Source organism: Plectrocnemia conspersa, unplaced genomic scaffold (assembly GCF_051122295.1).
Source record: "Plectrocnemia conspersa isolate PC_06_02 unplaced genomic scaffold, ASM5112229v1 ptg000003l, whole genome shotgun sequence".
NCBI classification, from domain to species: domain Eukaryota; kingdom Metazoa; phylum Arthropoda; class Insecta; order Trichoptera; family Polycentropodidae; genus Plectrocnemia; species Plectrocnemia conspersa.
In genome coordinates, this window is record NW_028277167.1 from 26,731,488 (window position 1) to 26,875,666 (window position 144,179).

A 144,179-nucleotide genomic window follows, 5' to 3' on the forward strand; every position below is an offset into this window, starting at 1 on the left:
GCCGAAAAATTTGGTGAGTGCAAATTATATTATATTATACACGGATATTTTCTATAAATCGTTTAAACATAAAAAAATATAGAAGCATTTAAATATACACATTATTAAATAATAAATTACTGGTTTGTAACCATTTTCAATTTACATTAAAAATTAGGAAAAATACATATTTATTCGTTCATGATTTTATTTCTCAGAGATTCTTTTAAGTGCAATAATATTATTTTTTTCAATTATTTTACGATAAATTAATACGGCGATAATTTTTCCGAATTGTAGCTTTTTCCCCCTGGTTTCTTAATTTGTGAATCATTGCGGTTTTCTAAATGGTGAGAAAATTTCAAAACAACAAACACCCGGTAAAAATGTTCCTAAGTTAATAGATGATATTTTTTGGAAGTTCTTTGATTATCTACATATTCTGTAACGAATTTACTTTTTAATTTTGCAATAACATACAGAATTTTAGATTGAAAAACTTTGTTAGTTTATGTAATATCAACCAGGATGTTTAAATTTCTTTTGATTGGATTGCTTTTATGTTTACCTAGCTGGACAGTTTGCCCCTGAAATTTATTTCGGTTCAAGAAGTGTAACACAATATACTATTTTTTTTATATAAAATAAATAATTATGGTTCCTACATTTAAAAAAAATTCACGTGCCCCAAAAAGGCGACGTCTCGTTGCATTTTTGGTGCACAAATATAATTTATTTTTCATTTCATAGTACGTAGAAAAAGTACACTACCATCTTTGATTATCATATAGAGGCAAACTTGACGTTATCCCAGTATTTTTTTAATAAAAGAAAACGCATAACGCAGGACTCACTTCTGAGTTCACGGCCATTAAAAAATGTACTTTCAAGACTCGTATACGAGTCCTCGGGCGTTAAGCTGTTAAGTAATTGGATTATATTTTTCTGTTTAAAAAAAAATAATAGAAATTGTGTTTTAGGACCCCAATTTCAGAAAAATTGAAGGAGATCAATAGTTGTCAGGGACATAATTTCAGATTTTTTTAAGGGAGGAGGGGGGGGGGGCACAAGTTGCCTAATTAGTGATAATTTTTTTTAATATTTTGATTTCATTAAGATTTATGGTATGCATTTTTCTGGTCAAATTTAATTGACGGCTCTGTTTAGAATTCACGTCAAAAGCAATAAAATCGTGCCATCACAATGGAAACGCTCCGTTTTATAGCGTTCATATTAAGACTTTTTAAAACAATATTACGACTAACAAAAAGTGAGAATTATATTAAGCATATCTAAACCGAACTTTGATCAATAGGAGAGCGCAAAAAACAATTATCACTTCTCAGAAGGCAAAAATTCACGACAAAAGCAATAAAATCGTGTCGGTGCTGTTGCAGTGGGAACGCTCGGTAACGAGCGTTCCCACTGCAACAGCACCGACACGATTTTATTGCTTTTGACGTGAATTTTTGCCTTCTGAGAAGTGATAATTGTTTTTGCGCCCTCCTATTGACCAAAATTCGGTTTGGTTAACTGGTACGATGGCACGATTTTATTGCTTTTGACTTCTGAGAAGTGATAATTGTTTTTTGCACTCTCCTATTTACGGAAATTCGGTTTGAATATGGTTTTAATAATACTCTCATATCAGAAATCCGTATTAATATCGGTAAGAATATCTACCATATTTTTATAACGATGCGATATATTTTTAACTTGTCCTAATGAAGGTCCTAAAACTATAATTACTTGTAGAACTTTAGTTTGGCTTGGGTTTAAACAGAAAATGCACGTTTCGCAACTGTCAAATTGAGTTTCATAGACATTTTAGAGTAGCATATAATTTCACTAGCACTTATCAGTTGAATTATATTTTTGCTATCTGAAAGCAAAAAATATCTACTAGTGAAAATGCATTTGCACTTTACTAGTGAAATATATCATTACTGAATAATAAAATAAACCTGCCAGATAAATTATATGTTCACTGTTAAAAATATGTATCTACCGGTGAAAATGTACTCTGATATGATTTCACTGAAATTACATGTTTTAAAAAATATTTTCAAGATAGTTTCGCGACTGTTTTTATTAGATATTTTTGAGTGATAACCCATGAATTTTTGATTTAGAACCATGGACGTCATATCAGCTTTTTGCAGCAAAGGGGGAGGGGGGGAGGGGCAAGATTTGATCTGTCAGTGGTTGTTTTTTATAAATATTTCGATTACATTAAAATTCATAGTATTTCATTAAATGAAATATAACACTATTGCAAAACGTTCTGCTGTATTATCTGCATATATTTTAAAGGGCTAAATGTGTTATAAGTAATAGTTGCAAGAATTTGTAAAACTTGGAAAAACAGGTAACATTATTATCGGTTGGTGAAATTTATTTGCAAAATCATTCTAGAGCTAAGACTGTTTTATTTATATTTTCTTTGAGGGATAACCTGAGAGTTTGTAGTTCAGAATCAGGTTATTTTAGCAGGGAGGGGGGGGGCAAAAGTTGACAGTGGTCGTTTTTACTGTTCTTTTTTTATATTGTGTCCAAATACGAGTATTTGCATTTAGTGTTCTCGCTACACTTCTTGGGTAACTGCTTTTAATGGCTTATTGTCTGTTTCTGCGAAACGGTTATATTTTATTGTTATTGGAACTGTACTAGGCCACATTATAGTACATTACAAATGCATGAATTGCGCCCGAAAGGAATTTTTGGCGTCATACTGCTACACTCAAATTCCGTTGCTTTTATGCATATACGTAGAAAAAAATTAGGGTTTATTAGTATACAAGATGCTTCAAGGTGGTTGCCACAAAATATTAATAACCACAATGCTTGCCGATTTTTGATATATTATAAATAAAACCTTCATGTTGTCATGCGGCGCTCCCAGACGGCGAAAAAAGATAACACAATAATAATATTTTGGTATACATTCTAAATCTTAATAATTAAATATAATATAATCATAAATGATATTTATACAATATAAAATATTACAAAGCAGCGAATGTGTATCCAGTTGTCGTATCGGAGAATGCAAATCGAATTATGCGATTAGCCAAATTTGCGATGAGGGCAGGGCCTCAGCAGTCAGGGGCTTGGCCACCGTCTGTCGCGGACGCGTCTTCGCCTATCTCCTACGACCTAAAAAGCATTCTCAAATGGCCATTCCGCTAATAAAACAGTTTCCTCCCAGGAGATACTCGGTGTCCCCTTTCAGCGAGACGACCGTAGTCAAGGCAAGCAAAATCGCATAATAACTAAGCCAAACACGTGTGACTTGTGACCTTTCACTTAGTGGCATACATATTATTCACTATCTCTATACCTCTAATATTTCTATACAAAGAACGCGTGTTTAGTGTTCCAGACATTTTTTTACCATTGTGAATGATATATCATTAATATTTCATGTATTTTAACGAGACAGGCAAACCAGTGCGAACCACCAAAGTTGGAGTGCAACCAAAAAAGTTACCTCAGAAGATTGCTTCGATGTTGCTATTTTGTAAGCATTTTTAATTATTTATTTTTAGCGATAAGAAGTTCAGTATTTTGATTCGCGATGCTCTTATCAATATTTGCGATTGTAAATATGTGTTTCACTATAAATCGATATCATGTGATTTAGACATGTATATGGAAATTATTTTTTTAATATCTGAACTAACTTATCAGGAGCATATAAAAGATACTAAGGGTCACTTTTTTGTTTCGAAACACGCTCGTGCGTTGTGATCTTTTATTTATTTTGCACTCAAAACAAACACACCTATAAATCCATCTTTAGTGCGAGTAATCAGAATATGTACTATTAGAATTACAAGTTTGAAATGATCTTTCTACACCAGCTTGAAATTATATCAGATTTTTTGTTTTATTCTTCAGAAATGAGGATATAAAATTCAGGGTGAAGTGATCCGTTCCATTCTCAACGTTCGTATTGATTATTATACGTTTAGAAATGTGTTATTATACCAATGCTATTTTTATGTGTATGGTTTCTTCTTATATCAATTCGTTAGATGTGAGTTTTGTGAACTTAAAAATTAAAAAAGTGTGTAAATTTTTTTTATATTTAAGAGTTTTTTAATTTTAAGGTCAATTAATAAACATTATTGACCATTTTACTTTTTTTGTCATTTAAGAATAACGTTTATTTTATTTTATTTCTCATTTTTAAAAGTTGCTCGTTTTTATATTTTTATTTTTTGAGAGTTTTTGCTATTTCTGAGACAAAAATACGATTTTTAATTTTTTTTAATAACTGATATTTTTTAACAAGATGCGTAACAGTCTTAGTAACGAATTTAGCCTAAATATTTTGAGAACAAGCTTCATGTCGATGTTACAGTAAATGTGTAGTATCAGTGAAATTATATTTTCACTAGTTTCAGTGAAATCATTCCGGAACTTTAACTTCAACAATCCTGTACGTCATCGGCGAATTTCGTTCATCAACTGTTAAGGGCACAATGTTTAGAAAGTTATATTTATACTAGTGAAAATATAACCTCACTGAAAAATACGCATTAACTGTTATTCAGATAAAGTGGTTTTATTGAGAATGTCATAAATAAATGATGTTTGTTTATTTTTTTAAATAGAAAAAGGGCAATGATTCTTTTTTCTGAAAAATGTTTTTCTTAATAACTGAAAAATGTTATATAAATATAGTGAGAAATCCCCACTTTTTTGTTTATATTCATTATTAAAATTATATAAATAATTGTATTTTTTACATTACACGATTTTTCAGTGAAAATATCTTAAAAAGTGTGAAAGTCCATTTAGTTCTCTATTTAAATAAAATAAATTCTTTGAGATTTTCAACAGGTAATCAGACAGATAGTAGCTCTGTTTTTGATTAATGGAAAAAACATTAATATTTACTGCGAATAAAAACTCTATTTTTGGTAAAAATATATTTTGAAAAAGTTTTTTTTTTGAGATTATAATTATTTAAAACATAATATTTAGCAAAGAACTAAAACTTAAATTTATATTTAAAATTCATAAAGATTTTTTTTTCTGTTTATTTATTTGAAGAAAATGTAGTACACTTACTTCCAGCAGTTGTAACTAATTTTTTTTATTAGATCTTTCGTTGTAACCTGACAGACGTAATGCGCGCCCAATGCGTTACAACGGGGTAAATATGTAGTAACTGAGTAAGTCAATCAGATATAATAAATACTTATTACAAAGTATTAACCACTAGCCTGAAAGTCTGGGAATCAGTATATTAATAATTAAAAATTATTTAGTGTAATTTAATTTATAATCTATAGACGTCACTGCAGCTGGGGCCGGTTTTGCATTTATGCCGACAATGCATTTATTTTTAAATAAAAATTTGATAGTCACTGCCGGGGCTCGAACCCGCAACCTTAGAGCTACGGACTACGCTATTCCGTCCTTTTTTATACAATGTGGCTAGGTTTTTAAGGGCAACTTCTAAAAAACATTTAAAAACATATTTTTTATAATGAATTCAGTTACATGTAATTAAATAATGATTGTTACATTTATATTTGACTGTTCAATTAAAGCATTGATATTTATTTTTCAATGTTTTGAAAAGATAAAAAAACTGTTTATTGAAAAGTTTTATAGAAAACACATATAAAATGCTAGTTTATTTAAGAGTGTCAAGGTTTTTTAGTTAATAAATTCTTAAAATCTCTAATTAAATTGCTATTTAGAAATAATCTACGATTTTAACGGAGTCACAAACCTGATTTTGGTATAATTTTGCTGTTCAATATAACATTATTATTAGATACGTCATACGAGCATCTATTTTCCAATTTTCGTATACATTCCAAAATTATCGCATCTATTCCAAATTTTAGCATTTTGAATAAAACATATTTTTGTATACTTTTTGCATCCAAATTCAATGAAGCTTAAAAAACGGCGTTTCTTCTATATTATAGAGAGAAAATGGATAGAAAAGAAAAAAGTATTTGAAAATTTTACTGACTATCTATTTGAATCTTAATATTATGAATTTTAACAACTATCAAAAAATTCTGTCGGTAATGATTGTTCTATTGAAGTTCTGATATCGACTCTTCAACACAAATAAAAAAAGTTTTTCTAATAACTGTTAATTGAGTAAATACTGATCATTAGACTGCAGTGAAAATTCTCTCCTTTGGTAAAAAATATTTATAAAGAAGATATCAATGTATTTTAAAGAAAGGGAAAAAATCCCCAAAAGTATGAAATTAAAATAAACGTTATATTGAAGTTCTGATTTTGAAATAAATAAATTGTTTCTTACTTAATAATGTTCCGTAAAAATAAAAACCCTCACATCTAAAAAAAAGAACTACAACCATATTAATTTGGTTAAAGAAAATCATTCTATAAAAAATGCTATTTTTTTAAAGAAAATACAAAAAAAATCAATCAAATTATTATTTATATTTGAATGATTTTCTTCAAAATTATCCCATATATAACTTTGAACTTTCTGTTTTCGATCCAGAAATAAATTCTGTTTATATTTTGCAGCGATAATTGGAGCAAACAGTAAAAAAGTATGACGTGTGAGCACGGTGCCTTGACCCTTTGTGGTGCAGTTCAATTTTTGCATTTGAAAAGAAACCGTTTGACATTTGACAAGATCTGGTTTCCCCGATATTTGTCCCTCGGTTATTGGCTGGCACTCAATTACGGCCTATTGTCTGGATGACACGATAACAATCGGCGAGACTGCCAGAGACTGCCACGTGCTGAACGCGTGTGAAAGTTATAAATATTTATATTCAATTGGATTGCTTGAACATCTAACAAGTAAAACACATTAAAGGCCTACTAACTATCTAAATAGTGATAATTAACGATTAGGTTTCTGTCTATTTTTCTTGATAGCTAGTGAATACTATTTTGTGACGTTCTTGAGTACAGTTCTTCGGTACGTTATATACGCGCTTATATACGCTGATCGAGATGGAGGAGGTTTGTTTGCATTGCATACCTTTGCGGCGTAAACTTTTTGCGAGGATTTGGCTATGATGAAATTATATTTTTTTTTTATAAAAACACATTTTGTGTTAAATTTTCAACTTACTGATGATATTTCTATATAGGTTTTCTAACCATAAGAGGTGTGATTTCGTAGCCAAAAAGATTCCGTTGGAAACTAGTAATCATTTATTAGTTTATATTACATATATTGCGACAAACTATGGGCAGCGAGTATCGTTTTTCTACAAGCGGTGGTGGAGAAGCTGGCGGAGGGATGATGTCCAATGGATGGACTTCAGAAGTCTTGTAGTTGTGGCAGTGATATAGTGGAGGTTGGTTTCTCACTGCTGCGGTGAGAGTCTGGTAGAGTCTCTCTCTAGCCTCAGGCCGTATTTGACCTCTCGTTTCTTTAAAATAATACATTTGAATAAAGTTTTTATGAATAGTAACAAATTCTCACAATTTCTTTAAAAATGTAATCAGTTAAATTGTAAATAAGATATGAAATATTAGCATTCTAATTATAAGTAGTTCTAGTTACTCAAACAAATTGGAATAACGTTATAATTAAAATCAATACTTGTTTTAATAAATTATTTTTGCACTATGCTGCAACATTGTTAGCAAATGTTTTACTGTAACTTGGTATGAAAAAAATGTTATTGCGTGTGTGCGGTTTACGATAAAATAAACAATGTGGTTTATCAATTATTTTCATTTTTATTATAAACAATTTTGCTGTATGTATAATATTTTTTAAATTAAAAAAATACTATAATTGAGCAGTAGCATATTTATTATGCTTACTTTTTTTAATGTTTATATTAAACCATAAGCTGCAGCCAACCTGCAGTTTATTTCACAGTTTGATTTCTGACAAAATATAAAAACTATAGCTAAATATCTCGTTTTGTGTCATGTTTTAATGAGGTCGAGTAACCAAGTCGGTGGATTTTTCTTGTTTTTTGTGCGAATTAAAACGCTCCTGATGGTTTTAATTGTTTTATTTTACCTCTACGTAATAATATACGTAGGCTTACGACCGCGTCCGGGTAGTACGTAAGCCAGTAGTATAAGGAATGCCGGATGGGAGTTTCCCGCTTGGTTATGATCATAACGACATTTGTAAAGGGCACGACCCAAATAAGTCAGAACATTAATATTGAGAAAATCTTCATAGAAGTATAGTCATTTATCTCAAAATTAAAAAGCAAATGTGACAATCTCTTTTGTAGCTTATATACAGTAATACAATTTTTTTGTTTCAGTTTATTATTATTGAAAATATAATTAAAAATAATTCGCGACCCATACGTCATAATGTAACATTTTATACTTTAAGACCTTTCTCAATAATTGCTCTTAGCACAAAAAATCATGTACAAACAAATATGTTTATGTGATCTATGAGACTTATTTATACTATTGACAAAAAAGTGAAAAATCCATATAAAGTCCATGCTATGACAACCAATGTCAATATTTTGTTATTTTCTCAGAAACATTTGAAGTAAACATGTGTAAGAATAAGCAAAAGTTAAGTGAAGTAAATTTTTGCTCTAATTCATTTTGTTAATTGTTTTCCTATAAATTCTCATATTAAAATGAAACGTTTCAAGTATTAGATAGAATTTAAAATGTGTAATTAACAATAATAATCCTATTTTAAGATAAAAACGTATCAAAATTTTGCCACTTATTTTAAAAATGTTTTTGTATCTTATATCAATAGATTTATATCAATAAAAGTTATATAGCTATTTTAGATTAAACAATTCTAGTCTATTGATCGAATAACACATAAATTTTAAATTGTATTGATTTTTTTTCGCTTGCCACTTAAATCGGCGTATTTCTGTCAAACAATGAGAGTAGTTTAATATAAAAATAGATTTACTAGTTGTAGAAGTATGATTGATAATGTTCAAGAAATATTGAAGATGAATGTTTTAGTATTTATATATATAAATAGTTAGAAAATAATATGTTATTAGAGTATTTGATAAGAAATAAAGATGAACGTATATGTAATACTAGAAATAGAGACAATTTAAGGATAGTTAGATATAAAAAATGAGTATGGCTAGGGGTATGAATTTGTATAATTATATTCCTAGGACAATCTGCAAATTAGAAATGTAAAAGTATTTTTTATATTCTGTTTATAATATGTTTTGATTGAATTTGTATAGTGTATAAGCAATTAGCTATATTAATTAAATTTATTAATAAAATAAAATAATAATAATAAGTAGCAAATGCAACACCCTGGATTCTTATTCCATAAAATGCCGACGTTGTCAAATTTTATTGATTTTTTATATCACCATTACGCAGTGATATAAGAAATGTATTAAATAATAGCAATGTATCTGGTGCCACTCTGGGAAGGACAAGTCAGAATACGGCCGTATTGACTCACATCTTTTAGTAAATTACTTAAGACACTAAGCTATCATTTCTCTTCGGATTTTTGTGCGCATAGCTTACCACTTCTTGCAAATCAAATACTTCTTGCACGGACCCACCCTTTTCTATGCAGCAGTATAAAAATATGCAGCCGTTGTAAAACATTTAAAAATATTCCTACAAATTTATTTTCAACAGAAATGCTCATGATAATTGTATCAAAAAATATATTGATTTTTATAATAAGAATTTACAAAATACAAATTTCTGAGTTAGCTCGGGCATGGCTGGGAAGGAGTTAATAGTGCCGAAACAATTTGATTGTACCTTAACAAAAATAGATCGTTTCGAATATTTCACACCTAAATTGCACATTTCAAATGATTGCTAAGTGCTTACAATTTCTTACTCACTGTTATGCCGTTTTATTTTAGACTAAAACAAAGAGTCTCGTCCCGCTCCGAATCATCGGCAATGGTTAAAGATTCGATTAACCCCTTAATTCTCAATTGTATTATTAAAAATCGGTGATTTTAACAAATATATATTATTACTTCGAGTCTCTTTGATTAATGCTGTGGTTGTGAAAGCTTAGTGGAGGATCTGAAGTACACTTCCAGGTTCAAAGTTTTGAGGGGGGTTTGAGGTATTCTAATAAACTCTCTGCAGCTTCAAATTTGATTGACGAACTTTTAGACACGCTATAAAATAATTTGTGATATGAGACTAAATAAAGTAAATATTATCAGATTAATCGAAATCGAGAAGTCGTCATTTTATTTTTTTAGACCCATGTTTAAAACAGTATTTAAACTAGAAACCTACCGTACTTAGTCAGTGTTGTTAGCACTTGCATCATTACTACTGTCAAAACTTTCCATTCGGAACTTAAATACAGAACTATCACTTCGCTTTTGACTTGGAATAATCGAGAGTTCAGCCGCTAAGCGGAGCTAGGCCAAATCGTTTGGAAGCATTAATCACTAAAACGCCAGCGGTGAATCACTTTTTAAAATCAAATTAGTTTTTTAAAACAAATATTTTTTCATAACAAATTTATTTTTTAAATAATTAAATAAATTTTTAAAACAAATTAATTAATTATTTACATATTTTTAAATCGTAAAGTACTATTATCATTTATCAGTAAACTATATATTTTATACTTATTTTTAGTGATATTGATGTGTGAAGAAAAATATCATACGACTCACTAATGAGTTGCTGGCGTTTAAAGAGTTAAAAACATCTGCTAATACTCCGATTACTAAAGAGAAGCACATTGATCTTGTATTCACAATAAATAGATTTGCAAATAAAAACCAGTGTTGCCATCATTTTAGGTTTAAAACAAAATGTTTTCCTATAATTAGTATTTTATTGAATCTTTAGATTATTATTGGAACAGATTTTTAAATATTTTTTGCGACTAAAATGATTTGAGATGGATTAATATCAATAAAATTCACTTTCATAAACATAAAGTAATAAACATCGGATCGTTGTCCATTAACTCAATTATGGTCGTTTATTGCGTCAATCTAAAAGAGTCCAAGTTCTTAGTCATTTGCGTCACATTTCGATTAAGAACACATGGGATTCGAACGAGACAGTGTTGCGGATCAAAGTGCGTGGGTATTGTCCGTTTGACCACAATTACAATTTAACACTTACGATAAGTATTTATCTTGTAGACAAACATAAAAAAAACCGAGAGTAAATGATGCAAGATTTGCGAGCATGCATACAGTGCTGCCAACTCAACGGTAGAAAACGTTACCCCTTTTGCATGATATGAATGATAAAATTCCTTTTATCGTTTAAATTGTTTAGATAAATTTGTATTGTCCGTTTGACCACAATTACAATTTAACACTTACAATAAGTATTTATCTTGTAGACAAATATAAACATTCCAATGTATATGGTGCGAGATTTGCGAGCATGCATGGACAGTGCTGCCAACTCATCGGTGGAAAACGCCTCCCCTTTTGCGTGATATGAATGATAAAATGCCCTTTATCATTCAAATTACGCCCAGATTAATTTGTTATGTTCAGAGATGACACACTGAACAATTTACCGGCGTGATCTGACACGTGCGACGTCATGTCACACACAACTCGTTTTAATTTATGCTGCGTGACAATTGAATTGCAAATCGTGCCGCTGTAAAATTTGTTGTGTTGTTACGTCAATTGCAATAATTACAATTTATGGTTGCTCGCCATTGTAAATGACTGACATTTCGTTCAGGAAGGATGCGCCAATCCTAGAGTATCCTGTCGTTTAAATTAATTAGATTTCTAAGAAAGATAATAATAAACAATACAAGATAATCATAAACCGTTAGCAAAAAATGGATACGCAGCAGTATTTCCTAGAAGATTTTTAATCTTCGTAATATCTTATAGCTACTACGTCAATACCATTTCTGAGAATCAGGTCGTTCTGCATTAATTATTTCGTGTTTCCTCGAGGAATTTGTATATTTTTGTTAAACGGTTCAATAACACCAGACAGAATGATGTTAAAGTTTTAGATGAAAGTGGTGTACGTGCGATGCATCACGCCGTCAAATGCATCCCTCGAGGCCAGGGGTTGTCAAGCGCGACCATTGATTTCAAAATAATTTCTATATTATGAAAAATAATGAACTGGTTATGCTCAATTAATTGTGTTTGGTATGATTCTATCTACACGATTAAATGCTGCAAGCTATAATTTATTGCCATTGTAAATATCAAATCAAAGCGTATCCAAAAATAGTTATTTATTCTATTTCAATATTGAATTTATCCTCATGTGGCTATGGCCATTCAAGTCCTTAATATACTGACATTGTATATTGACCTGTTTAATGTCAGCTACGAGGAGCTGGTCCAGTTCGTATAATTTAATTTTGATATTTTATGATTGTTTTTCCTTCTTTATATGTATTATTTTAATTATATATTTTTTCTGTATTAAAATAATACAATTATTGTTTCCTGTTGGGTAACGATAGTATTTTTTTATTTAAATAAATAAAATAAATTATATTTTTCGAGTCAAATTCAAGGGGAGGAAATTTCCTCACCTGAAAAATGGAAGGAGATCAATAGCTCTCAGGGACGTAAATTTAGCTTTTTTCAAGGGACGGGGAGGGGGCATAAGTTGGCCTGTTAGTTGTATTTTTTTTTAATATTTTGACTTCATTTAGATTCGTCTCTTAGATCTTATTAAATAATATGCTTTTTTCGGGTTAAATTCAATTTATATCTCTGCTTAGAATTCACGTCAAAAGCATTAAATCGTGCCGTCGCAGTGGAAACGCTCAGTTTTCTAGTGTTCATATCAAGATTTTTTTATAACGTTTTGATTTTAAACCATTATCTTTTCTTAAAAAATACGTGCGTATAGAATTGTCTGGCATTGTCAGCAATAATTACTAAAATTTTACTCGATTAATTTAAAGTAATTTACTAAACTGTTTCATTGCTTGGGTTTGTGTTGTTCAATTTAGTGAATATATATGTGTTTAGTTCAGAGCTTGATGTTTCGCTTTAGATGTTAAAGATGCTTCACATAAAATTGAGCTCGTGCAGAATAACACGTAACCAACACATAACTGTGAAGAAGGTATATCCGGGTTAAATAACTCGAAGGACTGGTTCCATTGTAGTACAAGATTGTTATTTACTAAGAGATTCTGCTTTTAAAACATACACAAATGATATTCTTCAATGTATAATTATAGCATTGTACAATCTTAAAAGATCAGTTTGATTTATAAATATGTAATTATAATCTTTAGTTCTCACAAATATTTTTGCAGAACTTACGACATTGGTTTGCAAATATAAACTGCCTTTCTATTTAGCTTAGTATTACATAATAAAAATGTAGCCCGAATGACTACCAAAGCATTAGAATTAGAGATGAGTGAGTTATGGTATTTTTAAAGCTCTGCCCGATTAGTGGACCGTATCTAATTGGAGCATAATTTTGCTACAAATCTTTCAGCGAGTCCTTTGTGAATATTTGCAAGATACCTAGCAGTTTATTATGCTTCATATTATCGATCTTGATAACTTTTGCAAATATAAAATGAGGTTTTTCAATATAGCATCTTTGTCGAGAAAACACGTTAAACCTAATTTAAAGCAATCCTTGCCTCACTTAATTACTATGTCACTCAAAATTATTTTAGTAATCTGATCTATAGTTACGCAGCCTCTAAAGCTGAATTTAATGTTTTTATAAATTGCTTAAATGGCAGTGAGAGTATAAAATGGCCGAATCACGTGCCTCCATCTATTAACACATTGTTATTTTTTATGATTTATTATCTCACGATCGTTAGATTAATGCATATTTATATTTATTCATGACTCTAATTATTACTTTGGCTTATAATATATGATTTACAATATTTGCTTAGTAGTATTAAATCGCTGTGCATTAAGTTCAGGCGTATGTTATTAAAACATTTCCGGACTTTTAACCGACATTGGGCAAATTAATGTCGGACGAATAATTTTCATAGTTATCAGAATGAACAAAATTACTATTATACTTATATATGGATTATTTATATACCAACTAAACACTGTAATCAATATAAATGAGCTATAATTGAAACGTTTCCTCAGTGATTTGGAATATTATATTATACAACGAAAAGCTACTAATTAAACTCGGTAACCCCTTTTATTGATAAACTTTATAGACACGACAATAAAATAGTTGATTATCTCTATGATTTAGATGCGACTCTAGTGAAGATTGATATTATCAACATTCTGACTGACCGTTTGGTACGAAATGTTGTAATATATTAATAATAGTAATTTAGTAAACATGTAATTGCAAATAAAAAAAAAAAATTTTCGGGCGCTAATTTATGTTACTGCCCAAGAATAAGTTAGATATTTTAGCTTTTTATCTTATAAAGTGAAAAGCACTACAATAAGTGGGAATTAAATGAAGCAAATCTAAATCGAATTTCGTCCATGTGATTGTGAAGATTTTGAGGAAGGTCTGAAACCTTTAGAAAAACTCGTCTATGTTTATTGCGAAAGGTTTTAGGTATTCTAATTAAACTCTCGGTAACATCATATCAAAAACGTCTATTCAGAATTATCCAGGGGATTCAAAAGTTGGACATAAAAAAATCGTGCCATCTCACTGGAAAGCACATCTAAGCCGAATTTTGCCCAATAGAAGAACGCAAAAAACAATTATCACTCCTCAGAAGGCAAAAATTCACGTCAAAAGCAATAAAATCGTGCTCGGTAACGAGCGTTCCCACTGCGACGGCGCCGACACGATTTTATTGCTTTTGACGTGAATTTTTGCCTTCTGAGAAGTGATAATTGTTTTTGCGACCTCCTATTGACCTAAATTCGGTTTGACTATACTTTAACCAATATTCTCATAGCATAAGTCTGTAGTAGGTAATATCGGTAAGCAAAGCTCTAATTTTTTTAAAACAGTGTAATATCCTAGTGCAGACTAACTATGGTGCAATATGCGAGATGCGACATATGTCTGAACTTCTTTTTCCGATTATTTTTCCTTGAGAGATGAGTTCGCTTAGCTTGTATTTTGGACTTGTGCTAAAGTTCTAAAACTATAGTGAGTTTTAGAACTTTCATTAGATTAGGTTTGGGTTTGAAAATGGACGTTTCGCAAGTGTCAAATTGAGCTTCATAGACATTTTAAAGAAGCATATTAGTTTAATAATATTTTCGCTAGTTAAAATATATATCTACTGGTGAAAATATATTTGGACTTCTTTAGTTAAAATATAACTTTACTGAAAAATACACATTCACTGTAACATGTATACATTGTATGTAAATGTATACATTACTACATATGGAAAAGTTGAAATCATATAATTTTACTAGCACCTGCCAGATAAATAATATTTTTACTAGTAAAAATATATATCTATCGCTGAAAATGTATTTCGATAAGACTTCATCAATTATATATTTTAAAAAATATTTTCAGGGTAAATTTAAGACTGTTTTTTTGAGATTTGAGAATGCCTGTTTTTGAATCAGGGATATCATTACACTTTTTTATATGGGGGGGAGGGGGGCAAAAGTTGCCCAGTCAGTGGTAATTTTAATGACATGCATTAATAGAATTTTAATAAATTACAAGCATTTTTTGGGCGAAATTCAAGGGGTGGGGGGGGGAAATTTTCCACCTGCCCCCCTGATTTTCATTAAACTTCTGAAGAGCTTTTGGGGATTATTCAACCATCATCAAGGGCGACTGATTGCTTGTTATGACTTTGGACATTCAGATGACATTGGAATTATCATTTATAAGTCATCTCCTTCCTCGCCGGTTCGCTTCACCCGTTATTATCCGTCCCTGTGACATATCCAGTTATTTTCCGTCCTTGTGACACATTTGTCATATTAAATAGCGTTATTAAAATCATGAAAAGCTTAGCATTTAGCGATTGATGTATTACTAGTGAGGTGAGACTCAAAATGGGCAAATAATATAAGGACAAATTACTTTTTAAATAAATATCTATATAATTTAATTACACCTAGCATAAGTCAAAAACAATATAAGTAGCAATTATAGTGATATTAAAAAAATGCTTTTAAAGAACAACTCTAATAGCAGAAAAATTTAAATATGAAAATTTACAAATTTATGTAATTATAACTAGCAATATTTATTGAAGTTGGATTTTATAAAATCTACTTTTAATATAAAAAATATGTTTTTAATTAAAACATGTAAGGAAACGAATAATTATATTTATTAAGTAATAATTTCAGCTATATAATAATTAATTTATGAACAAACAAGTATGAAAAGTATTACTTAAAATAAATTATTCATCTTAATTCTTCTGAATATCAAGTATGTAAGGCAATATACTTATTAATTATGATTATTACAAATGCACTTATTCCACTTTCAACAAAAACATTCCTATGATAACATTTTACAATCGACCTATTTTTATTCATTTATGCGGATGTTGTGCAACATTGACTTTGCGATAATAAATATAAAAACAGGATATTATTATCGAACTAAAACTACCATTAGCTCATTTTATTTTCTAAAAAATAACTTATACCACTTTCAATAAAAAAAAGACGCATAAATAATATCTAATATGCATAACAACAATTAGTTTTTGATAAAAGTATGCTTAAATTCATACAGACGGACACGTCATTTATGATAGTTTTACATAAACACAAGGTTTTACTGTAGACTCTAGTAATTATTTAACTTATATCTTAATAATAAGATGTGTTTATTGTAAATCTTCCGTTGAAATATAATAGGCGTTAAATTGCAAGTTAAACACAATCAACAACTACTAAATAAATAGTGAGATATTAGGCTGTAATTAAAGTATATTTTATTAGGTATAAACTAGTATTCCAGCTTACAATAAATACATGACTTTATGATATTAGAACATCTAAAAAAAATTAATCTGTGATGATCGATCGGAATTATAAATATAAAATAATCACTAAATCCAATCTTTGAAGTACGATAAAATTGAGCACTTGTATTCATATGGGATTTGAGCCTATTGTGCTAGTTATATTTAATTTTTTTTTAATCTATTTATTTTGTATTGTGTGTTGCTTTTTCCAAACCCGCGATATGCAAAACGACCTTCTGCAATCATATTCAATCGAACAATGAGGAAACAGGATCCACTCTCAGTTTTTCCTGTAGCATTTTCCTTGTGAATCAATTGTGCCGCGATTTGCCGACATTTGCCCTTTCAATTGCATAATTATGTCAAATACCCCGACAATTATCCCAACTAACGATTGTAAAAATCACTTAGAGACAAATTGGATAAGAGTTAAATTACAAAGCCACAATTGTAAAAAATTAACATTTATTTGAAATATGTGTGAAATAAAACCTTGAATTATATGCTAAAATAACTGGTTTTCAAATACTAACATCGTACTAAACATTAAACAAATATTTTTTATGTTTTTTACCTCTCTGTAAATTGTATATATTTTGAGGATAAGTTGTAGTTGTATAAATTTATAATATACGACTGAATATTTCTAGTAATTATATGGTTTTTAGGGCTGATTTTGGAATATATCATAGTCTAAAAGTTATATTATGTTTTTACGGTCAGCCACATTCGTTTATGTTTGGTTCATTTCCCTGTTCGTAGATCTTATCATTATAATGTTCTTTTGCCCACGCAAAACCATTCAACGTCCTTATCTGTCAAAACCAGTTGAAAAATGGCACCTAAATCGCAATCTAGTCCTAGGTCACTCTCTTATGCACCGCTCGTTGGCCATTTTTGGTTCATCTCGGACCAGAACAAGGTTGGCCAATCCTTGCCATGTCATCGACCCTCCGAATTTAGCTCCATACATTTTTGTTCCAATAACTTGACAATTTCCAATTGACGAGGTTGTATGCAGTTCATGGTTGACGAACATGAGAAGAACAGGGAGGTCGCGAGGATACAAAAACCTATGCTTGCGGTTATTGATTTAAAAAGTTTTAACTCAAGGATCAGTCATATGGTTAGTCACATCACATATAATAAAGAGGTGTTTTTTCTGTATTTTATATAAAACAAACAAATCATATTAATGAATGTGAATATAAATTACCAGTGAAGTTATATTTTCAATGAAATCATATCTGAATACATTTTCACTAGTAGATATATATTTATACTAGTGAAAATTGATAGGCGCTATATATGCCGCTCTAAACTTTCATTGATACTCGATTTGACAGATGCGAATCTTCCATTTGCTGTTCAAATCGGGGCTGTGAAGTGACTTACAATTTTACTAAATCCGATTCAATCTGACAATTTTAATAAGATTATTTCTTGCCAGCATAAAAAATAAAAGTATAAAAACAATTTTAAGCAAAAAAAGGTCACATCTACCCAATTCACATTTATTGACTTAAAAAATAAATTTAATAAAATATATAAAAAATATAATTTGGGGGTTCTTCTTTAACTCACGCAGTATCGAATAATAATTCTCGACAATTGTGTAATATAAACAAAGGGTACGACGGTCCCCGGGTGCTCCTCACCCGCATCGTGTGTTAGCCGAGTTCTGCTCATCAGCGACCCTAGTGCTAAATACTAAATATCTAAAAAATACAGATTCACTGTAACATCAGTGATTTAGTGGTGTGACTAATACATGAAAGACTTCAATTTCTATCGTGTCTAAGAGATCAGTATTATAATTAGAATTCCGTTCGATCATCATAGAATAGGTTTTCTTAACCTCACGATTGAATATCGCGATGAACAATTAAAATAATCCGAGTGCATAGTGACATATGGTTAAAGAAGCTGCATCGTGTTTAAAATGTTACTAAACTCATTTAATTTATTTTAGACTGTTACTATCATTATTACTCTACCTATAATTTCACTTTCTTTGATGATTATTTCATTATACTTTCTTTTAAGATATCTTCATGATACATATCTGACTTTTAACCGGATGTTTCGATTGTGAATCATCACGGGTCATTTAATATATATTTTTGGTACTCACTGTATAGTCTCTTATTTAATGATGATATTAAAAAATATAGTACTTTATCCTAAGGATTTTAACAATGGGAATTCCGAAGCACGTAGACGGATAAAAACCTTCAAGGATTTGAAACTTGAGCTGCATTCAACACTGCAGCACAACTGCTATGACGCAAACACTACGTGTTTGGAAACCAAAACGGAAGCGCAGAAAAAAGGAAGTAAAAAAGAAGGATGTTTTAATTATACTAAGAGAGGTGTATAAATGTATTAAATGATGATACTTAATAAAATTTATCAATGAATACTTTTTGTAGAGTTGTGTCCGAAAGAGAAAACCGGTTCGATAGAGACGGCACAAAAACTGTCGGCATCTTATCAAAGAAATATACTCGTATCTCACCATATTCTGTATATGGTTAATATAAATATTATTATTGAATGTATGCGGAATCACTTTTTCCTTTGATTCAATACATTATTCATGAATTCAAGCGGAAAGGTTGATGAATTATTAATTATGCTATTAAGTGTATAAAAAGAGTTTTAGGTTTTTTTTTCCATTATCAAAGCTTCAGGATTTTCCCGATCTTAAGAAAATTATGTACTTATTTGATGAAAATTGTGTTTTTCTATGAATCTTGTTCTGCAAATTTACCATGCGTATTAATTATTTCTTGGGATTTTTTGCTACTAACATTTATCACTATGGTACAATATTTATATTGAACATTCTTCCAGTATCTCATATAAAATCCCACAAACAGATTTATAATGAGATGTATAAGCAACTTTTATGTCACTTTATATTTAATAATTATATGGTATACAAATTATTTTTCGGCTGCTTTTATCTAACCTGTTGAAAAGTAAAATTTTGTTATTTTTATATGCAATTTCGTCCTTGCTGATGATGTATTTATGATGAACCATTTTTTATTTACATTAAAGCATTGTTTAAAACGATAAACTGTAATATTATATTGTCCGTATCATATAGGCATATATAGTAAAATATAAAGAGATATGTGTTTTGTATATACATACATATATTCATATCATTATATGGAAAAATATTTCTTAAGCATTAATATTTATCTTTTTTGTTTTTGCATCATGAAATTGACAATTTTTTAATTAACAAAAACAAATTTGTGTGTCAGGATCATCTATTATTGCTGCTACGAAAGACTCGCTATAAGTATTTTCTTATAAACTACAATATTTTCTCGTTGTAAATAAGCGAGTTCTAACTTTTTTTACCACAATATATTTTTATTTTTACGCAACCCACAGTTTGAAGTTTACTGATTTTACCACTTCGAATACAAAACACAACCATTAAAATATTGCATTTCAAATTTGACTTAAGCTTTTTGAAGATAATAAAAAAGAGTTGTTGTTTAAAGTATCGCTAATAAGTCACGGTATTCAATGAGTTAAAAATACTCAGAGAAAAAGTAAAAGGTCAAAAATGTTTTATTAAAATTAAATATTTTTATATATATAAATGTATCTAATACTTGCGGCCTTTTTGGCAGAATTCTTATTATTTGTAACAATAATACAAAGTATTAAGGTGGATTGAATTGTTAATAACATACAAATGAATGTGTATTTTCATATTTATTCTACATTTGTTTTTATTTTCAAAGAAATTTGAAATATTGTCAGGACCATCCTTTTAACGATAAATATTTTAGCGCACTTTTTACATTCAGTGGTTACGAATAAGTGAAAATGTTTATATGTATGTTTACAATAAATAATAAAGGAACGATCTTCATTTTATATTTTATTATTATTACATAAATTCAAATACCAAGTAAAATTTCAAGGATTTTTCATTTCAAATTTTTACCACCAGTGGCGCTGGCGTCGATGCATCTGATACGATTTTTGACAGCTCATTTTCTTTTTTTTCCGTCTTGATTTTCTTCGCGAAAGTTTATCGGCCGCCTGGCAGCTCAGGTTTCGAAATGGTTCGATTCTCGCTCGACGCCCCCGCCATTTCGGTCGTCGGAGGTCACCATTGACGTCAATGGGCTCCTGCGGGCCACGTGACCGACTCACATTCTGATCGCTCAGCCCGAGCCGGCGCGCTCCGGGGGTGCGATCAGATTGTGACAGATCGTTCCTAGGCTTCGCGCGACCCCCACACTTTCGATACTCGGTTAAGAAATAACAAAAAAAACTATCTTGCTCGTGCCGGGGTTCACCGCCTGGCGAGACTCTTTTACACTATATGGTAAACGATCCAAGATTTGGTATTGTAATTATATTAATAGAAATGAAAACCTCCATCGGAATTACAAAAAGTCGCAGTGGAAAACTTGAGAAAATCCACCGATAACGTAAACAAGAGTTGTTATGTGTTTGCACTGAAAAAATCATTGTTTTCGTTGAATCTCAAATAAGATGTTTCTCACGCATGTAAAGGGGTAACCATTTAAGAAATATAACTTACCTGATGTATACAAATTTTAACATACTTTCTTATATTTTTGGAAAATCCAGAGTATTCTGAAAGTGTCGCGAGCATACCATGTTTGCTTTTATGTATTGTGAATAGGGAAGGTGCTTGTCTCTTTCTTACTCTCAAGTCTCGGGTCAATGCGACGAATTGAGGGTGAAAACAGACTATGTTGTTTGTTACTTTTCTTAAGGATGCTTAAGCAAAACATTTTTTCAAACAACTGTAGATCTGGCAGCATGGCCGTTTTAATTTGGATATCCGCTGTGACTTTTTTTGGTATTTGTATTGGTATTAATATCGATTTTTCTTAAAAACAGATACAAATTTCAGGGTTTTAGGTCAAAAGTTATAACAAAATTTGTAGACTTGTGATTTTTTTATTTCTATAAAACAGGCCCTAAATTTAAGATTTTGAGCGCAAAATTTTTTTTAAAGTAGTTGAAAGTTTGCGAAATTCTTAAATTTTTTTTATTCTTCTTCAAAACATTCAGGGGTTTAAACACAAAAATCCATTAAAAAGCCTAAAAATTTGTGGTCTCAAATTTTATTTTTATTTTTATGTTAAACAAATTTTAAATTCTGGATTTGAGTTCAAAAAACATTTAAAAAAAATTTTTTTTTACGATTTTTTTTAAAGTAGGCCCAAAATTCCGGGTTAAAGTTGAAATTTGCGAAATTGTTATTTTTTTTTATTTTTCTTCTAAATAAGACATATATTCAGGGGTTTGAACATAAAACCACAAAAAAGTTTGTGGACTTGTAATTTTTTATTTTCTTATAAAATAGGCCTAAAAAATTGTGAAATTAAAATATTTTTTTTTTTTTATTTTTTTCATACATTCTCAAAAATCTTTAAAAATGTATTAAAAATTTTAGATTTTTGTCAAAACACGCCACGAAACAAAAAGGGTTTCAAGAAAGAAACTTAAAAAAAAGCTAAGAATTTGTAGACCTTTTTTAGATTTTTCTTTAATTCAGGATTTTGAGCGCAAAAATTTATAAATTTGTAGACTTTTTGTATATTTTTTTGTATAATTTTTTGTTCTTACAACTTATCTTCTAAAATTCGCTAAAAAATCCAAAAAAATATTTTTTGTTTTTTTTAGATTGTTCGTCAAAATAGGTCCTAAATTTAGGTTTGAGAACAAAAGTCCATCAAAAAGGCTAAAGATTTACGGACTTAAATATATATTTTTATTTTACTATAAAACAGTAAATTTTTCCTTTTTTTCCAACCCGGCCTAAAATTCAGGTTTAGAATAAAAAATCCCTTAAAAAAGGCTGAATTTATTTTTTATTTTTCTGTAAAACAGGTTCTAAATTTGTAATAAATCTAAAAAAATTCAAATTTGCACTCTTTTTTTAGGGGTTTGAGATCAAAAATCTATCAAAACGACTGAATTTGTAAAAAAAAACATATTGTAGATGTCTCTTTTATAACTTTGATTTTAGAATCAATGAATTTTTACTTTACCTCCGAGAGGCACAATATGTTATTGACCATATAAAGACGTGGACAAAACCGTGTTGGTGACCGATCTAAAGTATTTTAAAGTTATATATTAATTATAAAGCTTTAACTGGAAAATTAATAATATACACCATATATGTCGACTTCGTAGCTAAAAACCATTCGTCATTGATGAAGTTAAATAATACTCAAAGAACGTTTCTTAATCTAATGCAGATTTTGCGCACGAATCTCTTAAACTTTCCGTAACATTGATTTCACATTCTATGAAGTAATTTTGGTGGCATTAGATCATCATTATCTTGTTTTGTGTGTATGAGGAACAGTGAAAAAGGAAGCGAGACATTTGAGTATACCCTACCACACGTGTGGTTTCGTTTTCTATGGAAACATAGGTCAAGCACACTGCAAATTTCGCCATAGAGAACGATAAGAGTTCTACGTGTTTACCTTGATAATTCATATCACATCATATACACATAATCACTTTATTTTATATTTTGAGTATGTCAGACAAGTTCAGGTTTTTATTCATACTGCCTTACTAAATCAATATCGAAATATTGTAGCAAATTTGTAATTTTTATTCCTATTATTGTAATAAATATAAATATTAGATTAAAGCTTAAAATTTAATTAATCTTGTACAAATGCAACCAATACACTTTACGACTGAACGTTTTTAGCGTAGAAAATTGTCGTTTTGCATATATTACACAATATTACTATTAAATTAAACGCTGACTGATTAAATTACGTTTAGTACTTATGCATACTTTGAATAACAATTGTGTGACGCACAAAGACAATGGCTCCATTCTCTGAAATCCAGTTGCTGGTAGCTCTTTCAGAAGGTTTTTAAAACTGAATACTATTCTAAGCACAATTGTACGATACGCTCGATAAAAAAAATAACGTAATTACTTGTAACGTGTTCCCTTATCGTGTTAATATGGGTTTTGTGACGCAAATAGTGGTCATGTCACAGTTACCACATTATGATGTTCATATTTTATAATTTTGCATTAGATGTGCATTGAAATTATATACGTATTGCGCATTTTGGCATAGTAATTAAATTAAATTATGAATTTTATTAATATAAATATTTAATATTATTTGATATAAAAATATAAATATCGAATGTATGTATTATTCTTTATGCAAAATAGTTTTAATTAATAATTTTGACAGTTGCGTGAAGTTTTATTTTATTTGAAGTTTTATAACATATAATAATTTATAAATATTAATCATTGTTTTGTCTATTTTTTAGTTATAATTTATAGAAATTGTTTGACTAATGTTTTTACTACAATTTATGACTCATTTCCTATACCAAAATAAGCACCAATTTAATAATTAATAATCATACATAGGCTTATAGTTAAACGTATGTAAACATTATACTTGTGGTTAAAATAATAAGATAAAAATAATTGATCAAAATAGGTACTGATTAAAATCCTACGATTACCACATCATTTTTATATACGAACTTTCTGCATATAACGAAAACTTTAATACGTCAGTACTTGCGGTTTTTCTTTTTATTAAGGCATTGTTCAAATTACGTTATGTAGTTAATCATAACAAATACTACTAGCATACAAATATAAATAGTATTTTTCAGTAAAATCGACGTATGAATAGGAAGTAGTACATTTTTGGAAATCCACTGACGCACTAAGTTATCAATTTAAGATGTTTACGTGTTATCGCCAAACATAATATACAAGTCTAAATTGTATCACGTAAATATTAAAAATAACGTAACGACGTATATTTTTAAAATTCGATTGAACATGTGTTTACGATTTTATCACAATCGCGATTAAAGACGTCAATGACTTAACCCTTTGATGTGTTATTGCATATACCAATGACTTGTCAATTGATCGGATGTTAAATCTTATTTATCAATTTTAAAATATTCATAATTTTATTTCCATAATTGCAAGTAAAATAATATTCACTATGTCATATTAGATTTTAGAATGATCTCAAATTGCTTATTAGTTTTTTTTATTAAACAATAATAATATTTATTTTTTACTATATTTTTTGCTGTTGAATTTTATTATCGGTTTTGCGTCATAATAAACCGTGAATTTATTATCACAATAAAGTAATAACATCATAAAATGCTATTTATATGCCTTTGTGCTATTTTTAGTAATCGATAATTGAGTTATCTCTCATTGCTATCTGAAAGATTTAAAGCTTTACATTATTTTATCGTAGTTGAATATTTTGTATATTTTTAATTAAATATATGTGAAGTAGTTTATATTGTATGCATTTTTATTCTGCCACAACGACGTAAAACACGTGCATTTCTGAAAACAATGTGAGTAACTATCGAGTTAAAAAAGTTAATAAATAATTCATGTTTGTGATTTTTCTTTGTGTGTATTTTCAGAAGTTCTTTTCATATATTTCCATATTTAGTATTTTTTAATAGTCTTTTAGCGGAAAATAAAACGCTTTATCAACAAAAAATATTCTAATCTGACGATAAAATCAATTTTATTTTATTTATTTATTTTTTTATAAATATAGATAACACATAAACTCGTGAGTAAAAATTAGAATTGCAATGTATATGTATTTATTATTTTTTTATACTATAATATTACAGTATTGTATTTATAAATATTTCTAAACTTTGCCTTGATAATTTTTATTTACAATATTTTCAATTCGTTGCTTCAAACTTCATCGTTTCCTAATTTTTGGAGATGTACGAAACTCACCCTGATCGACAAAAAGAGCGATAAATCTGATTGGCGTTGCTTCTACTCAATGAAACACTGTTTAAAGATACTGAGGGGCGGTGTCGACAACCCTTTTTCTTGCCAGTTGCGGCCAGAACGTCAGCATAAGCCATATATCAACACCAACACAAGGATGTTTTTTGCAATAGGTTTGAGGAGCTTAAAAAATTACATGCGATAGTGCTTATCTATTTTAGATATGCATTATAGTAGCTACTGAATTCTTTCATATAATTCTTCGCATATATATATACAATCATTATCGACAGGCCTTTTTAAGAAGAAGGATTTAAAACACGGTTTACAGCGCTTTGTTTTACGTGCACTAATCCTTCTATATTTTAATTATAAAATACAGAAAAAACATAGTATATCTAAAAGCTAAAAAGTAGTAGACAAAGTTTTTTAACTTATTTTTTTTTTAAATTCATTAACTCCAGTTTTAAGAGCAGTTTCATTAGTTGTTTTTTAAGTTACTGTATATAAGCTATATTAATAGTTGCTCCGTGAAGTATTTCGCTCGTTTTTGAGTGTGGGGGCTTATTTATTTGGCCACAAACTGGGCGGCACGCAATACTGACGTGGTACCGGCTAGAGCAAAACTTTTCTCTGGCAACCATGACGGAAACACGACGACCGGCAGCGCCTCGTCCGCCGATTGCATTACTCCGATCACTCTGCCAAAAGAGTATTACAGGAATACAATATAAATTATTTTTTTTCATTATGCAAAAATTGAGAACACTAAATATATTACTATATTTTTTATATTTCTTGTCCGACAGAATTATCTTAATAGTTTGAATACCATAAGGACACCGATGTCTGAGATGAACGACATGAATGCCGCTAGGACTCGGGTGTCCGCTTTTATTTTTTTTTATAAAATTATGAAATATTTTTTTTTCTATACTTTTTGTGTATTATATTTACTTGTATAAACTGGATTTAATTTTGTTTCAATAATAAGTATTGGTATAAAAATGAAAATTTTTTGACATATTTTTTCAAAATATATTTATAAAATCATTCTTAGCATACACCGTCTAATTTTGCTTGGCGCTAAAAGAATTAAAGTTTAAGAAATAGGAATCAGAAATATTTGGAATTGACATTCGAGCAGAGATGGAGATTTAAAATGCAGTATTAGGGCTTTAAAACCGGTTTTATAGTCATTTAAAAAAAAGAATACTGCTTTTTTTTAAATAAACTGAGAATATTATTTTTTCTCAAAATTTATGAATAACGTACAAAATTGCTTAATAAATTTCTAAGAAAAGCGATAAAAATAAGACTATTATGACTGTTTCAGAAGTGAAAAAATTAAAAAATAATCATATCCGAGTACATTGAAATGTTTTCTCACGGTGGTGTTCATTTTAATAAAAAAATCCCTTTTAAGTCATAAACGCTTAAGCCCACCTTGTCACCAGAGCTTACGATTTAATAGCATAATATTTCGATTTTCTTCTACTAGGTAGTCTAATTGTTAAGCGAAAGGGTGGTTCATGGTGTACTGTAAAATTAAAATATTTTGCTTTATAAAACTAATATATATATAAAATTATTTTATTAACACAAACAAATATTCACCTCATAAGCTTCGAGTCACGTCTAAAAAAATACTAATGGCTTCGCATCATATAAGCATTGATCTTTACTTATCGTGTGGGTCAGCTTGTGAATTTAAACTTTAACTAAAGTGATGGATAAAAATTGGAGCTAAACAATAGCACGATTGTTTTTTAATTTGCCTTCTCCCCTATTCCTCCAAATTTCTTTTAAAGCAAAGTATCATATAAAGGATGTGACTTTTAATAATTTACGTTTATATTTAACTACTATAATTAAGAGTATTTGATACGTCGATGTCTCGATTGAAATAAATAAATTAATAAATTGAAAAACAATTTGTTTATGACACATAGCTAATACAGGTAACTGATATAAACTAATATGTAAGATTATAGTCATTACTTAGTCATGATATATCGTTGCTTTAAAATACACGACACTCAGATAAACATAAAACGTGTCGACAAGAGTTCGCCAAGCTTATAGATAAGGCACGGAAACATGATCTACGTCCAAATATTTCCATTCGCAATAGATGCGAATTTAACTTGATCAGATGCGAATTCGACTAGTTGTCGATGACATGTCGTCCGTGGGTCATTTGCTGACTTTTGCGTCAGAGCTTTGGGGTCATCACTCTTGAATCGAAGAATTAGTTCATTATTCTTCTCTTGCCGATTTGACGGGATAAAAGAGCAATGGAAAAACTTAGTGTTTGAGTGCCATAAAAGTTTCTACAAACTATGACGAGCTTTAAAATTGTATTTGTGGTGTATTATACTAATATTTGCTAGCTCTTCAAATATCTTATGCTACTCTTAACTGGCAAAATTATTATATATTTATTTATAAAAAAAAATATATAAATATTTTCACGTTAAGAAAAATATTAAAATATCATTATTCATAGTAGTCAATAGTCTCAAATATTAATAGCTATCTTGTTATTCCAGATAAGTGATATTGCCCTCAATATCATTCGTTTCTGACTTCTAATTAATATCAGGTTGTTCCATAAGTCTTTGCGTTTATTAGGATGTGGGTTAAATGAGCCAAAAAATAGAACGAGTAATACTTTTATTAAATTTTATGTTTCTTCGAAAATAATGTATTCTTAAAAGCAATTAATTCTTTAATGCCGTTTTTTATTACCATATTTTTCCACCTATAAACTGTTGCAGGAATCTAAATCAAAATCCTCACTAACAACCCCTAACGACTACCCTCTTTTACGTAGGTATTTAATGTCAAAATTCCCGAAACGAAATTTTTAGAACCACATTTGACTCTTGTGGCGAGTTACGATCGAGTTTATTTAGTTTAATTATTTATTTAATTTTATTATTTAGTTAGTTCTGATAATTATTAAAAATATTATTTATTTCATTTTTAATTATTTATTTAATTTTATTATTTAGTTTAATAAATAATAAAATTAAATAAATAATTAAAAATTATATAAATAATATTTTATTTATTTTGTTCCATATTGCTTATTTAATTTTTAATTATTTATTAAATTTCAATATTTAGTTTAATCTGATACATTAATAACAATATTAATATTGTAATATATATTAAATAAAGATACTTTTGCAGTTGATGAGTCCATTTCAATATGAGTCTTCATGCTGTGAGAGTTTTAGCAATGATTTTATTAAATTTTATAACAACCATAAATTGCCTCAAAAAAACTTTTTAAAGCCACGTATTAAATGACCGTTGCTTAAACTATCTTTTATTATTTTCTAATGGTCACCGAACGTGGACCAAGTTGATAATTTGTGCTTTCACAAAAGGGATGGAAAAGAAGTAGAACTAAACAATAACGCGATTTGCTCTTAATCTGCCTTATCCCCCATTCGTGCAATTTAAGGCCCAGTATGTGACATTAAAAGCATCACAAAAGTCAGTGCAAAGATAATGAAGGTTTTCTTCAATTCAAATTTAATCATTGATATATTTTATGACCCCTTAAAATTTGCGCAGCAAAAAAAATAATATTTTAATATGTCCGCCGGAGTATGGGAATGCCTTCTCTTCATCGAAGTCCAGGCTTAAGTAACCAGTGCTGCAAAGCGTGCTAGAACGGTGAAATAGGTATATGCATTTAGAAAGCGACATTCGCTTGATGGGCATTTTCCACGGTCGTATTGTATTGCAACGGGAATCTTGTAGATCCGGTGATTTATTATTGACTGTTTCGCACCAAAGAAATATTCTCTCAATGACGGAAAATATTTACTGTAAGAAAAAAATCGTGTTATTTATGCGATTTTTCTGGTCGTAACGAGGGCTGTGTGTTTCCAAACTTTTACGCTATTGTCTTGTTTCCTTGTTGATGGATAATCATTTTGGTCACAGTAAATTAACACAAGTTTTGAGAATAAGACCCGGAGTCATCTGTGTGTGGTCGAGTTTTTTTATGTTCTGTTTCTGTGTATATATTTTATATGCATATTTTGCTTTTATTTGTTTAGTGTATAAACAATTGATAAAATACAATAAAATAACACGTAACGACAAAAATATATTTAATTATATTTTACTTCTATATATTATCTAATGTAAAATCCAAATAAAACTATTCTAACAACAAGGAGTAATTCGCTTTGCTGGGATTTCAGACTTCAGATATATATTCAAGGTCTCTACGAATTAACGTATCGTACACAATTCAAAACACCAGTAAATTTTTAAGTAATACGCGCTCCGCATAACGAAACAGAGCATATTTGTGGCAAAAATCTCCTACTTTAACGTGTTTTAAGTCCTTCAAAATGAAATTTCTGATTTAAACTTTTCTTTTTTAAAAAGACAGCGACTTCAGAACTTCTTGTAAAAACAGTGAATCCGCATTTGTTCAAATACTTAAAACACTTCTTGTTCAATAGTTCATATTTATTTATGAAGAGAACGAAAAGCAGATGACTCAATTTTGATTCTTGCGGTACTTCAAAACCGTACGAAAAACTAAAATTGTTTAATTAAGAAGAAGTAGTTAATAAAAAAACTTGTCTAATGGCTTTTAAAAGTTGGTATAGAAGTTGTTTACGATTTTATAATTAAGAGACTGTCACCGCCTTAAAAAAAAAAAATCTGAAAAGACGCAGACGAAAACCGTGTTGCTGGTCTACTAAAGCTTGCCGACAGTGATTCAATATTAAACAATTTAGATAGTGCAAAAGGAGCAGCGACCGGTTTTACGTTATCGATACATCTTCACAACTCAAGATACGATAAAGTTTTAAGAGGCAAATTGAAAATTTATCTAAGGATATTTTTCAATAAAGAGTATGATCTTTTTGTATTTGTTGCAAGTTTGTCTTTAATTACATTTACAAAAAAGTAATGTGATGTATACTCTTAGAATTAGATTTCTTTTACTTACGAGGTATCCAAAAAAATGTATGGCAAAACAAGTTTTTCATGCTTCACATATAATATTCTAGTGATACGTCGTTCAGATATGACGTAGATAATATTTCCATCTTCAATAAATTATACAATGACTAGAGGAGTTGCGGTAGACTAAAATAAGAAAAAGTGCTTCACTTTCCACTTCAACTTTACGTTCAATTGAGTGGATAGTTATTTTTTTAACAATTTTGCGTTTTTGCTGCTGATCAAAATGTATAAGTTATATTATGTATTTTGTTTTCACACTAACTTTTAATGCTGCAAAAAAGTTATGTTAATTAGAGTCATGTGCGTCATACGAAGAATAATCAGGTGTTGAGCGATCAAATTTTATAAGATGCTTCAAGTGTCCCACTAAGAGTTTGACGTTTAACATCCTATTACGAATGGTGAAAATTCACCATCGTTTAGAATTGATTACGATTGAAATGGACTTGGTTATTCTGTTCCGAGTGATAAACAACTTGAAATTCAGAAACTGAATGGACCTGAAACTTAATTCAAAATTTTGTACTCTAAATACAAAATGTCATAAAATGATTTGCTATGCAAAAACGAAAACTTTTTGACTTGTTTTCTTCTGAAAATATATTATTTTTCTTGAAATATTATTTTTTATTGGCGATATAGATACACTTAACTATTTTATCGATTAGGTTACCACATAATAATGAAAATTAAATAACACTTATTTTAATAATATATTTTATTGAACACTACATCAAATAATCTTATATAACATATAACATATGTTCATTAGTACATAGCGACTTAAATTATATAGGATTCTGACGCAAATCGCCAGCAAATAGTAAAATAATAATTGTTCTATCAACTGTCCAAATATTAATATTTAATACATATTATAATATAAATAATGGAAGCAATTGGATAAACATTAATTTTATCAAGTGTATCGTAAACGATGACCGCAAAGGTAAGCAGTCACTTACAATTAATTGTACTTTAATCTAAATCAAATACTTTTGACCTAGAATGGCATTTCTTTTGATTCACTAAGCACGTACACACATTTTTCAGAGCTTCTCAATATATTTACGCATATCTAATTATCAATAAATTTAAGTATTGTTGTTGAAAGTTGAGTATTCACTTACTTTTAAATTTGTTAAAAATCACATTATATCTTAATAGTCATATTTGAAGGTGATTTTGCTAAATTGAGTGTTCTGGAATGTGATATAAATATTTTTATTAACCTGGAATGGAATTTTGACGTCAATGATTCATATTTGGGTTTGAATACGTCATTGGCGTTTCTATGAAATTTTCATTTCGCTTGCAACATCAAAAGCAGTTTTTATATTTAAAAGCTGGAATTAATTTCGTATAAAATGTCTATAATGTGCTGTCACGTTGCTGACACTATTAGAAAAATTAGAATATTTATTGTTTTATTAAAATTTTATGCGAAAAATTATAATAAATCTCTTTTGCTTCTATATTTATGACGCTTATTTATTAAAATATAAGAAACCATAACATTTGTGATATATAAACTTGATGATTATAAATGACATTCACCAATTAATCACTGAACAACTCCATCATCTTTTAAGTGCGTCATTCAAACATATTAATATCTCATTTTTGTGTCTCTAATGGAAAATTTAGTTTTCCTGTAATGTACCAATAATATAGAATAATAAATTGTTACATAATTACAAGTCTTATTGTAGTTATATATAATATAAAAAGCACTAAATAGACATTAAATTTATTTTATGTTTAGAAAAGTATATATATATATATATATATATATTTTAAATAGCTTTATATATTTAACATATGAATTAATCTTTAAAGATGATTTAAAGTGAATTACTTTAAAAAAATGTGATTTTTTATTAATTATTTGCGACTTGCAGAACAAGTTTATCTATGACGCCGATGTGACGATTAAAGATTTTGACGGATTAGGACCATTTTTATGTTAATCCATAAAGCTCTAAGACATATAAAATATATATCTGTCGAATAAAAACAAATATAATATATAAAGGTGTTTTTAAAAGTGGTTGTATATATATCATTATATAAGTCTAGTAACTGATTATTGCCAAAGATTTTAAAATGTTAAAATGTAGGGTCTTCTGCGCAGTTTACAACTGCTACGTTATATGTCTGGCAACATTCGATCTGTCGTCAGTTTGTTTCTTTGTTTATAAATCACTTTTGACATTAAAGTAAATATTATTAATAGCATTTTGCATAGCGAATCATAGAATGTATCTAAAAAATAGTATTTATAGCATATCTGTTTAATTTAGACATCGTATTTTGTTAGATTTTCCTGTACTTAAATGGCAATACATTATTTATAACAGAATACTTAGACGTCGAACGACCTGTACAGGTATATTGCCATTTTGGTCTAGGATGTGATTCCTACCCAGGTGTGTTTTATTACAGGTAAACGTTTTAATGAATATGTAATATGGTACTGTAAATGTATAATTACTCCATAGAATGCACTATTTAAATAACGGTGAATAAATTTGATGATCAATGCAGTATCAGTCATCTAATAATAATATTTCACATGCATAAATTAGATGACGTTAAAATATTTTTCACCTCACTTTATCTTACGCCACGCAGCGGCAGTCACTGATGCCGCGCACTCATTTTTTATATTCCATACACTCAATGCAGTTACGGTCTATCTACGATATTTTCACTTTCATGTTTATATCGAAACGAAATGCTAATGCATGCGTTGCTTACAATGCAGGCATTCAAGCAATAAAAGCTGGGTGCCCGCCCATTGGGTTGGACTCATAGGGTCCAAATACAGTTCACGCATGGATGGCAAAGTTCACTCTTCCATGTTTATATAATATTAATCGTTTCACGGGCTTAATATTTTCCATGCAGGATAAATGTTGAGCTCACTTATGACGCTGCAGTTTTTACGTGTACTTGACAGCGTCATACTTCTTATACAACTCGTACATGTACAGAATATATTAAGTATGCAGTCGATAAGAGTCACTGGTGCTCAGTGGTTAAGTCATACGCCTGTATTTTAAGATTGGTCTTATTGGTCTGATGGATATACGGATGCTTTTGAAGTAAGTACAGAGCAAAAAAATAAGCTTGGCAATTTCGACGCCGACATATTTTTTTGCTGACAAACGAACTTATTAAATTTACCGATGCGTCACACATATAGTTAACTTCATTGCAAAGGGTTGTGTGTCTTGCAATACGTCAAAATATATTGAGTTATTTATATAAAAGTTCAGAATGCACGAAAACAAGTAATTTTATACGCAGTGAGCGATCATTAAGCTATTTATTAAGGTGATAAAATACAAAAATTGGACTAAAATATTTTTTAATTTAAGATAAAACGCGATACAGGTTTCAAAACTTGTTTTTAAAATAACTAATGCCATAATTGTCATATTCCTATTAATTAGAATTTAATAAATATTTCCACGGCAATTTAATATTAGTCTTTATGTTTTTATATGCTTTTTTAATAGCAGTTGTAATTTCATTGCGCAGTTTATGGGTTTCAAAACTTCTTGAATTTCTTTCTTTCAATTTTGTAATTTTCTTAAAATGTATATTATTGCTTTTGTATGCTTAATTTATTTTTTAAATTGTAATATGTTACGCAATTATTTATAGATATGTAGATGTATTTTTTCTGCATCGTTCAATGCCCAGATCGTCTCGAAGGACGTGTTAACTCCTGGCTGCTCAAAGGTGACGTTTGGGCTCGATTAAAATCTGACAATTGAAGTAGAAATTTTTCTTGGCTATCTAAGTTCTGCTCTGAAAGTATATCATATTAAAAGCTCTCCGCTTATTGCATTATAAAATAATAATTAGAGTTACCTTAAATAATATATACCGGTTTTCTATTACAAATAAAGAGTTTAGTTAGTGTTTATTACAAAAAAAATATATAGCAAATTTTCTATAAAAATTTAAATCCGATCCAGGAGTTCTTAGTGTTGGTCAGATTTATTTTGTTGTAATGAGATATTTTCTTGGGTTTCTAAAATTGGTTTTGAGTTGAATTCTTTATTAATTATCCATTATTTATGCGAAAAATGAAACAAGCAAGGTTTTTATTGGCATCTTTTGCTTTAAAGTATAATTTAAAATTTGTGTCGGATGGCTCAAAAGTCATTTTTTTCTTTAAAAATATTACTGTTGAGTAGACTTTTGCATGAGTTTATGATCAGCGTTTTTTTAAGCAGTTATATTTTACTTTAAAATTTTTACTTGTTCCGGGAGAACGTTTTTTAGTCTCTGTAAAAATTTCTTTATTGAAGATTTGCTTGTGAGTTTAATTTAAAATTTGTGTCGAATAGCTCAAAAGTAATTTTTTCTTAAAAAATATTACGGCTGAGTATACTTTTGCACGAGTTTATACTCCTTGTCTCGTTTAACCCTTTGAGCGGTATCGCCGTACATGTACGGCGATCGATCTTTCACTGTTTTGAGGTACCCTAAATAGGTATATATTTACATATATAACTGAAGAAAAAATAAATAAAAACAAATTTATTTCATATTTTTAAAATGATTTCTATAGAAAATAAAACCAATAAATTAAAGAGTACGAAATAAATAAACATTTTATATTTATTTTATAAAAACATATTAAGAGCCTCTGAATTCATATCAAAAAAATCCGCAATAACCGAATAATATAGAAAAAAAATATGTAAAATAAATTAACGAAATTTAATAATATAAAAGTGTTAAAATACTTTTTTAAACTGATGCAAATAAGTAGTAAGTAAAATCTAAACAATACAAAGTCAAGTTCAATCACTTTTTTCTACATTTACAATAAATGCAATATAATAAATAAATAAACAGAAATATTTATGGAAGAATACGTAAAATTAACTTACTCCCAGGTGCTTACCAAAAAAATACCAAATGTATATAAAGGAACTAATTTTTTAATAAGTTAAGAAGCAGTTATATTCTACCTTAAATTTTTTCTTGATCCGGGAGAACGTTTTTTATGACCTCTCAGAATTTTTTTAATCTTTCCATATTTTCTACGTATTCAAAATATTCTTGAGGCGGATTCTTTTTTAACCGTCTGTAATTTACCCGATATTTGCATCACTTTGTCTTAGACTTTAATTTGAAATTTGCGTCGGATGGCTCAAAAGTCATATTTTAAAATATCACTATTAAGTGCACTTTTGCGGCATTTGCATGAGTTTATGATCGGCTGCTCGTTTAAAAAGCCAATACATTTGACCTTAAAACTTCTACCTGATCCGAGAGAGCGTTTTTGTATCTCAGTCAGAATTTCTTTATTGTAGATTTACAATTAACTTATTTCACACCTATCAAAATTCCATTATTCATGCGAAAAAATAAACAAGCATTTTTTCTGCGCATCCTATTTCTCAAAAGTATAATTTACAAATTGCGTCGGATGGCTTAAAATCCTTTTTTTTTCAAAAATACATCCGTTGAATATATTTTAGTATTAATTTTATGCTCTATGATACGTTCAAAAAACACTTTTATTTGCATAACTGATATTCATTTGAAAATTATAATAGTCGCATTTTAAAATTAAATTTTTTTAAAAAGCAATCAATAAAAGTTTATGTATTAATATTATTGTTGTTACGATACATCAATACGAAATATCAATAGCGTTAGTCGATTATTAAAATCTAAAAGATATGGGTTCCAAACCATAAACATTTTAAAGCAGTATATAATTTTATTAACGCCTAAGAGTTTAGCTAGTAGAAATATATATCTATCATCCGGTGAAATTGTATTCGGATATGATTTCACTAAAACGCTAGTGAAAATATAACCTCACTGACAATATAGATTCGCTGTAACATATATAATAAAATAGACTATCAAGCGAATTATAACAATCGAATTAATCTTTTGACCTTCGCAAATAAGTACGGAAGTACGATTTGTCCAGTCAACCCTTTGAACTGTCTACGTTTCGCGCGTGACGTCCGCTAGACACGATGCCACTGCACTCGATGGCAACGAACCATGTGCCTTGGGACGGTCATGTCAGCGGCCAGTGACATGTCATCTTATGCATTCCAAAAGAACCTATTTTGCACTGATCTAAAAATGCTCCCAATGACGCGGTAACGGTTTATCAACTTTCTGCAGTGACTCACGATTACCATCTAGTTTCACTAGAAATTCCAGTTGTTACGTACTCGTTCTAGAATAATATTTGTATTTTACGTCGATACGTAGAGCCCGGCCTTTGCAGGGCTTTTCAACACATTACTCAGAATGATATATATATCTAACTATACAGATGGTTCAAACTCATCTGTCGTTTTATGCCAAAATGTCTATCACGTAGATATCTGATTAAAATATGGTTACAATAATAAGTTCTGTTCTTCTTCAAATTTTAGTATTACAGATAGGCTTTTAAGCGTACGATTAAGATGACGTACAATATAATAATATATGTATGTGGGTGTATAAAATATTTTAACTTTTTTGTATGAAGTCAATATGATTTAATATAAAATTATTATGGCAACAAAATTATTAGGAACTATTTTTATTGTTCTAATGAATTTATTATACGCTTCTAATTTATACAGATATAATATTAAAATATATATAATTTTACTTATATATAACTAGTTAATCTAGTTATATTTAAACTACTCTCATTGTCTTATTTCTGCAATATCGTAGTATCTAATTCATTAAGCTATACATATAATTACATAACATATAAAAAAAGGCAATTATATCTATATTGAATTGTTTTTAACATAATATTTGCCAACTTAGATTTCTACTATTTTTTGATTATATTATGTTCTCTACAATTAAATTTTATCTATACTTATTTCTAAATATTTTATATTAGTAGCTATTTCTATGGATAATTAAGTTTATTTATTACTATTATTTAACATACACTGTTTTATACCCGGCCTTCGAAGAAGCTTGGACATATGGGAGAGAATGCCAAGTTTGAACCAATCGCGCTATTGTTTAGATCCGTCTCTGATCCATCCTGCATCATTTAGCTTAACTTCCAAGAACAAAAGTGATTAGTAGGCAACTGTTAATTACATAGATCTTCGATATGTACATCAATGCTTATTCGTTGCGAAGCAATCCGTATTTTTTTATAGAGGTCTTAAATATTATGAATAAAATAGGGTTAAAAAGAATTCATGTTATTGTAATTAATGTTTATTAATGGTTTTTGAAAGCCAGCTCCAGTGTTTTGAAATGCGAATTTCACTTTGATTTCTAAATATCTATTGTGCTCACCTTACAGTACCTTGCATAAACTCGTTTTAACTTGTTAAACATGTCAAACGCAATCGGATTGCATATTGCAGATAGTAATTTGTCCGGAATAGATTCAAATTCATTTTGTTTATAAATTAATTTTATTGTGCGTATTATATTGACATTTTGCAGTAGAACGTAATCAGTCGTCAGTACGTCGTTGCTCAGTTTCTTCAGCGGATTCATTCTTCTGAGAATGGATAATTATTTTTGCGTTCTCCTATTGGGCAAAATTTGGTTTATATGTGATTTATTTGATTCTCACCCGTAACATTGTTACAAAAAGTCTTAATATAAACGCTTGATAATCAAGCGCTTTCACCGTGATGGCACTATATGGCAACACTGAGCAGCAAAGATTAGGTAAATATTATGAGTAGATTTTTTTAATAATTTTTAATGCCCAATTAAAATATTCCGCAGAAAATATATTGCAACGGTGGCTAATTTTTATATTTATTAGTTGCATAGAAAGGGTTAACTCATACATATAATTACTTATTTAAGAACATAATACAATGTTAAAAAAATATAAAATATCACTTTTGTCATGAGGCCCGGAATCATTGTTTTCTTAGGGCTCGGGTTCGCTCTTGGCGGCCTTGGCCAGAATGACATGTGTAAATGTCACGTTGCTATTGTCCAGCATTTGGAACAGAGTTCTTGTGACAGATTGACAGACATGTATTTTTTGAGTTTTATTGTATAGATTACACTTTTTTAATAGTAGGTAAAGTCATTTTATCACAGTTATTTTACTTGTAAAATTAATAAATAAATACTATTTTCCTAAAAATAATATTTATTTCTTAAATTTACAAAATAAAAATTAAATACCAAATCCTTATTTTTTTAAGGTACACTAATTTTTAGCATTTTAAATAGGTTTTTAAATCCTTAATAACATTAATTTAAATTAATATTGTAATGTATTTATGAAACATATGGTTTCAATAATCCTCTATTTAATAGCTATGTAAAAAATGCTTAGTCTTTTCATAGGAATGAAATATTATATTTATCGATAGTTTTTAATGAATTAAAAATAATTTAACCTTATTTTGTCCGCTGAACATTAAGCTGTTTATACTGTTTATTTGAATGTCAGAAGTGATTTGTGGAGAAAAGAACAAGGCGAAGACAAGATGAGTGTTTCCAGAATCCTACGCAACGTTCTTGAAACTGCGTAGTTTGTACTGATCTTCCAAAATAAAAAAAATACCGTCTTCCTCTTCGTTTCCGTGTTTGGATGTAGGTGATTATCTACAGATATATTTTCACACTACCTACTCTTACTCCCATTTTCACTACCACTACTCCAATTAAATCTTTTTCAAAATAACAATTACACCTAACGTAATGCAACTTTGTCTTAAATGTCCACTCCTTTTATAATATAAATAGTTCTTTCTAAGAATAGATCCTCCATTATTTAAATCGCAAAGCGAAAACAATAAGTACACGTGTTATAAAATCGAGCATTAATGATTGATTTATTTAGCAAAGACCTCGACACGTGCCGAATCATACATTATTCGCAGAGTTTAAAGACAATTGCTCTCGGTGTGACCATGTGTATGAAAAAGAGTTAAACTACGCGGAACGTTGACCTATATGTAAACTTATGGTAAAACGAGGAAAAAATACACTATAAATTATTACGCGGCGCGGGAAAATTTAAATTTATCCACATCAATATTAACGTGAATGGTAAGTGAAGGAAAATGTGTGTATTGTAATGAAACGCATTTAAAAGTAGCCCGGGAGTAACGCATTCGTACATTTACAAACGGTATGCATTTATGTATATTAATATCTTACATAGGTATATGATCTGTCAAAAGTACACGTTGTTTCAATATTTTTTCGACGAAACCCAACCGACAATAATACAACTCGACACGCCAGCGATGACTTCTAATACCTGTCATTTTACTCCACTGTCTGATAGCGACATATACGCTTCTCTATATATGTAGTAATTCATATATGCTATTAAAATAAACTATTAACAGCTTTTCCGGCGTCTATTTGACTGCAAAGTCACACCGCTTAAAATCCGGAATATGTAGCTATAACTCTGAAACAGAAACTCGTATTTTAAGCCTTTTTTATTTATATTTGCATATTAAACGATTTAACCACATATTCGTATTTATTATGAATTTTAGCATCTATCTCAAAATACGTATTTCTAATCATTACAGATTATGTTTTCTTAGATATTCCTAAGCTCACGGATGAATTTCGTAAATAATAATTAAGATAAAAACGTGTTTGGTCGTGTCTTATATGCTGTAATAATACGATATTTCAATATCGATCGTTTGTGCCGTAGTTCTGCGTCTAAAAATATAGTTTTGATGCTTGAATTATCTTATAACTGCTCGATAGTTTCGGCTGGGCTAGACCAAAATCTGACGATTGAAGTAAAAAGGCTGCTAAGCTTTTAAATCGTCGGTGTCAATTTTTTGTGTGCTCCACTGGTAGTGAGCTCAAAGTCCGTACTAAAAGTTTGACGACCGTTTGTAAATAATACCTATGTAAGTAATATATCATTTTGGTTCACAATATTTCATAAGCACAATAATAATTGCAATTGCACTTAAACTTTTACCTGATTAAATAGAATGATCTCAAGTTTTGGCTGGAATTCTTTTGTTGTTGATTAACAAAGTAATTCACAAGTACAGAATTTTTTTTGTTAGAATCCAGATATTTTATAAGATTCGACTTTTTATAAAACGGGTTTTCAAATTGAAACATTTTTAGAAATCAGTCAAATTATTTTCTTAATAGAAAAAAAATAATTATAAGTATTTTAAAGCTTTTTAGTATTTTAAACATTTTTTTTACTACAGGTGATAAAAAAATCAAACCTTCAACAAAATGCATAAAATAAACCTTTTTAAATTTTATTTAGTATTTTTCTTTAGAAATAAGAGTTTAAATCTAATAATGTTTACTGAACAGTTCACTGAAGCTGCTTTTTTTTTTAGATAAAATTCCCATAAGTATTATATAAAATACTACAGAATTATCATTTTCAGGATAACAAACTTGTTTTTAAACATTGCTTTGACCAATACTTTTATGTATTCATTGTCGATATTTTTTAACATAATAATTTAAATATATTCTAAACAATAATTTTTCAGTGGATTAAAAAAAAGAATTCCGCAAATAAATCAAAAAGTAAAAACTAAACATTTAATAATTTGAAACTAATTAGACGTCACTGTTTTTTTAGATTAATAATTTAGTTATTTACTTAATTACTTTAGCGATAGAATCTGTCTTTAAACTTTACAAATATATTAAAAAAAAATAGTTTCAATAAAACGATTTGCCTTTTGTTGCATATTTTTGCTGAAATGCATAATTGCTAAAATGCGTCGGATGGTTAAAGAGCCTTTTTTTATTCACAAATTTCTTCATTAAAAGAACAAAAACTTACTGATAATCGTCGACATATTTTAATGATTGTATAATAATTCAGATATTTAATTTCAATTTTTTTTGAAAACGGTATCCGGCGCACTTTTTGTTCAATTAAAAATTAATTTTAATTACCATTTCGACAAAACAGTTAAATTATGATAAAAATAGTGTTTTAAGTATGTTCAAATAACAGATAATTAATAGTAGTACTTTTAAGAAATTTAATAAGGTGCAGGGGCGAAGTATTTGTGATCCCTGTGGTGTAAACTTGTATGTATAAATGTCTATGACCGAACATTTGATATAACACTATTTTTTATTTTTTTATTATTATTTTGTAAACCCATTTAATTTTATACTTCATATCCGAATAACATATTATGTTGGGTATATCAAACCTTTCTTATTCTTAAGTCAAATAATGAACAATTCAGAGAACTATCGTTTTTAAAAACAAAATACCATTTGCCAGAAAAAATTATGCTTCAAGGTGTATCCTTAACGACCTTCCTAGATATTATTTTATAAGTAAGATAATACACATGTTAAGTGTAGTTCAAATAAAAAATATAGTTGTATTCATATATGTATGTACATATTTATCTTATTGTAATACAACTATTTATAAAATATATGTTGAAGTAGATATAAAAAGCATGAAAGATAAATTATTTTAATGTATTACATATGTTAGAGAACTATGAATTAAAAGTTTATTAAATTGTAAAATTAATTATTGCAGTAATATTTCGATTATTAAAAAGAAGAAAATATTTATAAAATTAATTTATTTACATTTAATAGCCAAACTAAGAAGTTGATATGTAGTATTAAATAACTTGAAGCTTTATTACTTGATAATATTTAAAGAGCATCATGGTATTTTATAGAAAGTCGTGTACTTTAATAATGTATGAGGTCACAATAAGGTTGCATTCGAAGCTTTTAAGGTCATCAGTGTCATTAAAACTGTCACATTATAAAAATACATGAAAACCACTTTAAACTCAAAGCGTATCTTATACGTCATATTGCAAAATAATTGTTCAAATGTGTTTAGAATACTAGCATATTTTCGTATGTTACTCTTATACTAAATATATGTATATATTTTAGAATACAGTTTTTCAGAATATATTTCTCAATAATTCTATGACGCGTGCGATGTCTAAAATGCCCAAAATAGGAAAAGTCTAGTTTCTAGCGCCGGTAGTAAGCAGTAGTTTTCCGTCGTTTTCATCCGACTGGTTCGATATGCCTTCAGGACATTTCGTCGAATTTTACTGATCGATACCGCAAATGATGTATTCTGTCAAGGCTGATTGAACCTACCTTAACACACGGCGTCAAAACAAATATGACCTTTTAACCGTTTAATTGCACAACGTGTAGCAATAACCTGTCGTTGTGATAAGTGCAAAAACTCGGTCGATCGATGGGTTTCCGGCATATTTGATGGACAGTTTGACCTAAATTTTGATCATATTGAACAATGATGTGATATCGAATCAATTGTGGAATTGACTATAAGAATTTGTATTGATATAATAATTATTTGTCGTTTAGATATGACAGCTCATAAGTATATTTGTGTAAAAAAAAAGTAATACATAAACTACAGCAATAGATTATCTACATCACTACATAAACTAAATTTTATAATAAAAATTTAGGTCAAAATATTAAAAATTCGCCATTAACATCTATATTTTTGTGAATAATTATTAAATTAAAAATCGTCGGGTTTTATCAGTAAATGTTAATTAATAATAACTGAGGAAAATATTGTAAATAAATCAATGATAATTGAATAATTAAGTTTATATGTGTCATATTAATTATATTACATTTTAATTTGAATTTTATTTTGTTATTTTTTTTCCTCTTAAATTATTCGACAAAATACTATGAAAGTAATCTAGGTATTTTTTAACATGATTATCATTTGTAAAGTAATTTCTTGGATTTTTATTTTGAATTTATAAATCACGCAAATTTTGCCTTTCAATAAAGAAAGAAAATAAATCAAAAGCAAAAGGTTTAGCGTAAACTATGAATATATAAATCACGCCGGGCACCCGGTAATGCACAATAGCCACAAGCTTTTAAAATGCATTCTTCTTTATATTGCTACCATCCTGACTCGTGCAGAATGCTACTTCAATTTTCAAAGAGTGCTTCGATTTGTGTTTTTATTTAGTCAGAGTAGCGCATTATTCCTTTAACACTACCGACCATCACTAGTCTCTCTGGAGAATAGATTAAGATGATACCAAAAAGTGATTCGTAAAGATATTTAAAACCAATAAACAATGTGTTTGTTCATATCACTAGAAGCAAAAGAATATTTATATTGCTGGAACGATTGCGAATGAGGCACTAAAATGATAAGAAAGATACACATTTTATGTATTTAAAGACTCCAATAAAAAAGTTGCTATTTAGTAATAACATTAACCATGCACAAATAATATTTATGTTGATATGGAATTCCAGTTAAGCATGTTATAAACTCTCGCTTTATACAAATATTTTTCGCATACAAGTTTCATGGGCGGCTTAATCTATTGCGAAAATTAGTACGTCGTTATTCCACTTCCAACAAATACTTTATAAACCATTTATTTTTTGTTCTAAACTTGTTGCAAATCAAGTATCGTTTCGACAGGTGACAAGGTCGGTCATTCCACTAACAAGTTAACCTCAGATTCTGTTCACACATCGCGTTTTTGTTATACTCAAGTAAGGAAGATGTGTCCACTTCCTACAGTTAGAAGGAAATATATTCTGCACGAGCCACAACCGGACAATGAATAATTCACTTATGCATCATTTTCACGTAACCGGATGGTAATTGTACAGTATAGTGAACACGGATGTTTTTTTACAAATGATATCACTCAATTCAGCGTATGATTCCAGATGACTTGATTATCTCGTCTTCTTTGTTTGTTATGTATTGTAGATATATTTTAGCTTTTATACGTATTTAATTTATTATAGTCATTTAAACAGCTCCAATAAGTATGTATGTTAGATATAAAATAGGGTTTCTATAATAATATTTTGATATTTTAATTGCGAAAAATAATTTATCATACCAAATTTTTTTAGTACACTTAAATATTCTATGATGTACAGGCGGCCCTGAAAATGTATGCGAATGTTGAATGTACGAAAGTCGAGGAAGATAAAAAAAATTGAAATTGTGTGTATTTTAAAATATTTATTTATCAAGTAAATATAAGATGTTTAAGAGGCGTTTAAGAGACACGTTTAAATGGGGTTTGCGGGTGTTTCCTTTGAAAAGTTATCAAGAGTTAACTGTTTTCCACTATTTTTTTTCTTTTCTTCATATAGTATTTTATAACATGCTATGTTTTTATTGATCGCCCTACGCACTTGAGATATGCGTTCTCCATTGGGATCACACTCTTCCATAATATTTGTATATTTGTCAAGGTGCGTAAAGGCTTCATTAATATTTTTCATTGTTAAAGAGTTTTCCACAATAAACCTGTCTCATCTACATTAAATATTTGGCTAGAGGAATATTCTCCATCTTCAATAATTTTGGATAATTAGGAAATAAATTCTTTTGCAGCATCTTTATCCGCATCAGCCGATTCTCCAGTAAATTTAATATTATTAAAAGAATACCTCATTTTAAAATTGTAAAATCAACCGTTACTTGCTTGAAAACCCGTGTTAAAATCTTTTTTTAATCTATCCTTCCAATCTTTGTGCAAACTAAGAGCTTTTGCTTTAATAATTGAAATAATCAGAGGGACATCTTTTTGATGTTGGTCATCGATCTGCGATGACGAAGATTTTCCATTTCATCGATGTTTTTTTTGTTGTGTTTTTTAGGAAACATATCTTTAAAGATTGCGGAAATATATCTTTATTTTCCACAATTTTGAACGTATTTCTTAATTATATTTTTATTTTGCAAAATTGAACATATCGTAGACCTGAAAATTGAACATATCATACGAACGTCCGATTGAAGCAAAAGATTCACCACTATCAGAACGTCTTATAATTTCCATCTTTGTCTTGAATCGTGTGAAGTTTATGAGTCCTTGATTTATTTTTGTTCGTATTAACACAAGTTTTTTCGTTTCTCACTCGTGTTTATATTTCATTTAATTAAAAAAAAAAAAATTAAAAAAAATTGTTTTTTTTTAAATGTGCGAATTAGCGAATTGCGCGTAACGTCGAGGGCCACCTGTACTAATCTCTATAAATTGTTATTCTTACTACCGTTTATCTTACTTGAAATATTTTTATATATAATATAAGTATTATCGATTTGCTCAAGAGCTGAAAAAATCCTTGCACTTCTCCTAAGCCAGAACGTTCCCATACTTAATTTACTTTCATCAGGAACTTCATGTAAAAGTACCACTTCGTCTTCGACTTGGAATAAACGAGAATGCAGCAACTTGTACCAAGCGAAGCTACAATAATGTTTCCTGTATTGTTTAATAAATATTAAAATAATACAAATCCTTCTGTATCAATTAAAATATTAAAAACGTAGAAATATAATATATTATTGATTATTTTTTAAAATCTGAATTTTAAAACTGGTTATTTTCTTGATGCTCTTAAACAGTGGTGTGCAAATTATTTTCATTTTCACGCCCCCCTCTTCCATTTTTTAAATTTTTATCACAACCCATGGATACGCGTTTTTTAATCGTGATCATCAACGTAGTTAAAGTGCAATTTTTTGTGGAACTTGCGCTTATGCTTCTGGGTTGTCTGAGGTCTAAATAAAACATAATTTTGGCAAACAATGGTTTTATTTATAAATGTGGGTATAAATATTATTTGAATGAAAAAATACTTATACGAGATTGAGAGAGTACGTTATATACATCGCGTCGCTTGGCACTCCATCTGGCGACTATTGAGGCTGTGTACTGTACGCCTCTACTGCCATCAAATAAATTCATATGCATTTTAATAATATTGTTATATTTTCGCGTGTGCTCGATGAAAATCGGTATTTAGGGGTCGGTCATCAGACGGATGACTGACCGTGAGGTTTGAAGTTATTAGTTAGAATGCTGACGAACAAGGGACATTCCCCTATTTATATAAGTGTGTTAATTAGATGTAAGAGAGGGGTGTCCCATCGTCTTAGTCCATAAAAAGACCCTCGGGATCAAAACTCGTATGCAAGTTCATAGATCCCACATAAACAAAGAGTTGTACTGTTTATCAATATGAATGCTGACGAACAAAGGACATTCCCCTATTTATATAAGTATGTTAATTAGATGTAAGAAAGTGGTGTTTCGTCGTTGATTCCACATAAACAAAGAGTTGTAATATATAAATATATAACAATATAATTTTATTTCCCTATTTTACAAGTACTTGATTCTTGTTGAATAAAAACCCTATATTTTGAGTCAAATAAATGTCTTCTTAAGTAAGTTCATTTGCCGAAGAACTTATGCTACAATTTTTCTCATGTGATATCAGAATTATCGAGAAATTTAAGAATGTAAAGAAGTGTTTTGGGTCAAGGAAATAATTCTAAATATTAAAAAGAAACGGACCACACGAATTTTTTGCTTGAATTAAGCTTAACATTTTAATAAAAAAAATATAAGTTCTGAAAGTCATAATCATTGCTATCTACATTTATTTTCATATATAATTAAGCAAACATATATAATATTTTCTTTCAAATGGATAGATAAAATCTTTAGTTCCGTTGTATGTTTGCCGATTATGGTGATATTATCTGCACATGATAAGATTGGAGATAAGTTGTCCTGAACGAAACACGACTTTTCTCATGTGTTACCATGAGCTTTATTTTTTTACTACACAGTCAATTGCATTGAGCAATTGTTGCATGCGTAAGTGCAGTTCAAATATTTAGTAGGAAATTTCCACGATCTGATTTCTAGTGTTTGTTATGGATCACACACCGTATTATCCGGCCTCATGTAGCTGGTGTGAGATAAGTGGGTGTTTACGATTAGACCCTTTGCTTTGGGATTAGCGTTCTAAAACAATATTGTCCTCCCAAACACTTAACTGCGTGTTTTCTTTCTTAATCGCCGCGATCAAATACCATTTCTAGGATGAATCCGTGGAAAATTTTCGGTGCCTTGCTTCAAAGGAGGACGGTTTCATTTCATGTGAAACGACTTGTTTGGGAAACTTATCTAGCTTGTTTTTTTTTCTAAATGAGTCATAAGACTTTAGAGTATATTTAACAAACTTTTCTCCAAAATTTAATTTATTTGATAAGACAAACATATTTACATTATTAAGTCCATCGAAGTGTAAAATAATTAAGAATTTAGAAAGCAAAAACGATGACGTATGCCTTATTAAATTTTAATTTTTAATTTCATTGCATTGTCAAGTTACTATGCTTATTTTATTTTTAAATTTAAGCACTATTTTTCAAAAGGCTTTCGAAGATGTATCCCATACACGAATTTTAAGCAATTGCTTGAAACTTTAAAACATAAAAAATTGTGATCCGAGTCTCTACAATTTTCGAATTTTTTTTATTGATTATTAAGTTCAGGGACAAGCAAACAAATAATACAGTTAATTCTTGTACAGAAGAACAAATATAAAATGCTGTCGAAAGGGAACCCGAACCCTGGAAAAACAATGATTCCGGACCTCATGCCAAAAAGGGCATTTTATATATGTATTTAACATCGTAATATAACTTTTTGAATAAATAATAATAGGTACGAGTTATATAGAAATTATATTACAATGTTAAAATATATATAAAGTGCAATTTTTATCATGAGGCCCGGAATCATTGTTTTCCCCAGGGCCCGGGTTCGCTCTCGGCGGCCCTGAGCACAATACAAGCATATTGTTGTAATATCTCGCAATTGTTCGATAATAATTTCCATGCATGTGTCATCAACCTTTCACTTATGCAGCTTCTTCCTGCAGTTGTGAACTTTGCCGGTATGTTTCATTCACATTATTGACACAATATGGCACAAGACTTCTGGTTTGACCTCAACAATAATACTTTCAATAGAATCATCGCGGTAACAATAATAATGTCGGCCATCATCATAATCAATCTGACGTGTCGGTGATTAGAAACCGATGTGTGTGATTCACTTGATCACTGATGAGATCACTGAGAACACTAATTTGTTGTGACTAATTGACAGATGATGGATAATATGATATAAGGAGGAAATGGGACACTGTGTTGTGCTTCTATCAAAACAGATATAATGAGCTGTATTTAAATTAATAACCGTCATTGTGTATTTGTAGGGACCATCAATTAAGCGTGAAGCTAAAATTTGAAGCGATTATTCGGTGGAAATTCGGTGGAACAGATACCAAAATAACATGTGCCATATAATAGCATTTATAAATCTTCAGCTGTCTAAAAAAAATCGTGACGTATAATAATCCGCATTAGACTAGTAACAGACAACAAAATAATCTGTTTCCGCCCTAAACCATCGCATTAGACAGATGTACAAGGAAGAGAAGGGCTTAGCACCTCACCTATATCAATAAAGACATACAAAGCGTATTCAAAAAACTTTGGAATACAATCCCATTAGGACATATCATATGGAACTTTCACAGTGTAAAATTCTAACTTCATATTTGACAACTTTACAGGCGAAACAAAAAATATCTCAATTTTCTTGCTATGAAATTTCGGAAATTTTGGAGATTAAAAGTACAAGATGACATTGTTTATCATTTTCACCCAAAAGTAGAGTTAGTAAATTTACGTTTTAACCTTTAAACCATCGACTTGATTTTTCAACTACTTCATTTAATATTTCACAAACTCGCGATTCTACGATTCTTCCAGCCTCCCTAATTTTTAATGTATATTAATCCATATCACACTAATTTACATTAAAATAATATTTGAATAACATATAAAATCAACACATCATAAAATATAAGAATTAATAAAATATTAAAGCAACGCTCGAATAATTAAATTAATTAAAAATGTCTATACGTATATAAATATTTACTATTATTAAATAGTTAGTATTTTCAAACATTTTATGTTGTATTTTATTGATTATTCTTGAAAATTAAGATCCATTTTACAATGTGATCTTCCAAGGATGTCATTATTATTTTACACTCTTATCCAATAAAATACATTAGTAGAAAGCTTATCTTAAAATATTTTTATTATTTTACTTTCTCTTGAAAATTTCATCATTGAACGTTAATGGATGTTAAGTGCTTAAAAACAGACATCTCTATCAAGAGCATTTTTAATGACTAAGTACAAAGCTAAATTCTTAAACTTTATTAAGGAATAGAAAATATATATTTAAATGCTCATTATAAAATCTATCTGAAGTAGTAATATAAAAATAAATCTCTTTATTTTATTATAAAATAAAATAAAAGGTTTACATTCCTTCATTTATAATAACTTAAACTGTATATAAATGCCTCATTAATGTTGACATAAGAGTAATAAAAAAAAATGTAAATGCTATCTCAGATTAACTATTTATCAATATTTCGGTTATTCCTCATTTTTTCACAGAATTTAAAAATTGATAATAATGTGGTTATTTTATAACTGTAATAATCAACGGAAATTACATATTTTTTATTGTAATAATAAAACCCTAATTAATGAACTGCTCACAGATAAACTTAATCTGTTATGACGTATAAAAATAATGTTGTTGTAAAAGTAGACGGTTTATTATCTCATTATTATGTCTATAAATAAAGAAATAAAAATTACACGTGGATCTGGAAGTTTATTATGTTAAAGAAAATGAATATTAATATTTATAATAAAATTATATTATATATTAGGCAAGTCCTTTATAGAAAGCATCATTCAATCAAACATTAGAACCGTCAATAATTATAAATCGCAACAGAAATTCAGTCTGATTCTTGCTACTTTGACGAAAAGTGAAGGGATCTGATTTCAACAATACTTAAATAGACTGTAGTTTTTGTTTAACCCCTTCCCTGTCATGCCCGAGTTAACTCGGAAATTTGTATTTTGTGAATTCACATCTCAATCGGCAAATATTACGAGAAAATTATCATACTATTTAGATTTCTCAAAAGAATACTTAAAACTGCTCGCAAAACGTATATAAAAAGATTTGCAAGAATTTTGAGTTGACACACACAATTTGTTCTATTCTATATTTGCATTAACACAGTCAGTTCGAGAGCTATTTATTTTATCATTATTCATAATTGTGAAAGAGATGCTATGTTTGGGTTTACGCTCCTACTATTAGCTCTAAAGCACACGGTACGGATATACGTTCGATATGCTTATCATTACTCCAGTTTATATTTAAAAAAAATTAGAGAAATTAAAATCATTACTATATTTTATATTTATCAATCAAGCTTGCAATCTCTTTTTTAATTATAAATTATGATTTAATAGATAGCTCTCGAACTGACTGTGTTAACGCAAATATAGTATAGAGCCACTAACATCAGATTTATATACTCTACTCTATAAAAATTATCTTTTATACTTAAATAGTATTATTTGAACTAAGTTATATAATATTTTACATACAGCTAATATGTAAAACTAAAATATCTTTATAAATAAAAAAAAAATACTACGGATTTTTATATTTATATATAAAAGGGAAGAAGAATGAATTTTATTGACTTTTTATACATATACATATGTTTATTTATATATCTATATATGTATATATAAATATATAAAATATCACTAAAGTTATTCTCGAAAAGATACTGAAAGACATTTTCGACGAAACGTCTCAGAAATTAACGCAAATAATAAAAATAAAAATATTTATATGTATATGTATATACATATTGTATCATAATATCAACTTACTTAATCAATATTTGCGTCATCAAAGAGAAACTTGATCTTCTTTTTAACACACGAGTAACGTCTTACAACCTTGATTTACAACTTCAATAATAATATTTTTATGTTTACTGTATTTTATTTATAGTTTGTTATAAAATAAACATTATTTGCAAAAAATGCGAAATAATGCTAATATTTATGCACAACGCAACAATGTGTATATTATTTCTAATAAGATAATGATTACATAAAAACATATTCTAAACTTGAAATAAACATCCGTTAACTGTACATGTTTAATTTAAATCGATTTGTAAACTTACAAACATAACAAACGATGTTTTAATAGATGGGTTGATGGAGTTTAAACTGAGTCAATTGGGCACATGATACGTTTTGATTTATTTTTTTACTCTTCAAAACCAAAATTAAACTAGTCAATTATTTATCTGAATATTATAAGAGACGTTTGTCCATCGGGAAAAAATATATAATAACAAAAATTCCGAACTGTGTCTGTCTGGTCAAAATTCAATTTATTGCGTATTATTTATAATCTCGTCTCGCGCGTCACATTTCCTGAAAATGGGTCAAAAAATGTGCACAAACTAAGGTCAAGATGTGTCGAAGAGGTCGAGCGACGAATAAGATTAGTGCATGACAAAATCTGTTTCAAGTTAACCGGTTATAATCGGTTCAGCCGGTTAATGGGCGCGGACCCATTGTCAAGGTTCAAACTTAACTATTACGCGATAACGACGCGTGGGTCGAACTATTTTATTGAGATAACGAAATAATAAACAAATGGATTATGTAACATATCAAATTGATTTGGTCATTATATTTTTTAAATATTATGGTATAATGGTTATTTAAAAACGGACTAGTACTGATTTTTTTATGACTGAAAACTCAAATTCTAATATATTTTTTGTACATTAGTAAACTTCAGTCTTAGAACAGATATATGTTTTGCGGTAAGTGATTCACTATGACAGTATCTTGGATTATAAGCCCTTTAAGCCAGGAGGAAGTCTGACTTCTAAATCTTATAAGTTTTCGTCAATAAATAAAATTTATTGTCAATAAATATAAAATTAATTAATAACGTAATGAATGACTTTATAAAATAATTTATTTTTGCTGATATAAATTGTAGAAAAGTGGCTGCTTTCTTAGGCTTTCAAGGATCGTCTCTGTGAATTTAGTTAAACTGTCATTTATTTCATTGTGAATTATCAAAATCAAAGTAGTAGTTTTGTCTAAAGAAAGTTTAGGTTGACCTCGCGGCCAATGAGACTCTTGTGTGAATCTAGATGGACTTTTTATTAAGTGATATTTACATGTGACAAATGGACGATTAACGGCGTGACGTTTCTCCCGACTGCGGTGAAGGTGGCGCAGGTGGTAATAGCCGTAGATGGTGGTCCGATGCAGAATGCAAAACGATTTAGAGCTATTTTTATTTTTAGATAATCCAAAAAAAAAAATTATATGTAGCAACAGCTTTTATTGACAATTGTCTCACGATTATTATTGACAGACGCAGGAGCCTTAATTTTTTTTTAAAACAATTGTAAAATATTTATTCTGAACTAAGCACGAAATTTCAACTGGCAATTAGAGAAAAATTATATAATCAAAGAAACCAGATATTGATGTCATTAATTAAATATTTGCAAAATCCAGAATCTTTCATTAGTCAAAAAATAAATGACTTCTTTAGTTATTCTTCAAAGGCATAAATATGTAAAATGGCGAAAGAAATTATTCGCAAATTATGTAGTGGTTCGATTTTAACGACCCTCGTGACTCCATTCAATACTTAGATTCCATTGAAGAAAATGAAAATTTATCATTGGCGCAACAATTAGAGAAAGAAATCTTACGGATTAATGGAGAAAGAATTCATAATATTAGAATCGACAGGCAACAGAACAAATAATTTACCGTGCCTATTTGAAGTCTTGTCGATTAAACCAACATCAACACAAAACGAGAGGAATTTTTCCATGGCCGAATTTTTTTTAACAAAAAAAGAACGAGGATGTTTGATTATACTTTAGATGGCGTGTGTTTTTAAAGGGTTTTTTTAGAAATAATATGTAGTAATGTATCTGCAATACATTTTTTTCATTCATAAAAATCTTGAGAATTCTTGAGTTGAGTTGAGAAGTCGAGAATTATCATTTCTTTAGAAATGAAAATCATCAAGAAATCAGAATGCCTAGTCTGGATTATATATTAGATTCGGTACGGAACTAGAATTCCCAGTTATTCGTAGTTTTCAACTAATCAAATATTGAATAAAAAATGGATAAAGTATTCGAATATTATAATAAATTAGTAACCTTTGAATTTATTTATGCCCAATTTTATTTATTTGACATATTTAATAACTAAAATATTCACAAATTTCTGTAAAATTACAGCTAAACCTACATCGAAATAAAATATAAAATAAATAGTTTTTTGCTTTAAAACAAGTTTTATATTCAATTGATCGGACACCTATACATGATTTTATGAGGTTAATGCTGCTAATTCCTTTGTTTTAATGACCAACAATCGAATTTTTATTATAATACAGAATTCTTAAGCATCCCTATAATATTTGGTAAGAAAAGAAAACATATTTTTTTTTAAATAGTGGCAAATTTAAAAACCTAAAATATCATAACTTCATCGGATAAAATCATAAACTCATAAAAAATATTCAGAAGCTAAACCTGCATCGAAATAAAATATTAAAAAAAGTAGTTTTTTGCTGTAAAACAAGTTTTGTATATAGGTTTAGCTAATATTAATTAAAAATACTTTTGGTAACGTTCATCTTTTTACTATCATGAAAGTCATTTATGTATATTGTACAATATATAAAACAATATTTCATGTAGAGTCGATTAAAAATAATTTTCAACACCTGATATTAAATATTTTATATCCTATGATTCTTTACAATATATTAAAAATAGCTGTGCTTTTCTAAAGCCCTTACTGTCTTCTACATTTTTCATAGCACTCCTTAATATATATGTAGCATAAAATGTCACCACTGTTTTATTTTTAATAAAAATAATTTCATATATTTATAAAATATATATGCTGTCGTAGTTTAGACATGGTCATATTAGACATGGCTAAAAAACATTATATTCACAAATGTATTACCATTATTTCATTAAGAAGAAGTGTCACATTGTCTCGCATTTCGAAACAAAATAAAGGCGAATTTTGTGTTGTTTAACGAATGAATTCTGCATATTTCGGTCATAGTAGATACAACCGATAAACGTCTATTCAAAAATATTTTTCAAAAACGTTAAAAGAGAAGCGTCTTATTGTCTCGCATGTCGAAATAAACTAAATGTGCATAAAGGACCGTGGATTTTAGAGCGGTAGTAGTCACGACTTTTTCAAATTTTATTCGAGATAGTATAAACGAATATTTGCACAATTATTCTCATATTATTATAGTTGAAAACCAGGCTAGTCGAGGCCAAGCTTTTTATCATTATACTATGGAATGTGAATCCGGAAGATCGTCGTATTATGCATTGAGCTTTTGAAGCTTTTGTTTAAGTAAAGTTATTTTTTTATTCTAGGACTTTTAGAACTGTTAATGTATACCGTTAAATAAATATCAGCACAGATACGCGATTGTTTGCTTTATAATCCGAAAAAAAATTATTAGGAAAAAATCGAAGGAACACAAATAAATTAATTATTAAAAAAAACATTTTGGCAAGCCTTACATTAACTTTATTCTAACGATTATGGGTGATCCCGACAAAAACGTAACAAAAATGTCGGGAAATTACACAATCATTTAAAAAATTATAAATAAAAGTATTTGTTATTTTCTTGATAAGCTTTACTTTCATGTTAAAATGTATAAACTCAACCATGAAAGTCTTTAAAAGCTGGTAAAGCAATATTTTTTATACATACGTTATATTTTTTTACGCATGTAATAGCGCAATAAAAGATAATATCTAATAACTTAAATGTACGTTTTAATGAATTAAAACTATATTTATACGTAAGGTTATGAAAATATAACCTAAGCAGTATTATCATTTGAAATTAATACTATAAATCACTCACTGATTCAGATCTCATAGACTTAATAAATATTCAAACCCAGCTCTTTTGACTATATGGAATATTAATTATATTAGTCATAATGAAATTATTATTATTTTAGAATTTTTTGATGTCATTTTAATGACTGGCATATCCTATAATTGGGTGTGGATGAACTAAAGATGATCTTATTAGTATTTAACTTCAATGAGTTAAGCTAACCATCAATCTTTAATTGTCAATCAAACTCCTGAAAAATCCAATGTACCATGTGTTTAAAAATAGACACTCAAACATTATAACGTATTACCATAAAAAGGCTATATAAATGCAAATGAGTAAATTTAACTCTACTGAAATTACGTAGCTAGTGCATTGATCTTTTAAATAAATATATACGTACATATATAGAGAATGAGTAAATAAATTCCCTCGTCTAAGATCAATCCTCAACCCCCCAAAAGAAGATAATATATATGTGATTGATATAAATTAATTTTATACGATAAAAATTACCTGAATAACTGGTAAGATATAGTATAATTTTGTTTATACTATGTTTTTACTAAATATAAATATAACAATATTTTCTGTATATAATTATTTAAATTAAATTAAAATTAACAGATTACCCCAATGCGACACGATTGTCAAAAACAATAGTTCTGAGCAACCGAGGATCGACAATTTTTTTAATAAAAAACCCATGACAAACTTTGTCGAAGGCCTTCTCAAAATTTATACAAACGACGCACGGTGGGATAGAAAGGTGTTGCCAAAAGTCGATTATGAAAATTTAAGCGCAGGTAAAAAAAAATTGCTCTGTAAAGCTGATAATTTTGCGCATAATATTCAACAATTCCCCCACTCCTTGCATAAGGCTAGCGCCCCCTCGATCGGTCGGAAGTCAATCATCCCTTCGAGTGCACGCATCGTTTTCTCGGCGTCGATTGCATACTCGTACATTGGACAATTATTATTATTTTATTTGAGTACAGTTACAAATCTAAACCATTGATTGTGATAAAGCAGGTAAGTGTTTCTACGTTTCCTAGCTCTTTGTTGCAGTTGCTGCCATATTAAACACACAATTTTGTTTTGAATAAGTACCATTTTTTAGTACTTTTTCCTATTTTTTAATGCATTAGTTATATTTCCCACCACTTTTTTATATAGATTTTATATACAAGATAAAGCTTAGGTCTTTCTCTTTATGACACGTAAAATTGGCTGCGGTTTTTAACACATTGCATATCATTATTCTTAAAATTGAGACGGGGCTTAGTCGCGAAAGTTAAGACCTAAGCGTTTTAAACTAATATAACTTTTTAATTAGGTGACGTGTTACCGTCAAATTTAAAATACAGTTCTATAATGATTGTTATTTTTAATAATATGATTACTATGGTAAAATCAGTAAACCTTAAATTGTGGATCGCGTACTAATAAAATAAAATAAAAATTTGTTTAGAATCTCCAAATATACACATATTTAAAAATGAAAACGATACCGAGTATGATAAAATACTAAGCAAATACTTTTTCTTGTTAAAAAAGCAGCAAATATCAAACTTTGTGACATATACAATTTATTTTTTATTTTTAACACTTGACGCGGCGAAATTCGCACGGCCATTCAACACGGAATTCCTCTTCCTCGGGCCTACAATTTAAGAAATACTTTTAATACTGAATAACATAAAATTGCATCAATTATTTCATGCAAAATAAAAAAAAACAGTTTTTTTTAATTTAATTTTTTTTTTTTTTTAATGTGTTTTTTAACACTTATAATATTATATATTTGACTAAGAGCACTAATGAAATCAACTAAAGCGGAGAAATAATTTTGGCCGCCCAGATCGGGCAAATACCCCACAGTGCGACGTCTACTTGAATTCCCGCATCGATTGATTTAAATATAATTAATTAAATGATGAATCTTTTCTTGAAATCGATAAAAGCTATATTTAAAATCTAAACGACTTATTCAAGTCTTATTACGCTATGTCCAAGTTTGTCTATGTAAGAAAGGTCGTTTATTTATATCTTGAATGGAGTAATTATTACTGATCGTTTCGATTGTCTCTATACTACGAAGAATATTTTTTTAACGATGACCATAATGGGCTCAAAGTGATTTGTGATACCAGAAGTGCGTCAGCACATACAAATTTATAAACAAAAATTAAAAAACAATCGACAGTGTTTGTTTATTACTATTTTTGCCACTTTTCAGCCAGTGAAACGTCATACATAAGCACTACCGTATTTTGCTCTTTGTATTTGCACAGCTAGTTACACAATTGTTACATGAAAAAATGCAATTTGAATGAAAATTATGCGTGTGTTATTGAGTTGTATTGCATTAGTAAAGTGGGTGTGTTTGAAGAAGATTTTGAAAGAACTTCTGAAAATATTTTTTGCCTTCTGACTCAATTTTGGTTGTGCATAATCAGACGGTGTTCTTCTGATGATTTCATTGAGTCATATCGTTCAGGAAGTGATGAGTGATCGTTATGTAAGAAAGGAACAATACATGTTTACTCATATAATATAAAAAAATATATATTTATACTTATCAGTTATCACAAAAGTGCCCACATACTTGAGTTTACGTACACGTAAGAGAATACGTGTAGAGAGGCGCGTTACCTATTTTAAGCCAATTTGCTGAAAATATCAATAATCATAATCCTACTTCATATTTGTCAGGACACATTTTAGCGTTAGAACAAATAGTGTTATCATAGAAATTCTGATTATACAGCATCCGTTTCGGCGATAAGATTTGCGGTATGTATGCGATCTTGAAATACCATGAAAATGCGCGTCTAACTACACGATAGTTTAATTCTGAATAATAAGATTGTAAAAAAGTTTAATTCTGAATAATAAGATTGTAAAAAAGCCAACTCATCTCTCAAGGGAAAATAAGCTGAAGAATCAGTACATACAGATATCGCATCTTACATATTGCACCATAGTTTGTCTGCATTTTGATATTATACTATGTTTTAAAAATAGAATAGCTATCCTTACCGATATTTCTATGGACTATACTAATATAAAAGGACTGATCAAAATATATTCAAATCGAATTTTGATCAATAGGAGAGCGCAAAAACAATTATCACTTCTCAGAAGGCAAAAATTCACGTCAAAAGCAATAAAATCGTGTCGGCGCCGTCGCAGTGGGAACGCTCGGTAACGAGCGTTCCCACTGCGACGGCGTCGACACGATTTTATTGCTTTTGACGTGGATTTTTGACTTCTGAGAAGAGATAATTGTTTTTGCGCTCTCCTATTGGGCAAAATTCGGTTTAGATGTGCTTTATTTATTTATTATAAAAATGAAATCCGTCTGTTTGGATATTAAAACATTTTTATAAAATATCTTTTTCCTCCTTTCTCATAGCAACTAGGCATTTGGGTAAGGAAAAAGAAAAATATCACAAATCTCCCAATAAATAATTAACATAAAAGTATTTTTAATTAAGTTAAATTATAGTCTTATCTCTATCTTATTATAGCTCGTTTATATTAATATTGCTAATTAAATCAAAATTTTAAAATGTTTACATGTATAAGTCAATGTTTAGTTATAACATTACTTGCCAGTATATTGGGATTTGATTTTAATCTGTCATCTTAACCTTTTTAATTGTGTTCTTTACACTGACACATTTTCAAACACCTAATATTCAAGCTTTTTTACGTTATTACAAATGAATAGCATAGTGTTGGAAACTCTAAACTGTAAACCCAGTGGTTGCAGGTTCGAGCCACGACAGCAGATTCGAATTTGTATTCATAAGAAATCGTTATTATAGTCACTGATTCTCAGACTTATGGTGGTTAATTAATTCATCATGTCCATTGACTTATAGTACAGATTTATGCCGTTGTAACGCATTAGGCTTACGCCGGTCAGTTACAATTAAAGATAAAAAAATGCTTAAAAAAATAATAAAATAATTTTATAATTAATTAAGCCGCTTTTAAGCAGTCAATTTCAATAATATACAACTTATGCTAGAATTCCACGTATACTAATTATTAATCTGAATTATGTATTTGGAATATATTTTAATATCTAGAAATTAATTAAAATTACCATTTTTAAGTACTACTCTTGGATATGTTACCAGTGTAGTACTGTATAAGTTAAAATTTAATTTAATTCAATAATTTTCAATACAAGATTCGATTGGAATGGAAAATTGTATATAAAAAATTAACGTTACTACAAATATAGAAAGGCCGTCTTCTTATACAGCCAAGGACTTTATTGAGATTGAAATCTGATATTAATTAAAAATTTATGAATTTGAAGAATCTTGTGAGATTTCCTGTAATTATGAACAAAAAATTGATCAAGAGTTGAACTCCAATAAAATTAAATAGTATGTTTCTATTTAATGATTGTGTTGTAATGACAAAAAAATATTTTTAAGATACTTTTCCAAAAAGACGCGTGCTTTTTTTGAAACTATTTCAATTCAATAGCTATCTCTAATTATATTATATACCATATAATCTAATATCATATTGTAAAAATTTAGGCAATTGACAAAACGCTGCATAGTTTTAGATTCGAACCAAGAAGAATAAATATGCCACCTTCTAATTGTTTCACGTCATAAAAATGTTATAAGTATTAATCTTCTTTATTATTTTTTGAAATATCATATTGCATTCCGTACCATACCGTCCGACAGGACACTTGTAATATAGATTTTCACCCGAGTCGCAACTAACTCGTAAATATAATTATTATGTTATATCGTGTCTATAAGTTTATTAATAAACTTAAAATCTGGAGTTACCGATAGTTTAATTAGAGGACATTGAACCCTCCTGTAAGCTAAGAAGAGTCGTAGAGAGACAAGTATCATCAAGAACCGTTAAGTCAAGATCCTAATCTCTACATTATATATCGTCCAATGGGCTTCTTTTTGCCTTAAAACAATAGATGATGATTAAATATAATTCTAGAATTTTAATTTTGATTTAAGCAAAAACACAAGAGACATGGGAATGTCCGTTTTAGATATCGTAACGGCATTTGAAAAGGTGTGTCTTGACAGCCTCCTATCAAAATTAATAAAAGTGTATCGCACATAATCCATAAATAGATATCTGAGTTTGCCAGACAAATAATGAATAGTGACATTCGGCACAGCTGAAGTGTAGCAGTTACATTTTTATTATGTCAAATGAAATAAAGGCTGGGGCACGAGGCACCTCCGGCCGCTCAGTCCTGTCGTGTTTCACCTAAATAATAAATTTTACTTAATTGTTTGTATAATGACTATTATAACACATTGGGGAAATATTCACTTAAATTAAAGTCATGCAATAAAAAAATGTATCTAAATGTGCAAGTTTGTATTACGCCAACAAAAAAAAACCTGCTCTTAGAAAGTCTCAAAATAAATATAGCAATTACACTTTTAGCAAGATTCCGAACAAATTTTGTCCCGAAAAAGCACTTAGAAAGTTCTCTAGCTTTTTTAAAAAAATATGAAAGATATCTATCTATGCAAATATTTGACTAATGTAAATTTGCCAGTATTCTGCGGAAGCTCTATGAATCATATGCAAGTGCTGTTTAAATAAACTTACTCAAATATTCACAAAAAATGCTTCAGAAAAAATATTTTAAATGTTTTTATCACACAGATGAGTAAAAACCTCGTTTTAAGAAAGTTTCAAATTAAACAATTAGACCTTAAGCAAGACTTCAAACAAATTTTATCCCTATAAAACGCTATTTGCTATGCAAATATTTCATTTAAGATCTATAAATCTTGATGCATGTTAATTTACCGGTATTCTGCTGAAGCTCAGTGAATCATATTGAAGTGCTGTTTAGATAAACTTATTTGTTATAAACATTTCTTCAAAATAATATATTAAAATATCTTTGTATACTTTCTGATAATAAAGGATATTTCATCATAATGTAATTTCATATTATCTATGAATATTATATTATAATAATTATTAATGCATCTTGTAAATCAATATGTACATTTAATATAACAGGTTACATCATAGTTGCTGCCTTATTAGAAATTGAATGCTAAGATCCTTTATATAAATTTCAGATTTGAGATTAGTATAGAATTATTATTATACATATGTAATACATCATAAATATGCATTATTATATGTTTATCATTAATATATGCAGATTAATTTATAAAGTCTAATGACGTCATTGCAATGACGATAGTAATGAACTGATTTAAGTTGCTAACCAAACTAGGGTCAATGGCTCAGATTTTTTTTTATATCTATCGTTTGGAAACCTGTCTTGTATAATACATATGTACATATACTATGTAAATGCGTGAGAATAATGCAGAATATGATAAAGTTTTTAAAGTAATAGATAATTTATCATCATACATATTGGAAGCTTTTTAATGACTTCGTATGGTTTATTGCCCTTCAAGCAGGTTTTCCTCATTTTTCTTGACTGTCCAAATCAAATGCATAGATAATCGAGGTCGGTCAAGGCTGAAATCTATTCAATCCCACGCATTATTGACCTTGCATATAAATAGCAGGGGGTATACAGATACAGGTAAAAAAATCTCATGTTAATGTTATAAATATGTAACAACTTCATTATTTCTCAACTGTTTTATTTATTTATGAAGCTTAAAAACATTTTTAGATATCGCACCGTTTAGACAACATTCCGGTGACATTTATAAAAAATGAACTAGGAATTTACATAAGCAGCAACGGTTTAAAGTAGAAAAAACAGGTAAGCCAAAAAATATCTGATCCGGCATTTTTGTCGAGGTTTAATTTATGTATATCAATGAAGATCAGTAGTTCATATTTTATAAATTATTGAAAACATTTATATACAATATTATGATGAATAAATATTGTCCCAACTTAACGATTTTTTTTAAGATGAAACTCAACTCAAGTGAAAAGGGTTCAGCACTCAAACACAAAGCTTATATGTGCAATATCATAAGTTCGTTACACTTAACCAGACAAATCATATTTCATAGTGTATTTAATAGATCGTAGGACTGAGACTTTTTTGCGTACACACTTTGAGAACTCATTGACGTAAGACTTGACGTAAGTTGTTTGTAGTATTATGCCTTTTATCTATTAGGATTTATTTGACCTTCAAATAACAGTTTGCCATCCCATAATTTGTAAAAATATTGCATTTGTTATTGACGTTCTAAAACACACATAGTAAAAAGCATTTTTTTATTCTCAGTTTTTTTTGTATGTTTGGCGTGTCGGCAAACCGAGTTAAAATAAATGTTTAAATGCGCTTCTTCCTAATAAAATGTACAAAATACTACAATTGTAGCATACTTAAAATACAAAAATCAAGGATTTGTTTTATCTATATAATTAGGATGAGTTAGGATGAACTTATTATTATATCAGATTCACTATTATGCTTCCACTACACTCTCTGGAAGTTGTCCGAACCGAAGCTACAACTGAAGTCGACCGAGATCTACGACTTCGAGTAAGCGCCCACACTGTCGCAGATTTGACGTTCGGACGGCGGCTGCTGTCACGTACAGCCGTCATATTTGCGCGCGATCGAAAAAAGTGCCAAATAATCGCAATTTTTAAATTGTCACATTAATAAAATTACGCTACTGATAATTATAAAAGTTTGTGTGGGCACTCACCAATACAATATCAATGAAAACTTTTCGGTCGTAAATATTCAATTTACGCAAAATCTTTGTCGGCTTTTGCAAAATGCCATAAGGCATAAAAATGCTACTTCAGAATACGATCACCACATGTGTGACTATCCTAGAATTTGTCGCCATCGATTCTAAATAAGAATTCGTTATGGTGTGACATTAATATAAACTGATCTAAGAAAATACATAAGGATATTAGTAAAGATTTTTATAACAAAATCAAGTTTAACACTAATTTTATATGAAAAAAAATTATAATAACGATATCTGTTAAAAGAATATACTATCAAAAATATAATTAATCCCTTTTGGTGCCCTAAAATATTCAAAGATGTCAGTAAGAGTCTATTGAAGTCCCCGATAAGCATGTGTTAACCATAAGACGCCTACGCGCATATTGAAATTGAAGCGAGTTACTCGTTCTATCTCAGTTTGCGAACCACCATATCATTATCTCTCTCACTCTCATCACTTAACACGCAAGAGAGCGAAAGGGGAAGTATCCCACCACTCGCGCTCGAAAGAGCAGCTCCGACTTCGGTTCCTTTGACTCGGAAAATTTTCCGACAATATATGGAAGCGCTCGAAGCTGGCCAAGTCGACTGAATAACCCCCACTTAACCTCCCGTTCTCGGTAACCTCGGACAACTTCCGAGAGATTTTAGAGCAGGCAGAACTAAACTCGACTTGAAGCTATTAATTTTTTGCCTACATTCCTAGAATGGGTTAACCAAAGAGTTACAAAAAATAACTACTTTGACTAAGAATATATTATATTTTTTCAGCAGTGGACTTCACGGTTTTATACAATAAAAATAAGCCACTTTTAGTAAAAAGTAAGTTTTTACATGCCTTTAACATACTGGTATCATTTGAATACGACATTATTCATCAGCTGTTATCTTATAATATATAGTCGGCAACCAACCAAAGATTATTATACAAATGGCAAAAAATAAATATCATACAATAACAAGAATGGCACAGGATGGATTTATCACATCTTTCTAGAACTAAGCTATAAATAGATGCAACGGAAAACAGCATTCATTGGAATTATCCTAAGCACTGAGTAAATAGTTATTAATATGAAACAGAGGCTATTATTATTTTCTAGTATTTATATCCGTATTTTTATAAGGTTTGTATATAAATGATATGATGTTTAATCAGCTATTATGACACCCTATTTTTTATTTAAAAGATAGTGTAAGTATCTTAAAATACAGGGGTGTGACAAAATAATAGGACCAGACCAGTGACGTCATTTCAGTATTTTCAAGGATGTGGCAAAATTTGGCCAGACATAGTCGTGTTTTTAATGTATTGATTTCATTAAGATTGATAGTATTACATTAAATGCCATTCATTTTTCTTGTCCAATTCAAGTGAATGCAAATTCCTTCACCTGCCCCCCAAATAACGTCCCTGTTAGAATCCACGTCAAAAGCAATTAAATCGTGTCGTCGCAGTAAAATCACTAGGTTTTCTAGTGGTCATATTAAGACTTGTTATAACAATATAACGACTTGAATAAATAAAAACATATCTAAACCTAAACAATTATCCCTTCTAAGAAAGCAAAAATCCACGTCAAAAGCAAAAAAATAAATACCGTAAACATTAATAGCGCGAATTAAAGAATATTAAAAAAAATATTTTAAAATATAATTTAAAGACATACTTTTTTCCAATCATTAGCAGTATAATCTCGATGTTTGTTAGTCGTGGCTGCTTTTAAAATTCACCTCGCGTAATCAATGTTGTAAAGTTTTCTTAGATATTTCGATTCCTTCATTATTAAAATAGCTGTTGTAACCCGCTTATTTTTCAATGCATAGAAACATGCTTTCTGTCCGTCCGAGGGGTCGCTTTTGGTTTTTTCCATATTTGTGTTATTGTGACATATAGGGTAGCTATCTAAGTGCTAACCTTTTTTTATTCTGATCACTGATTGCTGAGACACGTTGAAGTTTTGGACTATTTTTCGATAACTATGAGTTTTTTTACCAAGCACAAATAACAATTTTCACTTCAGCAAAATTATTTTTTCTTTGGGTCATTTTATAAAAAATCACTGTTTTTCACAAAATTATTATTAAATACTATTGAATTAACACACAAATTAACAATTACGAACAATTGTGATGTGGGTGATAATTTAGAAAGAGATTAGAAAATAAAACTTAATTAATTTATCCGAATGTTTTGACAGAACCACAAATTGTTGCACACTGAATACAGTTTTTCAACAAAAGAATAATAAATATATATATTTAATATTCTTTTGTTAAAATGTATTGCCAACTAACGAGTTTCAAGTGTTTTAACGCACAATATTTATTTCCTGTATTAGTTTCTTGAAATGTTGCAGTGGTCCAATTATTTTGTCACACCCCTGAATTTAAAGACACTTAAAGTAATCTCTTGAGAATTCAATATATAAGAGGAAGAAATTCGCAAGAAAAATAATTATTTTTTCTAACGTATTCTTCGAAATAAAAGGGAAAGAATTGTCCTGGTACACACTTACTCGAAACAATTTGTTAAAGCACATATGACACTTTCTAAATTTAATTGCATCACATATTTTCTATTTATTTAGATTACATTGTTAATTTAGGGTTAAAGCAGATATCTCGTTACACCATTATCAAAATAATACTTATAAAAAAAACTCAAGACACCTTATATTAATATTATATTGTGTTAAATATCTGTCTTAGGGTCGCAATAGCGGCACGCTTTTTATATTTTGGGGGTGAGTTTTTGAAGTATTTCAATAATTAAAGTATAACTCTTTGTTTTAAAGAGCGAAAGTAAAGATTGTCAACGATTATATGATTCGGTTTTATATTGACTATTTTTCGTTTTCAATATATTTTTTATTTATTTATGGAGTTTCCTGTTCAAGTCTGTAATATTAGTACTTGTTAGTTAGCACAGCACCACGCTATAAAAATAGCAGTTGCTACTCCCCACTGTTCAAACCCAAACCTGACAAACAAATTAATCATTATTCAGTTATTATATTTGTTTAGGTTATGTTTTGGTGTAAACAGCAAATGTACGTTTCGCAATCATAAAATTTGAGCGTGGTGTCGTGCCAATTGAAAATTACCGTATTATTAGTGTATATTACAAGTAAAATTACAATTTGCCTGACAGATGCTAGTGATTTTATACGCTGTTCTAAACTTTCATTTTCGTGGTCTTAAACTGACAGTTGTGAACGCCACATGTTAAATATTGTACGCCGCCAGTGTACAATATTTTATTTTAGAAAATAGCTATAAGGCGATGCATCATCTGTTTAGGCCAAAAAATATATATTTTTTGGCCTAAACAGATTTTATTAAATCTTCCGTTGTAACCTGACAGGCGTTAGCCAAAATGCGTTACAACGGGCAAATATGTACCAACTGAGTAAATCAACCTATAAATAAATATAAACCACTGGACTGATAGTCCGGAAATCGGTGACAAATACTATTAATTATAAATTATTGTGCTACACAAATAATCAATAGATGTCACTACAGCTGGGACCGTTTTTTAAGAGCGTGGTGTCCGTGCTAACTGGCATGTACCGTGTTATTAATATATCATATATTACCATTGAAATTATAATTTGCCTGAGAGGTGCTAGTGAATTTATATAGTCATTTGACAGGCGTGCAACCTGTAAAAAAGCAACGTGGTCTGACAGTTGTGAACGCCACCGGTGTACAATATTTCGTTATAGGCCGATACATCACCTGTTAAGGCCAAAATGTTACGAACGTACGTGTACCGAATCTAATATTGATTGATGAAATTATATTTAAGATTGTGAAAAAATAACTTAATTAAAAAAAAACACATTCTCTATAACCTGAAAAATTATAATTAGTTTTAGAACTTAGTCAAGCTGAATATGGTTTTCGTTTAGGTTAGGTTTTGGTTTGAATACAGTTCGCTAGCGCTTATTAGTTGAATTATATGTTTACTAATGCGAGGGAGAAGCCATACATACGTGTAAGAATATTCATTGTCTCGCTTGCTCTTGTTGAAGCGGCAATGCTCATTTCCAGGTTTTCGTCTGGGTCACATCCGATTATAAAAATAAATATTTTGCCCCATTTCGTACAAAATATATAAATAATATATATGTAATATAACAGAAACTTGCTGTCAACTCTGTGCTTTGCGTGTGCTTTGGATAAAAAGTGGAAGATGTGATGCTCACTGTTGTAACATATACAATTAATAAGAACTGCCCTAAATAACTATCCTGCGGATCTCCAGCTGGAATTTTACACACTATCATGAGATCATTAGTAAAGTAGCACATTCACAACCTTTCTAATATGCCCTACATAAATATAATTTTTCTGTATTTGGCAATATTATTCCATCTTGTCATTTAAATATGAATCAAAAACCCTCTTATCAAGTTTATATTGAGCTCTGTTAATGAACACATTGGCCAATTTATTTTTCTAACAAACAAGGTTCTTCCTATAAAAAATTATCACCAAAATTCAAATTGAGTCATTGTAACTCTACGCAAGACAAGAACAACCTGCGTGGATAAATTGAGCGCTTGAACAATAGAATTAACTCGTTTCTTTGTTCAAGTGCTAGCAGCTCGTGTTACCAACCGATCATTGCTTTCTCCCTCTATTAATAAATTGATTCGACTCCAAAACACATGTTCCATTTCTGACCACGTGGTCAATCTTGACTTCCAAAATGTCCCAAGAAGTCAACGACTCGATAAATAGTGGCACTATTGCATGCGGCACACATTTTTGCCCCGTATTCTTGGCTACCCGCATTTAGATTATCCGGTTGCTTCAACCGTGCATTAACATGTGGGGTACGGAAGGTTTGCGGTTCGATTCCGGTTCGACCACGTGCTAGTGAGTCACAGAGTAAGCGGATATAAGGCATACCTCGGATCATCGCCGGCACGTCAATGTGACTAACGTGTGCCTGTTTGTAAATGCATATAGGGTGTGCCGAAAAAAGTGGAGAATCTGCGGTCAGACAGCATCCTGGTCAGTGTATTTTTTGCATATGAATAATATTTGTTTTGGATTTGGTTGAGTGTATATAAATATTGGTAAGGAAAACTGGTTTGTGAAGGAAAATTGCGACTTTCGCATAGATTAAAATAAATATTTAAAAAAGAATATCCGTTGAAAAAGCAATGAATTTATTTTATATAAATACAGAAATGAAAGCAGCGAGTTAGGTTAACTGCCGGAAAATTTGCAACCTGCAAACGATTCACGCGCGCAAGCGTAGGGTCACGGTCTTTATGCTTTCACTGATCAATCATGTAAGATTGTTACTGATTATAATTTACATTCGAATAGAGCAAAAGCTTCTTAAAAAAATATCATATGCATTATACATATAGGTTTTTACGAATATGCTATTTTCGTTCTCTAGCGTGTTTTCACCTAGTAAAACCCCAAACTTGTAAGTCGGTCTGTTTGTGGTTTTAATGTTTATGTACAAAGGAAAGTAAAACAGCGATAGCACTCGGTATTATGAAAAATTAACCGCGATGATGTTATGTTTTTATTATCAATCAGATTTATATGGAACTTCATTTATTAACATGTTCAAGTGATTATGACTAGAAAAAAAGTGTTCCTCAATAAACAACACGCAAGAATTCTCCGGTGCATTGAATGAATATTTCTTTGTTATGAAACGGTCACGAGAAACAATATATCGCCGGAAGACAAATAGCACTGTAAGGCCTAACATTCCCGTTACACAATCCAACCACGGCGATATCCATCAAGCAAATGTCACTTTCTAAAGGCAGATACTTATTTCGTTGTTTTAAGAAGTGAGTGCAACGATTGTCTGTATGATCGCTGCATGATTGTGATTGGTCAGCAAGCTTTGCAGCCCTGAATAATTGAGCTTGGACTCTAATGAGGAGAATGTAGTCACTTGGCATACTCCGCAGACACTTGACCAAAGACTAGCAGACGCCCACTCGTCCGCGGACAACATACGGTCATGGACACTTACATACTGAGAGGGCATACACCTTACAGAGCAATACTGTCGCTGCCACGTCACCTACAAGACCTCTGAGACTCTTCCACCGACATAATCCATCCGCCATTTTCTCCACCACTGCTCAGAGAAAACATTTCGTCCATCATAGTCTTTCATAATATGTAATATAATCTAATAAAATTAAACATTCGAAACTATTATACGTTAAAGATCATAGTTACGCTAATTCGCTTTAAAATATCACCAAAATCATGACAAAAATGTAACTCATGCAAATATTTTTTATATTCTATCATAAAAAAAACTCAATTCTCAAAAAATAACAATATAATATTTAAATTCTAGAATAAAAAAGCGGTACTTGTTTCAGTTGTTACTCCCCAATGCGTTTCCCGTGCTGTTCAAACCCAAACCTAACCTAAAAAAAGACATTATACCGGTATTATATTCGCTTATGTTAAGACATTATTGTTAAGCTCCGCCTCCTGAAAGCGTAACTTTCATATGGCAATTTATGGATGACAAATGTGAAAGGCCATGCGTATTGTTTTTAGGCATGTGTCTCGAAGCTAATGTTTTTTTTAAATAATGCCTGACTATTTTATAATTATTGTAGATTATAATTATTGTAAGATTGCGCTCGTGTTTTGTTTAGCTATTTAGCGCTTTTGTTGTTCTAGCTTTCTAGAGTGCTACTGTTAGAACTTTGTGACTAAAGTAATGCGTTTAATAGCTTGATTTCTCATCAAACTTTTAAGTCGATTATTTTAAGATATTTATTTACTTATAATATATCAATAGATATCATTGACTACACCTAAATCGATTCTTCGAATCATCAGATAAGATTTTATAAGTAAAAATAGGTATATAGTGTCATTAAATGTATCAGGACCTTAAAATAGAACGTATACATTAATATAAAAGTTACAAATTACTCGGTCGTTTCAGGGTTAACCAACTATGGCCCCGCTAACGAACGGTTGGCTTTCGTTCGTTCAGTCGCTTCGAACGCGCTTGCGCCGCGGTATGTTCGTCGATAACTATCGTTTTCAATCTCATTGTGACGTTTAAAAAGTGACGTTGGACCGAAATTGGTTTTGGTGAAATTCTGCAATTGGAACATTTTTCCAATTTTCGTTCAACACGTGCGAAAATGAACGGTGGATTGTGCGAACCTCCGGCTCGTTTGCAGAGGTTAACAACACGCATATGCCTGAGGGCTCTCGATCAATACGAGAAGATTATACAATTCAAGAAATTCAAGAATAAGACCAACGTGAGTCAATAACTTGTATTGTCTAAAAATATTTTTAAAGCATCTAGAACGTTTCGATATCGATCGATGTTGATATGTTGCTTGGATACGCTTAAATGGATTAAATTTATGATATATGAATGAAAATCGTTTATTGAAGCATTGATTTAAATGAATGTCCTTGTCAAACGGTTTTCTAAAAGTGTAGAAGGGGATAAAGTCGCATTATAATGATTAAAATAAATAATTTACTTACGATAGGGATATAAATATAAAGGCATAGTAACATTTAAATACATTATGTATATATATAAAAAAGCAATTTTTTTACTTGTATTCTTGTGTCAATTATAATACGTCAATACACCATATTTCGAATACCAGAGCCTTTGTAGTAAAGACATATAATATGAGAATAAGCCATAAAAGGATCTCTAGAAACATTAATGCTACAGAAAAAATAAAATACGTTATTTTAGGCTATATTAATTGATAAACCTTTCAAGCAGTTTTTAAATTCCCCTATATATGATTTTAAGTTGAAAAAAATTAGCTAGTCTGATCCGCCATCTTGTTTCAAAATGGCAGTTTTTCATAACATTAAAATCATCATAACTCCGTTAAAAATAATAAAATAAAAAAATGTATATATGGGATATATTGATTTTTTGATCACAGTAAATTTCGTAGTTTTAATTAAATTTTCATATGCTTATTCTAAAAACTTTTCTTAGCAAATATTTAAGCTGAGTTTGTTAGCCATTTTATCTGCCATCTTGTTTCAAAATGGCGTCCCGTCATAACAGTAATAAAAATTCTTTTCAGCTCCGTTAAATATAATCTCATCAAAAATATTATAATATACATAAAATACTTTTTTACCTTATAGTTATCTCGGCTAAAAAAATATTTTATATATATCTTGGATAAGTTTGTTAGGCACTTAATCTGCTATCTTGTATTAAAATGACGTCTATTAAAAACATTAAAAATTCCTAAAAAATCGTAGAAAGAAAAGTAAAAATATTAAAAATGTTTTTTGATATATTTAGTATCTAAAAAATATATTATATAAATAAAAATATTAAAACATTATTTTTTTATATTCATAAATTCACCGAATTCTTTAAAAATAAAGTCGCACTCATTATTTTATTAAAAGAAAGTTAGAACTTAAAATATATCACATTTAATCAATGTGTATATCTAGCATCAATAACTACATCTAAACGATTATATAAAAAAATATATAAAAAAGTCAGCCTGAAAATCTGGTATTTTAATACCTAAATTACTACTTCAAATATTTTTAATAATAAACATATATGATAATTTATTCTTTAGCGCCACTCGTTGTTTTTTTTAACTGACACATTATTGACACAACTTTTGTGACGGATGAAATAAGCCTTAAAAAATATTTTCCCTATGTTTTTTTGTACAACAAAACAACTATAATATACTAATATACTCATAAAATTGTTTGCGGTTTTGTGATCCAATTCTAAACAAAGCAAAGTCCCTTTCCTGCCCTAAAGACAAAGATCGTTACGTTTTGCCTTATCTATTGAATGACGTAAATGATTTTACACATTTCATTGATCCAATTTGATCTGTGTACTTTGACTTTCTGTACAAAAATTTACTATCACAACCGTAAACGAGGTTGTTCCGGTAAGTCGCGATAATAATTCATAATCGCGCGGACGTCCGTGAAAATCCGATTTGAGATTAGGTATTTAAATACAAATATCTTTACAAAGATAATAAACATGTAAAAAAAAAGTTTGTGATACCTGACACCATTCATATCTTTAAAACGGGAAGTGTATGCACGCTTTCGCATACCTTTGCGTATCTAAACCGATTCTCAATCAGTGTGTATTTGATTTAAAATAACTATTTATTAAATTATTTGTTTTCTTAAACATGAATTTTTATTATCAATCAATCTATTTAGTTTCTCTCTTGTCTGTATGTCTAAGATTATTTTCAGATATTATATTTTAATATATCAACGTGTTTTATATAAAATATTTATTTTTCTTTCATAAGTTGCTATTAAATTGTGTTTTATGGTCTTAAAATTAAAATTTAATATTGTCAGATATTAATTAACTTTTTAATAATAAAGAAGCACCATTGGAATTTTATTCCTTAATAAAATCTTTAAATGCACTTTTAGCAGCATCTGATTCGTTGAAGAATATAAGCGCTATTCTGTTAATTAAATATTTGATGATTATATTAGATTTGATAGCTTAAATCGTGCAAATTTTAGAGGGTCATTCGTGTGATATGTGTTTAAGAAAATTAGCTCTTTTTTCGATTTTTTAACAATAATTCTAATATAATACCGTAATTATTTTTTGGTATATTTCGGTTTTGCGGAATGCTTTCAGGATTCATTTTTATGCCACCGTTAGGTATATTTTTTTTTAAGAAAGCAAATTTTTGTCACACAATACAATACAATACGATCGACAAATTAATTGTTTATGTTACACGAAAAAAGCGTAGAATAATTTTTATGTAAAAATTGCAAATTTTTTGGTTTTCGTTCATTTCGTGCGGTACCCACTTTTCAAGATTTTTTGACAATTCTAGCAGTTTTAAGTGATACTAACGCTAAACTTTTGTGCAAGCTTTTTAATTGCTCTACGTAGTTTTAATTCGGTTAAATACTTCAGTTCCTTATTATTAGTGTTTCTTCTCAATAATTTAAAAAAAATGTCAAATCGAGTATTCTCATTCTTCTAAAGCCTTTTTCCGGCTAAAAATAAATTTGAGTGAATATTTTTTATTGTTAAAATAAAAAAAATGATTGCATAAAAAAGAGTGTGTCCGTGCTAGATGTTTTAAAATATGCATGCTTTATTGGAAAGCTGTTGACCCTTTGAGTAGTGAGTTCATTTATACACATCTGTTAATTTGTTAATGGGAGCGAGTTAATTTTATGTATTTTTCCATAATTAATTATAATTTTATATTGCATTTATAGTAAACTATAAAAATAAATCAGTGATTCTAAACGTTGTATTGCTTTGATTTATTTTACTAATTTTGTGTAGTAGTATGTTTTTATAATTTATTCTAACTCTTTTCTATTATTAATTTCGTTAATTTATTTTACATATTTTTTATAGAATTTGTGCATTTTTTTATATTAATTTAAAGACTCTCAATATTTTTTATAAAATCAATTTAAAATATTTTTTGTTATGCCCATTTATTTCGTCATTATTTCTATAAAAATCAATTTTATTAAATCAAATTTGATTATTATTATTATTTAATTATTTCTTCCGTCATATATGTAAATATATAACTATCTGGGATACCTCAAAACAGTGAAAGATCGATCGCCGTACATGTACGGCGATACCGCTATCAATAGGTTTAGATATGCTTTATTCGATTCTCACTCTTAATATTGTTATAAAAAATTTGAAAATAAACGCTTGATATTCGAGCGTGTTCACCGCGATGGCACGATTTATTGCTTTTGCCCTGGACTAGAAATTCACTATATGGCAACACTGAGTAGTAATGAAAACACGACTAATTATTAAGTAGATATTTTTAATACTTAATTAAATGTTTCGCGTAAAATATGATCTCAGAAAATATGTCGCAACTGTGATTAATTTATTGTTAATTATTCAAGAAATTATATTACGATTTAAAAAATATATAAAGCGCCATTTTTGTCATGAGGCCCAGAATCATTGTTTTCTCAGGGGCCGGGTTCGCTCTCGGCGGACTAATTAAAAAAAATAATTGCTGCTTCTCTCGCAGAAACCCAATTGCCTGTTTGTCGCAAAGTTATAATTTCACAGCTCTTATCTTGCTAATTGTTAATCAATCAAGTTTCTTAAATGTTGCAAATGACGTCAATGTGAAGCGGTTGTCCCACATTTATAACCAGAAGGCATTTCACCAGAAAACCTTCACGGAGAACACTCGCAAGTGGGCCACGTTCATTGCTACTCTTCAAATTAGGATTCCGTGTCCTTCTACCGCATTTGTCGAGATTTATGTTTACTTTACGGCTGCAACGCGATTCTTCAAACGCGTATATGGTTAGTTATTTTAGTTCGTTTCACTGACGCAAAAGTCAAAGGGTTCAATACTCGCCATAATACAATGAAAGATACAAAGTTGCTGTGACGTCTTTTGGTTTTCAGCCTTTACTCGAACGTAGCCACGTGTTTCTTATGTAAACTAAATTTGTAAAAGTATCTACTACGTATCGTGAGATATCCCGAGATCTGATTTGCATCTTTAGCATTGTTCCGCGATCGTCGTTTGTGGGTGCTTATAGATTATTGTCACGTAGAAGTGTTCAGGTCTGAACGCAAAACGAATAGTGACGCAGGTATTTTTTTGTAAACATGATACATAAGCGATAGCTATGGTCTTTTTGAAAAGACGTTTTGGTGATTCGAATAGAGTTTTCAGTTAATAGTTGCGGATTCGGTATGCTTTTTATAAAACGAACGATTTAGGTTGATGTTTACGACAGCTTTCAGCCGCTTTGAACTGCTTTTTTGGTTGTTCAGAAGCAAGAAAAGAGCTATTTTTGACTTTTACGTATTTAGCATGATACAGTGTTACTCAATCAAAAAAAATGCATAAGATTTTACGTTAAAACATTTTTATTGTATAAAAAAGACACGCAATATATACTTTTTGTTTAGTTTCAACATAGCCAAAGAATAGTATTTTTAAAGGTAATAACTTAAAGGTGAAGATGCAAGTGACTTTTGTTGACTCAATGTGTTGATAAACCAATGACTGAAGGCTGATGATTATAAGTTAAATGCTGATCCACCTTAAAACTCAATAGAGATCACGATAAAGATGGAAGTCAACCAATTATCGTGTGAAGGCTGCTAAGTTAATGAATCGTGTTTTAAGTAGTGTCTTTTTTTTAGTACAATCTACAAAAAAACACTTGCTACATGAAATTATCTTTAAAATGGACAGTCTATATTTAATGGGAATTTAAAACTTCTGAAATCCAACATTTACAGTTGAAAGTTAATCTGAAAAATTGACTAAAATGTAGCGAAAATGTTTTACCAAAATATTTTATTAGAGTTTGCTTAAGATATTTTCAAGCATCCGCCATATTATCTAGACCTTGCTCTCTTCGACCTTTTTATTTATAAATTATTTTTAAATCACAACGGTTTGAAATATTTCTGTATAATTAGTGCAAAAAAATAATTTTTAGGCTTCTAGGCTCAGGCTTCTAAGAGTCATCGCGGTCGATTCAGTGTAGCTTTGTTTACTGCGAGTTTAGCTGAACTTTCGTTATTCAAATCGGAAGCAAAGTGCTACTAAAGTTTAGGTTTATAGAAGTGATTAAATACGGCAGTCTTATTGAGAATTGAAGTATAGTCGAACGCCCCTTCCAGTTCATGAATATTTTCCCAATAGTGATCATTGTGGGTGGAATCAGACTTTTTTTTTTTTTTTAATTTTCGGTAAAATTAGCTTAGCTACGCTTAATACGAATTCGGCTCTAACTCTCGTTATTCTAAGTGAAGTGATTTAGTACAGTAGTATTGCCGCTTATTCTTTTTGAGAAATGAGAAGAAGTCTAATTGGTAAATTTATTTCTGTTCTAAATAATAGCTTGTTACGACAGCTAAAGTTTAATTGTTAAATAGATTCAGATTCAGAAACATCTAGATCAGCGGTCCACGGACTACTGATGGTCCTTGAAAGAATTGCGGTGATCCGCTTAGTAATTTGAATATGCTTGAAATTTATTTATTAAAATGTTTTATTATATTCTGATTCAACTTCAATTTAATTTAAAATTTTTCCTCATTAGATTACGCGTTAATTAAAGGCTCAAACCAATATTTAGTATAAGCGATGCAACCATCAAGTAAAGTTGACAGATCTCACACTTGTTTATTTATTATATTTAACGGCCGTCTCAAACATGTTCAGATGACAGGTTGCAACTGATTCTAAAAAAGAAGCGCATCGGTCATAAAAGTGCAATAAGTGGGCGAGCACTAAATTTCCCTCGCGGATAAACATGTAACATTTCATGTTTAAAATGTTATTTTTATTTAAAAATCATGGCTGTGTTTTTTTATCATTTTGAGTTTAGTTGTAGATGGAATAAAATATCTTCTAGAAAGATGGTATAATGTCATAAGAGCTAATACAAATTAATATTTGTCTACTAACATATTTTTAATTGTAATTGTTTATGTTTAAAATAATGACTGCTCGTTGCACAAATATGCATATTTTTATCTGACCTACTTACTTCGCCCTAGTTTTGTGTTTAATATTTGTAACGCATTAAACTAGTATTGCATAAAATAAAACCATAATATCAAGAGAATAATTCAATATAGTAACTAAGCAATTTCCCAATTTAACTGTCCTGCATTTTTGAGATGAAAAATAAATAGTTGTTGTAACATCAATAGTTAATGTTTTTTATTTTAACATTATATTTTACATATAGACATGATTTTAATTATATCAATATGAAAATTTCGGGGTTGTCATCACTCAAAAAAAATCTTTTATCAGAGAATTTTATTATTTGATTTTCCTATCTAATCACACTATCAAATCATTAAGAAAAATCTATTAATATAATCCATATTGCAATAGTTATATTACTTAGCATTGCCAATTAACGCAGCTATAAATACGTTAAAGACAATCACGTTTTTGAGACTAGCTCCTCAGGTTATATTTGTCAACTATAAAATTTATATAAATAAACGGAGGAGGAGGATGTTGGCATATGCTAATTATGCCCATATTCGTCTGTTTAGCAAAGTTTTCCATTATATGCATATAGCAATTAGAAGTAGTCTGTGAACAGTTATCGAACTCGATATAATTACCGCTGTTGACTTAATTTTTTTTATTTTACAATGAATTTTTATTTTTTGCCCGCAATATATTTTTAATTATAGTATAGAAACCTTTTAAAGCAGTAGATTTAAATGTAATTTGTACAGCTTTATATCCATTTACTATGTTATTTTTATCTCAAATAAAGTAAATGGAACCAATCTGTGTTTCTTACACAGCAATGAATATTTTCTCATTTTTATAATTGCTTTTTTAAATGAAGTCATTATTAGAACTTTCTGCCTCGTCTATTGTATGAATATACATAACTTACCTCAACTCCAATAATTTTAATTGCTTTTCTATTAAAAATTGCTTTTGAGAGCTCTACAGATTTTACAGACCAAATATTATATATTCAGAATTTTAAGTTATTAGTTATAAATTCAAAGAGAGTCGCAATGTTTATATCTGCTTTTCATTTATAGAGATGTGAAAAAATAATATTAATAAAAATTCAATGTAATTAATTCTCAGAATATGTTTTAATGGTATTTGTTATTCTTGTTATGATGCAATATAAAAACACCTATTTACGTATTAATAAAAAACAATGATGTAGTTGAAAAGTGTATAAAATAACCATTTACACAAAGATAATCATTAAAATATATAAATATCTTTGTTAAGATAATATATTTCACAAATTTAGTCAATTTATTCTGTCTAATGAGCTTTAAAACAAATTTAATCGATAGAATAATATAGTATCATAGATGGAGATAAACAAATATTTTCAATAATATATCTATAAATCTAGCTATTTTTATCTAAACATTGATTTATAGTTAAACTGTATGCTCTTCATTATGATTATGGATTTGTAAGACAAAATCAATTATATCTTTTAAGAAAACACTAATGAAGTGACTGAAAACATAGTGTTTTGAGAAGTGTGCTTTTCTATTCGGCAAAATTTGGTTTTAATGTGTTTCATCCAAATCGTTTATTCGTGCCGTCGCACGGTGGGGTATTTGCTCGATCGATAAAAGTCGATTATGAAAATTTAAGCTCAGATAAAAAAAAAGCGCTCGATAACCGATCGTTCACACTACGACGACAACGGCATGATTGTATTGCATTTTATGAAACTCTTGATTAAGAATGATAATTTGTATGCTCTTCTATTAAAATATAGTTTAATTGTGTTTATCAGTGGGAACGCTCGGTGAGTTATAGATATCGAACATATGATGAAAATCAATTTCTTAGTAAAGTAAAAAAGTAACATCTGCAGGGAACTTTTGCGGCGTGAAATCAGCGTTCTTTCCCGGAACAACTCATTCCACAAATGACGCAGATCATCTTATTTTATTAATCATATTATTCGCTAACTTCACATCTGTGTCGATTGTGAATCACCGATGAACATCACAGACGTTCTGCCCTAGGGCAACTGCAAAATTCTTAACCGAATCGCTTTCCATATAGAGCGCAATCTATGATGACCCACTTTCATTGGTCAAAGCTGCGTTTCCGACAGTGTTTTAGAGATTCCATCTGTTTTTATACTGTTTTGTCGCGCCAAAATTCATTCGACTGGTTATTCTATCCGTCAAGGTGTTGCAAACCACGATTTCCTTTTGCTGACGTCAGCAGTCCTGTCCAGTCTGTCTCACTCTCTCGGTTCTCAGGTGGCATTCCGTGACGCAAGCAGCTATGGAGGAAGTGGGTCTTAGCTTTTGTTGTCTTGTGTTTTACAAGTAGTAGGAATTTCGGTCACGATGCAGTGTCCGTTCGTTACGTCAATATCACAGAATGTATGAATGTGTTTGTGGGCTTAATCAAGAGTGACGTTGATTAAAAAATAACGCTTATAACGATGGCCTAGAACTTGTCCAAAAATGTTGATTGTGGGTGTGCGCTAATTTTGCAAATGTGCTTTAATTATGGCCGTACTACGCCATTATTTACGTAGGAATTGCGACTCTAGAATATGAACTTGACTTTACAAGGTCCAGAAAATATTTATAAATGTTGGAAATGACTCAAAACATCTTAGGAAGATATTTTTATGTATTTATCAACATGGATCTTATCGTTAAACATTTTCGGCACCTAACGCGCGCATAACCGTTTCATGAAAAACACATCTAAATAATGCCTATCCACTTTTTTAATCATAAATAAGTGATTTTATCATATAGTAAATCGTTTATTAGATGAACTGTACATTAATATAATATTTATTTATAGTTTATTGTCTGTTATGTTGAATTTTTAATAATATTTATCTTGTAAAATTAACAAAAAGTTCTGGTTACGTAACTTTTATTTACATTTAATTATAGATTAGATTATCGTTGAAATTTTTGCGATTACTACCATAATAGTAATATATCTAAAAAAAACATTTGCACTTAAAAATAATAAACACTCAAATTCACGTGGAACACATTAAATTTAATCGCTAGTGTAATAGCACATATTTTATTATTGTTCTGTACGTTATTATACAAAAAAAAACATGTAAAATTTATGATTTTATATTAACCACTTCATGCTTGAAATATTTTTCAAAGGTTGATCAAAAAACCGATACTACTTTTTTCTCTTTTTTTAGGTAAATAATTAATATTCAACAACAAAAATAAAAATATTTTTTTTAGAATATTTTTAATAAGTACTACTATGCACGTCTAAAAATAGTTGACAATCTCTGCTTTCAGTTGTACGTGTGAATTCAGTTAATTTATTCTCATATTTTTTTAGTGTCGTTCTTGCAAATGTGTAAATAGAGACTCAATACATAGCTATTCACAAATAAAACATTGTGAATCAATGACCAATTCATAGACAAAATTTTAAACGTTGTGTAACTTTCTCTTTAAAAAATGCATCGACTTGTATTTTTTTTGAGTATACACGATCTCATCTGAATTGTAAAAACTATGTGTGAATAATTCGTGAGGTTAATATAGTTCCGATAAAATATAAAGATAACCTCAGTATTGTTACAAGGCGCACTATTATGTCATTATCCATGTACATATTTATACTGTGTATATTAGAGCAATTATTCTCGAATAATAATTGGCGATAATGGATTTGGGTCGTTACATTGGTGATAAAATTGTAACCAATTCACATAGTAACAGACATGTATTTACAGGTGCTATTTTTCATATTTTTAATATCACATGTTCATAAAAAAAAAAACATACTCTCTATCGACTTTTCAATTGTGTTTTATTTATATAAATTATATCAGTCGCGTGTTGTTACACTTTCGTTCAGTTCGAAGGCTTTCGGTTTTACTTGTAGTGAATGGATTGTTTATAATGTAACATACTCAGATTTATTCGCCTCTGTTTATCTCATTCGATAACTGTTTGTGCAAGTGTTTTGTAATTTAGAAGAGAACGAGCAAATAAAACGAGTGGATATTTGACGAAACGGTTCTTTGTCCGCGGGTTTTTTTTTTTGCAGTAATTTACACACTTTAATGATTAAATTTCCATATAAAAAATAATGTATAATATTATAGTTTGCAGGAAGTCGATGCCTATAGAGGAAGTGGTCAGAAAATGCGTATTAATTAACGTTAATGTCGATGCGAGTAGATTTTTGATAGGTTCTCTTCTCTGCATTTTATTTTATGAGAACGTTGTTCTCATTTGCACATATATCGAATTTAGTACACATTTTCCTGATAATTTATTCTAGTCAGTGCCATTGTATACAAAGCGGCGATTGTATAAGTGAAGAATGCTGTTAAAAAATCTCAAACAGTAGCAGTAATTTATTTATTAGCACAAAAAAGTCAATGGCGCACACTGCCAATACTATAGTAATTTTGTCATTATTTTTTCAACAAAAAGTAAAATATTCTTAAAATTAGCAATATTTTTTTGACTTACAAAGATATCAAACTGTAACGTGTATATGTTTAAGTCTAAGCTTCGTTAGTTTGCGAGCATTTAAGAGTCATTGTTGTGCCACAGTCGGTACTGAGCACCCAAAGATGAAATATAATATAATGATTATGCAAAAAATTACATATTTTCTCAAATCAGATAACATGTGAATATGTATCACAATATGTTTAGAATTTTCTCTACAAATACGAGCGTTTAATGTAAGAATAATGATCGTGTAAAACAATTATTACACATATAACTGTACTTTTCTATTAGCGCCAATATTTGCTATTTTTATTGTAAATTGTATTATAAATCTATGAAAGAATTAGGTAAGACTAAATTTTATTTACATTAAATATTATTTTGGTACCTGTTTAGAATGTCAGCGCCATGCTCAGAAACCAATGATTTGGTAGATCTTGTTGCCAATTTATATAGTCCTCCTTTTCAGTAGATTCGTTCTAGAGCTAGTCATGGGGTGTTCACTATTCTAAGGAACGCACACTTTCTATAGCTTATTCGCAACTATCTGTTTAAATTTTAGAATATATGTAGCAAATTTATGTAGCAAAACATTGTTGGCCGTTTTCGTAGCCGTTAGGGCCAAGCCAAGTCATTCTAAACAAGTACCTTATCTATTTAAAAAATATTATGATATGAATGCCTTTTAAGAAATAAATTTGCGTTCTAGTGAAATTCTACAAATATGTATGTATATTGAAGTTTTTCTTATTATTAATGTTATAGTTGTACCATTTAGCACGCCTTTAGATCAAATTAAATTATGTTCGCTATTACCCCAGTCATATTAATATTTTTTGATTGTTATTATCTGTGTAATTCGCAGAAAATAACAATAAATATATTTATTAATAAACACATTCATGTCACATATAAAAAATGGAAAATCCCGGAATTTTTTAAACGGTTCAAAATTCATTCCGACACATTTTTTTATATAGATGTAAACGTCAAAGATAATTATACAAGTGTTTTTGTACTTATATATTGCGATTTAGTTTATATCAGTGTACTCCCCACCACACTGCAAGGCGTGTTTTTTTATGAACTTTTGCTAACGACCTTTTTTGCTCTCAGGTCGAAACCAGCAAACTAAAATATGCTTTTTATTTTAATTATTTTTATCATTTTGGTACGTATTATAAATCATGTCAAAAGCAACAAAATCGTGCCGTCGCCGTCGCAGTGGGAACGCCCGTTACCAAGCGTTTCCATTGCGACGGCGCCGACACGATTTTATTGCTTTTGACATGAAATTTTTACTTCTGAGAAGAGATAATTGTTTTTGCACCTCTTTTTGACCAAAATTTGGTTTGAATTTACTTTAACTAATGCTCTTATATCAGAAGTTAGTAATATCGGTAAGGATAGGATTACATTTTTAAAACATCGTAATATTATTAACTCACTTGCCCCCCCTCCCCTCAATGATGTCCCTTCAAACACGAACAATTTTTGCGCATAATCGTGTAAGAAAATTATACCTCAGTTATTTTATCGACAAAAACTCTCAACTGTAATGGTTTCACTATGATTCATTATTTTTTGGTGAATAATATATACCGCAGACAAGAAGTCACCACGATTTTTGTGAAATCCTTAAAGGTCCGTTTTTGTAGACGTAAATTATTCACTTTTCGATGAACATTAAAAATAAATAAAAGAAGCGCAAAACAAATTTTTACTTAGTTCGTTTGCTAAACTTTTCTGCTTATCTTGGCAACTCGTAATCCATAACTATAAAATTATGAACGTCTTACTTTTGTTGTACGTATTGTACGTATCTTATTTCTATTGACGCATTCAGTTGATCGTTATCAACTAAAAAATATAACTACGACATTCTTAATTTTCAAGGCTCTTGTCTCCAGCACGAATTTTTTGGGACCACCATTGTATTGTTCGTTCCTTTATAACATTGTCTAGTTTACGGACACTATCTGATGCAATATGATATAAAATGTTTTCCCATTTGAATAGGAAAAAATATTTGTTGCAAAGTTATTCATTGTTCTGGCCAGTGCTCATTTAAATTATTTGATGTATTATTTATTTAAAATTATTTTTTTAATTTGATAAGTAATTAAAAAAGAATTGAATTAAGAAGTGGGGAGGGGGTAATTACGAACGCGACTACTGGCAACAGTTGTGGGTAAATTTGACAGTTGCGTTTCGCAAAAGCGAAATGAACAGCCCTGGCCGGGGCCTCTGACGTCAAACGCTCGGCTATAAATGGCCCCCGAGCGCGCTCCGCCTCATTCGCTCGAAAGCGACCAAGCAAGTAGCATCTCAGTTGTAAAACAAGAATCAAGTTTGAAAATGACCGTCAGTAGCACAGTGACCGCTGTCGCCCGCCGTCTGCCTTTCAGAACCTTGGTACGCGTGCGCCTCTCGATTGTGCTCAGTGCATCCATTTCCCTCATGCCATCAGTGACCATGTGTTAATCGTTTGTTTTTGTTCCGTTCGAATAGGCGGCGCCACCGTCTGAAAAGTGCGATTCAAATAATGAAAAATGGAAGACGCAGAACTGCAACGACGGAAACACTATTTCCATGCTGAAACGCTGGAAGAGAAACGGAGCCACCGGAGCCGTAGTTCACTCGGCGCAGAACAACAGACCTTCGGAGCGATTGCAGTTTTTGGCTATTGTGAGTACTATTTTCATATTCTTTTTTGAAACAAAATAGATATTTTCCTATTAACAGGGGTGAAATTTATTCATCTGTTTATACATTTTTTTATTTATGTACAATTATAAATTACATTTTTTAAATAGAAACGTTACTTATGAGGTGTGTACTGACAAAACAGTGAATACCCCATGAATAAATATTTTTTTAGAATAAATTTGTCCTCCGATAACAGGAAAGTACATATAAATTTAATAATTATAAATTATTAAAAAGTCTCAAGAAATAATTTGTCAATTACTCCGGTAAACTGCTATTTGATTACTTAACAAATTCATCTCACAAACACATTTTTATTGGTCTTTCTATATGCACATTTCTTCAATGATCCTTGATAAAAATAACAATTTTCAATGCTTTGCTCATTTACACATTGCAACAAATTAAATGGTCAGAATTTTATTATTCGGGGTCAGAATAAATAGCAAATTGTGTAAATAAAAATATAGGATAATCATAAATAAAATAATGAATGGTCATAATTATATTATTCAGAGTCAGTATCAAAATAAATATCAAATGGTTAGAATAAAAATAGCATACGGTCAGAATTAAAATATAGGATGATCATGTGAATTAAAAAAACATTTATAAATATAAATGGGCAACAAATTATTTATTTTAGAAAATCTTATACATATCTCGCTCGCACCTAAACTGTTGGTCAGATCAGTGAACACCCCATGAATAACTTTCAACGAAGGAATTCAAAGCAACGAACGAAGCGGAAATAACGATAGAGCGCTTTGTTAAAATAATTCTTCGTGTTAAATATATATTCGGACCACCTAATATTTATTCTGGGAGCTTATATTAACCTTTTAATATAAACTGTTTTATTCAGTGTTTAAGTTATGCTTATTGCTCATAGATTTGATACTATAGTAATACCGAACAGCAGTATTTTTGCCACAAACCTAAATTATGTGCGGTATCAGTACAATTTTATACTTTAAACATTTTCTTTATATTAGTATAAAATATAAGTGTTTTTAATAATGTAACATTATTTTTTGTTACAGAATGCCTTAGAGCTTACTGCGCCCGCTAGTGACATACTATTGAAGGGACGCGCTCAATGGTTCCAATTATCCGGACACCCCGATAGTCTGGCTCCGGCCGGTCCCGGAACCGTTTGGAAGAGACGCGCCGGATGCGAAGATACCGAAAGACGGGCTTATGAAGCTCTTTCAGCCTGTCCGCACATGCGTAACGCCGTCCCTAAATACTACCGAGAAGTCGAATATCGTGGAGAAAAGTTCATCGAATTGCAAGATTTGTTGCACGGTTTTGAGGTATGTGTTATAAATCGATCGTCTAATAACAAATTACATACAAATACAATTTAATAATTGCTTTTTAATTACAGGATCCTCACGTAATGGATATCAAAATGGGCACTAGGACGTTCTTGGAATCGGAAGTTTCGAAAACGACAGCCCGGACCGACCTGTACGAAAAGATGATCGCCGTAGATCCGAGCGCGCCGACCGAAGCCGAACACGAAGCCCGTGCCGTAACTAAATTGAGATACATGCAGTTCAGAGAGAAGCAATCTTCTACGAGTAGCGAAGGATTTAGAATCGAGGGTATCAAGATGCCGAGTCATCCGCCCGTGAAAGATTTGAAGAAGGTGAAGAGCCGCGATCAAGTCACCAAGACCATCGCTAGATTCTTGGGCGGACGTTCCGGCGTCAGGCAGAAGATAGTGAAGAAGCTGAAGGAAATCAGAACTATGTTCGAGCAGTGCGAATATTTCAAGACTTACGAAGTAGTGGGTAGCAGTATGTTCCTGATATTCGACGAGAATTCGGTCGGAGCTTGGTTGATCGACTTCGCTAAGACGCAGGCAGTTCCGGAAGGAATCACCGTAAATCACCGTAATCCCTGGAAGCAGGGAAATCACGAGGAAGGCTTCTTGTACGGATTGGACAGGCTTATAATGGTGATTATTGTTTTTTATTAATTCATATTTATTTATTAAATTTACATTTTAATAACTGTTTTTTTTTTATTGTTTTTATAGATTATGGAAAGCGTCAATTTGGAACAGCCTCCTCTGATTGAAAACGAAGCTCCGATTGTAGAACGTTGATGTGACGATTTCGTAGTGTGAAAGCTATGAAATTTTTTTATTGCGGCTGGTCTTTGTCGGCTATGAAAAGTATTTTTTTGCGGAATCTGCTGCCGATCGATTCATAAAACAATGTCGGAGTGAACAGTGATTTTCGCATTGGACGGAGCTTAGAAAAATATTTTCGCGTTGCAAGTGTCCACAGATGCACGCGTTTTAATCTTAATTGTGTACATATGTGTATTATATACGCAAAGCAATTTTCTAGTCTGTTTTATATAATAAGGAAACTATTTAAATAAAATTTTAATTTAATTTAATATTTGTTTTATTCATGAAATCTTCGAAAATTATTTTTCAAAGATTTTATTTCATTATTATATTTTATCAAAATATTAAAACAACAAAAAACACAAACACAAAAAATTACAAAATAAAAATATATTACTAGCGGTACTTGTAACTTAAGCGACTATTTCGAGCTTACGACGGTACGTTTTCAGACATTGTTCTCTGCATGCATTAAAAGTGGCAGCTATAAAGAACGTAAATAAATTAAAGTCAGCAGAACAAACAAATTTCATCAAAAATAACTGACAAATATACATATTGCAAATCTATTTGCAGAACAATGACAAGTTCAAAAATACAACTTGTTTTGACATAATTATAATATATGCATTTAAGATGGTTTTTTTTTTGCATAAAACTGCATTAGATCAACAAAGACCACATTGTAAATACAGTTTTAATGTAATATCATTTCTGGGGAGTGAAACTTTGATAAATAGTTCAATTAAATTATAATATCAAGATAATTATTATAAATTATCATAATGACGGCGTTTCAAGCAAAAAAGTGTCGCTACAATTATCCAAATATTTTTAGGTAAATAATTAAGAAGCATAGTTTCCAAAGGAACAGTGACACATAAATAAAAATACTTTTATTTTATTTTAGTTTAAATTCTTCCATAAGTATCATATATTGCAATACAAAAATCAGTTTCAGATGTGTTTTTTTAATTATTATAAAATCATATGCAAATCGTCGGGGATGTCGTTTCAGCTTTTTCCAGCCAAATTCAAGAGAATCCACATCAAAAGCAATAAAATCATGCCGTTACTATCGCAGTGAAAACACTCAGTTATCTAGCGTTCATATTAACAATATTACAACTTACAATAAGTGAGAATCGAATGAAGCATATCTAAACCGAATTTTGATCAATAGGAAAGCTTAAAAAACAATTATCCCTTCTCAGAAGTTAAAAGCAATAAAATCGAGCCGTAACCGTTACAGTTCACACCGACACACTCAGCTAAATTAAGTGGCATACACACTATGCAAATCTTGGCCAACGAACGACAACCAACTGCTTCGTTGGCCGAGATTTGCTTAGTGTGTACAGGAGGCAAATCAGAGCCATCAATATATGATTTATGGTTTAATAATTAATAAAGGGATCGTTACCATTTTTGTACGTAGTTCATAATTTCTGCAACAATGTAAGTAAGACAAATAATTATATCATACCATTAGGAACAATACCGCAAGTGCATTTTGATCACTATTATCTGTGAAAGTCAACGGTTCACATCAGTTGGTCCAATAAATATATTATAAAAATTATGACGTGAATGCTGCTGATATTGAAAAAAATTAGGTATCTAAAGATAAAATGTTTTATACGCAATAAAGTTTTAATGTCATTTAGAGATCAATTTTTTTATTTAATGTTATATATTAAAGAAAATCCTATGTATCATTGTTCAAGAAAAGATAATTCTCCAGTAAACTGTAAATGTTTTGCTGCTGCTCTCAAGTGAGGATTTTACATTACATATTCATATTAAATTGGCTTTTAAAAATGATGAAAATCTGCCTAGAAGTGATTTCAAATGAGAAATTAAGATTGCATTATTTAATATTATTATCATAATCACTGTATTTTTACTGATTAAAAATCCAATTTAACATTAATTACTAATTTATATAAGAAACAAGCAGATGCATGAATAACATGTGAAGTTATCCGAAGCATAATGATACCTATTTTATTATGGTTTTTAAGCTTGGCTTAATTTATTAACTGAATATCATATTTATTTTATTGTAATGTAATCTGTCTACTCAAATAATAAGCAATTCTGTACAGCAATATGTACATATTTTTAAGTTAAGTAAATACATTGTTTAGTTTTAACATAGTTATACGCTTAAGTCTACGTTTAGTTATAACGTTGTTTTTTAGCAGATTATTTTCCAGTATATTGTGGTAAGTTTTTAACCTATTCAAATATTGTTTACTTATCTTTTTAATTGATTATTGTACACTGACACAGTTTCAGTCACTCAATATAAAGCTTTTGGCACAAACCAAAGAGCACCGGTCATCAATCTGAGGAATTTATTCTGGAATCTCCTAAGAATGTTGATATTAGATATGAATGTTACACCCCAAATCCATAAATGAAGTTATTAATAATGGTTTGAAACTTAGCTTATTTATCAATGGTATTAAACTTAACTAAGCAATGATTTTAATATTTTTCTAGATAATACATATTAGTTTAAATTGTAATAGTTATACAGTTAAATACAATATTGTAATTCATTATGTATTAAATAATAAACATATAAATTAATTTATACTACATAATGTACACTTCATTGTAAAAGTAGTAATAAATGCTACATAAGATAGATGGTACAAAAAATGTTCTAATTTACATAACAAGAAAGCTTTCACTTTTAAGAAACTGAATGTTTATATAAAAATATTTTATATAATTAATCAGTCGTTAAAAACACTTTTAATATGTAATATTTGCAAATAATTAATATTTATATACATATATTTTTATTTATATATCATATTAATAAGTTAATGTATTTAATTGTTTTATATTGTGCACATATCTTTAATTTTATCTACTTGTACTATTACTTTCATTATAAGATAAACATCTGTATTAGGAATAGCCAAACGAAAATATTATGACTTTGTTTCATAGCTTAAAATACACATTTGATCTGAACGATGAAAGTCTAGACTAGACAATCATCTGACATTGAAGATAAATATAATTTTAACGTGAATACGCTGTTTACATTTCATTAATAAGCCGTTTACTATATGTATGTATAACGTTCATTATGTTCATATTTATGATTTGGCTGTGAGAATTTAATAGCAAATTAAATTGAGCACAAAAACCAATAAAAATTAATGTCATCTTAAACAAATTTAATTTGCAATGTAGAAAAATATAATTGTTATGAATAATTGAGATACAGAGATATCATCAGACATCTTTTTGTGAATATTTTTTAAAGCGATATACGGTCATTATATATGACCTTACTTATCTTTTTTTGTATGAATTACTGTTCTTGTTTGTTGGAAAAAATAGTGTGGAGTATTTTTATGTTACGGTTTTTCATAATGGTTTGGTCCCAAGATTAACTTTTAATAATAAAAAACCTAATATCTGAAACATGCCATAGTTAGTCATGCTTCTTTAATTGATTAATATTTTATCGTACACCGTCGCTCTAAAATCGATACAAGGACGGTAATTATTTAATAAATAATAAAATGCATCGATTATTCTTGATGGATTCCAACGTACGCAGTATTCAGTCCATTGTTCAATATTCAATCGATGTAAATAATAAATTTGAGCGAAACTGGAAATTCCATTTCTTAAAAACAATACTTACATATAATTTATATTAATACCTAATTGCAAAATACATTGTGTTATTGTCGGGACCACTCACTCAATTACAAATTGAATTTTTGTAAGACTTGCAAAAAGGGTCATAAAACTAATTTGATTATCATTATGCATCCACTGAGTATGTACAGTATCCCCAAATTTCACATTCCGAGGAATGATGACAGAAAATCTATTAGTATGCTAATTTACACGCTAAATAGTCTGAAAAGACATGTAAAACAGCCTTGAATCGTTGGTATTGAACTTCCTTCTATTTCTAAAATAATTATTTAAGCCAGGTCACTACTGTACTTAAACACTTCCTTCACACTTCCGTTAGGAACTTAGTTCAGAACTATCACTTCGTTCCCGACTTGAAATAACGCGAGTTAAGCTGAACGGAGCTACGCCAAATCGACAGAGATGACCCATAGAAGTCCGAGAATAGCAGCAGCTTTTACTACAACCGTCGGACTTGGAAACAATGTAGACGCAGTACCACGGCAAAAAAAGACACACATACATAAATATACACTATTTTTAACTATTAATGCATTCAGGAAATATGATGTATGTGGTTCATTTTTCAATATTTAATTGCTTTAAATAATATTTTTTAAGAATAACGGAAATTCCACTTTCATAAGTATAAATTCTGCAACTATCTTTTATTACGACGAATCGCAATTCCTTTAATAATTTTATCGCAATCTAATATCTGATTCGCTTGATTCAATTATCGATTTGATAAACCAATTTAACAATCTTCTCCATTTGATAGCTATGCTAAAAATATGTCCTGTTAATTGTACAATTCAAGAGCTCGAAATAAGAATTGACGTTTTTATTAGTGACACAATTCCTAATAGGTTTTTAATCAGTATATTTATCATATTATCTTACCTGCTGTGCTAATTATTCTATATTATATATTCTTAGTATATACGTATCATCATATTTGTAGTACAAGAATTGTGGAGAAACCATAAGCATTTAAAGAGATTATTTATAAAATATTTTGTTGGGTTTGTAGTTTCATTAGATGCTTGAAAACATTTTATTACACATTTTAAAGTTTGTAACCCACATTTATTCTTGTTCGTTGTACACAAAAGTTTTATTTTTATACGAGAAAAAAAATCAATTTTTATTCTAATAAAATACAGATCATCTTGATGAAGATATTTAAGCAACACATAATGGCTGTGTCATCAATAAATAGAGCGGTGGTACAGTTTTTATAAGACTGATCTTAATCTGGCCCTATCGTTTGTGCTGTGATTTTGCATCGTCAAGTATCTAGATCGTATCGAGATTTAGTTATCTCCTGGTGTCTTTAAGGTGACAGCTGGGTTAAACCGAAATTCCTTCTGTCAAGACTGAAAGTCAGAGCTTATCAATGTCTAAGCTGAAGTGAAGTTTAAAGCGTCTGCTCTGAGGCAATGATCTTTATTACTTATAAGCGTTAATGAATACTCTCCGTTGTGTCTATAATTAACTAACATTTTCCCTTATAAAAAAATAACAAGTGTAGCTTGCTTAAACCTAACCAGCGTCTAGGTCTTCAGAATTTATTAATGCGTCGGGTTGCTAATATGTGAGGGAGCACCTATTTATGCCATAAGTTATTTAAATATTATTTCAATAAATTAAAGTGTTTTTCAATCTTACATTATAAAAAAATATTACAAAGCTCAAAGGTTCATGACACCTTTAGGTGCCTAATGCACACTGCCGATTATTTTGATGACATATATCGGTGTCATCCACGGTCAAAGGGTTAAGTGCGAGTAGAGCACAGACACAAGAGTAGAATTAAGAAGACAATAAAATGTGATGATATATGTATGCATAATTCTAGAAACTGTCGACCCTCAGCGACGCTTTTTTACATAGGAGGATTGAGCAGCTTATATTACAAAAACGCCGCAAAAACACAAGAATAAACGCATTACATGCGTATACATAACATATATTATCTAGTTCTTCTACATAAACAACATTTCGTTTTCTTAAATGTCGAGGGGATACCAATTTATTACATTACTCAAAAAAAGGAGAAAAAAATGTGCAACGAGTAGAAATAATAATTTGAAAAATACATCAATTGTAGATTATCATTTGATGGTTTTTCTGACAGTGGTTTTTCAAATATGGTACTTAAAAAACAATATTTTTAATATTAATTTATAAAACATACATTGTAATGATTTTTTTAATAAAAAAAATTATATGGACAGAAAAATTTGAACGTCTGTGGCGCCTTTATTAATTTTCCCGTAATAAATTAGTCGAGGCGTATAGATTGAAAGGTCATATTTTATAATAGCTACATGTTACGAGCTAGAAAAGGAAGGACTGAAATAGAAATTAGAAACAGAATAACTGAAACGCTTTTTTATCAAAAATGTTAATTAAAACAACATATTTTTCATAAAATACCGAACATATAAACTATTTTAAAACATGTAGATAAAAATAAGAAAACCGTGTAGATAAAAATGGCCAATTATTTTCATTCTTTGCATTTGATTTTTTTATTTTTATAATAATGAAAAAAGTGATGGTGGCGTGTATAAAGAGTAATACAACATCAACTCATACAACACATTCTATGGCCAAATATTGCTCAATATAGTTATTTGCAAATCATTTTTACTTATTGAGATGGGTGTAGTTGTTTTCTTGAAATCGCAATGTCAGGGCAAGTACAGGGTAAGCAGATCTGAGAAGTAACCAAAAATTGGTGTAATAAATATTTCGGTATTTTTTCGATTTAAATATTATTATCATATTATATAAACGAAATATAAAACAACTATAAAATATATTAGTTAGTTAGAGTAACAGAAAATTGCAAAAAATGTTGGTCATTTAACTACTTTCGATCTTCGATATATTCCGTGAAAGTATACATATTTTCAAACATCTGGCACGAACACCTTCGGAAAGGTTTTATATCTGAGTGGCTTCTTTTATAAGCAAAAAAAAATAAAACCTTTCAAGGAGTATGCATATTAGGCATGAACCCGCCCTTACTTATGTAGCTTTATACAAACGGCAGTGGTTTTAAACATTTTAAATATATTCGTACAAATTAAATTTTAAATAATATAAAATACTTTATAAAATTTCTCGAGAAATGAGAATTCTCGATTTGACATTTTACTTGAGAAATTCTCGAGAAGAAACACAGGGTGGGTATACATAAATTCATTATTTTTTTTGTTAAAATTCATCGCCTACTAACGCACAAATTTTATTTCCTATGTTAGTTGCTTGCAAAATATGAAAATATGTGAAATATTGGAGCGGTCCAATTATTTTGCTACACTCCTGTAGATTTATTTTATTTATTTGTCACGATGGTCGAAAACAATAATTATATTATTTCAATACACAAAGAAAAATATATAATTAAAATAATACATATCAAAATTAAGTGATACGATCCGGACCAGCTCCTCGTGGCTGACATTAAACAGGTCAAAGTGCAATGACAGCATATTAAGGCGAATCGGCGAGTGCGGTCATCCTAGCTCCACTCTGTAAAGAGGAGTCCACAACAGATCGAATGCATTTATACAATTTTAAATCATCTGCGTACAGAAGAAAATTTGAATTTGTGACTGGCATATTTATGTCATTAATTAATAAGATAAAAAACAGGAATCCCTAAAGGAGATAAAATAACATAAAAACGAAACACAAAATGAATGACACACCAGCTAGGGAAACGCTTTTGTCGTTATGATAAATTGTCACTCGGATACCTACCGAGTACACAATAACATATTTTAAGAATTTTGGAAGGCTTGGAGCGATAAAAAGACGGATAATTAAATTGAAAATGCCGTTGAAATTTACTCACCTAATTTCATTGAGTCAGAGACATGCCATAAACCAAAAAGTGTTTATTTCATACTTGCACAATTATTCTTCCAATTATTGCTTGCACAATAACCGAGCATAGGCCAGGCTATGAAAAAACTGAACAAATATTTGAGAGGTTTGTGAGACGCAAGAACACGTTATCGTGTCCGACAGCGGACAGCGAACAGCGAACAGCGGACAGCGAACAGCGAACAGCGAACAGCAATCAGCGAACGGTCGAAGCACGATAGCGCGTCAGTCGTCGGTCGTCAGTCGGACACTTACCGGCTGCGGTGCGCTCGCACAAGTGTCGTCGTGTCGTGTCGTTTCGTCACTTCTCGTCACCATGGCCTTCGAGTTCCTCAATGCCATCACTTCGTGCATCAAGTACATGCTGATCGTGTTCAACCTGCTGTTTGTGGTGTGTAACTTCGTTTCGAACGCAATTGGGTTTGAACAATCCACAAAAGACGAAAACCTGTTTGCACGTGTACCAAAATAAACCAGACTACCGCTTACATAAATAACCGGCTAGTCCAAAAAGTACATTTCTGTGTAAAAACCGCAACCGCAACCGCAAAACCAGGCGTTACCGCCGTCTAATATTTTTTAATTGCCTGCGTATGTGATAAGATAAAAGAAGAATGCAAAATAGACTGAATAAATACGTACATATTATATATAAAAAATGTTGTCAGCACTTTTGCTTTTGTACAGCGCATGTCTTTTGCATTCAAATTAGCTATAAATGCATTTACACGGTGTTTCTAAAGTAACTATAATTTGGCAAAATAAATTTGTAGCTACCGATATTAGTATGAAAGACATTCGACATCAAATTGGCTAATTTAAAAGCTTTTATCTTCCTATCATTAATGCTCGTTAATTTTAAAACAAGTGAAAAAAAAAGTAAATCAATACAATTCCTAGTGAATATTATTTTAATTTAAATAAATTCTGGGAGTCAATTCTTTAGCAGCATTTATACATAAACCAGTGTATAAGTCAGTGACTAATAACTGAAAGACCCGAGATCGAATCCCATACGGACCTTAGTGTTTTTAAATTTGTTAATTAATTATTAATTAATAGTTGTTGGCCCCGCTGTAACGCATGTCACGTTGTAACGAAAGATACGCAATAAATAAATAAGAACATTTTTTTCAGAACATCTAATTCGAGTTTCATATATTGACAGCACTGTGAATCAGACAGCTGTCAATAATCACGCGTGTTCAAAGTGTCAAATTTTCATAAAAAATAGCTCTCCAAAGCCAATTTGACCTTGAAATATTTGTTATTGTAAATTTAAGTTTGGATTGTTCTTAATTTTTTTTAAATGTTGGACTGTACAGCAAGCACCCATTATATTTGTGTAAATGGACCATTGTAGGAAAATGTTCATATATTGCCCTTTGCGAAAAATATTTAAACATAATACAATGTAATCTGCGAGATTAGACTAATTATATTTCGAACATTTTTATACTTTGTAATCATCGATTATCTATGGCTTCAAAAACTAGCAATACTTGCTCTAATAAATTGAAAACATCGACCAAATCCATATCACGAATAAGAAATTATGCCAGTTGTAGAATGTCCATTTTACTTAAATATATATATTAGATTACCGTGGCACGAACTAAATCTCAAGATCGGTAGCCATATTATGCTGCTGAAGCGAGAGGTGGAAAAACAATTATATTTACAAAACATAGACAATCTTTATTATCACCTCTCTAAAGTCAACAGGGTAGTAATATTGCATGAAAATCGATCAAGAACTTCAAAACATACAATTTTAATGTTAATATGGAATTTAAATCCAGTTTTTTTTAGGTATTAGTAACCAACTTATACCATCAGTCTATCGTGCTGATTATATATTTTGTTAAAATGGGTCTAATAATTGTTTGTATTTTAATTATTTGATTTAATTATCGAAATGTTTCTAATAAATATTGCTCGCTTAATGTTTATTCTATACTACTGCCCTGTTGACTATGGAGAAGTGGTAACAAAGCTTTCTATGGTTTGTAAATATAATTTTTATTTTATCTTTCACCTCAGCAGCATAATATATTTTAATAGTTATCGAACTCGGTGTCTAGCTCGTGCTATGGTATCTCCTCTTCGTTTATTATTTGATCAATTGAGTAAAATAGACGTGCTACAACTAACATCATCTCTTTAATAAATATGTTTAATTAATAGGGGCAAGTATTGCTAACTTTTAAAGCCATATATAATTGATGACTTCAAAGTTAGAATTTTTTGATATATAATGAATATTAGTCTTATTTAGGCAAACATTTGAGTAAGAAATGCCATAAGTATATGAGTATCAGAATTTTCTCTAGAATCATAAATATTATTTTCAGTAGTTGTGAAGAGGTTGGTGACTTTTTTAATGTTTATATTAATTTGTAATTGAAATTAACTAAACACAAGCTTAAGAAAAGATATTTTTTGAAAATGGAAAAATTTTGATATGTTCCCACAAATTGTCAATTTACATTTGTGTTTCATAAAAAAGCTTTTATTTAATTTTAAGATACCAATGTCAATTTAGCATTAAGTCTTATAAATTTATTTTATATAGTCGAAAACTGATTTAATTGTACAATTTTTTAATAAACTGCTATTATTGTAGATATATTTAACAAACAACATATCAAGTCGGGTGTCAGTTTTAAAAAGCTATTTAAAATCTTTTTTTTAATTTTAAAATGATAAATGAGTAAAAATCAACTTGCTGCAACTGTCATCATCTCTTAAATCGTTAAATTTATTTCAACAAATTTTTCATTGATTTGGTAAAAATATTTCTGGGTTATGAAGACACAGAAAATTTTTGACCCAAAGGCAAGTACATGAGATATTTAGATATTTAGACACTTTCTATCTTGTCTGAACGATCGGAATTAGTTATAATTATATAAGTATAATCGGTCGATCATCACGTATTTTCTTTATCTATTAAAATGAAATTGAAGTGACATATATTGCTGGTAAACTATAATAATAGTGTAGTATTAATAAATATTTCAGTTTGATATCTGGTGTAACTTATTGCTACTTGCTATTCGTTTAACTATATCACATTAATACAATATAAATGACATTCGATAGTGAGAAAATCTGTGCTTTGTCACACAACAATATCAACTGTACGTCACAATGCTAACGATAAGTTATCTATATAGCGATAATCTAACAATGACTAATATTTTATTTGTTTTGCTAATCATCTTTACCTGAAAATTCAATTTTAAATTATATGTCGCATATTTCTAACGTACGAGTGATAACTAAACATTTTATAATCATATTAATAGTACGTTAAAAATAAAATTAGTAAAATAATATTAAAAAATGCATGTTGATAATTCATCAATATTGTATGTATATAAACAATTATAATAATTATAATGAAAGACATAATTGATGAATTGATAACATTATATGTTTATTAAAAATATAATAGATAGATAAAAGTATGTGATAAATAAATTAAAATGTTTCAATACATGTTGGAATAACTGTTTTAGTCCAAGCGACCAGTTAAAAAATCATTATACTTTTTTGCTTATGCCAAAGACCTAATAATATAATTATTCTTAAGTCATAGATCCTTGCATTCCGGCAAATGTTCGAGGAAGTCATTTGATAATCGTAATAACTAGAGTTCGTCATAAAACTTGTATTATCAAACAACATTTTCAAAGTGGTAATCAATAATCACTCTTTCTTTTTTCACTACCTGCTCTGAATGGAGCTGTGAATTCACTGGTTTTAAAATTATTACTTGTTTTTAAATATCCATTTAAAATATTCGTATAAATTTTACCTTAATATTTATCTAGAAATAATATTTTTTGAATTAATTCTTGAAAATTTCTCTATTTGTAATGTTTTAGTTACATGATAATATTTATTTATATAAGCCATCATGGAAATTTGTGTTTAATCCATAATCATGAACCTTATATATGTAATTTAATTAATTTTAATATTATTTCAGATTACTGGCATTATAATAATATCAGTTGGAGCATCAGTTCAAGCAAATTACAATGAATATGTACCGTTTCTCGATTCACCCTACATTTCCATACCGTCGTTGCTCATAGCGATAGGCGTTATCATCTTCATTGTCGCTTTCTTCGGCTGTTGTGGAGCTTTAAAGGAAAACCATACCATGTATCTAATCGTAAGTTTCATGATTACTTACTTTAACATGAAAATATTTACTCATTATATTTATTTTTTAGTTTTCTGGCCTCTTAATCTGTATATTCATTTTGGAGCTATCTGCCGGAATCAGTGGATACGTGTTAAGAGACAGAACGGATGCTTTACTAAGAAGTTCTTTGGTAAAATCCATAGACAAATATTATAAAAATGAGTCTGATGTACCTGCAGTTTGGGATAGTCTTCAATCGACGGTGAGTAAATACATGTTTTTATCTATGTAATTATTTAATTTTTTATTTGTATTTTTTTCTAAATTATTTATAATACAATCTAATCTGGTAAATTGCCTCACAGGAGGATCTCGATAAAACGTATTATAGTGCGAGTTTGACATGTTTCAAGTCGAAAGCGAAGTAGTAAAAAAAGTAAAGTTCCAGATGGAAGTGTTTTTCGAAAGAAAATGTCATGCGTACACTATGTGCTCATATACTCCTTTGGGAGGGCTTTCGCTCTCTCCTTCTCTCGACCCTCGGGCCAATGATACAGATTATGCTAGTCATAATTTAATAAGCTAGAGATTTGGCAATTTGTAATTTGGGTATTTTCTAGCTCCATTTCTCTGATTTGTTAAGTTGTATTGGTCCCTTTATATTTGTATAGACTATCGTTTGTAAGGATCATTTAAAAGGTGCATTTTTAACTTGCTCTAACTTATTCAAATCTATGATTGTTACGTGTGCTTGTATATTGTCGGCGTGATGAATAAACTGTTTTTAATGGGTAATTGCGACATATTTTATCTCTTTCTAAACAGATGGTCCAAACAATATAGCTTTCTTAGGAAGTCCTTTTAGAACTTTCAGTAATTAGGTTGAAAACTTTATTGTTATTCGACTTTATCTTATTAATTTATGTTGTTTGATAGTATCATCTATTAGACGTATTATAATATTTAAATTATTATTTCAGCAGAAAATGGATTAAAGACAACGGTCAAAGCTTATGAAATACATTTATTTTTATTGTTTTTCATCCATTTTCTTAAGAAAAAATATTTGTATATAGTTTTTTTAGGCTTTTTATCGCTTTTTAAAGTAAATAAACCACGCCCTAATCTTGTACATATTGTATACTATTTTTATAGTCTAGTCTGATTTATAGACATAAGTCAAATTTTATCTGTATTACTTTTTGCACAGTTGTGTTGTTTACTATTTATGTTTAAAAAGATTTACAGACACAAACATTAATGCGATATGTATTTTTAATTGTAATCTAAAGTTAAAAGATTGTATTATTCATAATATACATGAGTCGCTTCCGAAGTCCATGATATTAATTTTAGATTATCGATGAAAATATAAAAAAAAAATTAATTTAAAAATATAAATTAGTATTTATATATAGATACTCGCATAAGTTTATTTGACTGTTCAAAATAGACAATGGGTCGAGCAATAGAGTAACCGACATAACTCTTATTCATTAGAATAATTAGTTCTTTACGGCGGGTTATAGAGAAGATCTTTTTTAATAAATATTATACAAGTTTACATGAATAAGTTAACATAACTTATTTTGTCGACTCGTTACAAATTTACATATTCATCACAACAAAAAGATATTTTGTGAGAGTAAAAATATAAATTAAATTTTGAAATTAAGTTTCATATGAAATATCCTGATCGAGGTGTATTCCGAAAGGAAGTGTCGCTAGTACGCTATATTTCCTAATACGTACTCTTGGAGCTAGGGGAGGTGCTTTCGCTCTTTCCTACTCTTGACCTGCAGACCAATGCGACGAGCTGAGTTGCCTGTTAATAATAATGATTTAAACAGCTAAAGATATAACTAGCCACATTTCACTGACTTGTGGGCAATTGTAGTGATCCTTTTATATTTATATAGACATTGACTTTGACAAGTGGCCCTTATACGTCCAAATTTCAGTTTGTAACATGCACTTATATAATGTCGCTGTGCTGAATAAACTTGTTCTGCAAGTCGTATAAACTTTAAGCAAAATATTTGCGACAAGTAAAGTCTTGCGGTGCCGTATATTTTTATAAAATTAAAATAAATTATGTTTTCCATTGATAATAAATATAAAAACGGTTAATATACAATAATTTAATGCCATTTGCTATAACTAATAATCTATACTAACATTATTATTTTTATAATTTACAGTTTGAATGTTGTGGAATAGATAATTACACTACTTGGAGTGTAATAAATGGTAGCACTACTATTGACAAAATTCCAATTTCGTGCTGTAAAATACCGCCAGGAACAATAGAAATGTTTTCATGCAATGCCACAACCAGCACATTATATACGTTAGGATGTTTATCCGGTTTGGTGAGCTTTATAGAATCGCACGCCAGTAGTCTAGGAGCTGCTGGAATCTGCATAGCCATTGTACAGGTAATTACAAATAATGTAAAATGTGACATTAATGCTTTTGATTATAACTATAAAATGGCATATTTGCTACTCATAATAAATCTGTAGACAATTTGGAAGCTGTACTGTAAAACAAAAAACAATCATATAATATGTAAATTTATATATTGTTTTCGAAACTTTCATTATCATATTCTCTTTGTAGATGTTACTGAACTTAATTCTTTCTTACAATGTCTTTTAAAAGGTTGAGGTTGTAATAGTTAAGTAAGATCTTAGATATACGGTCAGATCTTCTTTGGTTGAGCCCAAGCTTATCGAATAGTCAATATATTACAGAAGATCACCTTCGTCTCGGATGAAAATGCAGAGGAGAATCGGGCAACGTTATGTTGTAAAGCAATTTAAAATCGTTAGAAAAAACACAGGGCATTCAAGGATAAAATGGAAGCCGTTGAGAATGAACACTTTTCACTGTTAAGAACCGAGGACTGTTCTGGATTTGGATCAAAGTTTAAGCGATTATGCATAGCATCATTACTGAACATCTCATCATAAGTACCAAATTCGTACCCAAAAGTTTTCAAATGTTTTACATAAATAGTCAGCCACGACGAAGGCTACAAAAATGGGAGCTTTTTAAAAATTGTTGAGTTCAGTTTCAAGAAATTTGCTTTAGAGAATTTTTGAAAATCTGCGTCATTAAGCTATGAAGCAATTATGTTTTAGTCGCCTTAGTTTGGCCTCTTCAACTGCGTTGACGTTCAATTGTGCAAATCGTTCTAAACAGGAGTAAACCTATAACCTTTTGTTGGCAACCCTTTGTAGCAATTATCTTTTGATAATTATTGAGACACATTAATGGAATATAACAATGTCCGGTGCAAATTTTGCTTAGAATATTTTTTAGTATGTGAGACGAACCGAGGATCAGTTCCCGATTGATGATTATCATATTATTAAAATAAAATAACTTACATAGCTAATTACAACATAAGTATTGAGGATTAATGTATTTAAATCAGTGTATAATTTTACATATTAATCAAATCTTATAAATGCTAAATATGCTATACAGTGATATTCCAAACTCTTTTTTTACTTTATTTAATTAGTCCATGTATTTTATGTTAGATATTAATAAAAAAATTATTTGTTTCAGCTCATGGGTATCTTATTTGCTTGTTATCTTTCAAAACGGGTGAAGCATGAATCATTACCATAGTTATATGAATCTTTAGCTGAAGTTTTTAGAGAAAGTGATCTTGTCATTAGAGGGTTCAGTTTGCAGTGCCATTATAATTATATTTCGTTGTTGAAAATATTAATATATTATATATTATGCATATTTATATTAAATTAAATTGTACTTATATTCGATGTAAAAATAACTAAAAGTGATTTTGTTTTTTGTATAGATTTTTAGTATACGTATATTTTAGTTTATTGAACATATTTCTGTCGACTAAAAAGGTTAGTGTGTTTTATTGAAATGTGAATAAACATATATAATACAAAAATCATTAATAATATATGTGGTTCCTAATAATACTGATAAAATCCATTGAGATTATAACATAATGGCAGGTAAAACTTGTTAATCATCCAACATTTAATATGTTTTATACAAAATAAATATTTATAAGTTACTTAACTGTGTATTTTATTTATTAAATGGTTCGACTTTTATATTTGTTTATATCTGTATGTGAATTTATTTACTTTTGTCTCTCTATATAAACTATATATATCACTTCTACTCTTTCTTTATTTTTATAATAAATTTAATTTATATGTTTTAATTGTATATCTTATATAATATAAAGATATGGAGTAATAGTGTATATTATAACATTTATTATGCACAAGCAATTTATACATTAAGTTTATCAGGTAAGTGTATAAATATATGGTTATCTAATAATGTTTCTAATGGAAAAGTTTTGCGAACGTATTATAATAATATATTTTGATTGTCTTTCTATACATATTTATATAGCTTGTTTTTATCGAGCACAATCGATCACTGCTTTAGCCACCATATCCTTAATAACTTTCCTAAATTAAGAGCTTAACACAAACAGTGAGGTCTAAGTGATATTATTTACAGAAAATTTGATCGCTACATAATGACAAAACATCTTTTACGCATAAAATGTTCAGAACCAGAATATTAGATGAATATATAAATAATTTTACACACACATACAAATTATTTATTACAAGCTAATAAAATATACAAGAAATTCTTACTCACAATTACAAAGTTCATCGGTATACCATTCCACTAAGATTTGGAACTTTTTAGTGGAATAGATTTGGAGCTGTAAATCGCCGGACTCCAAGTATGACTGACCAATGAAAGTCCGATAGACATATATCTGTGACACCTTCCTATGGTACTCGTATAAGGCCGGGACTAGACATTCTGTCACATGAGGCAAATGGATAAATTTGCGCCCCTAAGGCCGGTTTCACAAGTGCCGGATGAATTTGTCCGGCACCGGGCCGGCGTCGCGTAGTGGGGGTGGTGTTGTATGGGCAGCGTCGGGCCGGCGCCGGATGGATTCGTCCAGCACGTCTGAAATGGTCAGTACTAGTCCATACAACACTACACAGTGCTGGATGAGTCCATCCAGCACGTGTGAAACCGGCCTAAGTATGTTTTTTTTATTTTCAATAAATATAATATTAAGAAAAAATAAGATTGAACAGAAATTTGGAAAATTATATTATATACAAAGGCATAAAACGCAGTAATAGTACAATAGTTGTGAAAATATAAAATTTTTGAGATATTAAAAATAAAATGATATCAACCTTAATGGTGCTAATAATAACCAATTTAAAATATGGAAAGATATTAAAACGATTATCAAAAATCGGAAATAAATAATTCTAAATATTAATGTCATGTAAAAGATCTAACTACATAACAATAAAAATAGCCGATGAATTTAATAAACATTTTATCTTAATTGCAACATTTCTGTCAGATCAAATTAACTTTGATGATATAATCACTATCACATATATGACTCAAGTTAAAAAGTCTATTTATTTTCACCAAATTAAATTAGATGTAATAAGAAATACAAATTAAAAAATAGCTCAGCCCCTGGTACTGTTGGCATTAAAATATGACAGTTGAATAATCAAATCAATTAGCAGTCTTATTTCTCCTATTTTAATTTTAATTAACACAATAATGAACTATTTTTGGGGTGTGACTTCGCAGCCAGTAAGACGCTGGTGGAAACTAGTGGGAATTGTATTAGATTATATTACATTTTGCACCAGACTATGATAGGCGAGATGCTTTCTCCGAACAGTGGTGGAGAAGCTTGCGCGGGGATGTTGTCTATGGAAGATCCTTAGAGTTCTGGTTGGTGTTGCAGCGACGATATTGCGGAGGTTGATCCCTCTCTGCTGCTGAGTTTTATTTATTTCTGAAAGCCACAGTTTGTACCGGGTTTTACAACCTCTGAGTTCCACATCGTTGAGCCTTCTTCTCACCGTCTGTGAAGAAATGGACGGCTATTCCTATTCGCTTGCAGAAACTTCAGCAGCTAGCTTTGAAGACGTTTTTCGACGATTTTTAAGGGACTCGTGAACCAAGATTCAACCTTCCTGGGCAGATGTCTTTCGTTTTCTTCAAGTTGTTGGCTTTGATTTGTAAGAACCATATTCGTTGAACTGCTTCAAATCATTTTATCATGTCGTGAACAATGTGTTTTCTTATTTCCAATATATTCAGTCAATAATATGCAATATGCGAATTCTATAAAATAATATTCGACCTTTTAACTTCACTCAAATCGCGATTTTCTAGCATTTTTTAAATATTTATTTAATATTAGAAATAAAAAAATTATAACGAGAAATAAAGGTCTAAATTACGCAACTAAACATAACGGTCGCATAGGTGAGATTGACAATAAGACTTTCAATCACATTTTAAAACTCTAGTGAGCAATAAAAAACGACAAATTCATTTTAGTTTTTAAAACTACCTGCTAAAATATTTCGGTCAGACTACAGCTACACACCAATTTAAGGAATGCCCCATAGTTATGGCCAAGGCTGTATGTATATATATATATTACAATAATTAGACTCATGCGACAAAAAAAATAAAGTTTTTTCATATTATTTTATACCGTGGAAATGAACAATACAATCTTGGTTATCGTTGAAAATGCAAATTATTGCTATTGAAACGTTATCGGGCGTTATCAGCATAGATAAAGGTATTGCGAGCTAGTCAGCCGCAATTTTCATTAGCACAGGTGACGTGGAACTATCATTGTACTAAGAGTGTTTCTTTGTTCCAAAAATGGCCGACCTGAATTTGGGGATGAAGTGCATCAAATACATGCTGTTGACTGTCAACGCAATGTTTGTGGTGAGTTTATGGTGTAGTACTATAATATAGCATTTCATCTGATTTTGTAATGAAGAAATTATTTTTCATGATGATTTTCACTAAGATAAGAAACAAGAATTATAATTATTGGATGATATTTATAACATTTTTTTCAATAACTTATTATAGAGATAAGCATAAATTTGCTGCGTACGTAGCTATATTAATTCTCACAGCGTTTGTGTGGGTTAGATAACAATGGAACTGTTTCATTGTGAATCATATGTGAATACATTTTATTCAGATAAAAAACATAGATTAAGTAATCTGAAAAATAAATTAATAATTTTCAAAATAAATTAACTTTCAACTCTCCTACAATGCATATAAAAATTTTAGGAATCTGACATACTAAATGGTTTATGTTAAAATAGTATTTATTTTTCTATATAATCTCTTTAAAGATTAAGGTCATTGTAATATGGAGGCTTATTAATTATACGTGCATAACGATGACCTCTAACTTCTACTCTTTCCATTCAATATTTTTAGGTGTAGATCACTGACCACCAATATTATTTGTCTGCGTGGGATAGTTTTTAATAGCAGAGTATATTTTCAAGACCAGTATTAGATTACTGTTAAAAATATGATATAACATTAGTGATATGATCATAGGAATATTTAATAGATATAATATACTACTTAAGAACATTTAAAATACAAGTGTTCTTTATTTTGACTACATATTTGAATTTATAATGATGTAAATAACTTTTAAATAGTAAAACTGTATTAACCTTTGTCTTCCGGTGATGGACACAGACGGGACATCATATCAATTTTTTCAATGAAGTTGTAAAAGTTGGCAAAGCAATGGTCTTTTTTTAAAATTTCGATTTCATTAAGATTCCTAGTATTTCATTTAATGACATGCATATTTCTATAGTCTATTTATTTTCAAGAGTCAGTGCGCAAGAACGCTGTTTAACGCGTAATCAAAATGTGCTCTTAAATTTCTGCCTTGTGATTGGTCGTTCTCAATGAAACGATTGATCTTACGGCGAACGACCAATCACAGGGCAGAAATTTAAAAGCATGTTATGATTACGCGTTAAACAATGTTGTCTGGTTTACAGTGTTGTCAACATAGGAAATTTGAATTGGATCATAATATAGCATTTTTGACATTTTTACATTTTCTCTACTGTTATTTTTAACAAAGTTGCGATTTCTTAATTTTTGAACTCGCTACCATATTGAAACAAGATGGCGTACCAGGTTGACTATCGAACAAGCCAATACATATCTTTAAAATAGCATTTTTTTATTTATGTAAAACTGAATTTTTCAAATCTTATTTTATTATAAAGCATGTTTGGCATCTTTATGTTTTTCTCCATAAGATTATTTTTAACGGAGCCACGATATTTTAATTTTTAAAATAGCCGACATTGAAACAAGATAGCTAATTAAGCTGGCTTAGAAACGTAGCCAAGATATTACAATGTATTTTTTCGGAAAAATCATCAAACTCAAAGTTCACCTAAAAACTGCTAATGATATTTCCATACAACATAGAAAGTATGTAGGATTATGAATATCGAAACATACTTTGAATCAATATTAGTACTTTAGTATTGAAAAAATTGCTAGAATACCTGTATTGAAAGCCAATCAATTAACATGTCAAAGAATCTTTATTAAAAGAACCCAAGTTCTTACTTAAAGAATGTTATAATTCCATTGTTTCATAAACAAGCTACCGCTATGTCATACAATAATAACTCTTATTTTATTACAGTTGACAGCAATGCTTATTTTATCTATCGGAACAACAATCTACGCAATATATTTCGACGTCCGTCACTTCATTCACGATGCATACTTTTCACCAGCGTCGCTCTTGATTGCTATTGGAATCATCATGTTGGGAGTATCCATGTTTGGTTGCTTGGGAGCTGCCAAAGAGAGTACAGCCATGATCAATATTGTAAGTCAAACATATATAAAGTCAAGTCTTACAGCGCTATAACTACGAATGCATATTCTTACAGTTTGCTCTATTGTTGGGAGCAGTTTTCATATTGGAGATCGCAGCAGGATTTGCGGCATATGCTTCTGTCGGAGGAATGAATCAGTTTATTGCCGATAAATTCAACGAAACGATGTATCACTACAGCAAAGACGGCGAATCGAAAATTGCCATTGATACAGTTCAAGAAAATGTTAGTCATTCGAGTACATATATTGATTTACTTAGGGATATTAATTTAACTTTTTTTAGTTGGAGTGTTGCGGAGTTTATGACAAGGTCGAATGGCAAACGATCGATTGGAGGGGCGATCTTTCCACGAATGAAACTCGACAGTATCCCGAATCTTGCTATAATGTTCCCGTCAATGATACAGTTTATAACGAAGGCTGTTTAGATGATTTATCATTTCTTATTACAAGGAGTGCAATACTTTTGGGAACTGGAGCTATGACAATCTCATTCATACAGGTAAGTTTCTTTTTGATCTTCAATCTGATCTGTTTAGACTAAGGAATAGAAAAATTTGTTTAATTGTCCAAAATTTATTTGAAGTCCAGTTTAATCCAAAAGAGTTGTAGCACTGCAAAGACCATGTTCGGTAGACCATAAGCTATAGAAGAGACAGGTTCTCTGATTTCTGCCGGTCTAATGTGAGAAAGTGTCTTTTATACATTAAAATAGGCTTATTTAGACCAATAGCAGTACTCTGCCTCTAATAAATCAAGGGTATGTTTCACGGGTAACCCTTTATAAACGAAACCATTGCAGTCACTTCCTGATGATAAACAATATTTTTTTCGCATGAGACGGTGCCTATTGTTTTCTAGGCGTGTGTCAAAAATCATTAATAAATTGTATGAATTGTTAACAAGCAGTGTGTTTGCTTAAAAAATTATGATTATTTTGTTATCTGTTTGTAAAGCACCTTTGTTCGATTGTTACTTTCTACTGGACAATTATGTAGGATTTCTATATTATACTTTAAGACTTTTTCCAAAAACAAAAACTTGACGGCCAATGCAGTCGGTAGTTAAGAAGAGAACAAAGCATTAAGATGCAATAAAGATCAGATTTAAAATAGTATTTATAATAAAGAAAGCCCTTTATTCATAGAGCTTTTTATATAAATTTTAACTAAAATCATATTTGAAAAATTTCAGCAAGTCTATATCCTGAATTATGGAATTTGAAACTCAGTTTAGGTATCTTGAAAATTAGATAAATATATAATCATATAACTTACATTTGACTCAATAATTTATCGAACGAAATGTGCCACACAATGCATAGCAATGCATGAAGCACTACCAATATTAGCTATTCCGTATCAAATAAGCTCCTTGATGGCTTGACAGCAACGATCGTTTTAAGATTATCCAGCAAACAATATTTGCATCTGTTCCTATTTATTTTTCTTAATGATCTAATAGCAGAAAATATTTTCTATAGTAAGAACTAATATTTGATTTAATTTTTAGTTCATCGGTATCATCTTCGCTTTGATGCTCGCTAAAGCTATCAGACAGACGAAAACTGATAGAGAAAGACGTAGATGGGAAATCCGAGAGCAGATGATCAATGCTTACACACAAATGGAAGCCAGTCAAGTAAAGCAACCGTTGCCGACATCTCCGGTGATATATGTACCGAGCATTGGAAACTCTCATGCTTAATTCTTAGAAAGATTACCATCTACATAAAATTAATGTACATATTTTTTCATTTTAACAAAACCATATAATCCTAAAACAATAACGAGATTAGATAATAAGAAGAATGGTATATTTGAAGATATTTATTAAATACATTTATTCATATATATATATATGTATATATACACATACATTTAAATTGTGCTTTTTATCACTGTAAAACTTAAATAAAGAGCATGTAAGTAGATATTGTTTTTATTTTACACTGACTATAGTTAGTTTTTTCTAATAAATAATAAAACTGAAAACTACAAGTTGTTTTGATGTTCAACTCAGTTGAATTTTTCATATATTAATGATAAATTGACAAAGAGCTAAATCTTAATATGAGATCTAAATTTCTATCAAACAATAAGAATCACAAAATCACAACGCCAGCAAAAATATACACAAAGCTTAGTTATAAAATACACGGTGGTTCGATAAGACTGAAATATATATGACGTATAACATCTGCAAATTAAATTTGCATTCCATAACTATTTGTAAAATATCTCAAAAAAATAATTTACCAAAGTTACAAGTCTCATCCTCAGTTGTTTCCAGTCCATCTTGTTTTATGCGTAAAAATGTTCAATTATTAAAATCAATACACAATTATATCACAGTATATAATATAAAAAATGCACATCATATGAACAGTTTTAACTTAACGGGATAAATTGTTAAAAAACTATAAAATCGATTAAACGGTAAGTATTGCGTAATTAATATAAATCAGGATGGTTAACTACTATTAAATATAGGTAAAAGAAGTAAATTTTACTAATTGACCATTTTATGTATAAAAAATATCGAGTTTAATGAATCGCTTTGCTGACGTACAGATGATTCCAGTAAGAGTTGGCAGTATCCAGTATTTCGCTCCCTTCGTTCTCTAATTCGCCGCCTGGCAAAAACGGCGGTGTGAATTCTCTGTAAGCTAAACATACCCTCCTTTCTGGTATGTCTTCTCTCAAAACACAGTGTTCCCACGTGTATCTAGCTTCGCCGTAAAGTACGATTATTGAGCGTCTGAAAGATAAAAATGAAATTTCTCGTAAGTGTTGTAGGATAAACCTCATTTCATTATGCAAATTAAGAATCATAGAATGAAATGTCCCATTTTTTTCATAAACAATGTTAGGAGCCGTTGACGCATTTATGCGTCATTTGTATTTCAAATGCCATTAAAAAGATATTTTCAATTATTATAGTGAGTGATATGCAAGATTTAGATAAAAAAAGAATTATATATTAACCCTTTGCTGCTACGATGTTTTTTAAAATTTGTGTGCGTATATGCAGTGCCATACTTTATGTGCGTACGCATGGAACAGAAGTTTGAATGCTATCATGATCGTGCAAACAAGATGCACTACAAGATTCAGAATTTTTTAGCAGTAATAAAGAACATTTAGAGGTTGTATCGATTATTATATAATTCATTTCAGTTGCATTTTTTGCACGGATGGCGTGTGTCTTAAATGAGAACGTTTTTCCATCGTTTTTGTAAAATTATTAAATTTATTTTAAGCCTTCACAATGATAGCAGATAATTAAAGTATTGAAAGTGAAATATTAGAGCTCGAAGAATCAGCAGCTCTGCCGATTCTAAAAGTTATATCGATAACAATCAACTCCCAAGTGATCACTTCTTATATGACTTTGATAACGAACCTGAAATTGAAGAAGCATTTGTCGCATTGTTTTTGAATTAAGCTTTTACCAATATACCTCATTTACCATAATTTAAAGAACTCCTAGAGGCAAAACATCTGTCACCAACTGACGCATTGACAATTGCGTACTTCGATTTATTTTTTACTAAAGAATTATGGCAGCCAATTGTCGTTGAGAATAATCGATATATGCACAACATATATCGAGTCGAAATCCTTTTCTACTCATTAAAGAGTGAATAAATGGGGTCTGACAACAGTGGGAGAAATGAAAGCTTTGTCGCTATAATAATGAATCTGTTCGACCAAATATTCTAACATACTGGTATATTCCATGCAAGGGATAGATATTTTGTCGTTGAAATTTTTGCACTTTACAAATAGTGCTGATTTGTACCCTTTTAGTGTGATAAATTTCATTAGTAGACTTACAGTCGACCCCTCTATAGCGTAGAGATTGGGACTTCGTTATAGGGGGGACTAGACAAAATTTGAGATTAGGTTCTTTCAACTGTATTTTGTGAATTTAACGAAATCAGCAAATCAAACTTTTTGTTCGCATTTATATGTATTAAATGACCTTCTATTTAGTTTGTAAACAAGAGCACATACCCTATGTCCTTATTGCGACAAGCGCGCGAAGAATGTCCTTGATTTTGCGAGTGCTAGAAGAGTCAAAAGCAACAGGTGCGATATTTATTTTGTTGTGGAACATACATAACAAATAGAACGAGGATCTTAAACGAAGTAAAACCATTAATCCCAGTGAAGACCACTAAATATTATAGAAGTAATGAAGTTTTAATAACGGGTCCAGCAGTACTTCCATAATCCAGAGTTAAACCCGCTTTGCAGACGAATGGATCTTTCTGACTCATTGATGGATAAAACGACTTTGCGTAACATCTTTTTTTGATACAAGATATTCTCTATGAGTTAAGTAGTACATTAGAGAACTTTCAATATCTAATATGTACGACTTAGCTTGATTTTAATTAATCATCACAATATTCATCCATTAGATTAGGAATATCTAGGTAAACCTTATCTATGACGATTGATTGATATTTTAATTATATTATAATCACTAAATGCATAATCTAATGTGTCTAATTTTTTTTTAATATCAGTTAGAAATCAAAATAACTTATTACATCAAAACAAACATCACCGACACAATATAAAACTTTTTTTGCATTTTCCATAATCATTTATAATCATGTCAGGGTCAATATATCATTAAGTATACATCCATTTTTTGAGTGCAAAATCAAGTACCATTTCATAATTAGAATGTTATTTGTATGAAAACATTATGGTAGTGCTCCGCTGATAAACAAATTTTTAAGTTTAGAGGTTTGTGAGGTTTAGAATAAATAAAAAAATAATGAACAATTATAATTACCTTGGCATCGGTATCCTAATTACTATATCAGACTGTTGGTTTTCTTTGGAGTATTCAAACGGCGCTAAATTCGATTCGTCTATATAATGTCCAATTTCGTTCACAACCCTATTATAGGACGAGCAGTCGGTGAGGTTATATCTACTAGGATCTCCCTTGTAAGGCGTCATTGTCAGTACGGAGTCGGAGAGGCAGTTGACGGTGACGATGCGCTCGCCCCACACCCAGCAGTCGTCGATGTGCGGATCTATGGAGGCGCCCCTGTTGGGCTCGTACTCCAGCGAGCACTGCTCGATGATGCGGTAGTTTCCGAGCAGCGGCAAGTGTTGAAACTTCTCCTGCACGAACCTGGAGAACTCCGGGAACCCTTTGAATTCGCCGATTCGAAGCTTTTTCTTCTTGAAGTTGGTTTTGGGTCCAAAGTTCTGCATTAGAATAACAACGATATACCTTATTTAAAACAATAATAAAGAACAACGAAACAATACCTGCTTTCTCCTCCCGCTCTGAGAAAGATCCCACGGCATTTCGTCGACGCCTTTCATCAACATCGCCTCTTCTCTTTCGGACAAAAAGTCGAATTGGATAAACACGCCCGGGAGAGATATGGACTCTCCTTCGTGGTGAGGATGGCTCTTGTACGATTCGGCGTCCCATCCTTTCCATGCCAAATTACAAATCGGGCAATAGACGTAGCTATTCTCCTTCTGAAATCCGTCCATGTCTAATCTTATCGAATTCCGAGAACAATGGCTACAGTATACGTACGTTAAAATCGGGAGACCGACGTCCGTTATCTCTCTCACATATGAGACATGTGCGGCACCCTTTGCATCCACACGCAGACATGTCTCTTTTACGGTAAACTATCTAAGTAATGTCGTATAAAACGCTAAGTCAAAAATATACGGTATAAAATACTCATTCGCGACAAATCTGACGCAACCGTGCGGATAATAGGTTATAATTTGACGTTTACTGTCAAAGCACAACGAAAGTCGGCCATGAAATAAAATTACAATAAATTTAACATTTCTTTTTTTATTTGCTACACTAGAACTACCGTATCAGTCAAAATGACGTAAATTTACACAGTAAATTTCATATAATTTAACTGACAGGTGCAGATAGGAACTCAATTTGACAGTTGCGAAACGTACATTTACTGTTAAACCCAAACCTAACTTAACGAAAGTTTTTCAAATAATTATGGCTATACAAGTTTCATTAGGTCAAGTACAAAATACAGACAGACGTTGCATCTTGCATATTCCTCCACGTTTGACTGCATTTAATATGATAGCTATCATTACCGGTAGAACTATATTACATAGCTTTGATATAAGCATGTTTTTCAAATACATGATTTATTCAAAGCAAATTTTGGTCAATAAGAGGGCGTAAAAAACATAAATCACTTATCAAAACAGATAAGGGCGTGCGGAACGCATGTAACGCACGCCCTTATCTCTCACTCACTCTCGTCACTTAACATGCGAGCGAGCGAAGGGAAAGTATTTATGGACGCGCCTGGTTGCTGTAAGAACTTGTATTTTTTTAGCTATTAAAAACTTTTTTAATGATTTTAGTTTTCATATTCATGTATCTCTGGTATATATTAAATGTCAACATTAAAACAAATATCTTAAAATTTCATTTTGTGTCATTTTTTAATCTTTTATATTCCTTATGTGAAATAACCTTAGGTGATTAGTCATTATCAGCATAGAATCAGCACTAAAAATTGCATAAAAATCAGTTTACACTAAACCTGTAGCGCATGTGGTTTTTGATGGCTACTTAATTAAACGACCTTTTTTGGAGAGCTGGCGGGGACGCAGCATGCTAGACTTAGCTCATGGCGAGAGAAAGAGAGATAGTGTGTATATTGCCAGTTGTTAAAAACCACCCGCTCCTCAAGTTGAGTGGTGGTGTGGCAACACTGGGAACTGTCAGAACGCCGCCACAAACCAAAACAAGTTTCAAAAATTAGTTTTTAGCAATCATGTGTAATTTTTTAACGCCGTACAGATTCAAAACCAGGGCTGTGGAGTTGTTAAAAAAAAAACACGACTCCACTCCGACTCCGACTCAAAAAAGTTTAATTTTATCAGGTATTTTTGATGTTTTTCTACACGTTTAATATTCATACGCTATACACATTCATTATTATGCAATTAAAAATTCATAAATTTAATAATTTAAAAAAATGCTCAGAGTCGCTCATTTTTCACGACTCGGACTCCAACTCCGGCCAAAACTCCGACTCCACAGCCCTGTTCAAAACGCATACGTTTATCTATTCGATGTACTATGGATGCCATATTACATTAAATTTGTTGAAATTACATTTTAGGGGGTTTGACTCTAGGTGACTAGGTTGACCTCGCGGCCAATGAGACTCTGGTGTGAATTTAGTAAGATCTTTTATTAATATATTTACATGAGCGCATCGGACGATTATTTGTGAGACGTTTCCTCCAAACGGCGGAGAAGCTGACGCAGGTGATGATGCCCGTGGATGATCATTAGGGCTCTTGTAGCTGCGTGCGGCGGGTGTCAGGAGGTAATTATTCTTGACGCTGGTTGTTCGTAATTATTCTTGAGTTCCTGATGTGATCTTCGTGTCTGTCCCATCGGGTGGCTGCTAGTGACTCTAAGTGGCTGCTGGTGTCTCCTCACTGTCTAACCCTGACTGTTTGCCTCTCTGACTGTCTCGCTCTCTGCTCTCTCCTCATCGGAGTCCAGACTTATATACTTTAAGGGTTAAAAGCTTGCTGGGAAATTGCATATGTGCAGCGATCTTCCAGCCAATCGCTGCAGTCGCTTCGCAGAACGGCGAAATCGTCTACGCCTTTAGAAAGCGACATTCGCTCGTCCAATGTCTTTTAAATTTTTCGGAAAGGATCACGGATGGATGTGATTTATGATATCCGTGACCGTTTCGTCACAAAAAGATTCTCTTAACGACTGAGGATAGTTACTGTGAACTCGTGATATGTGTTGTCTTTTCGATTTGTCTCCATTGGCAATACATTATCGTTTTTCGTCACACTCACTAACGGAGTTTTAGGGTTTGAGACAATGACCCTTTTAAAAGTGGACCCATCTGTGTATGGTCGCTATAACATTACTATTAAATTTTATCCAAAAATATCTTACTCTAGCATTTTACGTTTATTAAATGTTTAGTGCAAATTTTGGTATGTTTTTTACATAACATTAAATGAAATTCTTTTGAAAGATTTTTTAATATAATATATTTCCAGTAATAAAGAAAAAATATAATATGAATTCTATGTTGCCGGAAGATTTATTTTTGTGAGAAGATAAAATTTGTTGTGTGCTTGTGACTTATATGTATATAATAGTTATATTAGATTTATATATATATATATTGATAATACATTCACATAATGTGTATATTTATATTATTGATTTGAATTCCAATTTATTACAAGTTTTAAAATTTCACATAAAAACTAAAAATAAATAAACATTTGGACGCCTAATAAGCCAGATTCGATATATGTTTTCAACACACTGTTCTAGAAAATTTATAAAACATCGTTTTGCAATATAATATAATAATTACAATAATAGTATTATACTTATTATGTAGTTTATTCTAAAAAGGCACATTAAAATCTATTCATGAAAGATGGACTATCCTAAAATAATACACTTTAAGCAACAAAGGTAACAAAATATATACATTAAACGGCGAACAATATTCGTATTTTTATTATAATATTAATATTACACAGAAAAACATAATTCCAATAAATATTTGTATATATGTATATTTAATTATTATTAATTTATTATAATTCCTAAAAAATCTATTCTATTGGCAGTTTTACATGTTTGTAAACTTCTTTTTTAAACACTATAACTATTCACATGGCTAATTATAATATATTCGGCAATTTTTGATTTAATTTACTTACGATGGAATCAAATTTATATGTTTTGTGCATTTTTTTTATGAATATATTAATTTTATTTCTACTTAAATAGATTTTTCACTACTAATTTGGATGATCATTCGAATAAATCCTCGTTCTCTACATTTTTCTAATCGTGATAGTGCCATTATTTCATTATCAAAAAGACCAAAGAGACGAAAAGAATAAGTTATTTTTTATATATAAAGTACAAAAATGTTTTCTAATGGGCATATTGCTTCACGATGAATTAAAAGCTGAAACTATGTCTCAGTTTGTAGATAAAAAAAATATCCAATCATGTCCCGCAATCTTGGATTTTAAATAACTTCTAGTACAAACATATGTATGTACTACATGTTCATTCGCCGATACTAAGACAGACCATTGTCGAAAAAATTCATACTGTTAAATTATGAACTTTGGCTTGTCATAGTAGTAGGGCTCGGAATGGACCGGAGCAAACCGGAACACAGCTTCGCGGAATACAAACAATAGCACTAGTTTGTTACATGTTTTATTTTGAGCCCTGTAGCAGACGACTCTAATATTATAATGATTCGGTTCTGTTGTGTCTCAGTTTCGAGGTTCGTGTCGTTAGGAACTTCCAAAGGAGTGTCCGTTTAAGTGGGTTTATATATTTTTTGTACAACTTCTTCAAAGTGTAAGGTGCAACACAGTAAAGGCAGAAGCATCCACAGAGCGGCGACGACGCCATCTCTCGGCTGTTTGCTAATCCTCGACCAGTTCCCACAGCATCAGAGCAGCATCACTGCCTCCGCTTGTCACTATACACCTGTCGTTGAAGAGGAATCTAGCACTTGCCACTTGACCGCTGTACACCTTCTGTTCGTTGTACTCCCCTTTGGGACTTACGCAGGGATATCTGTTGAAAAAAGGGTAATGAATAAAGGCAGAGAGAAAAGGAATCTATGATTAATAACTATTGAATCACAACAATGAAATACCTGAAAAGGCGAATATGTCCATCTGCGTCACCACTTATAAGTAAATCGTGAGCCGATGATCTACTAGCCGTTGTTATTAGCGACGTCATTGGATAATAACGATTGTTCCACATACCTATAATAAATTTTAATCGTCTAAATTATTAACAAGTTTAAGGAATATAAATAAATAAATAATTCCTCTTACCAGAAACTAAGAACCCTACTGTTGAAAAGTGAGTGTACCACTTTATGTCCTTCATGGCGACTGGACTCTTTTCCGGCGACAGAGATTTAACATCCCCTAAAATAGTAACTTCATTTATTTTGATATAGTGTCAATAATTTCATGAATCGTTGTATTGTAAACGACTTACAGAATGCTAAATCGTAATCTGCCGTAACAGTCTGCAAGTAGTTTCCATCCGAACTCCAATCTAACTGTACCAAAGGTTGATTTCCGCGTATTTTATTACACTTTTTATAAGAGAATCCGTCTCTTGTGACCCTAAATAGATACACGCTTCCGTTCTGAGAACCAATGGCTATCATATCACCAGCTGTAATTTTAAATTTTAAATTTGAAAAATTAGACTGGTCTAAGAATTTATTATGAACCTGCAACTTACATGGACTGTATCCGACGCAGTTGAGAGGAGAGCCGCATACTCTTATAGTAGCTGCTGCTGCGCCAGTTTCAGCAGCCAATATGACCAAGTGTCCTTCAGAGCTGCCAGCTGCAAGTGCGACTCCCAAAGGATGAAAAGCTAGGGATACGCATTCGTAACCGACTAAGGTAGACCAGACTAGTTGATGTCTTCTCCAAAGAGCGACGCTCTTATCGTGACCGGCCGAGGCGAATAGTTCATCATCAGGATGAACAGCAAGTCCAGGTAATTGTCTTCCATGACCGAATACAACCTTATCAAAGAAAAAATGTTATGGAGCTGTTTGAAAGATCTATTTATATATATATAGATCAGTAATGGCCAAACTTATTTGGATTGTGGTCAAGTCGAATGAAAGCGTGGCGAAGCTTCTACTTTATAATTATTTGATAAATGTCTTCATAATAACAATTATTTAACATACAATATCAGACATGTTATGCACTCGACAATCACTATGTAAAGAAAAACCTTAGGGTCATACCCAAAAATAACACAGCAGCCGTTAAATCGGAATATAAATCAACCCATAAGGGTTTGCATTCTGCAAAAGGTACAAGACCGTTTGACTTACAGGTGCCAATCAGGCGCGTACGGTGAGATACATTCCCTTTCGCTCGCTCGCGTGTTAAGTGACGAGAGTGAATGAGAGATAAGAGCGCGCGTTACATGCGTTCCGCACGTCCACTTCTTCCAATTAATTTAAATTTTTTTTTTAAAACAAAGCTATGTTTGATTTAGAAAGACAAAAAGTAAAAGCTACTTTTCTTGCGTATATTTTAGATATTAAATTCCATATTCTGCCTGTTGGAGTTAAATAAATAATATGCACCTGATTAAATCTTCTCTGAAGCGATCCTTCCATTATATTGTTCCTAGTTGTGCCTACGTATATATTGCCATCATTTCTACCAGGACGTTGAGGATAAATGCTGCGAACACCTCCAGCCGATTCTGGTAACTAAAATACACATTTACTTAAAACTATTGCTGATATTAGTATAGGTAAAAGTATTTTTTTGATTACTTTAGTATCTGTAATTCTTTTATAATTCTGCAGAGAGTCCCATGCAGCTATTTTTCTGTCTTTCTCACCACCTGATAGTAGCGTTCCTTCTGATAGCATGATCAAGGAACTGATTCCTTTATTGTGAGCCTAATATAAAAAAAGACGCATATTTTAAACGCTGCAGCAAAAAACTATGACTATAATAATGATTATATTTACTTCGAATTCCATTCTAACGAAATATGCTCCATCACTGTCAACACTGTAAATTGTGATGAACCCATCACTATCAGCTGTTACAACATCACCATCTTGTTCAAATTGTAAACTAGTGACGTTTGTTCTGGAAGGCTACACATATTTTTTAGTAACTTAATATTTTCATTAAAATATATGATTTATTATATAATATATTTACAGGTTTTATGATGTCTGTGCGTTCAAAGAATCCATCTTTTCTTCGGTTCCAGAAAGCAAGATGGCCTTTGCCGTGAGTTATAAGTAAATTGTCGTCCAATGGATGGAAAGCAGCGCCTGCCATTTCTTCTTGAAGAGTCTGTGTTTAAGGCATAAATATAATTAATTTTTGTATTCAAAATTTACATATAAATTGTATTGATTCTTACCGCAACTTTGCCTAGTAAGTGACCCCATTGCCACTGCCATACTGATAAGATACTCTCGCGTCCGCCATCTACAGCCAAAACGTAGCTTCCACCATTCTGAAATATAAAATGCAGTAGATTGAATTTAACTGAAAGCATTTATTGCTTACATGAAACTCTAAGGAATTGATTTTCGAATAACATAGTATCTCCAGACAATCAAGATCTTCTGATCAGATTGCCACTTATTTATGACCCTTAAAAGGTCTCAAGTTACGTAAAAAGCTCACGTGCTACATGGTTTGAAAACATGGGAAGTAATTAGGCTGAAAGGTGTATAGTTTTTGTGATTATGTAGGTATTATGACATTGACATATATATTAATAACCATTCTTAATATAAAGTAAATAATAAAATTGCTTAAATAATTATCATACATAAAAAGTCAAGCATTTGGATCGTAGCTAAATTGAAAAACGTCCTACTACTAGTTATATAATATATTTTTATGGTCTATATTTTTTATTAAATCTGCTAAGACATATGTATGCTTTGAATGACATAAAACTGACATTTAAGAAAACAAAATTTTGTTATGTAAAATATTTATGGTATGCACCCACTAGAGAATATCTGTTTTGTGTATGCACGCGATGCGTTTGCTCTTGCGTTTTTGCGGCGTTTTTGTAATATAAGCTGCTCATTCCTCATGTGTAAAAAAGGGTCGCTAAGGATCGACAGTTTTTAGAGTTATACATACATATATCATCACATTTTATTTTATTCTATATTACACTTTTGTGCTTGTGATCAAATCGCATTTAACAAAAACGAAGAGTATAAATCTTTTTATACAAAATTATTTATATTTATAAGAAATAAAAAAAAATATTTCATTATTTATTTTAACCTAAATTTCAAGGAAGTAGGCATACTGTTATTCTTATTTAAAGTTTTAAATTTATACATGCATTGTTTAGTCAGTTTAATTTAATGGATCACCAATATTCAAAACATTGGTAGTTCTTCATACAAAATGTTTGGACTTTGGTTGTTTTTCCAAAAGTGGTTATATTTTTGCCTTCATTATTTTGTGTCAATAGTTGTTTTACGATTTTTTCATAACGAAGCTCGTAGAAAATAGCTGGACATACACGTGCAAACACATTTGACGGATTTGTCCGTCGCGGATGTCTGGCGGACAAATCCGATCGTGTGTGGCGAGAAAAGACACAGATTTGTCTGTACGCTGTCCGTGCTCAAAACGAACGGATCGATCAGACAGATCCGAGGACCACGTTTGCACGTGTGTGCGCTTTTTGTTTGTCCTTTCTTGAGAAATTTCTTCTTAACAGATAAAACCACCACATATTATAACAAATTTTGCTCTTTTGAAAGAGGCATCAGACAACTGTTTTTATACATTTTTTTGTATTAAATATTAAAACTGATGCCCGAGCTTAGACAGTTTGCGTGTGTGGCAAAGCTCGGACATATCTGTTCTGGTGTCCGTCGGACATGTCTGTGCGTGTGTGCTTAGCTAATTTCGACGATAAAACAAATTTTTAAAAAAAAGTGGACATTGACACTTTTCATATAAGGTCTTTAATTCTTTAAAGTCGTTTTTTATATCCATTTTTTTAATATTTTTTGCACCTAAAAACTGTTTCAGTTATCTAAATACACGATAGTCGTTAGAATCAATGTCTGAAGAATATGGTGAGTAAGAAAGGTGTTTCTAAGATAATCCATTGATTTTTTTATATCGTATTTGCTGTGAGATCAATCGATTCATTGAAAACGACCAATCACAGAACAGAAATTTAGGAGCACATTATGATTACGCATTAAATGATGTTATTGCGCACTGACTCTTGAAAATAAATATAATATAGTCGCTCGGATATATTAAGAAAAAACAACTACATGTGTAGCGCACATATACAAATTGGTTCATTCTAAGATTTTTTGAATTACATTAGAGATGTATAAACGAGTATTTTATGAATATCCATTTAGTTAAAAATCTGACGAATAATTTGATTAATCAAGTATTTAAATATTCGATTGAGAACTTTAATACCAACTCTAAATACAAGTACTGGTTGTTCAAATTATAATTAAAACGCAGACTCTATTAAAAGGGTAAGAAAACAATAAAAAATCTGTTTCCACCCATAAATTGACGCTTTGGTCCAAACACAGTATAGCATATATCAAACACTTTCATTCGGAATACATATCCATCTAATTGTGACATTCTGAAGCATCCAGAATGTCACAATTAGATACTTTCGTCTTGGAACAAATACTGTGTTCATCGGAATTCGCACTAAGCGGAGCTATGCTAAGTATCCACCGAAACTGACGAAGCAGCCGCTTATAAATTAAGAGTTGTAGCATTGTACTCTATGTACATAACCTTCTAATCTCTTTACAATAAATGTAAAATAATATAAGTATTGTTTTAAATACTATTATTTATAATAGAGCATCTCTTTAGAAGAAGATCTCAGCTTCCTAGTTTGATATTTCTTTAAATCATTGCTCTGTTTCAACTCTCAACGACCATTATCTTTAAATTTACAGTTCCTGTGGTTTGTGTATTTTTACTTATTTCAACGCGCGCCACATATTGACAAACAGTAAAAAACAAACCTGCGTGACGTTGGAAAATATCGCGACCGATCATAGGCGGTCCCAGCTTGACCCCGATTTTTTTACTCCGCGTAACATAAATCTTTTCTTTTATTATTTATTTGCATATACAATTCGTTTCATATTGGTCCCGATTTTTTTACAAAATATCTAAGATATATTTTAGCCATAAATAAAAAAAAACACGCGATTCAATGAAACATCTCTCGACCCTCGATAATTATTTAAGCATACATCACAAGCACGTCAGACCCTAATTAGGGTCACAATTGGATCTGACCTATTTTTTGCAAGAAGTACATCGATAATCGTTATTTTAATGGTTATTTATTACTTTTTTATTAATTTTTACATAATAAAAAATATGGGTCGAGTCAATTTGGGTACGAAAATAGAGAAAATTTCGTACGCACACACGCAATAAACAAATCTGAGTAAAGTATCTTTACGTTTGGGAGTAAAAAAATAGTTGCTATTTTAAGCAGTGTTGGGCAAGGTCGGTATGAATTTGTACTTTGAAGACATTTACATCATAATTGAATACATTAGAATGAATGTAGCTATTTAGTTTTCAATGAAAATATTAATAAGTTGTATTATGGTTTACATAGAAACTCAATAACGTTCACTGATGATTCATAAATCAAAGAATGACAATAAAAATAGAAGCAATAAATCTTAGATCATGATTATATTGCAAAAATATATTTTTAAATCGTTTCCATTGTTCAAAAATCATTTTTAAGTTCAGATTATTATTTTTATTTAAATCTCCCGTTGCGTGACTGTGTAAACACAATCAATAACCTATAAGTAAACAGTGAGACAATCGACTTGAAAAGTCTGTAAAACAGTGACATCTAATTTATTGATTATAAACTATTATCACAGCTTACAATCAATAGTCACTAATAATTTTGCAATAAATAATATTTTTATTGCGTTATATACCAATAAAAAATATGAAGAAAAAATGGAATACATACACTATATTTGAATTAAAAAATAATATACATATACTATTAATTTTTATAAAGTAAGATTATCTTACCAATTGCGAAAATGCAACAGCTGCCACTCCGACTTCAAACTCTCCCATTCCGAACACATATAAAGTCTGCAAAGTTTCAGTGCTCCAGATTCTGATATGTGCTTGCGTCTTTCTTCCTCTTCCTGCTCTTTGTCCTGAAGCTACTAATTCGCGAGACGGATGTAATTCCATACTGAAAGTAAATTTTATAAAATATTTTGTAAGATAAACAATATTATTTTATTTATTCTTTACCATTGTATGTCCTCTGTATGTCCCATGTAATGACGCTGTGCCTCTTCGTCTCTGTCGTACATGACTGCTATTGCAGCAACAAAATATAGTAATTCTCCAGTGGGCAAAACCCATAAATTTCTGCGAGTATCGGTGCCTCTATATCCATACCTAATATATAGTTAGTTGAGGAAAATATATTTCAAAAGAAATGATCAAAATTTTAGACTCATAAAAACATATTTCATTTTGACCAATCAAAAGCAATGGATGCGACAGTAGGCGGAGCTAACAAGTAGGCGTTTTCTACTCCTCAATTATTATTATTATTATTTGAGGCTTCGTATTCAAGCAATGCAAATAAAAAAAATTGTCTTTTATTGTTGTTTTAAAAAAAATCTGAATTTAATATAATAAATTAATTATCCTAACCTCAAAAATATGAAGAAGCTCAGTTTCTTGTGTATTTAAAAATGCCTTTAATAAAAGCTCTAACAACAAAATATAACAATAAACTGAGTGAAATTACGAGCGCAAAGTGCGAAATTATGAACGCATAGCACAAAAAGTGCCGGTAGAGCAAAATATATCATTTTACATTATTTAACAATATACACATACGTTCTAAAACTGCGCTAAATATTTTTTTTAATTTCCTAAAAAAACACTTGATTAATTAAAATTACTATTTTTGTTTATTATCTCATTTATATGAATAAATTAATTATAAAAATATTTTTTAATAATAAGTTGTATTTTATTTATTAATATTAATAATTTCAGTGTTTTTTTATTATAAAATAAAATCTAATAATATATATTACATTTAAAGCAGAGAATATATTTGCTGAAGCAACAAAAACAATTGTACGGTGAGCTTTAACGTCATGAAATTTTGTTTTATGTGTTGAAATGTCTGAAATTTTAAATACAAAACAGCATTTTGTGTATTGTATCTAATCATAATATAGATAGCATATTTGTTTAAACAATCTATTTTTTTATATAGTTATTCTTTAAGACCACGCTAAAAACATTCATTAAAAAAATAATTAATCCATCGCACTCTAATTAAATTTGTTTATATATTTATCGTGAATCTTCCGTCTTAATGTGATAGGCGTTAGCCTAATGCATTACAACGGGATATACAAAATCAAGTTGTGAGGCACCAAATTGAAACCAATGTCTATAAATTGGTTTATATATCTTACAGTTAATATATATTACTATGAACGATTTTGCTCCATTACATTTTAATTATTTAATGAAAATCTAAAAAAAGAGATGGCAAGTGTGTCAAAAACTTGATTAAAAACTTACCATTATCCTGATAATTAAATTAAGTCAATGAAAATTTATCGTTAGCAATTCACCGCCAGCAATTAATCGCTAGCAGTTTACCGTTGCGGCAATTATTCTCATAAATAATTTATAACCTACAAATGATCACTAGCATATTTTACCGTCTAGAAGCAATGTGTTAATTAACGGTATGGCAAGGCTAAAAAAAATTTCAACTCAAGATGTATTTTAAGAGGTATAAATTATAGTGTTTAAAATGCATATGAACCTTTATTTGACTAATTTTAAATTAGCTATTATGCAATAACATTTCCCTGTTTTATAAAAAAAAAACATTTCTACTAATAATTTTTAATCTGATTTTTTTCAGTAGTCTACATTTTTTTAATTCCCTTGAATACGTTATCTATAAAAAAAATGTTTGAGTTAACACAGTCAGTTCGAGAACTATCGAGAACTATACAAGTTTGAATTTACGCCCCTACTATTAGATCTAAAGCACACAATACGGATATAGGTTCGATATATCATTACTCTGATTGATAAATGTAAAAAAAAGTAATGATTTTAATTTCTATAAATTTCTTCAAAATAAAAACAGGATGCCATCTCCTTCCCAATAATGAATAATAATGAAATCGATAGCTCTCGAACTGACTGTGTTAACCCAAATAGAGAATTGTGTTTTTTATTTCTCAAAAAGTGTAAAAATTGACAAAATTTCTCGAGAATAATATAAGCTCGTACCTATTAATATTTATTAAAAAAAATTAAGTAAATAAAATGCTTTTTCTGTCATGGGGCCCGGAATCATTATTTTTACAGGGGCCGGGTTTGCTCTCGGCGGCCCTACATATCAGAAATTCTTAGTATAAGGAGAGCTATCATATTTTTTAAATCGAATAAAGCACATCTAAACCGAATGTTGCCCAATAGAAAAGCGCAAAAAAACAATTATCACTTCTCAGAAGTCAAAAATCGACGTCAAAAGCAATAAAATCGTTCCGTCGCTGGTTTGTAATAATATCGGTAATGATAGCTATCGTGTTTTTAAGTACAGTCAAACATGAAGGAATATGCGAGATGCAACGTTTATCTGTATTGAGATGAGTTGGCTTAGTTTGTATTTTGAACTTAACCTAATGAAAGTTCTAAATATAATTAATTTTACATACATTAGGTTAGGTTTGGTTTTGAAAAGCAAATGTATGTTTTCCAACTGTCAAATTGAGTTTCATAGACATTTAAGTGCAGCATATCATTTCAGTTTCGCTAGTAAAAATATATATCTACTGGTAAAAATGTATTTGGACTTCATTAGTGAAAAACTTATATTTATTGTAAGTGTATGTGTAAATTTATATTATATATTACTATATATGAAGCAGTTGAAATCATATGATTTTACTAGAACCTGCCAAATACATTATATAATAATATACATATCTACCGGTGAAAACGTATTCCGATATAAATTCACTGAAATTACATATTTTACAAAATATTTACTTTATAGATTCGAGACTGTTTTCTTTAGATTTTATTTGAGGGATAACCCAATAATTTTTAGTTTAGAGTCAGAGACATCATTTCAGTTTTTTATGGGTGGGGGGCAAAATTTGCCAGTCAGTAGTTTTTTTTAATATTTTGATTTCATTAAGATTCATATTATTTCTTTAAATGACATGCATTTAAGGAGGGGACAAATGCTCTCACCTGCCCCCCCATTAAAAACGTTCCTAGACTATGCCTTCTTAAAAAACTATTCGTGTATGAGTTGTTAGATTAAATACAAAATTTATTTTAAATTTCAAGCATGATAAGAAAATATGTTCCAATTAAAAAATTAAAAAGGATACACCCATTCTAGCTGCAATTTCTTTTCTGGAGGAGCATTGTCAACTGGAGCGTGATGGATTGGAGGATAAAAAGTTCTTCTGAGACCTCTGATTGTGACTCGGATTGGTTCTTCTTTCAGCACCTCCAATAAAGTATAATCTACAAAATAATAAATAGTTCAAACATTGCTTAAAATTATTATATCGAGTAGCGTTTTCCATAATTTTTGGTTTGAGGCTTAATACAAGTAAACGTAATAAGAAACGAAAAATAAAATTTATTTTATTTTTAATAAATATATCATCGTCAGACTCGCTCCGAAATTTTGGAAAGCGCTGTTTTAAATAGCATAAATGTATTACTGTCGTTACCAGAATTTCTCAAAATTTCATTTTCAGGGGCGTACAGGACCCTCGGCCTGCTTTTGCTTCGTGCCCTTCTATTCCTCGGAGGGTCGTCGTTGATGGGTCCTGCCGCAACGGCGAGTCCGGCCCTGGAGCGGGAACGCCGTAGTGGCGAGTCTCCCACTCCTCCACCCCCTCCCCCACCGCCTCCCCCTCCGATGCTGCCGACACCAAGGTAAAACGTTTCCACCTCGGCGAATTCGTTACGCAGCTGCGAAAAACTTCTCACCTGCGAAAAAATAGCGAAACCAATCGATATGATTGAACTGAAAGCATAAATATTTTGGCGAAGGCCAAGAATCACTTAAGTATCTTTAAAGATTTTTTTAAAAAAGTTCTAAATTTTGGCAGAAATCATCTTATAGCAATTGATGGCCTTTTATAATAAAAAAATAAATAACAGGCAATACTTCTTGTCCGTTCACAGCAAACATCCTTTTGGCTCCGTTCATTTTTAGTACTTGACCCAAATCTTCCAAGACTTCTTCAAAAGGCTGAGTAGTTCTGAGGTTCAATAAGACACGACACTGAAACATTTTAGAAAATATATTTTTATTGTATAACATGAATCAATGTGTTCATTGTTCATAATTGAGAAACAGATGACAAGTTTGTCAAAAATTTAGCATAAGTCGATGAAAATTTATCGTTAGCAATTCACCGCTAGCAATTAATCACTAGCAGTTTACCGCAAACTTGCTTATTCATGGGTAATTGAAGGTATGGCATGGCAAAAAAATTGTAGCTCAAGACGTATTTAAAGAGGTTTAAATTACAGTGTTTTAAAATGTCTTTAACTTTTTGAGTTACAAGGTAAATTATTCAAGTTTATATATATACGTATAAAAAGTTTCTCATAATACTACTTTTTCTACTTTTAGACAAAACACAAAGGTTTTGCTTTATCATTAATCCTTGAGAATACTAGGTATTAAAATCAGTCTAATTAGAAGCTTTTAAGATAAGTATTTTGAGCAAATTTTACCAGTTTATTATTGATTATAAGGTTTTACTTACATACTTAAATAAGTTATATTTTAATACAAGAATCAGTCAAATACTTGAAAAATACAATAAGCAAAAGTTTTTTGAAAAAAAATTACACATCGTATTATGTATTGCAATTAAATATTTAAAATTAGCAATACTGTAAAAAAAATATTTTAACATAATATTTTTTTATCTTTAACATAGTATTAAATTTGTTTAGACTACATATATATTAAAGATTGTAATAAATATAAAAGTATTGTATGCATTCGCGGATGACGTCTTATGGCCTTCGACAGTCGGCTCCGACCGTTCTTACGAAACGGTCGGAATGCACCGATTTCATTTAATTTTTAAGCACAAGCACACAAATTTTTGGATTAAGACTTCAGTATTAACCAGTCAACATATCGCGATACTCAACATCTTAATCCGGATCGAAGGACCAATATGTTGAGAATCAGATACATACAACATGCGAAACGGGTCTTTAAAAAAAGACTAAAAATTTCAAACAACCTTATAGTTGTAAAAGTGATATAGCTCTATAGTGATAAATAAATTAATAAAATTCTTCAGTTAATAGACAGAATTTAAACTGCAAAAAAGTATTTAAATATGTCACTTTCTAAGACAGGAATCACTAAAAATATAAACATATGTACATATACGTGAAATATAAAAAGCCGTTTATTAAAATGAATTTTATACAAATAAATTATATTTTTCACCTAAATTATGGAGCCCAAAATATTTAAAAAATAATAATATATACTTTATATTATATTATATTATATTATAAAGTATTTAAACAAAATTTAAATTAATGAAAAAATATATTAAATTAATAATGTAGAGCCGAAATTAACGTTTACATTTAAATAAAAATCTGCCGGGATCGCTCGCGATCGTTGCGTCAAAATTGTTACAAATATCGCTAACATACATGGATCTGTGTACTTCGTATTTATTAAGATTCAGAGTTATTTTCTGTTTTTACCGTAAAAAAATATTGGAATCTATAGTGTCGTTGCAGATAACAAATAATGTGCTCTTAAATCGTTATACCGTATTTTAACAAAAAAATGGTAGGCCTCATAGATCGTAAACAAGCTATAAATATTACTTTATAAATTCAGATTTTCTACTATACCTATGCTTTTACTTGTATTTTATAACCAAGTAACCTGCATTTAATTTTAAGTTATGTATTTTCCTGCATTCCAAATTTTGTTATAAACGTTCATATAAAAATCTCTTAAAATTATAGGTTTTAAAAAATGTTTTTTTTTCATTTTTAAATAAACATTCAATTTTAAATAGCTTTGTTATAATTATACATTTATGTGACCAAACTGTAAGGTTTATATTGATATAATTTAAACTATAAAAAACAGTTTTATAATAAATTGTCTTCTATAGAAATCAGGAAATAATAATATTTTAATTTGACAAAACGTTATAAATCAGAAGAACCCCAGAATTGCACAATAGCCACATTCTCTTTCGAAAGCCTTTTTTTTATTATGAAAACTCATAAAACCCTGTCGAAAAATATGTTCAGAAAAAAGTTGATATTAGTTTTTGGTGTGATATCCAGGATTTGTAATATGACCATGTGTCTTATAATGATCCTTTGAGGAAACATGAACATATAGGAGACAAGGCCAATTACGAGGGAATTGCATTAGGATCTAACTTCACTTCCAAAATCATTCTCTTAAGTGAAAGCTAGTTAAATGTGGCCGTCCGATAATTACTAAGAATATTTCGGAAAATGCATATTTTATGTGAGGCTATTACTGTTTTATTATAAAGCTAGTTTAAGAATAGAAGAGTTTATGGAGTTTCTCTGCTAATTTATGGCTTTTGAAAGTTCACTTTTCTGGGTAGTCTGCCGATATTTTAGTATTGAAAAAATGTCCTCACCTGTACAGAGTGGTCCATATTGTTAATGATTCTTATCACCCTCCCGGCTCCCGGTTTAGTTCCGGAAGTGGGCAGGTCCGTTTCGACAACGGAGGGCTTCCTGGAGGTATTTCGCCCTCCCCATCCTTGGGTGCCGCTCGGGGCCCCGTACCAAACTCCGTTCTTCTTTCCATAGCTGGCCGCCTGAGGAATTTGCATATGTTATTTTATATATAAAAAATAAAACATTCATATAGGTATATGGAGAACAAAAAATTAATCGAAAATCCTTGGGTAGCGGCGCTGCCAAAATGTGTGCCATAAAAATAGATGTTTTCGTGATACGGCTCAGTTATTAGCCAAAAGCCGCCGTTATCGATTTGGTTGTAAACGAATGTGTGTTTGAGATTTTAAAGTCATTATTTTAACATATGGCAATATTTGATTATTAAAAAAGCATTTACTTTCAAGTTATTTGGAATAATTTGTAGAGTAAAACATATATATACTTCTCTTCTGAATATTTTTTTAATAAAACCCTCATACCTAAAATTTTGTTCCAGTTCATGCCTAATATAAAATTTTAACAAACCTCTGGTGGCCGCACCGAAACCTGCTGGTGGCCTCGTGCGGCTACCAGGTTCGTATTTGAAAGCCCCTGGAATAAATATACATGTAAATGTATGTGAAATTAAATGAATAATGAATAAAACCCAATGTATTAATTCTGTTTTATAATTAAAATAATGATGATGAAGATGCTTGTTATTGATGTAATAAAATAATGGAGAACCTTTTATTGAATGCGTTATTTAAATGGTTTTAAGGTTCAAAACTTATGTTGAATAATGGATAAAAAAATAATAAAAAAATCAATTAATGATAAATATGAGATAAAAAGTAATTAGGGATAAAAATAATTTTAAGATGTGTGAAGTGTATTATTTTTTTGTTTGCTACTAAATTTTAGTATAATAGATTATATGGAAATAATATAAGGAATTATGATTAAGGAACATCTCTTAAATAAAATTGCAATTGTATAAGATAAGAATATTTAATATGTTTAAATGTGTCTGTTTTGTGGATTCTAAGTGAAGGTGGTATGCATAAAAAGATTAGGGATTGGAAATCCGTTTTGTGTACGAAGTTTATATGTTTAAAGATGAAACGTATGAATAGTGCTAATTTGAAAATAAGGTGGGTGTTTTGATCAGAATATAAGATAAACCTACAACTATTTAATAAAAGAAAATTCATTCAGAACCTTTTTGATTAGGCAAAATAAATATAATAAATATCGAAAGTATTCCACCAGACCGCGAAAAAAAACTTATTTTTAGTGTATTTTTGCTGACGCACGTGACGATCGGAGACTCTGACAAATGTCTTTTAGCTATGAAGTAAAGATCTTAAAAACGACAATAGGTTTATAATGATCTGAGAAATCACGCAAACGATAATTGGGGCTTTAAGCAATGAAAGATAGATCTGCTATACTTCAACATGGTTTAGCATCAACAATAGATACATATATAAATCTTGCAAGTATTGAACAAAAATCAGAAACTTTATAAAGCCATTAATAATCATCTATTACCACAGCCTAAAACTTAAACCTTGTGAAAGTCGAGACCTTGCATTACATCTAGATGAACGAATGCCACTCAACACACAGCGAAGATATGTAGTCATCAATATTTGTTTTAAAAGTAGTTCTTTCTATCTGGATGCAAAGTTACATATCCTTAGCCACGAAACGTCCGTCAGATACTTCCGGAATGGGACACATGAGACTTTGTACACGCTTGCATCAAGCGGAGCTATGCCGAATATCGACCGATCAAGGAAGCAGCCGCTTTCCACTTTTTACAATACGCAAACAAGATTACAAGAACATTACGTTTTTTTTAGTGATTCAAACATTTATAATATCAATAACTTCTTAGAACAAAACACTATCATGAAAAATAAGACAGTGTATACCTCTTTGTATTAAAAATTAATACAATTGATAATTCAACGTGTGAAAGGAAATTCTGAAGATTTAGAGAGATACACATCAAAATGTTAAAAATAAAATCAAAATACGGTTCTTGATGGATAAGGAGCTCGATTCTTGGGTGCTGCGTCAATTGGGCGATAAAATGATACTGGAATGAATTTCTGCATGCAAAAAGAGTTAACTAAGACCGACTTTCGAAAATGCTGGATTGCACCCAAAGAATGGCATTTTTTATATCTGGTGGGATTGAAAGAGAATTGTGTATGAGCTGCTGCAATTTAACCATATACTTGCGATTCCACTAAGTACTGCACACAATTAACCAAATTGGAAGCAAGAGTTACCCAATAGAAAGAGCATTCTGCTTCACCGTCACATAGAAATCAATTAAGTAACACATACTTAATTTCTTAAAAAAAAATTTTAAATATACAAATAAATTATTTTAATAACATTGAATATATGTTATAACCCATCAAAAGCTAAATATACATAATATAGAAAAATGTACGACGAAATAACATACAAAACTCTATCTACATGGAGATTAGAAAACTTATATTTCAAAACCAAAGATCTTGGACCTGCTTTTGGTTGTATCCAGTTAAATCCAGATAAAATAATCAACGTGTACAAAATAGCTTTGATATGACATTCACTTTGTATGTCACGCTGTATATAATACACTGGAAATGTAGTAGCGGCAAGCTCGCATTTACACAAAAAAATCATGTAGGTATATAAAACAATAAAATGTTATGCATAATATTATGTGAAAGCAACATCACAATTGACAGTTCAGATACGAATTTTCGGCTACACGCGTTAAAAGCGCAATAAACAAAGTCTTTATGACTTACAATTGAAGATTCTGAGGGGTTAGCATCCATAAATAAATCAATAACCACTGTTGATTGTCTTTACAAACACAAAATAATGTATGGCATTGATAAGTGCCGATATCTAGCCTTTAAATGTGCTAAAAGTGTTGCCGAATCTTCACATGTTCAAAGTTGAACGATTGCGCAACGATTCTTATATGAGATACGACGGAAATAAATAAACCTGATTACACTAAATCGTTATTGATACACACATTGAGGAGAGCCAGAGCAGATATAATTCATTTATCTTAACCAAAAGTTTTTTGAACAGAAAGCATTGCAATGGACCATATCTGGTAAAAGTGTATGCAATGTTTTTTTTTAACAAAATACGATTTATTAGTGAAGTGCTAGTTGGTGCGTTATCGTGGTGCAAAATCCAAGAAGTGTTTATCCATAATTTTTTTATTATTGCCGGTAAGACTTGATGATGAGAATTTGTAGTGAATTACACCTTAGGTTCTCAATCAAATATTATAATTATTTACTCGATTTTTAACTAAATAAATATTTTTAAAATATTCGTTTATATAATTTCGAATCAAATTTGAAAAAAAAAATTTTCAAAAAAGTTTTTTTAAAAAAAAAGTTTTTTCCCAATATACCCGAGTGACTCGTGCCGCTCAAAAATCCACGGTCCTTGGTGCGTCCTTATTTTATTTCGAAGTGCGAGACAATGAGATGCTATTTCTCAACAAAAAAAATGTAACTAAAATGTTTATCGGCGGTGTCTACTATGACCGAAATACGCAGAATTTGTTCGTTGAGAAAATATTAAAAAGGCCCATTATTTATTTTAGCGTTTAATGCTTATCTCAAAAACAGGTGTGTCGCAATTTTTTGTAAAGTTCGTGCTACGTTTTTGTATTTGTTGTTTCAAGAAGCAAAGATTTGATTTCAATCAACTCTTTAATTCGATCGCATTAATTTATTTCTAGTTATTTAATATATATGCAAATCAGCACAAAAAAACCGATACGGATCCAATCTATATGTATATTAAATTCGTTCCAAACATTATTAGCTATTGTATTATATATAATTACATTAAATTTAAGGAAATTATATATTCAAAGAGTTTCATGAATTTTGCTGAATTAATTCAATTCTCACTGATCAATAATTTGCATAGTATTGAGTTATGCATATTTTATAAAATTAATTGAGCTAACCAATATTTATTTTTTAATTAAATAATATTTGACAGGATTTTAAGTGATTTTTAAATTAATTAATATCGGTAAAAACCGAGAAAATTTCGATTCGAATCCATTTTTTATTCAATATTCGAATAGTTTAAAACCGTTTTAATCTAAATACCTTGAAATTCGATCGAACTTGACGTGCTTTTTATGTAATAACCGATGTTTCGATGTAATAACCGTTCACTTATGATTTGGTACCTGTTACGACGTGAATGACAATTATAGGTTATCAGCAGTTGCATTCAAAAATTTCTCAGCATCTTCCTTAGTGTAGGAACAAATTTGGCTGCTCTTCGCTTTTTCTCCTAAATGTCCTTAATTTTTAAAAATTTTAATTGGTGGTGAATAAATTAAGCCACTCACCTTTTTTATCGTCTGCAACGACTTCACGGCCTCCTTGGAAACGTTTGTACCATTCCTTATTAATTTGTCTTTAGACAACGTAAAAAATCACCGTGCGTGACAAAATGCGTCGACAAACACAAACTACGCTTCCAATATGATAATTGCCATGCGCATCACAGACAGTAGTAATGAAGTATAATAATAATATAAATAGGTAAAAGGAAATTTAACATTATGATCCGATATCACATTTTTTTGACATCATTAAATTTTGAAATAATTACAGCTGACGTCATTTACCTGAGGCTGCATCGTGGGCAATGAGACAACGACGAAAGGCGCGTCCTCGTCACTGTCTAGCATGAAGTATTCGTGCTCCGGCTCCGGCGTACGGTAGCCGTGCACCTCCCCCCTGCGCCACAGACTGTCTTGGGGGGCTGAGCCCCCCTGAACTCTCACTCCGAACTCAACTAACCAACGACCGAACACACCAACAAACTATCAACGACGACACTTTTTTTACTTCTTGTGATTTGTCCTTTACTATGTTATGTTCGACACTGGCACACTATTTCAACTATGAACAGTTTTTTTTAATGAAATTTATATAAAAAATATGGTATTATTATTATAATAAATCTGAAATTATTACATAATATAATTGGTTTTCTACGAATCACGCTAGATTTTTTTCAATGATAATATGACGTGTATATCGTTTATTAATTAAATTGTATTGCACGAGGTGGATTAATATAGGCTTATTGTGTTTATAAATTTTTTCACCTTAACGCCAGCGATTCACCGGTGAGTCACTAGTTAATTATATTTTTAGGACAAATATGTTTTTTAATTAATAAATATTATAGTACTAGCTTTATTTATCAATAAAACAAGTACTTTATATTTATTTGTAGAAAGAGATACTGACGCGTGAAGAAAAATAACAAATGACTCATTAATTAATCACTGGCGTTTAAAGAGTTAAGATATTTCTCACAAATACGACATAATTGTGGCATCTAATATTTTTTTATGATATATCTCAATATTATGACTTGGCTAATTTCATCAAAGCGTCATTAAAGCCAATATATAATTTTTATCAAAAAATATTAAAAAAAAATTTATGGTGTATTTGGGTGGAATCGAAACCCAAGTACCCACTCGTTTTTAAATACGCACGGATATATCCACCGGACATCAACAGATCTGTCCGAGCTTCGCCACTGAACTCGGACATCGGTTAACCATTATTCATTTTGAGCACGGACAGCGAACAGACAAATCTGTGTCTTTTCTCACCACACACGATCGGATTTGTCCGCCGGGCACCCGCGACGGACATATCGGATGTGCCCGCGCGTGTATGACCATATATTATATTACAAAAGCAAAGATAAGGCAGATTAGAATAGTTGAAAAACTCGTAAACAATTTTTTGACATTTAAATACTTTCGATCTTCATTAAAAGCTTTTAAGATAGCATGTATATTTTAAGCATCTATCACAGACCAACCCTTTATTATGCAGTAAGATAAAAAAAATGCAGCAGTTGTAAAAAAAATTTAATATTTATACAAATTTAATTTTTAACAAAATAATGCTCCATGAAAATTCTCGAGATATCAGCAAATTTTTAGTGAAATGAGAATTCTCGATTTGTGTTTTTTTTTAGTTATATATTCTGACTGGCACAAAATCACACTAGCGATGCGCATTTTCGCAGACAGACAGTAAATTAATCACATTTAATTGTCTTAATAAATATTTTATGTTGCATTGTCCCGATTGTAGCATCAAAAACATTTATTTGTGTTAACATGTTAAAATCAAAATTCAATGAAAAATATCAAGTTTAAGGATACGATGTATCTGGAAGCAAAATACATCATACAAACTAAGCCAAATACCATTAAAAATATATAAAAATATTAATTAATAATCATTATAAAAAAGAAAATTATCATCAATTATTTGTCGTCAAAATCGTCAAAAGATGCACAGAAAGATTAATATCTTAATTATATAGACAAAACAAATCAAGTTTATGAATAGATCAACCGTAATAGAGGCTATATAGAAAGCATATAAAATGGAATGAAATGTAGCATTTTAATTGTAAACTATAGCAATTTAATCAATAAACGTCATTTAGTCGTATTGGCTCACCTTGTATAAACATAATAGCGGATTTCAATTTTTTTATAAAAGGTATGACTGTCGTATCGTGCGCCACTGCTAATTTCTTTATAGCCATGCAACATTTTTAATGTTATTCAAGGTGAACTTATTATTTGGAGATATTTTTTTTATAAATCGAAATGTATATATATTAAATCAATCGAACTTAAATTTTGATACAGAAATACTAAGGTGATGAAATACGTTTTTTAATTTGATGTTCACATTCGTTAGCTTTAAAAAACATGGGAAACGTTTTAATAATTAATTTAAAAATTCGTTACACAATCAGTGAATAACCTCAAAGTACCGAATTACAATTTGCGAATTAATCTTGAAGTTAATCTTGATGAGAAATTCGTGCACATACAGTTCGAGTATCTTTGTACGATTTCTACCACGCGAACTGGCGATAACAACGTAGAACGTTGCATCGTGAAATATGTTGCAACTAAGCAATGATAGTTCATAAATTAGAACACAAAAATAAACAAACATTTATAGAATATAAATTCATATTAAATCATTATTTAAGCATGTAGTAAAATATAATATATTATTTAGACTCAAGAGAAAATTTATCTGAAATTAATAATATTTTTTTACTACGCGTACTATGTTGTGATTTGACTTATATTATAGTTCAGTTAAGCAAAAATATTGATTAAATGTGTTGAATTGCTATTGTATGTCGATTTCAATTAATTATGTAATTTATGGTATTTTTAGACCAAAAAAATAGCAGTTTCATGCGAGTACTAAAAACGCTTCAAGAAAAAAATGAAGTCGTAATATTTTTTTTCATATAGAATAAATGTGTATTTATTAAATAACACCACAATAAATTTTAGTTTTTGCAGGTAGATACTACATATTGATAGTCAAACTTCAGAGGTTATTTTTCTTCATGAAGGATATGTACTACCTGACCTGTCGGTACTTTTGTGATTTTTTTTATATAGGAAAATATTTTATTTTATGCAAATATAAAATAAAAAGTAAAGTTAATTTTAAAAAGAATAATAAATCTTGAGATTTTAAAATTAATAACTTGAAAATTATAATGATATTGTTTTAAAATGATTTAAGAGCTTATTTGAGTAAAATAATAAATATTTTTAATTTTTTACTATAATAATATGCTTAAGTTCTTACATATTATTAAACTTAAAAAATTAATTGAATTTAAAAAAAAGTCTGTTTTTCTGAATGTTAAAATATTTGTTGATATTTCAGTAGATATTAAGCTTAACTTTTAAAAAATAAATGGTGAGCTTAATATGTTGACATAATTGTAAATTTATAATAATACTACAGAGAATTTATCGATCCTCTAAAATCAATCAAAAAAATAAAAAACAATTAAAATAAATCAATTAAATCAAAAATAATCTAGGCTATATATAATATTTAAAATTGAGCTGAACTTAATATATAACTATTATGGAAATTATTTTTACTATTTGATTGAATAATATTTTAAAAAAATTATCATGAAATTTAGATCTTCATAAAATAAAAATACTTTTATGATAAATAGTATAATATTATAAGAAAAAAAATGTTATTCATAAAATCATTTCTTTGCAGTATTTTTCCTAATTTTTGCTTCCCGTATTCAATAAGAAGCATTCATATAAAAAATAAATAATTTTTTGCTCTATTTTAGCTATTTTTAGCTATCTATATTCAATCATATTAAAGGTTGTATGATATTAATCATTCAATTGATACTATAATCCAATTTTGTCGCTTAACTTAATATGATATATTCATTTTTTGACTTGCAAGTTTATTTAAAAGATAAATTAATGTCAATATTCTATATTTAATTATTTTATCTCAATTATTTAAGCAATGGTGAGTTTGAGTGACTCCTAAATTTTTTTTATATTTGTCGATTGGATAACACAAATCAAACTAAAGTATGAAAATGGAGAATAAACCTAACGATAGGACTTATTAAAATTGAGTAAAACTCACTACTTACAAAATAGTAAATAGCAAATTCAACTGCTTGATAAAATAAATAGAATTTAAATATTTTTGGTGTAAGCAATAACTAAATCTTTTAATGTTTAACAATAAAAAAAATTGAAGTAAAAAAAAAATTATCGTGTTTTATGCTTAAGATATATTTTGTATAATATCGGCTTAATATTTTCTAGCTAATTTTATACCATATATAAATTTGTAGGATTTAATAAATAAATCTTTTAATGTTAAATAGTATTTATTAGTAAAAAAACACAGAAAAAGCTTTTTCACCCAAATCTTTTCTCGCGTTTTTTTGCTAATGATATATTTTGCATAATATTGGCTTAATATTTTCTAGCTAATTCTATACCATATATAAAGTTGTATGATTTAATAAAATATATCTATAAAACTATTTCACTTGAGAGTGATTTAAAACTTTTCCTTAAAGACTTCAAATTCGAATGAGTCATATAATTACCAAAGTTTATACTTATTACATAATAAGACTCTTGGTTTTTTCAGTTAAAAAAAAGATCAGATTCGATTTAAAATTAAAGTAGTTACTTTAAAGACATTTAGGCAATACCATAAAAATACAAATTAAGCAAAACTTGTGGAATATTAACGGCGAACTCCATATAATGTTTTTTATATGAGGTAAAAATATGGCAAAATATTGTAAAAAAGTTATATATATATTTTTCTATTATTATACTTTTTTTAATTTGCTATGATAAATTATTTAATTTTTTTTTTTTTAAATATTGGAAATCATATATTTAAATATATTTTACGAGATAAGTGCAAGAAAGTTTAACTTAATTTCAATTGGTATTAATGCTAGTAAAATATTTAATGTTGATACAATTAAAAAAAGATTTTAAATAAGTATTAACATTAAAAATTGAGAAAAAAAAATATAATAATGGAAAAAAGTAAAAAAAATTTGCTTTATTATGACCTCTTATATTCAAGCAAATGCTTTATTGATATTAAAAGTTCTGTTATTTAATTAACCCAATTAGGTTAATCTGTTTTACTCAAGTGTAAAAAGTTAAAAAGCCGTTAGAGTGGCATTACAAAAAAATCGATTTCAATGGTTCAATTTAATTAATTGAATCATAAAAATGCTACTTTACTTCTCAAATATAAATTAGTATCTAACTATCGATAAATTTTAATTACACTTCAATAAGATTTATTGAATCATGACGTATATACTAAAAAGTAATATGAAAAATCTTGGTTTAATTCTTAAAATAGTTATTTTACAAATAAAATATATAATTACTTTTTTATGGTACATATGCAATTTATGGCACTAAAATTTTTCTTATGTTTTCTCATGGTATTTTGCATAATATCGGCTTAATATTTTCAAGCAGATTATATACTATATTGAAAGTTGTAAGATTCATTTACATAAACCTATTAACCTATTTTACTCATATAGAATGTACAAAACGTGTTTAAAATTCGAATCAGTAATGATTTGAGTAAATTTCATCAGTTAAAATAATACAAAAAAATATTATTTAACTTTACTTTTATAATATGATTATCATGTATAAAATCTGAGAATATACCAGAAGATTCCTAAGAGTTCTAATTAAGTCGAGAGTACCATAATATTATTATTTTAATTTTATATTAATCAAAATATTGTATTACTTAAATCTTGATAACAAAAGTTTACGAATATTGACAATCTCAATGCAGCTTTATATTTTTGTTACATAATAAAAATATTTTTTTATAAAATAAAATAGGTGCGTGCGAAAATTTTACGTCGACTCGATATCGAAAATTGAGCAATATTTCACGAAAAAGTAACATGCAACCGCCGACGATGTAAGTTGTAACTATTTTTTAGATGTATACTATGAATGAAAACTTCGAGAAAAGCTCTCCTAACAATATAAAGCCTTATTAACCCAACTTATTTTAAATATAATTAAATAATCACTCGTAGACTAAAATACACACACTCTAAATCACTATCACAATCCAGGTTCGAGTATTTTAAAAAACTTTTTGCAAGGTATCAGACACCAAACGTCCCAGTCAGCTGTAGTCACGCGACTGACCGATGCTGGCCCAAGTTTCTTCGGACTGTCCAAGTTTCTTGGGCCACGTCTGACCCTACCGATCCCTCGTGCGACTCTGACCCCTAACTTGGGGAAATGGGCCGCGCACGCGATACACCCGGCCGATGCTTCGAATTTTAATAATGCATGATTTAGAAGTGCCCACACCCCACGCCACTGGAGGGTGGAACCGGCTGAAGGTCATGCGGCAAGTGCTACTCCTCATCATCCGTGTGCCGCATATATCAAATTATAGGACACGCCTAAAGATTTTGTGGGTTAAGGTTTGGATATTTGAATGAAGCCGAGGGAGTGCTACTACAGGGAGTTGTCTTAGGTACCACATTAATAAAATTGCATATTTTAAGTTTTAAACTTTCACGTTAGAAACTTTGTCAAAGCATAGTGGACGATTAAAATATGAAACTATCGGGTTTGAGTCATACATTTAGTAAATTAAAGTCATTTTGTTTCATAAAATATTGTTCTAGTAACATATGCTTTGATTCCGCTATTAATTAGTTGTTCTTAAAAATGGTCTTTGAAAGTTTAAATAAAGATACATCTATACTTAAATTACGATGTACTAAAAATTCGCCAATGAATCATAATTATTTTCCAGAGCTTTTTGCTGTTTCAGCATTTAATTTTTAATGTTTTGATTTCGGTACTTTGAAAATATTAAGTAAAATAATTTATAAATGAATAATATTCACGTACAATTAAATTAGTTTTGCGTTTCTAATCTAAGTTTGTTATTAACGCTTTGAGGAGTATCGCCGTACATGTACGGCGGTCGATCTTTCACTGTGTTATGGTAGCCCAGATAATTATATATTTACATATATTATAATTGTTATGTATTTACATGTATAACTGAAGAAATAATAAAAAAACATTATAATTATATAATATTTTTTTTAATTTACTTTTTTTACAAATGATTTCTATGCAAAATAATACCAATAAATTAAAGAGTACGAAATAAATTAACATCAGAAAACTTATTTCAAATTAATTTTATAAAAAATATTAGAGCCTAAGTATTGATAATAAAAATGCAATAAACAACAACAGAAATAAGTATGGAAATTTACGTAAAATAAATGTTTACAAATTAACTCAATACTCAAAGGGTTAAAAAAGCTGTTCTTTCAATTAAATAAACATGCATATAGCTACATCAACAGCCACCATTCGCCATACAAGACAACGTTTCTCAGAATCGCATTAAAACGACTTTTTAAATGAGATAATAAATCAATATACGATAATTCCATAAAAAAAATTTATGCTTATTACAAATGCTTTAGAAATACCCTCTTTTTTTCCAAGCGCCAGAAATAGCATCAGTTTTCAGATATGCCAGACAGTCGATCTTAAATCGTCATCCGAGATAAAGAAGACAGCGTTTTATATAATGTACTGCTGAAATATGTTTAATAATTCAAGAGATAATGCTAGTTGCAGCACATTTATTTTACTCAAGGTTCATAGTCCTATAATGCTGTTAAAATGAAATAAATGTGATTAAGGAAACGATCTTAACTGACACATTTCAAACCTATTTACAACTTTAATGCTCGATTCGCATTGACAATAAATAAGTAAAAATTATTAATTCACAATTAATTCAATTAACAGCATACCCTATACCTGAATGTTAGTATCCCTATAATGCTGTAAATTAATTTGAATCGAATTAAAAATTCCACTAATTCAACATGATTAAAATCGACTGGAGAAATGAATGCTTTCTCTTCACAATACTCAAATTTACATATAAAAAAATGGCAAAAAATTATCACATGTGGGTTACGTTCTAGATTCATCCCATTATCCAAAATTATACAAATTCAGGGTCGGACTGACCCATAAAGTTTGCAAAAGGGGTGTGTGAAATACGTGCGAAAAATTGCCGATCATTTTTAATGGGCAATTTTGAAAATGATACCCCTTTGATACGATATGATGGTTTATGGCTGAAAAGCATGGAATTATCTCTTGGGTAAAATCTTTTAGATAAATAAAATATATTTATCTAAATTATTATAATGTAAGTTTAATTCTCAAGGTTCAAATGAGACAATAGAACTAATCGATCCCATCAGCACTCAAGTCTTTAAAACTTAATAGATAACATCTAAACCATTCATATGAAGGTCCCTGCTATCTCCATAATCATTAAAGCATTTCTTTTGGCGACTTACCCTTGAGTTTATCTCCAAATTGTCGAATTAATTGGAAACGTTGCCGATTGTTTTGTATGCACATTTGAACATACACATGCGGCACGAATTCGTATGTGTGGCTAATATGTAGGCCAGGAATGTAGGCCATATTTGCCACAAAATTATCGCAGACAGGAAAGTGTTTACGAATATTTTCCAAAAGAGATGGCCTGTTTTTCTTATCCCCGTGGATCGTCTATGTTTCACCTCAATCACGAAAAATTCGCACGCTCTTATGTTATTTTTACGGGGGGGCAAAAAAATAAGCTCTAGAGCCAAAAAATATATATTCGCTCTAATCTTATTATATCGATTGATTAAAATAGGGCAGTGCTATTTGCGTTTATGTTTATTTTGATTAAGGAATAAATATTGTTAGATTGAAGTTAACTACTTAATTGTGTGTTTTTTTCAGTACGTGAAGTAGCTAAATTGAAATTAATAAGAAATATACGATTTCAATCGCCATATCCGTCAACCTTGCGCCCAAAAACTAAAATTGGTATATTTTTACCCATAAATCATAAAAATATGGTATGAATTATTATTTTATTATAAATTATGAGCTCAGTTCTAACCTCATTGTGTCTCATTTTCTAACTAAAATTGACACTCGAGTGCTAAATATTAAGATTAAATTTATATTGACCAAAGTATTGCTTAAAAGTGAAAATTATTAATGAGTGAAACAAATATATATTTAGATATTATATATGTTGAATTAAAAAATACGATATGTAGAATACTAAGTATAGACTATACTAACAATGCAAAAGTAAAATTTAATTATAAATAAATGATATAATTTCAGTAAAAAAATAATTTTAAAAGCATGAATAAAATTTTACTTATCTGAATTTAGTTATTACTCAAAGTAATATTTTTTTATATAAAATATTTTAATAGCATTGTATTATTTTATTTATTCAATATTCTAAGATTAGCAAAAATATATTTTTATTTTCTCTAGAGCATTTTTGACCTTTGTAATTTTAATATGATTAGAAATTATTCTCAAACGTGTCTATAAATAAAAATATATTAAAATGTAATTAAATTACTGTTAAGACAATCCGTAATCGTTGCAATGAAATTAATGCATTTGCTATAAACGTATAACACTTAAATTTCAATATTTGTGTACTTTGAATTTTCTCATCAGAAAAAGTACCATGCTGAATGGTCGGTGCATAATACGATGGGATGCACCGATTATATAAAATTATAACCTAATGTAATAAATATTCACTATATTGTTTTAAAGTTGGATGAATGTATTTTTAATGGTTACAAGAAAAATTATGTAGAAAATATTAAACGCGGTAAGATTTCACAAGGAAGTAATTAAAGATATGTTAAAAAAGTTACATTATGAATAAATTACACAAAAATTACACAATTAATCAATTTCACACTGCAGCATTATCCTATTTTCAGTACTATTAGTAAAATTAAAAATATACATTTTTCCTTTTAATAATAAAAAGTATTTTTATGTTTTTAAATAATATACAATTATTATATTTAGTCATTAGAAATAGTAACTTTTATCAAAAACATTGATTTTATTAAGAATGAATTTCATTTATATTTCAAGCTTACTTTTATTTTTCTTATTTTTTTAAAAGAAAATTCTTGTAAATCATATTAATGTAAATTACTAATTTAATTATGAAATAGTTTAAAGAAAATAATTTTCTGACCCCAATAGAATATATTAATGAAAAAAAAAATTAATTCCGCCTTAATAATATTTTATTTGCACACCATGTAGTAACCATGTTACTAGAGAATGTGAAATTACTGTGATTTTTTGCGTGTGTAATTTTTCCCAGTGTACTTAATTTTATAACGTGAAATGTTTTCCATGTGTAATTTCTTCCTTGTATATTTTTTTTATGTGAAATTACTGAAATGTGAAATTTCTATTGTGTTATTCTTTTCATGAATAATTTTTGTTATTTCATCATATGTATTTTTTATGTAAAATATTATTACATTTTATTTCCAATGTAATTTTAAAATCAAACCTTAATAAATACACTTATCTAACTTTAAAACTACATATTTTAAATATATTACTACAGAGCAAATAATTTATAATTTAAAAATCGGTAAAATTTGCATTAATACATTTCGGCGCATTCCATCGTATTATGCGCCGACGCTTCGGCTTAATTTGGTTAGTTGCTGTTTTGCAAGTTCAATGAATGTTAATAGAAAATGCTGATGAGAAAGTCTAAAAAACATAAATGAAGCAATTTAGGTTGTATAAGATTTGAGCAAATGCACTAATTTTATTGCAACGATTACGGATGGTCCAGAAAATAATTTTTATACATTTGATTATTATTTTTAATTTTAGATAGTTCGCAAAATTAAAAAAAAAACATATGATTACGAACGTCAAATTTCATATTAACACCATTTTTTAATATTTTAAT

At 29.8% G+C, this 144,179-nt stretch overlaps 5 protein-coding genes across 11 annotated transcripts in view; 3 read left to right on the forward strand and 2 right to left on the reverse strand.

Annotated features, from left to right (window-relative positions):
- The first annotated feature begins 3,084 nt into the window (after positions 1-3,084).
- Positions 3,085-86,197, forward strand: IP3K1 (inositol-trisphosphate 3-kinase-like protein). 3 transcript variants are annotated; one of them, XM_088183759.1, is made up of 6 exons: positions 3,085-3,230; positions 3,422-3,499; positions 83,589-83,765; positions 84,830-85,102; positions 85,177-85,752; positions 85,834-86,197. In XM_088183759.1, exons 1-6 carry the CDS (start codon positions 3,153-3,155, stop codon positions 85,900-85,902), a joined length of 1,251 nt encoding a protein of 416 aa, XP_088039885.1. In that variant the 5' UTR covers positions 3,085-3,152; the 3' UTR covers positions 85,903-86,197. The 3 variants fall into 3 exon arrangements, with proteins under 3 accessions (XP_088039885.1, XP_088039887.1, XP_088039888.1); XM_088183761.1 differs by lacking the exons at positions 3,085-3,230; positions 3,422-3,499 and adding an exon at positions 70,060-70,353; XM_088183762.1 differs by lacking the exons at positions 3,085-3,230; positions 3,422-3,499 and adding an exon at positions 79,863-83,492.
- Positions 86,198-93,666: 7,469 nt separating this feature from the next.
- LOC148237144 (CD63 antigen-like) lies at positions 93,667-101,740 on the forward strand. Its single transcript, XM_088183763.1, has 5 exons — positions 93,667-93,901; positions 97,508-97,696; positions 97,758-97,931; positions 99,871-100,107; positions 101,249-101,740. Exons 1-5 carry the CDS (start codon positions 93,827-93,829, stop codon positions 101,309-101,311), a joined length of 738 nt encoding a protein of 245 aa, XP_088039889.1. The 5' UTR covers positions 93,667-93,826; the 3' UTR covers positions 101,312-101,740.
- Positions 101,741-104,328: 2,588 nt separating this feature from the next.
- Tsp29Fb (Tetraspanin 29Fb) lies at positions 104,329-108,387 on the forward strand. Its single transcript, XM_088183210.1, has 5 exons — positions 104,329-104,491; positions 106,257-106,445; positions 106,510-106,680; positions 106,740-106,958; positions 107,969-108,387. The coding sequence occupies exons 1-5, from the start codon at positions 104,423-104,425 to the stop codon at positions 108,161-108,163; spliced, it is 843 nt and encodes a 280-aa protein (XP_088039336.1). The 5' UTR covers positions 104,329-104,422; the 3' UTR covers positions 108,164-108,387.
- A 575-nt stretch (positions 108,388-108,962) lies between these two features.
- On the reverse strand, positions 108,963-112,258 carry LOC148237146 (alpha-ketoglutarate-dependent dioxygenase alkB homolog 4). The gene is made up of 4 exons (XM_088183209.1): positions 112,037-112,258; positions 111,757-111,975; positions 111,269-111,693; positions 108,963-109,216 (listed from the first exon to the last, which is right to left on the reverse strand). The coding sequence occupies exons 1-4, from the start codon at positions 112,115-112,117 to the stop codon at positions 109,003-109,005; spliced, it is 939 nt and encodes a 312-aa protein (XP_088039335.1). The 5' UTR covers positions 112,118-112,258; the 3' UTR covers positions 108,963-109,002.
- A 2,323-nt stretch (positions 112,259-114,581) lies between these two features.
- The window catches only part of DCX-EMAP (Doublecortin-domain-containing echinoderm-microtubule-associated protein), a 50,540-nt gene continuing 20,942 nt past the window's right edge, over positions 114,582-144,179 (reverse strand). Inside the window, exons 2-18 of one of the 5 annotated variants that reach the window (XM_088182223.1) lie at positions 129,406-129,471; positions 128,835-129,017; positions 126,317-126,442; positions 125,883-126,144; positions 125,532-125,670; positions 122,389-122,538; positions 122,155-122,326; positions 118,466-118,561; positions 118,258-118,395; positions 118,059-118,190; positions 117,858-117,986; positions 117,663-117,791; positions 116,792-117,083; positions 116,540-116,722; positions 116,371-116,466; positions 116,184-116,298; positions 114,582-116,101 (exon numbers count right to left, since the gene is read on the reverse strand). In XM_088182223.1, coding sequence (XP_088038349.1) covers positions 115,948-116,101; positions 116,184-116,298; positions 116,371-116,466; positions 116,540-116,722; positions 116,792-117,083; positions 117,663-117,791; positions 117,858-117,986; positions 118,059-118,190; positions 118,258-118,395; positions 118,466-118,561; positions 122,155-122,326; positions 122,389-122,538; positions 125,532-125,670; positions 125,883-126,144; positions 126,317-126,442; positions 128,835-129,017; positions 129,406-129,471 — 2,562 coding nt within the window. In that variant the 3' untranslated portion in view covers positions 114,582-115,947. Of the gene's footprint in view, positions 116,102-116,183; positions 116,299-116,370; positions 116,479-116,539; positions 116,723-116,791; positions 117,084-117,662; positions 117,792-117,857; positions 117,987-118,058; positions 118,191-118,257; positions 118,396-118,465; positions 118,562-122,154; positions 122,327-122,388; positions 122,539-125,531; positions 125,671-125,873; positions 126,145-126,316; positions 126,443-128,834; positions 129,018-129,405; positions 129,472-133,552; positions 133,825-144,179 lie in introns of those variants that run through there. The other 4 variants (XM_088182221.1, XM_088182222.1, XM_088182220.1 and 1 more) reach the window with 4 other exon arrangements.

Excerpts from the sequence above, each read along its gene's own strand:
- LOC148237144 (XM_088183763.1), top strand. The coding sequence starts at position 93,827 with ATGGCCTTCGAGTTCCTCAATGCCATCACTTCGTGCATCAAGTACATG. Across the intron at positions 93,902-97,507 it reads TGTTCAACCTGCTGTTTGTG|ATTACTGGCATTATAATAAT; the intron begins GTGTGTAACTTC and ends ATATTATTTCAG. Across the intron at positions 100,108-101,248 it reads TCTGCATAGCCATTGTACAG|CTCATGGGTATCTTATTTGC; the intron begins GTAATTACAAAT and ends TATTTGTTTCAG.
- Tsp29Fb (XM_088183210.1), top strand. The coding sequence starts at position 104,423 with ATGGCCGACCTGAATTTGGGGATGAAGTGCATCAAATACATGCTGTTG. Across the intron at positions 104,492-106,256 it reads CTGTCAACGCAATGTTTGTG|TTGACAGCAATGCTTATTTT; the intron begins GTGAGTTTATGG and ends ATTTTATTACAG. Across the intron at positions 106,446-106,509 it reads GTACAGCCATGATCAATATT|TTTGCTCTATTGTTGGGAGC; the intron begins GTAAGTCAAACA and ends ATATTCTTACAG.
- IP3K1 (XM_088183759.1), top strand. The coding sequence starts at position 3,153 with ATGGCCATTCCGCTAATAAAACAGTTTCCTCCCAGGAGATACTCGGTG. Across the intron at positions 3,231-3,421 it reads GCGAGACGACCGTAGTCAAG|GCAAACCAGTGCGAACCACC; the intron begins GCAAGCAAAATC and ends TTAACGAGACAG. Across the intron at positions 85,103-85,176 it reads ATTTGTTGCACGGTTTTGAG|GATCCTCACGTAATGGATAT; the intron begins GTATGTGTTATA and ends TTTTAATTACAG.
- LOC148237146 (XM_088183209.1), bottom strand. The coding sequence starts at position 112,117 with ATGTCTGCGTGTGGATGCAAAGGGTGCCGCACATGTCTCATATGTGAG. Across the intron at positions 111,976-112,036 it reads GTCGGTCTCCCGATTTTAAC|AAGGAGAATAGCTACGTCTA; the intron begins GTACGTATACTG and ends GACGGATTTCAG. Across the intron at positions 111,694-111,756 it reads AGAGCGGGAGGAGAAAGCAG|AACTTTGGACCCAAAACCAA; the intron begins GTATTGTTTCGT and ends ATTCTAATGCAG.